The following is a 123,968-nucleotide window of genomic DNA, read 5'->3' as shown; positions in this document are numbered from 1 at the left end:
GTTGTATGTAAGAGGCAGATTTCAACTCCTTTACTGACCTGGCAAAGATTTTTCCGCATTTGTCCCCTGATTCCTACATCAGTTTACGACAAAACTGGAGTACTGCTTTCGCTTTATAATGGAGTAGGTCAGTAATCTGGGTACGGAGTGTCCCCAATTCAATCTCTAAGGTCCGTGAGGGGGCATGTTTATGTTTCGCTTCCACAGAGGCAAGTTCACAAAACAGATTAGCAATTTGTTCCTTCCGTGTTCGTTTGATGCGTGCCCCGTGCCTGATAAGTACCCTGCGGAGTACTGACTTGTGAGCCTCCCAAATTATCCCCGGGTCGCAGTCCTGCGTTTAGTTTTCTTGGAAATAAAGGTCCAATTCCCTGGTCACATCTGCTAAAACTTCCGGTATCTGGAGGAGGCTCTCATTAAGGTGCCAGAATAGAGTCCTAGGTGAGGGGTTCCTAGAGAGGGTGTAGGTAAGGGCTACAGGAGCGTGGTCAGACCAAGTAATATGGCCGATGGAGGAAGAGCTCACCAAGTGCAGTTGGTCATGTGGAATCAAGAAGAAGTCTATCCTCAAGTATGATTTGTGAGGGGAAGAGCAAAAAGAGTAGTCCCTTTCCCCGGAGTGTTGCAGACACCAGATATCAACTAATTGGTCATTCAGTAAGCACTTAGTAATCCGCTTTCTAGAGTAAATGAGGAGCGAGGAGCAAGAGGCAGAAGTGTCAACCGATGGCGAAAGGGGACATTAAAGTCCCCACCTAATATCAACTGGCCCTCCCGAAAGTCACATCATCTGTGCAGGGTAGTTCTGAGGAATGTGTCTTGGTGATCATTGGGAGCATACACAGTGGCAAATGTAAAAAGGAGCTCTCCAATGTGGCCCCTAAGAAAAAGATATCGGCCCCCAGGGTCCACCAGAGAATCCTGGAGAACCGAGGGGAGCCTGCTAGAGATCAGAATGGAGATTCCCTTGGTCTTAGAGGAGGGGTTAGTAGAGTGGTAGACCTTAGCGAAGGATCTTGACCGTAGAAAGGGGAGGCTAGTATTTTTAAAATGTGTTTCTTGTATAAAGGCCACATCAGTACAGGAAGTCTTCAGTTCTCACAGGAGGATCCACCGTTTTTCAGAGGAGTTCAGTCCCTTAACGTTTAGAGAGGTGACCTTGACTGAGTCTGCCATCGCTCCTCGGGGAGGGGAAGGGGGACGTCCGAGAAAAGCAAAGAAAGTTGAACCAAGGTAGGTATTGGGTAGGTAATGGATGGCGGGAACTAAGGGGGAAAAAGGAAGGGCAAATGGAAGGAAAGGTAAGGGGAAAAAGAGGCCGGGCACCTCAACCCCAGGGGGAGAGGGAAATTAAGGGTTGTCCGCACTCAACAGTACAGGAATTGTATACTAAAACAGCACAATTATGCTATAGCGTTTACCAGATGTACACTGGGTTTAAAGCGCCGTCCTACTTGGGTTGGTGGGTAGACAGGTCGGAGAGGGAGCCCCCGGATCCCAGTCCCCCCAGTCCCGGCAGTGGTAAATGTCATGTCTGATACCGGTATGCAAATAAAAGACAATCAGTAACATCATAGAACCAAAAAACAATAGTATAATTAAAACAGAGGTAGAGCATAGAACTGTCAGCACTGAGGGGTCTCCTCAGCTCGCCCTAAATGTAGGCATGCACGAGGGAGCCCGTCACAACAGAAAAGGCATCACAGAATGGGATCCACCACCCCCCGTCCCATACCCCAAAAGTACATGCAGCCCCCGAACAAATGTATTTCTCTCTTTGGCAGATTGTCCTCTCCTTACCCCCTCTCCTCCATCCACGCCCCGGGGGAAAAGGGGGAGGGAAGGGGGGGAAAGAGGGAGGTAAGGGGGGAAAGGGGGAGTGAAAGGAGGGAGGGAAGGGGGGAGGGAAGGGAAGGAGGTAAGGGAGGGAAGGGGGAGGGAAGGAGGGGCAGCAAAGGAGAGGGGACAAACATGCGGAAAGGTCAAGTCCTTTAGCGTGCTCACACCAGCAACCACCCGGACCCCATAAGTTTCAACTCCTCCCCTCCATGGTCACCACATGAAGATCAAAGAGGAGCAGCCCTGGTCAGTGCATGGAGAATCTGGCAGGCAAGGGGCTGGGGCCACCATCCCTCCATCCAACGGGAGACTTCACCCGAGCAGCAGTTCTGGGGCCCGCCAATTAGTGTCTCTCCTGCATCACCATCGGGGGCTGTGTAGAGCATCCAGAGGGAGGCTGGGACCGCCAAAACAGTAAGGGGTAAATCCTCCAGGGGGGTCCAGAGTCAAACTGGAGGGAAGCAGTGTCTCGCACCAATAGGCTCAATAAATAAGTCATCCAGGGTGTCCCCGAAAGCTGCAGAAGGCAATGTCGGCAAAGAGTAGGTGGGGGCCAGAGGGGGGGACGAGGGGCGCAACCAGGGAGAGGGGACACATATGCGGGAATGTCAAGCCCTTCCAGTACAGCGCACTAGGTATCACTCAGACCCCCCAAAGTGCAACTCCCCCCTCTAAGGTCAAGACTCCAGAAGGGAAGATGAGCCGCCCTGGTCTGTACATGAAAGAACCTGCTGCCAAGGGGTTGGGGCCATCATCCCTTCCTCCAATGGGAGATGCCACCTGTCAAGTGGTGCCCCTCCGACAATGTCTTTGGGGTATATGTGGAGCATCCAGGGGGAGGCAGGGACCACCCAAACAGTGAGGGGTAACGCCTCCAATGGGGACCGGTGTCAGACAGGAGGATAGCGGTGTCTTGTACAAGTTGGTTAATTAGACAAGTATTCCAGTGTGTTCCTGTGAGCAGCGGAAGGAAAGGTCGGTAAGGATTATGAATGGGTGGGGGCCAGGGAGTGCATAAAACTGCCACCAGATGACCGGGGCAGAGAGGGCAAGGGGATGAAAGTCAGATCTGGTAGGTGGGGGGGGGGGGTGAGGAGTCTCACTCATATTACTCACGTTGGCCATCCCTTGAAGCTGAGCTCTCTGCATACCCAGGATGTTCTTCTGTATAATCTAGCCTCTCTGTATCAACTAGCCGGTCTTCTGTATACACTAGTCCGTCCCTAGCTTGTCTTTTATACACATAGTCTCTCGGTATACCCCGCCTTTCTGTATACATCTTTATACCCTAGCCTCTATGTATAATCTTGCCTCTCATTATACCCCAGCCTGTATTCTGTTTACCCAATTTTGTCTTTTATATAAACTAGCCTGTCTACTGTATAACTTAGCTTCTCATTATACCCCGGCCTCACTGTCAGCTTGTCTCTGTACACTAGCCTCTCTGTTTTCCCTAGTCTCTCTGTTTAAAATAGCATCTCTGTATACACTAGTCTGTCCGTATACTTTAGCAAGTCTGCACACACTAGCCTCTTTGTGTAAAACAGCCTCTCCCTCTGTATAACCTCGCCTCCATCTCTGCATATCCAGTACGTTCTTCTGTATAATCTAGCCTGTCTTTTGTACACATTAGCCTCTCTGTATAAACTAGCTGGTCTTCTGTATACACTATTCCGTCTGTATACACTAGCAAGTCTGTGTAACCCGGTCTCTCTCTCCCTAGAAAACACCAACCCTGGCCCTGACAGAGGAGGAGGGTTTAATAGTCCCTCAGACACCTCCCACAAATACGGGTTGGCCTGCGGCCAGCCTTCCCACTTGTAATCGGAGTCTTCAAGTGGGAAATGCGATATTACTTAACCACTTCCCACCCGGCCAATGCACATATACGGCCGGGTGGGAGCCGTCTACTTCTGATAGGATGTTCAGGAATGTCAATCAGGGCTCTGTGATTGGCCCTCCTGATCACATGACGGCCGTGTCCAATCACGGCCATCATGTGATGTAAACAAACAGCCGGTTGCTAGGCAATCGGCTCCTCCTCTCCTCACACAGAAGTCATCGCTGAGGAGAGGAGAGTAGATTGCTGCAGCCGGCTGATGATCAGTGAGTATGAGCTGTTTTTTACAGCTTTTTACTCACTGATCTTCAGTCTAGTGTAAACACACAACACACCACACAGTGTAAACACAGTCCCCACATATGTCCCCATAACACACATGTCCCCAAAACATACATGTCCCCAAAAAATAAAAACACATGTCCCTAATAATAAAAACATGTCCCCCACATATGTCCCACTAAAATCACTTGTCCCAATGATTATGTGCACACATATGTACGTGATCACCTGCACACATATGTACATGATCATTTGCGTACATATGTCCGTGATCACACAAACCAATTATTATACACTTAACGGATTTTTTTTACCAAAAACATGTAGCAGAATACATTTTGGCTTAAATTTATGACAAAATTTGATTTTATTGGATTTCTTTTAAAATAGAAAAAAGAAAATATTGTTTTTTTTCCAAATTTCCGTTTTTTTGCGCTTATATCGCAAAAAATAAAAAACGGAGTCGTGAATAAATACCACCAAAATAAATCTCTATTTGTGCGAACAAAATGATAAAAATTTCATTTGGGTACAGTGTAGCATGACAGCGCAATTGTCACTGAAAGCGCTAGAGCGATGAAAGCTGAAAATTGGGCTGAGAAGGAAGGGGGCGAAAGTGCCCTGTATTGTAGTGGTTAAGAACCAAGGCCTGAGGTGTGCCATGGCCTGGATGGTCAGTATGCTTGAAAAGAGGGCAAAAAGACACAAGTATAGGTGGAAAAGGAAAGGTAAAGATCCCATCCATAAAATGACATATGCCCAAACGCCAACTGTAAGTTACCGCTGTGAGAGTAGAACCCACCGACTCTTGACCTGAAGATGAGAAGGAACCCCCTAAGAGCCTGCAAGCTACGCAAACCCAAATGAATGTCCCGTGAAGGATAGGATGAGCCTGATGCCCAAGGTAACCCAGACATGAGAATGAACTTCTTGTGAATGAGAGGATACGTGGGGAAAAGGGAGCAAGGGCTGACCCGAAGAACCCTACAAGAAGATGGCTGAGCAGACTGAAAAAACCCAACACAAGACTGCCTGGGGTATACAGTGAGGCTATTATAATTGGAATGAGGCTGGGGTAATAAGATTGGCTTGGGTATACGGCGAGGTAGACCCTAGAAAAGAAACAGAAATCAGAAAAGTCAAACAAGGTAATACAGATAGGCTAATGTTATTCCCCTGAGCCTGGTGTATACAGAAGAATGGCTAGTGTATACAGAGAGGCTAGTGTGTACAGATGACAAGCTATTGTTTACAGATAGGCTTGTGTATACAGAAGAGAGTCTGGGGAATTCAGTGAGGCTAGTGTATGCAGAGAGGCTGGGACACCGAGACTATTGTAAAAAGAAGGCAGGCTAGTGTATATAGGTTACGGGCACGTGTATACAGAAGACAGAGAGGCTAGTCTATATAGAGGGACTGGTGTACACAGAAAGATTAATGTATACAGAAAGGCTAGCGTGTACAGAAGACAGGACTTTATTTTTTGCTAATGCAACTACATCTAAATCATGTAAAGAGTTACAGTGCTTTTTTCATATTTGGTGCTGTTAAAAGGTCAGTGGTGTGTTGTCAGTGGTGATATCAATGTGACAGTTAATGTAGAGAACTACATATATAAAAAATAGAGCAAAAGAGTGCTAAGTTTATTTTGTTAAGTCATTGACTGATAGACGTTAAGTAATTGGCCGTTATTGGTTTGGCAGTACATGGTTTATCTTGATGTAAGATAGTTTTATTCTGTACCTATAGCCGAGTTTTAGACGACTTTATTATTAGCATTAGTCGCATTAATCATATTTATTATGCAGAGTGTAAGTATTGTAGTGAGTTGATATTGCTTTTGAAAGATTTGTAGTATTATACATAGCATTGTTAGTAGACCAATAGGACAATTTACATGGCTTAATATTGCAGAGCGTAATTTAACAGGAAAGAAATCCAAAGCGTTAGTTGCAGTAGCTTCATAAAACTGAGAAATCGTTGCATTACTCTAAATGTAAAAGTTGTTCCGGTAGCACTGAGAAGACTGATATTAGATGAGTGATCTACCCATTCCGTTTACTATTGCAGAGAGATACCGGTTAAATGTTAATATCTTAATATTTATTGCTGCGTGTAAGGTAGAAATAAGATGGTTTTGTGTGAGTTGGTTTACCAGGATATAGAGATCGTAATCTGGTTATTCTAATAATAAATATAGCAAAATAACACAGATTAATATTGAGACAGTATATACAAGTCGAGTTTAAGTGGAAATACACGAGATGACAGCAACGACGTGTGTAGGTTTTTATCAATCGGGTTCATTACGTGTCTTTAATAATGTAGTAAATATACCCCAAATATAGCATAAGGATAAGAAAGGAAAATAACTGGCAGAGGATGACATGGCAAAAAGACAAACTGCATTAGAAATGTGAATGTGAATTAGAGATGAAATGTCAATCCCCATTGGTAACCATTAATAAAGTTAACACGGCTACGTACAGCAAAGTTTGAGCTAAGCAGCTAAATATTCCTTTATATTGCAGAGCTTAAGTATTGCAGTTGAAAAGAGATCGGAAGCGTTTTTTGCAGTAGCTTCAAAATGACTGAGAAATCATTTCATTACTCTAAATGAAAAAGTTATCCCGGTAGCACTGAGTGGACTGATATTAGATGAGTTATCGTTGTAGTACAAATTCAGTTTCCTATAGCAGAGAGGGGGCGTAAGAAGAGCAATTGAACTGTTCACATCGGTAGCATTGCATTACTCTTAATATGTGAAGCGTGTAAAGAAGCAAAAGATGGTTTTGTATTATCCTAAAAGTAGCAGTATACGTAATAAAGGTGGATTTAGACATAGCAAACCCTATAATCTAATTTAGCAAAATTAGAAAGGATAATATTGAGACAGTATAAACAGGTCGAGTTTAAGTGGAAATACACAAAATATCTAGCTTACCTTTACATTGTTCAATAGAGCCTTGCAACGTAATACCAAGTTAGAATATCGGACTAGCAATTAGATGAGATGATTGCTGTAATCATAAAATATCAGCAACTTGTCTTTAAGGATGAGAAAGTATAATAACCGGAAAAGTATGAAATTTTAAAGAGACAAATTGCATTAGAGATGTGAGATAGACATGAAATGTCAATCCCCATTGGTTACTTACATGAAACCATTAATACAGTTAACGCGGCTACATACAGCAAAGTGTGAGCTAAGCAGCTAAAGGGTATACATTATTTAAGAGTAAATTAACGTAGCTTGTAAATTCCAACGTGTAAATCGTTCCATTAATTTTGTTACGCACGAAGACGGCTTACACTGACTTTTCTCCGTTTCCACTGGTTATCCGCATAATGTATCAGTAACCCTGAAAATTAATAGTGATAGACAGTTTACAATAGGATGTATGCTTGATGTGAATGTAAAATAGTTGCATTATGTGTTATTAATGTAATCAAACTTTATTGCTATCCTTTGCTACTGCAACCACTTGCTCGCATTTTGCTGCTTTTAAAAAATGTGTTGCCAGTGTTATGTGTTACAAATGGTTATCAGTGTGACAGTTGAAGTAATATACAAAATAGAGTCAGAAAGAGAATCCTATTGCATAGAGGTAGAGAGATGGTTGCATTATTCTTAATGTGCCGGCTTTAAAAGGTTTTAAAAAGATGGTTTTGTGTGAATTTTGCTTTAACGTAAAATTAGCTGTAGACATTATAACTATGGTTACGTTTACAATGATTTAGAGATAGTAATCTCTATAATATAATAATAATAAGTATATTGAGGCAGTAAATATAAATACAGATAAAGTGAATACACAAAAGGGATCAAGAGATTGTTGCAAAGTAATATCCTCATTAAGGCCGATTGTTGGAATAGCAACATAACACGAAATATGAGCACGGCTAAAATACAGAAAAACAGTACATTATTTAGGAGTACAGTAGAATATAGTATAAATTATTTAAGATTAAATTGACTTAGCCTGAAAAAATCTAAGTTTAAATCGTTGAGTAAATCGTTGAGTAAATCGTAAATTTATCAGCTAAGTTAACTCTGAGATTATGATTAATTTGACAATTCCATTACGCGGTCCATTTCCACTGGTATAATCATAATGTAATATCAGTAATTGCTATCAGTAAATGTTAAAATTTTAGACAGTTTACATTAGGATGTGGAATTGATATGGATTTAAAAGCGGTACATTAATTTTCTGAAGCATATGGCAGAAAGACGGCTTACACTGCTTTTCTCACATTTTGCTGCGGTAAAAAGAAATGTTTTGTCACTGTGTTTTAACTGTGCAATGATCCTAGTGCAGAGAGATACTCAGTTAATGTCAGAGATACTCGGTTAATGTCAGAAAAGCAATAAAACTTTTTACATCGTTAGCGAGCGATAGTTACATTACTCATAATATGTGCAGCATGTCTGGTAGCAAATGGATGGTTTTGTGAACATTTTGCATTACCGTACAATTAGCGGTAGACCTCATCGAAGTGAATAGATTTAACTGGTTTTGAGATAGTACTCTCTATTTCTAATAATAAATAAAGCAAAATAAGTCAGTATGGTGTGTCGTCAGTGGTGATATCAAAGTGACAGTTGATGTGGAGAATTACAAATATGCAAAATAGAGCAAAAGAGTGCAAAGTTTATTTTGTTAAGTCATTGACTGATAAGTAATTTTTTAAGTTATTGGCCGTTATTGTTTTGGCAGTACATGGTTTATTTTGATGTATGATAGTTTTATTGCATGCTTGATGTGGGTGATTAAAATCGTGTAGTCTATATTTAGCATAAGAATGAAAAGGCATAACATGGCAATGAGACAAACTCCATTAGAGATGCGAACTAGATGAAATGATGAAATGTGTCTGTATATCCAAGATTGTCTATTGTTAGCCTACCCTCTAAATTCACTAGCCTCTCTATATACACGAGCATGTTTTCTGTTTCTGTATACATTACTCTGTCTTCTTTACACCCTGGCCTGTCTTCTATATACACTCTGTTATACACTAGTTTCTCTGTATACACTAGCCGGTCTTCTGCATACAAAAGCCTGTCTTCGGTATACACTAGCCTATTTTCTGAATACACTAGCCCGTCTTCTGTATGCCCTAGCCTGTCTTCTGTATACATTAGTCTCTCTGTATAAACTAGCATCTCTCTATACCCCAAACTGTCCTCTGTAAACACCTGTCTCTCTTTATAGCCTGTCTAGCCTTTCTTCTGTACACACTATCTTCTCTGTATACACTAAACAGCCTTCTATATAAAATAGCTTCACTGTATGCACTAGCCTCTCTGTATAATCTAGCCTTTATTCTGTATTCACTAGCCTTTCTTCTGTATGCTGTAGTCTTCTATATATACTAGCTTCTCTGTACACCCTTGCATCTCTATAAACACTGTGTAAACTAGCCAGTCTTATGTATACACTCGCCGACTGTATACACCAGACTCTCTGAATACACTAAACCCTCTGTATACCACATCCTGTCTTCTGTATACACTAGACTGTAAAAATTAGCTAGAATACACCAGCCTGTCTTCTGTACCCACTAGACACTCTGTATACACTACCCAGTCTTCTGTATACACTACCCAGTCTGTCAGCTTTGATGTATACCCAAGCCTGTCTTCTGTATATGCACTGTCCTTTCTGTATACACTCGACTCTCTCTATACACTAATCTCTCTATATACACTAACATCTTTGTATATACTAGCCTCTCTTTAAACTAGCCTCTCTGTGTACCCCAGCCTCACTGTTTACTCTAGCATCTCTGTATACTCAAGCCTATCTGCATGCACGAGTCTGTATTCTGTATTCACTAGCCTTTCTTCTGTATGCTGTAGTCTTCTTTATATACCAGCTTCTCTGTACACCCTTGCATCTCTGTAAACACTGTGTAAACTAGCCAGTCTTATTTATACACTCGCCGACTGTATACACTAGACTCTCTGAATACCTAGCCTATGTTCTGAATACACTAGCCCGTCTTCTGTCTTCTGTATGCCCTCTCTGTATAAACTAGCATCTTTCTATACCCCAAACTGTCCTCTGTAAACACTTGTCTCTCTTTATAGCCTGTTTAGCTTTTCTTCTGTACACACTAGCTTCTCTGTATACACTAACCAGGCTTCTATATAAAATAGCTTCACTGTATGCACTAGCCTCTCTGTATAATCTAGCCTCTCTTTATACCCTAGATAGTGTTCTGCATACACTAGCCTCTCCGTAGAAGCCAGCCTTTATTCTGTATTCACTAGCCTTTCTTCTGTATGCTGTAGTCTTCTATATATACTAGCTTCTCTGTACACCCTTGCATCTCTATACACCAGACTCTCTGAATACACTAAACCCTCTGTATACCACAGCCTGTCTTCTGTATACACTAGACTTTAAAAACTAGCTAGAATACACCAGCCTGTCTTCTGTATCCACTAGAGTCTCTGTATACACTACCCAGGCTTCTGTATACACTGTCAGCTTGGATGTATACCCAAGCCTGTCTTCTGTATACACTAGTCTCTCTATATGCACTGTCCTATCTGTATACACTCGACTCTCTCTATACACTAACATCTTTGTATATACTAGCCTCTCTTTAAACTAGCCTTTCTGTGTACCCCAGCCTCACTGTTTACTCTAGCATCTCTGTATACTCAAGCCTATCTGCATACACGAGTCTGTATTCTGTATACACTAGCCTCTCTTTAAACTAGCCTCTCTGTATACCCCAGAATAACTGTATACTCTAGCCTCTCAGTATACACTAGCATTTCTGTACACATCACCCTATCTGTATTCACTAGCCTCTCTGTATACCCCAGCCTGCCTCTCTCTATACACTAGCTTTTCTTCTGAATATAATAGTCTCAGTCTCTCTCTATAACCAAGCCTGTTTTCTCTATACATTAGCATGTGTCCTGTATACACTAGCCTGTCTTCTTTATTCTCTAGCCTACCTTCTGTATACCTTAGCCTTTCTGTATAAACTAGCCTTCCTTCTATATACACTGCCATTTATGAGGTAAACAAAGAGTCTAGTGTACATAAACGACAGGCTAGAGTATAAAGAGAGGATAGGGTATACAGAAGAAAGCCTAGTGTATACAGAACACAGGCTAGTACCCTGAGCCTGGGTGAGAGAGGATGAGGAGCATTAGGAGGGCTTGGTCTTTCACATCCGACCAAGCCATGATGTGGCTCAACACGTCCAGCTGCCGAAAATAAGGACAAGCGTGGGAGGCACACAACACCCACTGTAACAGTGCTAGGTTCCTGCATTACAGAAACAGAACACCAGCAATAAGGGGTATCTTCAGGTGTATACTGTGCAGGAGGCACACAACACCCACTCTAACTTCTGCACTGCCGATGCCTGTATTGCAAAAATTGAACACCAGTAATAAAGGGTAGCTTCAGGTGTGTACTGTGCAGGAGGCACATAACACCCACTGTAACAGTGCTAGGTTCCCAAGCAGTAAAGACACTGTCCCTGCCTATCGTCCTCTTTCCCTGACCGCCGCAACACACTATACAAGGCCGCCGCGCTGGCTGCCTTATATAGTGTGGGGTGTGTACTAAACCCCCTTGAGCTATAATTGGCCACAGGAATACTGCCTGTGGTCAATTGTGGCTCTCCTCTCAGAGGATGTCACATCTGTTCTTATTATATAGAACTTATTATGCTCCTCGTAAACTTTTTCAATTTGGCCGAACTGCCGGACGCAAGTTGCCCCCGGTGCGGGAACATGGGGGGAGACATGATGCACATGTTTTGGAGATGCCCGAAGTTGATCTGCTACTGGACGGAGGTGACAGGAACCATTGATCGGGTGTTTGGAACCTCCACCAGGATGGAGGCGAAGTATTGTCTCCTGGGATTAGTTGAAGGAGTTGGAAACCCGGGAAGCAGCCAGATGGCAGTTCTGAGATGCCTATTTCAGGCAAGTAAACTGATTGCCCAACCCTGCTTAGCCTCCAATGTTGGCATTGACTTGGTTTTCTTAGCTTGTTTCCCAAGATCACCATGTTGGCGTTTGTCAAGATGGTTGAGAGTGCCCAAAGAGATCGCCTATGGCCCCATCCCCTTGAAAGTGCCCGATCTTGTCTGATCTCGGAGGTTAAGCATTGTCGGGCCTGATTAGTAACTGGATGGAAGACCGACTGGGAATACCAGGTGCCGTATGCTTATTTCTTGATCATACATCACGGGACACAGGATCATTACATAATGGGTTATATAGGCACCTCTGGTGATGGGACACTGGTTAACCCCCAATTAAGGAGAATTCCTTCCCTATATAACCCCTCCCATATGGGAGGCACCTAATTTTTCCCTTTGCCAGTGGTGGTTGGTCACGTAAAACATGTGCTATGAAGAAAGTTCTGTGCAGGTCCCTGCGGGGGCCTAAGGGCTACAACAAACCGGATCCATATCTTGGGCCGATATTTTGACTCCCAAGATGATATGGTACCCGGGCCTCGTCATCTGAAGAAACAAGGTTTTGCCTGTAAGTCCTCTCCTATTGGAAGACTGGGCTCTGGGAAAACCAGACTTACTGTACTATTTACATAGTGGCACGAAAGTTTCTGGCAGAGTCTTTTACAAGGTCCAGGTAGGAGGTTCTTCTGAGAAGGAACCCCAAAAAAAACCTGAAGGTTGGCACAACTCTGCCCGCCGTGATGGGTGAAGGCGGGAATCTGTCTGTTTTCAGCAATTCCTGCGGCGAGGACAGGTAAGGGAAGTTAATCCTGTATAAATTATATTATGGATTTCTTCATTGAGTAGTTGTATGTCTTACTTGGTTTCCACCACTAGGGTGAGTAAGAGCAGCCTGATGCATACTTACATGCCTTTCAGATACACACGCTCAGTGAAGCCTGGTTCTCCCAGATGACTCATGTCTCCACTGCAATCTCAGCCACAATGAAGGTAATACGTAGTCTGGGGGTCCCAGACAGCTCCGATGGCAACTCCCTTCCCCCCTGGATACCGGCAGTCCTCGTGCACGCACACCAAGCACGCTTCCGTGCTAATGGAGGAGGCGGGAGTGTGTTTGCGAGCCGCATCGTTCGGTGTGCACAGCGCTGTACTGCGCAGTTTTACAGCCCAGAGCGTCAGGGGGCTGTAAGTGGAGACACAGGAGCTGTGGGCAGTAAGCATCCCAAGGGATTGGATCCAGGCAAACCTAAGACACCTACTCAGCATCAGGTTGTGCAGTTTAAGCATATATATTTATTGTGAGACTTTAAGCACAACAGTGATTGCACTTTGTACTAGTACCTCTGCTTTGTAGCTTAGGACTATGTCTCCTTGTAAGAGGGTCTCAGGGGGAGATAACAAGGACACTGGCAAGTCACCGGCTAGGTCTAGGGGTTCTAAAAATGCCTGTAGGTTACCATCCCCCCCTGCAAGACTGGAGTCAGCCTCACAGGATGAGTCAGTGCCCCTGTCAGGATTTGCAGCCTCTCCTGATATTTCAGCCCCGGTATACATCACTGAGGACTCCCTTAGGGCTACATTGGAAGGTTTTGAAGGGAGAATCATAAATTTTATTTCAGCTTCCCTGAAAGAAAGCAGGAAAAGGGGTAGATCCCCTCCCTCTGCTGAGATTCCTCTTTCAGATGACACTTCTGACAATGAGGAGAGATCCCTATCTTGGGACAGGTATCTTGAGCAGTTGGATGAATCAGAGGAAGAGGAGAGAGTCCCCTCCTCCCAGGCGCTCAGAAAACAGGTGCAGTATTATACTGAATTGGTGCGTACCACATTCAGAATGCCTGCTGCTGAGATCGCTACGTCCTCTGTTTCTTCCCTGGGAGTCAGGAAAATCCCACAACCTGCCTTTTCCTTTCCAATTAATCCCTTAATGGATAAATTGTTGTATGAGGATTGGGGACATCCCGATAAACTGTTTGCTCCTCCTAAAAGGTTTTCTATGCTTTATCCTCTGGAGGAAAGTTTCACCAAGAAATGGGGGGTCCCATCTGTCGATGCGGCTGTTTCTTGCGTGAATAGAAATCGGACCTGTCCTTTGGATAATGCTCAGGTATTTAAAGATCCAACTGATAAGAAGCTGGAAACATTATTAAAAGCCTCCTTTTGGGGGGACGTGTCCTGACCATGGAGGAGTGAGGAAGTGCTTCACCTCAGCTCCGCTCCATCGCCGCACATATCAGCTGCCCTCAGCGGGGAAATCCGATCCACATCACCGGGCTCAATGTCCCAACGATCCCGGCAGTCTTCCCGACCGCCGCAGGGTAACAAGAAGCGGCAGGGACAGCTGGATCAGTTCTTCCCGGGCCCCCACAGACAGGGCCGCGATGGACCCAATATCGACCGGGAAACTTCAGAAAGCTGGGAAATCCTCACAGCCTGCTACAGCGACGCCTTCCCAGTCGACCGGACCGTCTCCCCTGGCTTCTCCGGTGCCCTCCCCTAGATCGGTAAGCGATTCGGCCCCCCCCTGCATCCCCCGGGTCCCTGGATGGCCGCTCAGAGGTCTCAGACCTCATGGGAGATGACACAATACGCCGCCATATTATGTCTCTCCCCACCAGAGAGGACCTAGAAAAGTTCACTAGCAGAGTGGAGAAGGCTTTCACCGCTGATATTGCCCAGCTTAAAGCTGATACTACACATCTGGGTCACAGAGTGGAGGCCCTGGTGGAAAAACTAGAAGAGACTCTCCCCGCTATTGCTCTGCTGCAATCTAGGTGCCAAACACAAGACCATCAGCTTGAGGTACTGCTGGGGCAATTGGATGATGTTGAAAACCGCAGCAGGGGGCTCCCGGAGGCTACTGGACCCAGGGATATTGTCCCCACTCTGACTGATATCTTTAGGGACATATTGGGACTCCAAGCCACTGCTCCTATTGAAATAGACCGAGCCCACAGAGCACTGCGCCCCCCGTCTCAAGACGCTGACAATCCCAGGGATATAATCTGTAAACTTCACAAATATACTATCAAGGACCGGATTATGATTTTGATGGTGCTCGACTGACTTTCTATCAGGATCTCTCGCGGCGCACCCTCATGCGGCGGAGAGCCCTTCGCCCGCTCCTTTCTGTGCTCCAGGCTGCAGGACTGTCCTACCGCTGGGGCTTCCCCTTCTCTCTGCATGTGCTTAAGGATGGCAGGCAGGTGACCCTGTGCACAAAAGACGATCTTCCACATTTTCTATCCTCTCTGGGGCTGAATCCCGTGGACTTTCTGGATTGGAGAGGACCCCCGAGCGACTTGCTTGTCCCCCCCCTTCCTCACAGATGGTCTACAGTCACACGCAAGCATCGACGGAGGGACAGACATAGTTCAACCCGCAACTCTTCAGTGGTTCCTTCTACCACCCGAGACTGATACCGAGCCTGGGCTGTGTGATAGACGGCTGATTGCGGACTTTTTCTACTATGATTGCTGGTGTCTGGGCCTCCCCCCACGGGAATTGTAAATGGGATGTTTTGACCCTGTACCCCCCCCCCCCGGGTGTTCCAGGGACCTGGATGTGCCCTATGCGGCCGAAGACTGTGGCTGCCGTGGCCGCAAGAATTTTTGGTGACTTCTCTCCAGCCCTTGTTACTGTTTGACTATCAGATTAGGCCTACAGGGCGGAGAATGTTTACATTCCCAATGTTGGAAGGTGGTCTGCCACGGCGCCCCCTTTTTCTTCCCTTTGCGGGGCACCAGGGGTGAGGGGAGGGGGGGTTTTTAATGTGTTTTGGTTTCTGTTTTTATTTCCCCCTTTTCTTTTGCCATCGTAGCTACCTCCGTGCCCCCCCCCCCTCCGCGGTCTGCAGTTTGCTGTGCGGCTACCGTGGTGGGGGGGCCTCTGCCAGGGATCGGCCAGACTCCACGTCCCCGAATGCAATCAGCCCACACTGGGCTTCACCCCTTTTTTCCTCCTCTTTGATTTTTTACTTTTGTTGCTTTTTTGGATCGGTTTTTCTCCCGAATTGAGGCTATTCTGCTCTCAGATGTGGTGGGCGGGGCGGGGACCTTCCTTTTCCCCCTTGTTTTGGTTTACGTTCCCCACATAGGCCATCCATCCATGGGTTTAGTTCCCTGTTGGGACTTTAGGAGGGGGCTAGGAGCCCCCCCGGATAGTGGGGTGGGTCCCATCTCCCCCCAAACTGCTGCATTGTCTAATTTTGATGTAGCTGTTTTGTTTTTATGTTGTTGGTATTTTTGTACTATTTTTTTGTGTTTTTTATCTCCCTATCTCTCCCCTTTTCTTCTCCCTCTTTTTTCACTCCCCCCTTTTCCTAGGAGCCTGCTGTTGCTGCGGTCCTTACACCAGGCGGGTTGGGACGCTTGCCCAGTCCTCCACCCTCCAACTCTCCCATGTCTACACTCCAGGTAATTTCCTACAATTTACGGGGTCTCTGCTCTCCGGGGAAGAGGAACAAATTGTGGTGGGAACTTAAAAATTTGAAGGCCCAAGTGGTCTTCCTGCAGGAAACACATTTCACCAGCCATTCCCTACCCAGGTTGCCCACCCATATGTTTAATCAGTGGTTTCACAGTACATCTCCTAAGGCCAAGTCCAGAGGGACTGCCATAGCGTTCCATAAGACGTGCCCTTTTCAGCCAGTGGATAGCAAAATTGACCCTCAGGGCCGATTTGTTTTCCTAAAGGGCACCATAGCTGGGTGCATGTACACATTCGCCTCCTTATACGCCCCCAACTCTGATCAGCTTACCTTCCTGGACGCTACCCTTGACCTATTGACAGACTTTAAAGCCGGGTATTTAATTTTAGGCGGGGACTTTAATGTCTGCCCGGACCATCTGCTCGACACTTCGAGCACCCGACCCTCACACTCCCATGCCTTTTTCAAACACTTTTGCAAATCACTGCAGGCACACCTTTTACTTGATATCTGGAGGATTTTGCATCCCTCGGGACGAGACTTTAGCTATTACTCGTCCGTCCATGACGTATACACGCGCGTAGACCATGTCTATGTTGACCGTCCCACGCTTGAGCTTCTGTAGACGGCATCCATTGGCAGCATCACCCTTTCGGACCATGCACCGGTTGGCGTGACCATTCAATTACCATCTGGTCCCCACAGGGCCTGGACGTGGAGACTGAACGAAAATCTCTTGGATGACTCTGCTGCGGTTGCCAAGGTGTCGGAGACCATCTCCCACTATTTTAGGGAAAACGCCTCGGATGAGATAAGTGCGGGTGTGCTTTGGGAGGGGCACAAAGCCGTGATTAGAGGGGAACTGATATCATTGGGTTCCCAAATCAAGAAAGCACGTCAAGAGGATTTCAACAGGGTTCTGGCCGCCTTACAGGCGGCAGAACTCTCCCATAAGCAGGGGGGGAGCCCAGAGGCTAAGCAGAAGCTTTTTGAATTGCGTGACCTGTTTTTACGTTTATTAGATCGCCACACATGTAGGCAGGCCAGGCATCTTTCACACAGGTACTATGAACATGGAAACAAATGCGGCCGTATGCTGGCCAGGGCCCTTCGCAAGAAACATGCTCAAGCTTATGTACAGAAGCTCCGTTCCCCCTCGGGTGCCGTTTGGGTCCAATCCAACAAGATTGCCTCGGGGTTCCAGGAATTTTACGCCCAACTTTATAACCTTTCCCCGGCCTCGCCCGCACACGCTCAGCCTCCCAAGTCTGCTGCCATTCAAGAATTTTTAGCGTCGGCGAGAGTCCCTACACTTACGGCGGAACAATGCGTCAACTTGGAGCGGCCGATTTCGCCGGAGGAAATTGCGCTAACGGTGAAATCCCTGCCCAAGGGCAAGAGCCCGGGATCGGATGGTTTTTCAGGTTCCTACTATAAGATCTTCCTGCCCCTCTTAACGCCACATATGTGCACCTACTTTAATTCCATCGCGGAGGGGAAGCCTATCCCAACCGAAGCACTGTTGGCACACATTACGGTGCTGCCAAAAGAGGGCAAAGATCCTACCGTCCCCCAGAGCTATCGACCGATTTCCCTTCTTAACGTCGATATTAAGATTCTAGCAAAAGTCCTGGCAAACAGACTTTGGAGTCTTATGCCCCAAATTATTCACCCAGACCAAGCAGGGTTTATTCGTGGCAGGGAGGCGAGAGATAACTCCATCAGGGCAATCCAACTCATTCATTGGGCACGTAACAGTCCTGATCCTAAACCTTGTATCGTCCTTTCGACGGACGCCGAAAAGGTGTTTGACCGCGTCGACTGGGGGTACTTATGGGCGGTACTGGAGGCTCAGGGGTTGGGGACGCGTATGATGTCCTCGATTATGGCCTTGTACTCCACTCCGTGTGCACAGGTGAAGGTGAATGGGGTGCTTTCCTCCCGGTTCCCGATTCGAAACGGCACGAGACAGGGGTGTCCACTGTCTCCTCTCCTTTTTGCCTTGGTACTGGAACCACTGCTCTGCAGGGTGAGGGCGAACGCAGACATTAGAGGCCTGAAGGTTGGGATGGCGGAGCACAAACTGTCGGCGTATGCGGACGATGTGCTCCTTTATCTCTCTGAACCCCTGATCTCGTTGCCGGTTCTGTTGAAGGAGCTGAGGACTTTTGGTGAGTTATCCAATTTCAAGATAAACCTTTCCAAATCGGAGATTTTGCCTATTCACCTCGCCCCGCCTCAAGCGGACCACCTGCAATTAGCATTCCCCTTTACCTGGGCCACGTCTTCTATTAAATACCTGGGCATCCAGTTGACCAACTGCTTTGATGCCTTATATGCCGCTAATTTCCCCCCCTTATTACATGCGATCAAGGCGGATTTGTTGCAGTGGACCAAAACCGCTTTTACGTGGTTCGGCCGCATTAATATTATTAAAATGAATATCCTGCCCCGAGTATTATTCTTTTTACAAATGATACCCATCTCCCTCCCTAAACAGTTTTTTACCCAATTGAATAGCATTCTGTCGAAATTTGTGTGGAACACAAAGAAACCTAGAATAGCCATGGCCTTGCTGAAACGCTCGAAGCTGACGGGGGGTCTGGGGGTTCCGGATATCCAGAGGTACCACAGGGCTATTGTTCTACAGAGGATACTTAATTGGAAATTTCATACTAAGTCAAAAGTGTGGGTCTCTCTGTAAAAATGGCTAGCTGGGAGAGATTTGGCTTATGCGCCCTGGTTCTCCCCGGAATATAGGGGGTTATCGGTGGATGTCTCCCCGCTCACTGTACAGTCTCTTTTGATTTGGGACAAACTGAACAAGACGCTGGGCCTATCCCCCCCTGTTTCTCCGCTTGCCCTGCTGGGAGGGTTCCTATGGTTCCCGCCAGGGGAGCGGAGGGCCTTTTTTGTCTCCTGGGCAGCTGACGGGAATGCCAGTTGTGGACAGTTTCTCAGCGGTGGCCAAATGGTCAGCTATGAATCCCTGCAGACCGGGCATGCGCAGACAGCTATGAATTTTTGGCGATACAGGCAATTGCACCACTTTTTTGAAGCCCATGGCCACTTGCTGGGCTGTGTTACCGAGGTCGCTAGACCGACATACATACGGGTCTGGGAGAGGGAGCTACAACTTGACTTTTCCGCGGCCCAACTGTCCCACCTCTACAAACTCACGTACGCTAGCTCCATGGAGTCCAAAACCCAAGAAACTAATTTTAAAGTACTGTCTCGCTGGTACAGAGTGCCGGCAGACTTAGCACGTATCTACCCTTCGGTATCGGACCGGTGCTGGAGGGAATGTGGCCAATTGGGCACCCTCCTTCATATTTGGTGGGATTGCCCACGAATCAAGCCATTCTGGGAGGACATCCGATCCCGCATAGAGGCAGTTTTGCATCTTGATGTGCCACTGTCTCCGGCCAACTATCTTTTGCACATTCCTCCGATCCCGATTGGTAGATACAAAAAAAGCCCTCTGCCGCATCTGTTGAACGCGGCCAGACGTCTTATACCGATTTACTGGAAACAAACTAGGACTCCCACAGTGGAGGACTGGGTCAAAAAAGTGAATGACATCAGAGAAGCGGAATATTGGGTGGCAACCTGTAGGGGTACACGGGCTAAGTGTGACAGCATATGGCAATCATGGACAGTCTACATGTCCGAAACTATATACGCTACCTCCAGTCTGGACTTGGCTCTACTGGAGCTAGCGGAACCCTCTTTGAGATCCCGCACACACAATGATGTTCCCACCTAGTGGCTGTTTTTCACCTTCTTGCCCCATGGACGGAGAGACGACTTTGCTGCTGAGACTCGCCTGGTGCTGGACCGCTGCACTTCGCAGGGATGTCAAGTAGGCTCCACCCTCCTCCCTTACCCTATCCCCCAATCCCCTCTCTACCCCTTCTTGCCTCTCTCTCACCCTTCCTACTGTTCTTTTTTACCTTCTTTCTCTGTATTCCACACTATAAGATGTTGCCTTTTATTGACCTACGTGGTATTGAGCTGTGGTGGTGCGTTAGGCTTCCTGTGGGCTGGCTGGCCCTGCGGCCACTTTGTTTGGCTGACGGGGGGAATCCCTCTGTCCGGAGGGGTCCATGCTGGGACGTCCCTCCTGGGCGGGGGGGTTGCTGTGGGCCTGTCCTACCCCCGGGGGACGCTCGGGAGAGGTTGCTGGAGGTGATTGTGCCCCCCTCTCCTGGGCGGCCCCTGGGGGTGGTCCCATGCCTCCCCGGCCTTTTGTATGACGGGAGGTGGGGGACTGGGCTCCGGCCCGTCCTCTCCTTTCCGCTCAGAGGCACCTTGGAGCGGGGCCCTAGCCCACGGAGGCCGGACTTGATGTGTATGAGCTAGAAGACACTCCAGACGTTCACCTCCACCCGTTTGCCTAATTCATGTGTCTGGTTTGAGCCGCCAACTCTTGGCCACTGGGTCAGTTTTTATGGGTGTCATTGTTTCCTACAGTTTATTTGTTCTTTGTTTGGTCCTGACACACCTGTCTAATGTATACTTAAGTGTGTTTCAATGTCAAAATATCTCAAAATAAAGATTTTACAAAAAAAAAAAAAGCCTCCTTTTCCATGACTGGCACTGTAGTGCAACTTACAGTCGCAGCTGTGGGGTTGTGTCAGTTCCTCAAGGAACAGGTTAAGCAGATGCTTGGCCTCCTTCCCAGTGAGGAAGTGGAGAATTATGCAGAAATACCTCAAATTCTGTGTTTCCTGATTGATGCGATTTCGGATTCTGTCCAACAAGCATCTCGTTTGTCTCTCCTGTTGGTACACATGCGAAGGGCCCTATGGCTAAAGAATTGGGCAAGCTGAGCTATCATGCAAGAAGCATTTGATTGGGTTCCCGTTTAAAGGGGAACGTTTGTTTGTAGAAGAATTAGACAAATTCGTCCAAAAAATTTCAGGGGGTAAATCTACTCTCCTTCCAGTCAAAAGGAGCAAACGTCCATCATTTAGGCGTTCTCTCTCTCCCGGAGCATCAAGCTCTAAGCAGTGGCGACGGCCTTCTCAACCCCCCTCTACAGGAAAGGCTCAAGGCCGGGCCCAGGGGCAGAAGAAATCCTGAGGGCGAAAGCCTGCCAAGCAGAGCCCGAAAGCTTCCTTGTGAAGGAGCGCCCCCGCTCGGCCAAGTGGGGGGAAGGCTCTTGCAGTTTGCAGAAGCCTGGCGGGAAGAGATCCGGGATGAGTGGGTGGTCTCTTCGGTATCTCTGGGCTACAAGCTGGAGTTTCAGGAGATTCCACCTTCTCGCTTTCTAAGGTCAAGGATCCCCAGGGACCCAGTAAAGCAAAGACCGCTATTTCTGGCCTTAGATCACTTACTATCCCAGGGGGTGATAGTAGAAGTGGACCCAAAAGAACAGGGTTCAGGGTTTTACTCGAATCTCTTCACCGTTCCAAAGCCAAATGGAAGTGTCAGACCTATCCTGGATCTGAAGGATCTGAACCGTTTTTTACGCATCCGGTCCTTCTGAATACAGTCAATTCACACTGTGGTCTCCTCCCTGCAAGGGGGAGAGTTTATGGCATCAATAGACATCAAGGATGCATATCTCCATGTGCCAATTTTTCCCGCACACCAAAAGAATCTAAGGTTTGCGGTAGAGCGGCGCCATTTTCAATTTGTGGCCTTGCCGTTCGGGCTAGCTACGGCCCCTCGAGTCTTCACAAAGATTCTGGACCCTCTCTTGGCAAACCTAAGAGCTCAGGGTATAGCCGTCATGGCTTATCTAGACGATTTGCTTCTCATAGAGAAAACAGTAGCACTCCTGAACCACAGTGTTACCAGAACGCTAGAACAGCTGGAACGCCTAGGTTGGATTATAAACCTAGAAAAGTCGTCCCTACAGCCTGTTACCAGGTTGGAATACCTGGGTATGGTTATCGACACTGCTCAGGGCAAGGTGTTTCTACCAAGGCCAAAAGCCTTGGCCATTGGGGATCTGGTGCGTCTAATTCTGGGCAGAAGATCTTCCCCCATTCGGTTGTGCATGAGACTGTTAGGGGAAATGGTCGCCTCCTTCGAGGCCGTTCCATTCGCCCAGTTCCACTCAAGGCCTCTGCAAAGATTCATCCTTGCGGCTTGGAACAGGAAGCCCCAGTCCTTGGATCTTCCTATGCGTCTATCCCCAGGGACACGCAAGAGTCTCGTCTAACGAGTCTAAGAGTCTCGTTACAAACCGAGAATTTGCTGAAAGGCAAAACTTTTCTTCCTCTTCCATGGAAGATTATTATGACAAATGGCAGCCTGACAGGCTGGGGAGCAGTGTTGGAGGAGACGTGCTCGCAGTGGAAATGGTCTGCGATCGAGAAGCTATTGCCCATAAATGTCTTGGAGATCCGGGCAGTTTATATGGCTCTCATAAACTGGTCTTTCAGACCTGTTCGGGTTCAGTCCGACAATGCCACAGCAGTGGCCTATATCAATCACCAGGGCGGTACCAGAAGTCTGGTTGCGCAAAAAGAGGTGAATCGTATACTTGTCTGGGCAGAAAGGCATGTTCCATGCCTTTCTGCAGTCTTCATTCCAGGAGTGGAAAATTGGCAGACAGATTTTCTGCGCCGCCAGCAGTTGTGCCTAGGAGAATGGGCTTTGCACCCCGACGTGTTTTGGAACATATGTCGCAGGTGGGGTACTCCAGACGTAGATCTGTTTGCGTCCAGGTTCAACAGAAAACTGGACAAATTCGTGTCAAGGACAAGAGATACACTCGCTCAGGGGTCGGATGCTCTGACAGTTCCCTGGGATCAGTACAATTTGATTTATGCCTTCCCCCCGTGCCCGCTTCTGTCGCGGTTCCTGGGAAGAGTCTAGAGGGAAACAAAGTCGCTTCTTTTGGTAGCCCCGGCTTGGCCCAGGCGACCGTGGTACGCAGAGATCATGAAGTTGGCAGTAGGCAGGCCGTGGATCCTCCCTCTCCGGCCAGATCTGCTCTCACAGGGTCCAATTTACCATGCTGCTTTACACAGTCTGAATTTGACGGTTTGGCTGCTGAGACCCACATTCTGAGAGACCGTGGGCTTTCGGGGCCAGTCCTTTCTACTCTGGTCAATGCCAGAAAGCCGGCCTCCAGGCTTATTTACTACAAAATCTGGAGGGCATATGTTTCCTGTTGTGAACTCAGGGAATGTCATCCTAGAAAGTATGTCATTAGCAGGATCTTGGCCTTCCTCCAGTCAGGCCTAGAAATGAATTTGGCCATAAGCACTATCAAGGTGCATATTTCGGCCTTGTCAGTGTTTTTTCAGAAACCACTTGCATCACATTCCCTGGTGCGGGCTTTCATCCAGGGGGCGATGCGGATAAGGCCGCCAGTCAAACCTCCGGTATGCCCATGGGATCTGAATTTGGTTCTCTCAGCTTTGCAGGGGCAACCTTTTGAACCTTTGCATCAGGCTTCGTTAGTTCTTTTGACTAAAAAATTGGTTTTCTTGGTAGCCATATCCACGGCTAGAAGAGTGTCAGAACTAGCAGCTCTCTCCAGTAAAGAACCGTATCTAATTATTCATAAGGACCTGGTGGTAATGCGTCCCAACAGGTCCTTTCTGCCTAAGGTGGTTTCAGGATTCCATTTGAATCAAGATGTAAGCCTACCATCCTTTTTTCTGGACCCACAGTCTGCAGAAGAAGAATCTTTGCACACTTTGGATGTGGTAAGGGCAATCAGTATCTATCTTCAGGCAACTGCACAGATAAGGAAAACTGATTGCTTATTTATTTTGCCGGAAGGCCCTAGGAAGGGTCAGGTGGCATCAAAATCCACTCTCTCATGGTGGATTAGACAGATTATTTCTCAGGCCTATAGTGTTAAAGGGAAGATCCCTCCTTTTCAAGTGAAAGCGCACTCAACTAGGGCTGTAAGTGCTTCTTGGGCAGTGCATCACCAGGCCTCCCTGGCTCAGATCTGTAAGGCTGCAACTTGGTCATCAGTCCACATATTCACCAGATTCTATCAGGTGGATGTCAGAGGGCAAGAGGATATCGCCTTTGGGCGCAGTGTACTGCAGGCTGCAGTTTAGGTCCTCCGGTCCTTGGCGGTCTATATATTATGATCTGTGTCTCCCTCCCCTCAATCTGAGCATTGCTTTGGGACATCCCACTATGTAATGAAGCTCCTGTGTCCCCTGATGTATGATCAAGAAAATAGGATTTTTATACACAGCTTACCTGTAAAATCCTTTTCTTGAGAGTACATCACGGGACACAGGGCTCCCACCCCTCTTGGGTTTTACGTGGTTTCCTATTGCTTTGCTACAAAACTGAGGTGCCTCCCATATGGGAGGGGTTATATAGGGGAGGAATTCTCCTTAATTGGGGGTTAACCAGTGTCCAATCACCAGAGGTGCCTATATAACCCACTATGTAATGAAGCTCCTGTGTCCCGTGATGTACTCTCAAGAAAAGGATTTTACAGGTAAGCTGTATATAAAAATTCTATTTTTTATGTTGTTGGCGTTGACCTGTTTTTTTTCACTTGTTTCCCAAGATGACCATCTTGGCGTTTGTCAAGAGGGTGAGAGTGCCCAAAGAAAGTGCCTACGGCCAAATCACCCTGAAAGTGCCCGATCTTGTCTGATCTCGGAGGTTAAGCATTGTCGGGCCTGATTAGTAACTGGATGGGAGACCGACTGGGAATACCAGGTGCCGTAGGCTTCTTTTTATGCTGTTGGCGTTGACATTTTTTTTTTTTTCCGCTTGTTTCCCAAGGTGACCATCTTGGCATTTGTCAAGAGGGCTGAGAGAGCCCGAAGAAATCTCCTACGGCCACATCACCCTGAAAGCGCCCAATCTCATCTGATCTCGGAGGCTAAGCAGGGTCCGGTCTGGATAGTACCTAATTACAGGTGCCGTAGGAATCTTTTTATATTGTTGGCTTTGACCTGTTTTTTTTTCGCTTGTTTCCCAAGGTGACCATTTTAGCATCTGTCAAGAGTTTTGAGTATGTCCCGAAGCGTTCGCCTAAGGCCACATCACCCTGAAAGCGCCCGATCTCAGAGGCTAAGCAGGGTCAGGGTCAGGGTCAGATGGGAGACCGCCAGGGTCTATGTTGTTGGCGTTGACCTGTTTTTTTTTCACTTTTTTCCCAAGATGACCATCTTGGCATTTGTCAAGAGGGTTGAGAGTGTCTGAATAGAACACCTATGGCCACATCACCCTGAAAGCGCACAATCTCATCTGATCTCAGAGGCCTAGCAGTGTACGGCCTGGTTAATACCTGTATGGGAGACCATCTGTGAATACCAGGTGCCGTAGGCTTCTTTTTATGTTGTTGGTGTTGACCTGTTTATTTTCGCTTGTTTCCCAAGGTGACCATCTTGGCTTTTAAAAAGAGGGTCGAGAGTGCCTAAAGAGATCACCTACGGCCCCATCACCCTGAAAACACCCGATCTTGTCTGATCTCGGAGGCTAAGCCGTGTTGGGCCTGGTTAATACCAGGATAGGAGAACGTCTGGGAATAACAGGTGCCGTAGGCTTCTTTTTATGTTATTGACCTTGACCTGTTTTTTTTTTTCACTTGTTTCCCAAGGTGACCATCTTGGCATTTGTCAAGAGGGTTGAGAGTGGCCGAAGAGATCACCTACGGCCCCATCACCCTGAAAGCGTCCAATCTCGTCTGATCTCGGAGGCTAAACAGTGTCAGGCCTGGTTAGTACCTGGATGGGAGACTGCCTGGGAATACCAGGTGCCATAGGCTTCTTTTTATGTTGTTGGCTTTGACCTGTTTTTTTCGCTTGTTTCTGAAGGCGACCATCTTGGCGTTTGTCAAGAGGGTTGGGCGTGTCTTGAAGAGAATGCTTACGGCCACATCACCCTGAAAGCACCCGATCTCGTCTGATTTCAGAGGCTAAGCAGTGTCAGGCCTGGTTAGTACCTGGATGGGAGACTGCCTGGGAAGACCAGGTGCCATAGAAGGATCTGGCCTGGTTAGTGTCTTGATTGGGAGATCGCCTGGGAATACCGGATGCCGTAGACTTCTTTTTATGTTGTTGGCTTTGACCTGTTTTTTTTAGCTTTTTTCCCAAGGTGAGCATCTTGGCCTTTGTCAAGAGGCTTCAGAGTGCCCAAAGAGAGTGCCTACGGCCAAATCACCCTGAGAGAGCCCAATCTCATCTGATCTTGGAGGCTAAGCAGCGATGGGCCTGGTTAGTACCTGGACGGGAGACAGCCTGGGAATACCAGGTGCCGTAGGCTTCTCATTATGTTGTCGGCGTTGACCTGTGTTTTTTCCCTTTTTTCCCAAGGTGACCACCTTGCCATTTGTCAAGAGGGTTGAGAGTGCACAAAGAAATTGCCTACGGCCACAACACCCTTAAAGCACCCAATCTCATCTGGTCTCAGAGGCTAAGCAGGGTTGGGCCTGGTTTGTACCTGGATGGGAGACTGCCTGGGAATACTAGGTGCTGTAGGCTTCTTTTTATGTTGTTGGCGTTGACTTGATTTTTTGTTTGCTTCCCAAGGTGACCATCTTGGCGTTTGTCAAGAGGGTTGAGCGTGCCTGAAAAAAATCTACTATGGCTGCATCACCCTGAAGGAGCCCAATCTCATTTGATCTCAGAGGCTAAGCAGGGTTGGGACCTGGTTAGTACCTGGATGGGAGACCGCCTGGGATTTCTCAATGCCATAGGCTTTTTTTTTAAGTTGTTGCTTGATTCCCAAGGTGACCATCTTGGCGTTTGTCAAGAGGGTTGAAAGTGCCTGAAGGGATTGCCTACGGGCACATCACCCTGAAAGCACCCGATCTCACTTGATGTTGGAGGCTAAGAAGAGTCAGGCCTTGTTAGTACGTGGATGGGAGACCGCCTGGGAATACCAGGTGTCGTAGGCTTCTTTTTATGTTGTTGGCGTTGACCTGTTTTTTTTAGCTTGTTTCCCAAGGTCACCATCTTGGTGTTTGTCAAGAGGGTTGAGAGTGCCTGAAGAGATTGCCTATGGCCACATCACTCTGAAAGCACCCAATCTTGTCTGATCTTGGAGGCTAAGAATAGTCAGGCCTGGTTAGTACCTGGATGGGAGACCCCCTGGGAATACCAGTTATTGTAGGCTTCTTTTTATGTTGTTGGCGTTGATTCGTTTGTTTTTTTCCGCTTGTTTCCCAAGGTGACCATCTTGGCATTTGTCAAGAGGGTTGAGAGTGCCCAAAGAGATCGCTTACAGCAGCATCACCCTGAAAAAGCCCTAGCTCTTCTTATCTCTGAGGCTAAGAAGGGTTGGGCCTAGTTAGTACCTGGATGGGAGATGGCGTTGGAATACCAGGTGCCGTATTCTTCTTTTTATGTTGTTGACATTGACCTGTCTTTTTTCGCTTGTATCTCAAGGTGACTATCTTGGCATTTGTCAAGAGGGTTGAGAGTGCCCAAAGAGATTGCATATGGGCACATAACCCTGAAAGCGCCCGATCTCCTCTGATCTCAGAGGCTAAACAGGGTTGGGCCTTGCTAGTACCTGGATTGGAGACAACCTGGGAATACTAGGTGCTGTAGGCTTCTTTTTATGTTGTTGGCGTTGACTTGTTTTTGTTTTGTTTGTTTACCAAGGTGACCATCTTGGTGTTTGTCAAGAGGGTTGAGAGTGCCTGAAGAGCTTGCCTATGGCCACATAACCCTGAAAGCACCAGATCTCGTCTGATCTCAGAGACTAAACAGGGTCGGGCCTTGTTAATACCTGGATGAGAGACCACCTGGGAATACTAGGTGCTGTAGACTTCTTTTTATGTTGTTGGTGTTGACTTGTTTTTTTTTTGTTTCTTTCCCAAGGTGACCATCTTGGCGTTTGTCATGAGAGTTAAGAGTGCCTGAAGTTATTGGCTACGGCCACATCCCCCTGAATCTGTTCCATCTCGTCTGATCTTGGAGGCTAAGCAGGGTCGGGCCTGGTTAATGCCTGGATGGGAGACCGCCTGGGAATACCAGGTGTCGTAGGCTTCTTTTTTTTTTTCAAATATAATTTTTTCTACAAACAGGGGAAGACGGTCCCCCGAGTACATAATGCAACAGAGAAATACAGAGCAAAAAGCAGCTGAACAATACTTGATACAGGTATATTCGCAACTGTGAGTCTGCCTTCCATCAATCATAATGATTCAAGGCACGGATAAAGTACTGTACCAAGATCCAGGGTCACACAAACCCCAGGTCCCTCCGGCATAATCCATCCAGAGGGGGGGGGTGGGGCCGTCATTCCCAATTTTCCACTTTTTCCAAAAGAGAGAGTGGGTGGAGGGGGTGAGAGATAGGGGAGGAAGGAAGAAAAGAGAAGGGGTGAAAGATCAGGAAAGGAGAAGAGGGGACGAGACACAATGGCAGCCACTGTCCAAGGGGCCAGTCAAGGAAAGCTCAGAGCATTAAGGTGATAGCAGGCGACATCCTTCCAGCGAGAATATAAAGGTATTCCAGATGTCCCAGGTTTGTTTAAAAAATTCTTGTTTACCTTGTGATGTGAGGATCAAGTCCTCCATTTTTTTTAATGTTCTCTATTTTCCTAAGCCAGTGAGTAATGAAAGGGGGGGAACATTTTTTCCAATAGAGAGGGATGCAGGATTTCGCCGCATTTATCACATGCCGTAAAATTTATTTTTTTGTACTTCTTAATGGGAATCTGTCAATGGTGCAAGAGAAAAAATGCAGCCTCTTCCGGGATGGAGAAGTCTGTGAATTTTTGTGTTATGCATCGGATCTCTGTCCAGAAGTCCACCAAGCTGGGGCAGGACCAAAAAATGTGGAGCAACGTGCCCTCTTCTTCTCCAAACCTCCAGCATATGTTCGAGGAAGAGGGGAAACATTTATGCAGCTTTGATGGTGTCAAATACCACCTGGTGAGAAGTTTAAAATTTGTACACTGTGTGGTCATTGTTGTGGATGTCTTGTGACATTATGTTTTCATATAAAAACTTTTTCTGATAAAAAAAAAAAGATATGGGGGGTCCCATCTGTCGATGCGGCTGTTTCTTGCGTGAATAGAAACCTGACCTGTCCTTTGGATAATGCTCAGGTATTTAAAGATCCAACTGATAAGAAGCTGGAAACATTATTAAAAGCCTCCTTTCCGGGGGGCGTGGCCTGAGCTGCAATGGAGTTGGACGTCTGCAGTAGGAGCTCCGCTCGTCCACACTCCTGCAACCTCCATCCTGCAACATCCTGCCTTGGTACTGTGCCTGGACGTCCCTGCCTTCTCCCCCGCAATACTCCTGGAGCCATCCGCCCGTTCGGGCGCTGCGCGGAGCCGTTCTGGTAGGATTTCCCCGTTCGGGGACGGCCTGTAGGAAGGTCCGTGGCTTCGACCTAGGCGCCGGAGCGGCGGCCATCTTGCTACACCCGGCGGCGGCTCTCCGGCCTCCCCAGCCCCCTAGGCTACTCCAGAGCTGCCCCGCAGCACTCCCGGCTGCCGGATCGCCCTCGGCCGCGGGTGTGGGACCTATTTTTCGGACGGAGACCGGTGGGACAGTCCGCGGCTTCGGCCTGGTCCCTCTGCCGGCGGCCATCTTGCTACACACCCGAGGCGGCCTCTACATTTATGACTGCCTGCAAACTTGCATCTCTCTGCTGTGGCCACCGATTGCTTTCTACCACCTGTGAAGTGCCCCTTTATCTTCCTGCGACTGGTGGGACAGCCTGTGGGACCGGCCTGGGCCTAGGAGCAGTGGCCATCTTGCTATACCCGCTGAGGTACTGTGCCCAGTGATCTGTAACCCCCTGACCGTCCTGTCCCCGGTTTATTCCCGCTGCAGCCGCTGATCCTTTTGAACACAGTCCATAACCTTAATTGCGGCACTGTACAGCTGTTGTGAGCGGGGAATTTAAGAGGTTGGCCTAATACACAGCGGCCATATTGGAACACCTCGGACCACTTCTGGACCATGTCCCCTCCTAAAAAGTCAGCCGAGGCCGCTGACAAGCTTGCCAGGTACCGCCGCCATGAGGAGGAGCACCGGGCCAGGGATGGCGCCAGAGCTCCCTCTGACGCAGACCACTCTGCGTCAGCCACTAACCAAGTCTTCGATGCCATCGCCCTGTGCCAGAGCACGCTCACCTCCAAAATTGAGGAGGTTAAAATTGATGTGTCCCTCATCCGGCAAGACCTCTCCACCCTCCGGGACCGCGTGGCGGAGACAGAGACCCGCATCAGTAGAGCTGAGGACATCATACATCCCCTGCAACACACCACTGACGAGGTACGCCGCCAGTTGCAACAGCTTAGCGCAAAACAGGACGACATGGAGAACCGCCTTCGGAGGTGCAATCTCCGCTTTATTGGCCTCCCTGAGTCGGCTGAGGGCAGCGACCCGGCGGGTTTCCTTGAAAATCTCCTGACCTCCACCTTCGGCAGAGAGGCATTTTCAGTGATGTTCGCGGTGGAGAGGGCCCATCGCATTCCTGCTCGTCCTCCTCCCCAGGGAGCCCCACCGCGCACCTTGATAGCGAAATTTCTTAATTTCCGGGACCGCGACAAAATCCTCCGCCTGACCAGAGAAAGGGGTAATATCCCTCATACCAATACGCATGTGGCAGTATTTCCAGACTTCTCCAGTGAGGTACAGCGGCAGCGCTCCAGGTTTCAGGATGTTAAACTACGCCTTCGTGTTCTACACCTCAAATACGCAATGTTGTATCCTGCGAAGCTTCGCGTGGAACACGAGGGCCGAACCCTCTTTTTTGAAGATCCTGCACTGGCGTCCACCTGGATTGACCAGAGGGAACACCGAGACTGAACATGCTACCCTACCTGGGCGCCCATGACTTTTTGATTAAGCCGTTGATGGGCCCATTACAACTGACGGCCCTTTGCGGAACCTGGGGGCTAACCCGGAAATTCCTTTAACGCTAGTTCCGGCTCTTACAGCATGCTTATCGACTCCGGGCGACCTTGCCGGCATGCGCTCCCTGCCTCCTTTATACCTGCAGAGCGCCTGGGGAAGACCGTAGGCTACGCGACGTCCACACCTTTTCTACTATACTTTAAGCAATCATCCCTATGGCGGGCGGAGCTACCCCCTGCTCAGCCATGATGGTGTTACACCTTTTTGGCTCCTACTCCCCAAGCACCCTTCAGAGAAGACGTCAGACTACGTGCCTCTAAACATTGAACCCCTGTATACCCTGATCAAGAACAAGACACAAACCTGGGCCAGACTACCTCTAGGTGTTATGGGACACATCAGTCTGGTCAAAATGATACTTCTACCTAAGATACTTTATTTGGTGTGGCATGCACCCCTATACATACCACAAAAGTTTTTCAAAACAATCGAATGAATTCTTAATTCATTTGTATGGGGTCACAGCAGACACAAATTGTCTTGGAAAATTCTGAAGAATCCAACGATATTGGGAGGGGCTGCTCTTCCAGATTTCCAGGATTACTATCTTGCCTCCCAATTGTCCCACTTTTATCATTTTGACAAGAGCGAGCTACCAAGATACCAGACACTACTTTGCCAACGTCCGGGCGACCCGGCCCATACCCCACTTCAGTCGGTCCTTCGGGCCCCATTGTCAGGACATTCCCCCCATCACAAAGTAGACATGCTCACACATCACTGGAGGATCTGGCGGACGGCCCTGAAAAAAATCGGGACCCCGCAGGTCCATTCCTATACACCTCTCTGGTTCAACACTCATTTGCCCGAACTGTTGTCCGTTCCAGACCCCGCGGTCTGGATACGTTATGGGATCCTATACGTGCACCAAACTATGACTAACGCTGGGCTCAAATCATTTCAAACATTAAAGGAAGAATTCTCACTCCCTAACCATGTCCTTTTCAGGTACTTACAGCTCCGACATGCTTTATAGACTCAATTCGCCGGCTCCAACCCAACCCTGACAGTCCCTCCTATAGTTGATATAATTAAAGGTGATGAGCCAACCAGGTTGATTTCCGCCCTCTACTCCACCATCCGTCTCCCAGGCACCGTGACATTGGCATATGCTGCTAAGACCCGATGGGAGGTGGATTTTGGAATAATTGAGGATGAGGAGTGGGATGAAGTCTTGGGGGATGTGAAGAGAGTTTCCCCCAAGCTGTCGGACCGCCTTACGCAGTTGTACATCATTCATAGGACATACTTGACTCCCCAGAGGATAGCACGGTTTAAACCAATGTATAATCCAGGATGCCGCTTATGCGACCACACCCCAGGCGCCTTCTATCACCTCATATGGTCCTGTCCGGTTATCCAAACATACTGGATACAGGTGATTCGCTTTCTCCATGATCGGATGGGCTCTCCTGCTAGCCTTGACCCGAAGATGTGCCTGCTTGGTCTGTTGCCGGAGTTAGACGCTGACAAACCTCTTCGCACCTTTTTACATGAAACGCTGTTCCTGGCGAGAAAAGGGATTGCTCGTGGCTGGATGCAGGCCCTCCCCCCCACGGTCCAGTGCTGGAAGAAGGAGATCAACGATACCCTTCCATATAAGAAATTGATTTATGCACATAGAGGATGTCCACTTAAATATGAGCAGATCTGGGGTAGATGGTTGGAAGATGGGGAGACATGTACCTGATTTGCTGCTATATTGCTCCCTTACCCCCCTCCCCCCTCTGCCTCTCCCTTTCTGTGTATCTTCCACCCATTGGGCCTCCTCTTATTATTTTCCTCTCCTCCTCCTTCCCCCCCCCTTTTCAGTTACTTTTGTATTAATTTTCTCTTTTTTTTTTTCTCTGCTTGCTCCCCCTACCCCGGCTGATACACAATGGCTCTATAATGACTTTGCCAATGATGAGTGTTTATTTTTCTACAGCACAGATAATCTACTGTACTCATATAGGCAATACTGCCTTGGCCATGTTGGCCTATGTTACCCTCTGTACCGATGGCATGTTTGCTATGTCTGCTTTTTACCCTGTTTTCTGCTCCTTTCAATAAAGTTTGTTTTTCAATAATAAAAAAAAAAGCCTCCTTTTCCATGACTGACGCTGTAGTGCAACCTACAGTCGCAGCTGTGGGGTTGTGTCAGTTCCTCAACGAACAGGTTAAGCAGATGCTTGGCCTCCTTCCCAGTGAGGAAGTGGAGAATTATGCAGAAATACCTCAAATTCTGTGTTTCATGATTGATGCGATTTTGGATTCTGTCCAACAAGCATCTCGTTTGTCTCTCCTGTTGGTACACATGCGAAGGGCCCTATGGCTAAAGAATTGGGCAGCTGAGCTATCATGCAAGAAGCATTTGATTGGGTTCCCGTTTAAAGGGGAATGTTTGTTTGGAGAAGAATTAGACAAATTCGTCCAAAAAATTTCAGGGGGTAAATCTACTCTCCTTCCAGTCAAAAGGAGCAAACGTCCATCATTTAGGCGTTCTCTTTCTCCCAGAGCATCAAGCTCTAAGCAGTGGCGACGGCCTTCTCAACCCCCCTCTCCAAGAAAGGCTCAAGGCCGGGCCCAGGGGCAGAAGAAATCCTGGGGGCGAAAGCCTGCCAAGCAGAGCCCGAAAGCTTCCTTGTGAAGGGACGCCCCCGCTCGGCCAAGTGGGGGGAAGGCTCCTGCAGTTTGCAGAAGCCTGGCAGGAAGAGATCCGGGACGAGTGGGTGGTCTCTTCGGTATCTCTGGGCTACAAGCTGGAGTTTCAGGAGATTCCACCTTCTCGCTTTCTAAGGTCAAGGATCCCCAGGGACCCAGTAAAGCAAAGACCGCTATTTCTGGCCTTAGATCACTACTATCCCAGAGGGTGATAGTAGAAGTGGACCCAAAAGAACAGGGTTCAGGGTTTTACTCGAATCTCTTCACCGTTCCAAAGCCAAATGGAAGTGTCAGATCTATCCTGGATCTGAAGGATCTGAACCAGTTTTTACGCATCCGGTCCTTCCGAATACAGTCAATTTGCACTGTGGTCTCCTCCCTGCAAGGGGGAGAGTTTATGGCATCAATAGACATCAAGGATGCATATCTCCATGTGCCAATTTTTCCCGCACACCAAAAGTATCTAAGGTTCGCGGTAGAGCGGCGCCATTTTCAATTTGTGGCCTTGCCGTTCGGGCTAGCTACGGCCCCTCGAGTCTTCACAAAGATTCTGGACCCTCTCTTGGCAAACCTAAGAGCTCAGGGTATATCCGTCATGGCTTATCTAGACTATTTGCTTCTCATAGAGAAAACAGTAGCGCTCCTGAACCACCGTGTTACCAGAACGCTAGAACACCTGGAACGCCTAGGTTGGATTATAAACCTAGAAAAGTCGTCCCTACAGCCTGCTACCAGGTTGGAATACCTGGGTATGGTTATCGACACTGCTCAGGGCAAGGTGTTTCTACCAAGGCCAAAAGCCTTGGCCATTGGGGATCTGGTGCGCCTAATTCTGGGCAGAAGATCTTCCCCCATTCGGTTGTGCATGAGACTGTTATGCCCCGTACACACGACCGGACTTTTCAACATCCAAAGTCTGACGGAATGATTCCGGCAGACTATTCCATCGTGTGTGGGCTGCAACGGACTTTTGATTCGCAAAAGTCTGACAGACTTTAGAAATGGAACATGCTTCAAATTCTTCCGACAGAACTCTGCCGGACCCAGTTCCTACCGAGAAATTCGCTAGTGTGTATGCTATTTCGACGGACTAAAACCGACGCTAGTGCAGCTATTGGCTACTGGCTATGAACTTCCTTATTCGAGTCGAGTCGTACGTCATCACGTTCGAATCCATCGGAGTTTGGTGTGATTGTGTGTGGCCAAGTCCGCTCATTCGGAAAGTCAGTCAGAACTCTGCCGGAACTCCGTCAGAACTCCTTCGAAAGTCTGTCGGACATAAGTCTGGTCGTGTGTACGCGGCTTTAGGGAAAATGGTCGCCTCCTTCGAAACCGTTCCATTCGCCCAACTGCAAAGATGCATCCTTGCCGCTTGGAACAGGAAGCCCCAGTCCTTGGATCTTCCTATGCGTCTATCCCCAGGGACACGCAAGAGCCTCGTCTGGTGGTTACAAACCGAGAATTTGCTGAAAGGCAAAACTTTTCTTCCTCTTCCATGGAAGATTATTATGACAAATGGCAGCCTGACAGGCTGGGGAGCAGTGTTGGAGGAGACATGCTCGCAGTGGAAATGGTCTGCGATCGAGAAGCTATTGCCCATAAATGTCTTGGAGATCCGGGCAGTTTATATGGCTCTCATAAACTGGTCTTTCAGACTACGGGGTCTCCCTGTTCGGGTTCAGTCCGACAATGCCACAGCAGTGGCCAATATCAATCACCAGGGCAGTACCAGGAGTCTGGTTGCGCAAAAAGAGGTGAATCGCATACTTGTCTGGGCAGAAAGGCATGTTTCATGCCTTTCTGCAGTCTTCATTCCAGGAGTGTAAAATTGGCAAGCAGATTTTCTGTGCTGCCAGCAGTTGTGCCCAGGAGAATGGGCTCTGCACCCCGACGTGTTTTGGAACATATGTCGCAGGTGGGGTACTCCAGACGTAGATCTGTTTGCGTCCAGGTTCAACAGAAAACTGGACAAATTTGTGTCAAGGACAAGAGATACACTCGCTCAGGGGTCGGATACTCTGACAGTTCCCTGGGATCAGTACAATTTGATTCATGCCTTCCCCCCGTGCCCGCTTCTGTCGCGGTTCCTGGGAAGAGTCAAGAGGGAAACAAAGTCGCTTCTTTTGGTAGCCCTGGCTTGGCCCAGGCGACCGTGGTATGCAGAGATCATGAAGTTGGCAGTAGGCAGGCCGTGGATCCTCCCTCTCCGGCCAGATCTGCTCTCACAGGGTCCAATTTACCATCCTGCTTTACACAGTCTGAATTTGACGGTTTGGCTGCTGAGACCCACATTCTGAGAGACCGTGGGCTTTCGGGGCCAGTCCTTTCTACTCTGGTCAATGCCAGAAAGCCAGCCTCCAGGCTTATTTACTACAAAATCTGGAGGGCATATGTTTCCTGTTGTGAACTCAGGGAATGTCATCCTAGAAAGTATGTCATTAGCAGGATCTTGGCCTTCCTCCAGTCAGGCCTATAAATTAATTTGGCCGTAAGCACTTATCAAGGTGCATATTTCGGCCTTGTCAGTGTTTTTTCAGAAACCACTTGCATCGCATTCCCTGGTGCGGGCTTTCATCCAGGGGGCTATGCGGATAAGGCCGCCAGTCAAACCTCCGGTATGTCCATGGGATCTGAATTTGGTTCTCTTAGCTTTGCAGGGGCAACCTTTTGAACCTTTGCATCAGGCTTCGTTAGTTCTTTTGACTAAAAAAATGGTTTTCTTGGTAGCCATATCCACGGCTAGAAGAGTGTCAGAACTAGCAGCTCTCTCCAGTAAAGAACCGTATCTAATTATTCATAAGGACCTGGTGGTAATGCGTCCCAACAGTTCCTTTCTGCCTAAGGTGGTTTCAGGATTCCATTTGAATCAAGATGTAAGCCTACCATCCTTTTTTCCGGACCCACAGTCCGCAGAAGAAGAATCTTTGCACACTTTGGATGTGGTAAGGGCAATCGGTATCTATCTTCAGGCAACTGCTCAGATAAGGAAAACTGATTGCTTATTTATTTTGCCGGAAGGCCCTAGGAAGGGTCAGGTGGCATCAAAATTCACTCTCTCAAGGTGGATTAGACAGATTATTTCTCAGGCCTATAGTGTTAAAGGGAAGATCCCTCCTTTTCAAGTGAAAGCGCACTCAACTAGGGCAGTGCATCACCAGGCCTCCCTGGCTCAGATCTGTAAGGCTGCAACTTGGTCATCAGTCCACACATTCACCAGATTATATCAGGTGGATGTCAGAGGGCAAGAGGATATCGCCTTTGGGCGCAGTGTACTGCAGGCTGCAGTTTAGGTCCTCCGGTCCTTGGCGGTCTATATATTATGATCTGTGTCTCCCTCCCCTCAATCTGAGCATTGCTTTGGGTCATCCCACTATGTAATGAAGCTCCTGTGTCCCCTGATGTATGATCAAGAAAATAGGATTTTTATATACAGCTTACCTGTAAAATCCTTTTCTTGAGAGTACATCACAGGACACAGAGCTCCCACCCCTCTTGGGTTTTACGTGGTTTCCTATTGCTTTGCTACAAAACTGAGGTGCCTCCCATATGGGAGGGGTTATATAGGGGAGGAATTCTCCTTAATTGGGGGTTAACCAGTGTCCAATCACCAGATGTGCCTATATAACCCACTATGTAATGAAGCTCCTGTGTCCCGTGATGTACTCTCAAGAAAAGGATTTTACAGGTAAGCTGTATATAAAAATCCTATTTTTTATGTTGTTGGCTTTGACCTTTTTTTTTTCGCTTGTTTCTCAAGGCGACCATCTTGGCGTTTGTCAAGAGGGTTGGGCGTGTCTTGAAGAGAACGCTTACAGCCACATCACCCTGAAAGCACCCGATCTCGTCTGATTTCAGAGGCTAAGCAGTGTCAGGCCTGGTTAGTACCTGGATGGGAGACTGCCTGGGAAGACCAGGTGCCATAGAAGGATCTGGCCTGGTTAGTGTCTTGATTGAGAGATCGCCTTGGAATACCGGATGCCGTAGGCTTCTTTTTATGTTGTTGGCTTTGACCTGTTTTTTTTAGCTTGTTTCCCAAGGTGAGCATCTTGGCCTTTGTCAAGAGGCTTCAGAGTGCCCAAAGAGAGTGCCTACAGCCAAATCACCCTGAGAGAGCCCAATCTCATCTGATCTCGGAGGCTAAGCAGCGATGGGCCTGGTTAGTACCTGGATGGGAGACAGCCTGGGAATACCAGGTGCCGTAGGCTTCTCATTATGTTGTCGGCGTTGACCTGTTTTTTTTTCCCTTTTATCCCAAGGTGACCATCTTGCCATTTGTCAAGAGGGTTGAGAGTGCACAAAGAAATTGCCTATGGGCACAACACCCTGAAAGCACCCAATCTCGTCTGGTCTCAGAGGCTAAGCAGGGTTGGGCCTGATTTGTACCTGGATGGGAGACCACCTGGGTTTTCCAGATGCCGCAGGCTTCTTTTTATGTTGTTGGTGTTGACCTGTTTTTTTTTCGCTTGTTTCCCAAAGTGATCATCTTGGCATTTGTCAAGAGGGTTGAGAGTGCCTAAAGAGATCGCTTACAGCAGCATCACCCTGAAAGCACCCTATCTCTTCTGATCTTGGAGGCTAAGAAGGGTTGGGCCTAGTTAGTACTTGAATGGGAGACGGCCTTGGAATACCAGGTGCCATATTCTTCATTTCATGTTGTTGGCGTTGACCTGTTTTTTTTCGCTTGTTTCCCAGGGTGACTATCTTGGCATTTTTCAAGAGGGATGAGAGTGCCCAAAGAGATTGCCTATGGGCACATCACCCTGAAAGCACCCAATCTCCTCTGATCTCAGAGGCTAGAAAGGGTCGCGCTTGGTAATTCCTGGATGGGAGACCGCCTGGGAATACTAGGTGCTGTAGGCTTCTTTTTATGTTGTTGGCGTTGACTTGATTTTTTGTTTGCTTCCCAAGGTGACCATCTTGGCGTTTGTCAAGAGGGTTGAGCGTGCCTGAAAAAATCTACTATGGCCGCATCACCCTGAAAGAGCCCAATCTCATTTGATCTCAGAGGCTAAGCAGGGTTGGGACCTGGTTAGTATCTGGATGGGAGACTGCCTGGGATTTCTCAATGGCATAGGCTTTTTTTTTTAAGTTGTTGGCATTGACTTAGTTTTTTTTTGCTTGTTTCCCAAGGTGACCATCTTGGCGTTTGTCAAGCGGGTTGAAAGTGCCTGAAGGGATTGCCTACAGGCACATCACCCTGAAAGCACCTGATCTCGTTTAATGTTGGAGGCTAAGAAGAGTCGGGCCTTGTTAGTACGTGGATGGGAGACCGCCTGGGATTACCAGGTGTCGTAGGGTTCTTTTTATGTTGTTGGCGTTGACCTGTTTTTTTTAGCTTGTTTCCCAAGGTCACCATCTTGGTGTTTGTCAAGAGGGTTGAGAGTGCCTGAAGAGATTGCCTATGGCCACATCACTCTGAAAGCACCCAATCTTGTCTGATCTTGGAGGCTAAGAAGAGTCAGGCCTGGTTAGTACCTGGATGGGAGACCACCTGGGAATACCAGTTATTGTAAGCTTCTTTTTATGTTGTTGGCGTTGATTAGTTTTTTTTTCCGCTTGTTTCCCAAGGTGACCATCTTGGCATTTGTCAAGAGGGTTGAGAGTGCCCAAAGAGATCGCTTACAACAGCATCACCCTGAAAGAGCCCTATCTCTTCTCATCTCTGAGGCTAAGAAGGGTTGGGCCTAGTTAGTACCTGTATGGGAGATGGCGTTGGAATACCAGGTGCCGTATTCTTCTTTTTATGTTGTTGACATTGACCTGTCTTTTTTCCCAAGGTTGGGCCTTGCTAGTACCTGGATTGGAGACCACCTGGGAATACTAGGTGCTGTAGGATTCTTTTTATGTTGTTGGCGTTGACTTGTTTTTGTTTTGTTTGTTTACCAAGGTGACCATCTTGGTGTTTGTCAAGAGGGTTGAGAGTCCAGCTTGCCTATGGCCACATAACCCTGAAAGCACCAGATCTCATCTGATCTCAGAGACTTAACAGGGTCTCGTCTGATCTCAGAGACTAAACAGGGTCGGGCCTTGTCTGATCTCAGAGACTAAACAGGGTCGGGCCTTGTTAATACCTGGATGGGAGACCACCTGGGAATACTAGGTGCTGTAGACTTCTTCTTATGTTGTTGGCGTTAACTTGTTTTTTTTTGTTTGTTTCCCAAAGTGACCATCTTGGCGTTAGTCAAGAGGGTTGAGAGTGCCTGAAGAAATCTCCTACGGCCACATCACCCTGAAAGAGCCCAATCTCATCTGATCTCAGAGGCTAAGCAGGGTTGGGACCAGTTTAATCCCTGGATGGGAGACCGCCTGGGATTTCCAGATGCCGTAGGCTTCTTGTTATGTTGTTGCCGTTGACCTATTTTTTTCCGCTTGTTCCCAAGGTGACCATCTTGGCATTTGTCAAGAGAGTTGAGAGTGCCTGAAGATATTGGCTACGGCCACATCACCCTGAATCTGTTCCATTTCATCTGATCTTGGAGGCTAAGCAGGGTCAGGCCTGGTTAATGCCTGGATGGGAGACCGCCTGGGAATACCAGGTGTCGTAGGCTTCTTTTTTTTTTTCTCCAAACAGGGGAAGACGGTCCCCCGAGTACATAATATAACAGAGAAATACAGAGCAAAAAGCACCTGAACAATACTTGATCCAGGTATATTCGCAAATGGGAGTCTGCCTTCCATCAATCATAATGATTCAAGGCACGGATAAAGTACTGTACCAAGATCCAGGGTCACACAAACCCCAGGTCCCTCCGGCATAATCCATCCAGAGGGGCGTGTGGGGCCGTCATTCCCAATTTTCCACTTTTTCCAAAAGAGAGAGGGGGTGGAGGGGGTGAGAGATAGGGGAGGAAGGCAGAAAAGAGAAGGGGTGAAAGTCTGTGAATTTTTGTGGTATGCATCGGATCTCTGTCCAGAAGTCCACCAAGCTGGGGCAGGACCAAAAAATGTGGAGCAACGTGCCCTCTTCTTCTCCACACCTCCAGCATATGTTCAAGGAAGAGGGGAAACATTTATGCAGCTTTGATGGTGTCAAATACCACCTGGTGAGAAGTTTAAAATTTGTCTCCTGTATCTTCGTGCACAGCAAGGTTTTGAGAGCCAAAGTGATAATGCGTTGTCTCTGTGCTGGGGAAAACGAGCAATTAAGGTCCTTTTCCCAGTTGGACAGACAGGTTAAGTGTGGGTGATCTGTTTGAGAGAGAATGTGGACCAAAGGGCCTTCGCTCCTGCATAGAGTCTCAAACTCCGTCTGAGGGCGGGCGAAAGTTTGAGTATTGGGGATGGAATGGAGAAAATGATGTGGTTGCGCCGCTCTCCAAAAAGGCAGTTGGAAAAGCCCTGTCGGATCTGTTAGGGTTGAGAAAGAAGGCCATTTTCCATCAATGACGAATTTAGACGCATGGTCTAGGTTGGAATTTCTAAGTGGGTCCCCGGTTCAAAGTTTGGATGGCCACGTATAGGGAATAGGAGGGAAGTCAAAGACGTGAGTGTGTTTTGGGTAGCGATCAGGTGACTGACTTTCAATGAAGCCCCTATAGTGGGATGTGACGTCAATTCTGTGGGTAAATCCTTATAGCACCACATGGCGCTTCTTAGCGGAATTCGGGAGTGAGATTGTCCTAGTTGCACCCAGAGCTTAGAAAGTTTGTTTCCATTCCAGTCCAATACACGCCTCAGATGGGAGGCCAGGTAGTAGCGTCGCAAGTCAGGGAGAACCAACCCTCCCTGTTGTTTAGACAATGTCAGCTGTGACCACTTAAGTCTGGGATTTTTGTGGGCCCAGTTAAATTGAGTGAGCAGGGATTGAGCTTGCTTAAAAAACGGGACTGGAATCTGGATCGGGAGAGCTTGGAAAAGATAGGTAAATTTAGGCAGTATGTTTATTTTAATGAGATTGCATCTCCTGAACCAGTAATGGAGGCCAGAATGCCACCCGTGAAGCAAACTGCAGATCTTAGTGACAAGGGGTGGGGGGAAGTTCAACTTAAACGTACGCGCGATGTCCGGTGGAATGTAAGTACCTAAGTACTTAAGGGCTGTATGGGTCCATTTAAATCGAAAATTGGACTGCAAGTCTAGTAACGTTTGCGGGGGGACTTCGACCCCCATGGCCTCTGATTTCAAGACGTATCCCGTATATCTGGAATTCCCGAAGGAGATTTGGCAAGGAAACTCTGAGATTCGTCAACGAGAACAGCATGTCATCCACGTAGGCAGATATCTTGCACTCAATAGTACCCATTTGGAGTCCCGTTATGTCTGAGTTTTGTCGAATTGTGGAGAGAAAGGGTTCCAATGACAGTGCGAATAATAGGGGCGACAGGGGGCAACCCTGTCTGGTCCCATTCCCGATGTCAAGGGGAGATGAGAGCACCCCATTCGCTTTGAGTTGAGCTGAAGGGCGTGAGTATATCTTACTTATCCATGCCAGCATCCGTTCACTCAGACCTATATGGCGAAGGACCGAGAACATGAATGTCCATTTGACCCGATTAAAAGCCTTCTCGGCATCAGTACTCACAAAAAGACAAGGGGTCCCAGATGACTTTGCTTTATGGACCAGGGTAAGCACCTTAATGGTGTTGCCCCTATCTTCCCTGGTGGGAATAAAACCTAACTGGTCAATATGTATAAGGGACTGCAAGTGCTGTGCCAATCACGTGGCGAGAATTTTAGAGAATAGTTTTAGGACCGAACTTAGGAGGGAAATGGGTCTGTAGCTCCCTCATAGGCCCGGGTCTTTGCCCTCCTTAGGTATCAATGAGATGTGGGCTCTAAGGGTATCCTCAGGAAAATCCCCATTCGAGCTCAGAGTATTCAATAAAGTCACCAAGCGCGGGCCGAGAATAGGGAGGAAGGTCTTATAGTATTGTGCGGTATATCCGTCAGGGCCCGGAGCCTTACCCACCTTCGGAGGTCCCACGGCCATCTGGACTTCTTCCAGTGTGATCGGGTCCTCCAAGTACTCCCGTGATTCCGATGAGAGGGTTGGTAGACCAGAACCGGTTACATATCTGTCTATATTATCCTGTCCGGACCCCGAATCGGGCAGGTTGTAGAGATCAGAGTAACATTTTTCAAAGACTTTGGCTATTTGGGTTGGGGTAGAGGCCCTCTGGCCATTCTCATCTATCAACTGTGGTATGTAAGAGGCAGATTTCAACTCATTTACCGACCTGGCTAAGATTTTTCCGCATTTGTCCCCTGACTCCTACGTCAGTTTACGACAAAACTGGAGTGCCGCTTTCGCTTTATAATGGAGTAGGTCAGTAATCTGGGTACGGAGTGTCCCCAATTCAATCTCTAAGGTCCGTGAGGGGGCATGTTTATGTTTCGCTTCCACAGAGGCAAGTTCACAAAACAGATTAGCAAGCTGTTCCTTCCGTGTTCGTTTGATGCGCCCCCGTGCCTGATAAGTACCCTGCGGAGTACTGACTTGTGAGCCTCCCAAATTATCCCCAAGTCGCAGTACTGCGTTTAGTTTTCTTGGAAATAAAGGTCCAATTCCCTGGTCACACAGACCTTAGTGAAGGATCTTGACCGTAGAAAGGGGAGGCTAGAATTTTTAAAATGTGTTTCTTGTATAAAGGCCACATCAGTACAGGAAGTCTTCAGTCCTCACAGGAGGATCCACCATTTTTCAGAGGAGTTCAGTCCCTTAACGTTTAGAGAGGTGACCTTGACTGAGTCTGCCATCGCTCCTAGGGGAGGGGAAGGGGGACGTCAGAGAAAAGCAAAGAAAGTTGAACCAAGGTAGGTATTGGGTAGGTAATGGATGGCGGGAACTAAGGGGGAGAAAGGAAGGAAAGGTAAGGGGAAAAAGAGGTCGGGCACCTCAACCCCAGGGGGAGAGGGAAATTAAGGGTTGTCCGCACTCAACAGTACAGGAATTGTATACTAAAACAGCACAATTATGCTATAGCATTTACCAGATGTACACTGGGTTTAAAGCGCCGTCCTACTTGGGTTGGTGGGTAGACAGGTCGGAGAGGGAGCCCCCGGATTCCAGTCCCCCCAGTCCCGGCAGTGGTAAATGTCCCGTCTGATACCAGTATGCAAATAAAAGACAATCAGTAAAATCATAGAACCAAAAAACAATAGTATAATCAAAACAGAGGTAGAGCATATAACTGTCAGCGCTGAGGGGTCTCCTTAGCTCGCCCTAAATGTAGGCATGCATGTGGGAGCCCGTCACAACAGAAAAGGCATCACAGAATGGGATCCAACACCCCCGTCCCATACCCCAAATGTACATGCAGCCCCCGAACAAATGCATTTCTCCCTTTGGCAGATTGTCCTCTCCTTACCCCCTCTCCTCCGTCCACACCCCGGGGGAAAAGGGGGAGGGAAGGGGGGAAAAGAGGGGGGGAGGGGGGATTGAAGGGGGGACGGAAGGGAAGGAGGTAAGGGAGGGAAGGGGGCAGCAAGGGAGAGGGGAAAAACATGCGGAAAGGTCAAGTCCTTTAGCGCACCCACACCAGCAACCACCCGGACCCCATAAGTTTCAACTCCTCCCCTCCATGGTCACCACATCAAGATGAAAGATGAGCAGCCCTGGTCGGTGCATGGAGAATCCGGCAGGCAAGGGGCTGGGGCCACCATCCCTCCATCCAACGGGAGACTTCACTCGAGCAGCAGTCCTGGGGCCCGCCAATTAGCATCTCTCCTGCATCGCCATCGGGGGCTGTGTAGAGCAACCAGAGGGAGGCTGGGACCGCCCAAACAGTAAGGGGTAAATCCTCTAGGGGGGTCCAGAGTCAAACTGGAGGGAAGCAGTGTCTCGTACCAATAGGCGCAATAAATAAGTCATCCAGGGTGTCCCCGAAAGCTGCAGAAGGCAATGTCGGCAAAGAGTAGGTGGGGGCCAGAGCGGGGGACGAGGGGCACAACCAGGGGGAGGGGACACATATGCGGAAATGTCAAGCCCTTCCAGTACAGCGCACTAGGTATCACTCAGACCCCCCAAAGTGCAACTCCCCCCTCTAAGGTCAAGACTCCAGAAGGGAAGATGAGCCGCCCTGGTCTGTACATGAAAGAACCTGCTGCCAAGGGGTTGGGGCCATCATCCCTTCCTCCAATGGGAGATGCCACCAGCATGACAGCCCCGTGTCCTGTCAAGTGGTGCCCCTCCGACAATGTCGTCGGGGTATATGTGGAGCATCCAGGGGGAGGCAGGGACCACCCAAACAGTGAGGGGTAAAGCCTCCAATGGGGACCGGTGTCAGACAGGAGGATAGCAGTGTCTTGTACAAGTTGGTTAATTAGACAAGTCATCCAGTGTGTTCCTGTGAGCAGCGGAAGGAAAGGTCGGTAAGGATTATGAATGGGTGGGGGCCAGGGAGTGCATAAAACTGCCACCAGATGACCGGGGCAGAGAGGGCAAAGGGATGAAAGTCAGATCTGGTAGGTGGGGGGGGGTGAGGAGTGTCATTCATATTACTCACGTTGGCCATCCCTTGAAGCTGAGCGCTCTGCATACCCAGGATGTTCTTCTGTATAATCTAGTATATCTGTATACATTAGCCTGTCTTTTGTACACATTAGCCTCTCTGTATCAACTAGCCGGTCCTCTGTATACACTAGTCCGTCCCTAGCTTGTCTTTTATACACCTAGTCTCTCGGAATACCCCGCCTTTCTGTATACATCTTTATACACTAGCCTCTCTGTGTACCCTAGCCTCTCTGTATAATCTTGCCTCTCATTATACCCCAGCCTGTATTCTGTTTACCCAATTTTGTCTTTTATATAATGTCTACTTTATATATGTCTACTGTATAACTTAGCTTCTCATTATACCCCGGCCTCACTGTCAGCTTGTCTCTGTACACTAGCCTCTCTGTTTTCCCTAGTCTCTCTGTATAAAATAGCCTCTCTGTATACACTAGTCTGTCCGTATACTCTAGCAAGTCTGCATACACTAGCCTCTTTGTGTAAAACAGCCTCTCCCTCTGTATAACCTCGCCTCCATCTCTGCATATCCAGTACGTTCTTCTGTATAATCTAGCCTGTCTTTTGTACACATTAGCCTCTCTGTATAAACTAGCTGGTCTTCTGTATACACTATTCCGTCTGTATACACTAGCAAGCCTGTGTAACCCAGTCTCTCTCTCCCTAGAAAACACCAACCCTGGCCCTGACAGAGGAGGAGGGTTAAATAGTCCCTCAGACTCCTCCAACAAATATGGGCTGGCCTACGGCCAGCCTTCCCACTTGTAATCGGAGTCTTCAAGTGGGAAATGCGATATTACTTAAGACCCAAGGCCTGGATGGTCAGTATGCTTGAAAAGAGGGCAAAAAGACACAAGTATAGGTGGAAAAGGAAAGGTAAATATCCCATCCATAAAATGACGTATGCCCAAACGCCAACTGTAAGTAACCGGTAAGTTACCGCTGTGAGAGTAGAATCCACCGACTCTTGACCTGAAGATGAGAAGGAACCCCCTAAGAGTCTGCAAGCTACGCAAACCCAAATTAATGTCCCGTGAAGGATAGGATGAGCCTGATGCACAAGGTAACCCAGACATGAGAATGAACTTCTTGTGAATGAGAGGATACGTGGGGAAAAGGGAGCAAGGGCTGACCCGAAGAACCCCTGCAAGAAGATGGCTGAGCAGACTGAAAAAACCCAACACAAGACCGCCTGGGGTATACAGTGAGGCTATTATAATTGGAATGAGGCTGGGGTAATAAGATTGGCTTGGGTATATGGCGAGGTACACCCTAGAAAAGAAACAGAAATCAGAAAAGTCAAACAAGGTAATACAGATATGCTAATGTTATTCCCCTGAGCCTAGTGTATACAGAAGAATGGCTAGTGTATACAGAGGGGCTAGTGTGTACAGATGACAAGCTATTGTTTACAGATAGGCTTGTGTATACAGAAGAGAGTCTGGGGAATTCAGTGAGGCTAGTGTATGCAGAGAGGCTGGGACACCGAGACTATTGTAAAAAGAAGGCAGGCTAGTGTATATAGGTTACGGGCACGTGTATACAGAAGACAGAGAGGCTAGTCTATATGGAGGGACTGGTGTACACAGAAAGATTAATGTATACAGAAAGGCTAGCGTGTACAGAACACAGGACTTTATTTTTTGCTAATGCAACTACTTCTAAATCATGTAAAGAATTACAGTGCTTTTTTCATATTTTGGTGCTGTTAAAAGGTCAATGGTGTGTTGTCAGTGGTGATATCAATGTGACAGTTAATGTGGAGAACTACATATATACAAAATAGAGCAAAAAAGTGCTAAGTTTATTTTGTTAAGTCATTGACTGATAGACGTTAAGTAATTGGCCGTTATTGGTTTGGCAGTACATGGTTTATTTTGATGTAAGATAGTTTTATTCTCTACCTATAGCCGAGTTTTAGACGACTTTAATTATTAGCATTAGTCACATTAATCATATTTATTTTTGCAGAGTGTAAGTATTGTAGTGAGATGATATTGCTTTTGAAAGATTTGTATTATTATACATAGCATTGTTAGTAGACCAATAGGACAATTTACATGGCTTAATATTGCAGAGCGTAATTTAACAGGAAAGAAATCCAAAGCGTTAGTTGCAATAGCTTCATAAAACTGAGAAATCGTTGCATTACTCTAAATGTAAAAGTTGTTCCGGTAGCACTGAGAAGACTGATATTAGATGAGTGATCTACCCATTCCGTTTACTATTGCAGAGAGATACCGGTTAAATGTTAATATCTTAATATTTGTGGCTGCGTGTAAGGTAGAAATAAGATGGTTTTGTGTGAGTTGGTTTACCAGGATTTAGAGATCGTAGTCTGATTATTCTAATAATAAATATAGCAAAATAACTCAGATTAATATTGAGACAGTATATACAGGACGAGTTTAGGTGGCAATACACGAAATAAGAGCAACGACGAGTGTAGGTTTTTATCAATCAGGTTCACTACGTGTCTTTAATCATGCAGTGAATATACCCCAAATATAGCAAAGGATGAGAAAGGAAAATAACTAGCAGAGGATGACATGGCAAAAAGACAAACTGCAATAGAAATGTGAATGTGAATTAGAGATGAAATTTCAATCCCCATAAGTAACCATTAATAAAGGTAACACGGCTACGTACAGCAAAGTTTGAGCTAAGCAGCTAAATATTCCGTTATATTGCAGAGCTTAAGTATTGCAGTTGAAAAGAGATCGGAAGCGTTTGTTGCAGTAGCTTCAAAATGACTGAGAAATTATTTCATTACTCTAAATGCAAAAGTTATCCCGGTAGCACTGAGAGGACTGATATTAGATGAGTTATCGTTGTAGTACAAATTCAGTTTCCTATAGCAGAGAGATACCAGCTAAATGTAAGAAGTGCAATTAAACTGTTCACATCGGTAGCATTGCATTACTCTTAATGTGTGAAGCGTGTAAAGAAGCAAAAGATGGTTTTGTATTATCCTAAAAGTAGCAGTATACGTAATAAAGGTGAGTAGGTTACCGGGATTTAGTCATAGAAAACCCTATAATCTAATTTAGCAAAATTAGAAAGGATAATATTGAGACAGTATATACAGGTCGAGTTTAAGTGGAAATACACAAAATATCTAGCTAACCTTTACATTGTTCAATAGAGCCTTGCAAAGTAATACCAAGGCAGAATATCGGACTAGCAATTAGATGAGATGATTGCTGTAATCATAAAATATCAGCAACTTGTCTTTAAGGATGAGAAAGTATAACTGGAAAAGTATGACATTTCAAAGAGACAATTTGCATTAGAGATGTGAGATAGACATGAAATATCAATCCCCATTGGTTACTTACATGTAACCATTAATACAGTTAACGCGGCTACATACAGCAAAGTGTGAGCTAAGCAGCTAAAGGGTATACATTATTTAAGAGTAAATTGACGTAGCTTGTAAATTCCAACGTGTAAATCGTTCCATTAATTTTGTTACGCACGAAGACGGCTTACACTGACTTTTTTCCGTTTCCACTGGTTATCCGCATAATGTATCAGTAACCCTGAACATTAATAGTGATAGACAGTTTACAATAGGATGTATGCTTGATGTGAATGTAAAATAGTTGCATTATGTGTTATTAATGTAATCAAACTTTATTGCTATCCTTTGCTACTGCAACCAATTCTCAATCAAGTAAACCGTCCCACTGCTTTTCTCGCATTTTGCTGCTGTTAAAAAATGTGTTACCAGTGTTATGTGTTACAAATGGTTATCAGTGTGACAATTAATGTGGAGAAGAAGTAATACATAAAATAAAGTCAGAAAGAGAATCCTATTGCATAGAGGTAGAGAGATGGTTGCATTATTCTTAATGTGCCGGCTGTAAAAGGTTTTAAAAAGATGGTTTTGTGTGAATTTTGCTTTATCGTAAAATTAGCTGTAGACATAATAACTATGGTTACGTTTACAATGATTTAGAGATAGTAATCTCTATAATATAATAATAATAAGTATATTGAGGCAGTATATATAGGTCGAGATAAAGTGAATACACAAAAGGGATCAAGGGATAGTTGCAAAGTAATATCCTCATTAGGGCAGAAAGTCGGAATAGCAATGAGATCAGATGGTTGCAACATAACACGAAATATGAGCACGGCTAAAATACAGAAAAACAGTACATTATTTAAGAGTACAGTAGAATATAGTATAAATTATTTAAGATTAAATTGACTTAGCTTGAAAAAATCTAAGTTTAAATCGTTGAGTAAATCGTTGAGTAAATCGTAAATTTATCAGCTAAGTTAACTCTGAGATTATGACTAATTTGACAATTCCATTACGCGGTCCAATTCCACTGGTATAATCATAATGTAATATCAGTAATTGCTATCAGTAAATGTTAAAATTTTAGACGGTTTACATTAGGATGTGTAATTGATATGGATTTAAAAGCGGTACATTAATTTTCTGAAGCATATGGCAGAAAGACGACTTACACTGCTTTTCTCACATTTTGCTGCGGTAAAAAGAAATGTTTTGTCACTGTGTTTTAACTGTGACTTATTTGCTTATGTCATGACAGCTTGATACTGGTTGAGCAATAAAACAGTTTTATTAAGATGTAAGACTAGTTTTATTCTCTACATATATGCTTTTCAGAGAGTTGTATAATATAGGCGACCAATAAGACATTTAAATGGCTTAATATTGAAGGGAGGAAGTATCGCTGTTCAACGGTAAGAGATTGAAAAATTAGCTTGATAGTCTAATTTTAAATGATATGCCGGTACCAGTGAGAAAGCTTATATTCGACTAGTTGATCTTTGCCTTACACAATCCTATTATTATTATTAAGATTCTAATGCAGAGAGATACTCAGTTAATGTCAAAGATACTCGGTTAATGTCAGAAAAGCAATAAACCTGTTTACATCGTTAGCGAGCGATAGTTACATTACTAATAATATGTGCAGCATGTCTGGTAGCAAATGGATGGTTTTGTGAACATTTTGCATTACCGTACAATTAGCGGTAGACCTCATCGAAGTGAATAGATTTAACTGGTTTTGAGATAGTACTCTCTATTTCTCATAATAAATAAAGCAAAATAAGTCAGGATGGTGTGTCGTCAGTGGTGATATCAAAGTGACAGTTGATGTGGAGAATTACAAATATGCAAAATAGAGCAAAAGAGTGCAAAGTTTATTTTGTTAAGTCATTGACTGATAAGTCATTTTTTAAATTATTGGCCGTTATTGTTTTGGCAGTACATGGTTTATTTTGATGTATGATAGTTTTATTGCATGCTTGATGTGGGTGATTAAAATCGTGTAGTGAGTATAATCTATATTTAGCATACGAATGAAAAGGCATAACGTGGCTATGAGACAAACTCCATTAGAGATGCGAGCTAGATGAAATGATGAAATGTGTCTGTATATCCACGATTGTCTTCTGTTATCACTTAGCCTACCCTCTAAATTCACTAGCCTCTCTATATACACGAGCATGTTTTCTGTTTCTGTATACATTACTCTGCCTTCTTTATACCCTGGCCTGTCTTTTATATACACTCTGTTATACACTAGTTTCTCTGTATACACTAGCCGGTCTTCTGCATACAATAGCCTGTCTTCAGTATACACTAGCCTATTTTCTGAATACACTAGCCCGTCTTCTGTATGCCCTAGCCTGTCTTCTGTATACATTAGTCTCTCTGTATAAACTAGCATCTCTCTATACCCCAAACTGTCCTCTGTAAACACTTGTCTCTCTTTATAGCCTGTCTAGCCTTTCTTCTGTACACGCTAGCTTCTCTATATACACTAAACAGGCTTCTATATAAAATAGCTTCACTGTATGCACTAGCCTCTCTGTATAATCTAGCCTCTCTTTATACTCTAGATAGTGTTCTGCATACACTAGCCTCTCTGTAGAAGCCAGCCTTTATTCTGTATTCACTAGCCTTTCTTCTGTATGCACTAGCCTAGTCTTCTATATATACTAGCTTCTCTGTACACCCTTGCATCTCTGTAAACCCTGTGTAAACTAGCCAGTCTTATGTATACACTCGCCGAATGTATACACCAGACTCTCTGAATACACTAAACTCTCTGTATACCACATCCTGTCTTCTGTATACACTAGACTGTAAAAATTAGCTAGGATACACCAGCCTGTCTTCTGTACCCACTAAACTCTCTGTATACACTACCCAGTCTTCTGTATACACTGTCAGCTTTGATGTATACCCAAGCCTGTCTTCTGTATATGCACTGTCCTTTCTGTATACACTCGACTCTCTCTATACACTAATCTCTCTATATCCACTAACATCTTTGTATATACTAGCCTCTCTTTAAACTAGCCTCTCTGTGTACCCCAGCCTCACTGTTTACTCGAGCATCTCTGTATACTCAAGCCTATCTTCATGCACGAGTCTGTATTCTGTATTCACTAGCGTTTCTTCTGTATGCTGTAGTCTTCTTTATATACCAGCTTCTCTGTACACCCTTGCATCTCTGTAAACACTGTGTAAACTAGCCAGTCTTATTTATACACTCGCCGACTGTATACACTAGACTGTCTGAATACCTAGCCTATGTTCTGAATACACTAGCCCGTCTTCTGTCTTCTGTATGCCCTCTCTGTATAAACTAGCATTTCTCTATACCCCAAACTGTCCTCTGTAAACACTTGTCTCTCGTTATAGCCTGTCTAGCCTTTGTTCTGTACACACTAGCTTCTCTGTATACACTAAGCAGGCTTCTATATAAAATAGCTTCACTGTATGCACTAGCCTCTCTGTATAATCTAGCCTCTCTTTATACCCTAGATAGTGTTCTGCATACACTAGCCTCTCCGTAGAAGCCAGCCTTTAATCTGTATTCACTAGCCTTTCTTCTGCATGCTGTAGTCTTCTATATATACTAGCTTCTCTGTACACCCTTGCATCTCTATACACCAGACTCTCTGAATACACTAAACCCTCTGTATACCACAGCCTGTGTTCTGTATACACTAGACTGTAAAAACTAGCTAGAATACACCAGCCTGTCTTCTGTACCCACTAGATTCTCTGTATACACCACCCAGTCTTCTGTATACACTGTCAGCTTGGATGTATACCCAAGCCTGTCTTCTGTATACACTAGTCTCTCTATATGCACTGTCCTATCTGTATACACTCGACTCTCTCTATACACTAACATCTTTGTATATACTAGCCTCTCTTTAAACTAGCCTCTCTGTGTACCCCAGCCTCACTGTTTACTCTAGCATCTCTGTATACTCAAGCCTATCTGCATACACGAGTCTGTATTCTGTATACACTAGCCTCTCTTTAAACTAGCCTCTCTGTATACCCCAGAATAACTGTATACTCTAGCCTCTCTGTATACACTAGCATTTCTGTATACATCACCCTATCTGTATTCACTAGCCTCTCTGTATACCCCAGCCTGCCTCTCTATATACACTAGCTTTCTTCTGAATATAATAGTCTCAGTCTCTCTCTATAACCAAGCCTGTTTTCTGTATACATTAGCATGTGTCCTGTATACACTAGCCTGTCTTCTTTATTCTCTAGCCTACCTTCTATATACACTGCCATTTATGAGGTAAACAAAGATTCTAGTGTACATAAACGACAGGCTAGAGTATAAAGAGAGGATAGGGTATACAGAAGAAAGCCTAGTGTATACAGAACACAGGCTAGTACCCTGAGCCTGGGTGAGAGAGGATGAGGAGCATTAGGAGGGCTTGGTCTTTCACTTCCGACAAAGTGTTCGGCAGGATGTGGCTCAACACGTCCAGCTGCCGAAAATAAAGACAAGCGTGGGAGGCACACAACACCCACTGTAACAGTGCTAGGTTCCTGCATTACAGAAACAGAACACCAGCAATAAGGGGTATCTTCAGGTGTATACTGTGCAGGAGGCACACAACACCCACTCTAACTTCTGCACTGCAGATGCCTGTATTGCAAAAATTGAACACCAGTAATAAAGGGTAGCTTCAGGTGTGTACTATGCAGGAGGCACATAACACCCACTGTAACAGTGCTAGGTTCCCAAGCAGTAAAGACACTGTCCCTGCCTATCGTCCTCTATCCCTGACCGCCGCAACACACTATACAAGGCGGCCGCGCTGGCGGCCTTATATAGTGTGGGGTGTGTACTAAACCCCCCTTGAGATATAATTGGCCACAGGAATACTGCCTGTGGTCAATTGTGGCTCTCCTCTCAGAGGATGTCACATCTGTTCTCATTATATAGAACTTATTATGCTCCTCGTAAACTTTTTCAATTTGGCCGAACGGCCGCACGCAAGTTGCCCCCCGGTGCGGGAACATGGTGGGAGACATGATGCACATGTTTTGGAGATGCCCGAAGTTGATCTGCTACTGGACGGAGGTGACAGGAACCATTGATCGGGTGTTTGGAACCTCCACAAGGATGGAGGCGAAGTATTGTCTCCTGGGATTAGTTGATTGAGTTGGAAACCCGGGAAGCAGCCAGATGGCAGTTCTGAGATGCCTATTTCAGGCAAGGAAACTGATTGCCCAACCCTGCTTAGCCTCCAATGTTGGCAATGACTTGTTTTTTTTAGCTTGTTTCCCAAGATGACCATGTTGGCGTTTGTCAAGATGGTTGAGAGTGCCCAAAGAGATCGCCTATGGCCCCATCACCTTGAAAGTGCCCGATCTTGTCTGATCTCGGAGGTTAAGCATTGTCGGCCCTGATTAGTAACTGGATGGAAGACCGACTGGGAATACCAGGTGCCGTATGCTTATTTCTTGATCATACATCACGGGACACAGGATCAGTACATAATGGGTTATATAGGCACCTCTGGTGATTGGACACTGGTTAACCCCCAATTAAGGAGAATTCCTTCCCTATATAACCCCTCCCATATGGGAGGCACCTCATTTTTTCCTTCGCCAGTGGTGGTTGGTCACGTAAAACATGTGCTATGAAGAAAGTTCTGTGCAGGTCCCTGCGGGGGCCTAAGGGCTACAACAAACAGGATCCATATCTCAGGCCGATATTTTGACTCCCAAGATGATATGGTACCCGGGACTCGTCATCTGAAGAAACGAGGTTTTGCCTGTAAGTCCTCTCCTATTGGAAGACTGGGCTCTGGGAAAAACAGACTTACTGTACTATTTACATAGTGGCACGAAAGTTTCTGGCAGAGTCTTTTACAAGGTCCAGGTAGGAGGTTCTTCTGAGAAGAAACCCAAAAAAAACCTGAAGGTTGGCACAACTCTGCCCGCCGTGATGGGTGAAGGCTGGAATCTGTCTGTTTTCAGCAATTCCTGCGGCAAGGACAGGTAAGGGAAGTTAATCCTGTATAAATTATATTATGGATTTCTTCATTGAGTAGTTGTATGTCTTACCTGGTTTTCACAACTAGGGGGAGTAAGAGCAGCCTGATGCATACTTACATGCCTTTCAGATACACACGCTCAGTGAAGCCTGGTTCTCCCAGATGACTCATGTCTCCACTGCAATCTCTGCCACAATGAAGGTAATACAGGGGTCCCACGTAGTCTGGGGGTCCCAGACAGCTCCGATGGCAATTCCCTTCCCCCCTGGATACCGGCAGTCCTCGTGCATGCGCGCCAAGCACGCTCCCATGCTAATGGAGGAGGCGGGAGTGTGTTTGCAAGCCGCGTCGTTCGGTGTGCACGGCGCTGTACTGCGCAGGCGCCAGGCGGCAGTTTTACAGCCCAGAGCGTCAGGGGGCTGTAAGTGGAGACACGGGAGCTGTGGGCAGTAAGCATCCCACGGGATTGGATCCAGGCAAACCTAAGACACCTACTCAGCATCAGGTTGTGCAGTTTAAGCATATATATTTATTGTGAGACTTTAAGCACAACAGTGATTGCACTTTGTACTAGTACCTCTGCTTTGTAGCTTAGGACTATGTCTCCTCGTAAGAGGGTCTCAGGGGGAGATAACAAGGACACTGGTAAGTCACCGCCTACGTCTAGGGGTTTTAAAACGCCTGTAGGTTACCATCCCCCCCCTGCAAGACTGAAGTCAGCCTCACAGGATGAGTCAGTGCCCCTGTCAGGATTTGCAGCCTCTCCTAATATTTCAGCCCCGGTATACATCATTGAGGACTCCCTTAGGGCTACATTGGAGGGTTTTGAAGGGAGAATCATGAATTTTATTTCAGCTTCCCTGAAAGATAGCAGGAAAAGGGGTAGATCCCCTCCCTCTGCTGAGATTCCTCTTTCAGATGACACTTCTGACAATGAGGAGAGATCCCTATCTTGGGACAGGGATCTTGAGCAGTCGGATGAATCAGAGGAAGAGGAGAGAGTCCCCTCCTCCCTGGCACTCAGAAAACAGGTGCAGTATTATACTGAATTGGTGCATACCACATTCAGAATGCCTGCTGCTGAGATCGCTACGTCCTCTGTTTCTTCCCTGGGAGTCAGGAAAATCCCACAACCTGCCTTTTCCTTTCCAATTAATCCCTTAATGGATAAATTGTTGTATGAGGATTGGGGACATCCTGATAAACTGTTTGCTCCTCCTAAAAGGTTTTCTATGCTTTAGCCTTTGGAGGAAAGTTTCACCAAGAAATGGGGGGTCCCATCTGTTGATGCGGCTGTTTCTTGCATGAATAGAAACTTGACCTGTCCTTTGGATAATGCTCAGGTATTTAAAGATCCAACTGATAAGAAGCTGGAAACATTATTAAAAGCCTCCTTTTCCATGACTGGCACTGTAGTGAAACTTACAGTCGCAGCTGTGGGGTTGTGTCAGTTCCTCAAGGAACAGGTTAAGCAGATGCTTGGCCTCCTTCCCAATGAGGAAGTGGAGAATTATGCAGAAATACCTCAAATTCTGTGTTTCATGATTGATGCGATTTTGGATTCTGTCCAACAAGCATCTCGTTTGTCTCTCCTGTTGGTACACATGCGAAGGGCCCTATGGCTAAAGAATTGGGCAGCTGAGCTATCATGCAAGAAGCATTTGATTGGGTTCCCGTTTAAAGGGGAACGTTTATTTGGAGAAGAATTAGAAAAATTCGTCCAAAAAATTTCAGGGGGTAAATCTACTCTCCTTCCAGTCAAAAGGAGCAAACGTCCATCATTTAGGCGTGCTCTCTCTCCCGGAGCATCAAGCTCTAAGCAGTGGCGACGGCCTTCTCAACCCCCCTCTACAGGAAAGGCTCAAGGTCGGGCCCAGGGGCAGAAGAAATCCTGGGGGCAAAAGCCTGCCAAGCAGAGCCTGAAAGCTTCCTTGTGAAGGGGTGCCCCCGCTCGGCCAAGTGGGGGGAAGGCTCTTGCAGTTTGCAGAAGCCTGGCGGGAAGAGATCCGGGATGAGTGGGTGGTCTCTTCGGTATCTCTGGGCTACAAGCTGGAGTTTCAGGAGATTCCACCTTCTTGCTTTCTAAGGTCAAGGATCCGCAGGGACTCAGTAAAGCAAAGACCGCTATTTCTGGCCTTAGATCACTTACTATCCCAGGGGGTGATAGTAGAAGTGAACCCAAAAGAACAGGGTTCAGGGTTTTACTTGAATCTCTTCACCGTTCCAAAGCCAAATGGTAGTGTCAGACCTATCCTGGATCTGAAGGATCTGAACCGTTTTTTACGCATCCGGTCCATCTGAATACAGTCAATTCGCACTGTGGTCTCCTCCCTGCAAGGGGGAGAGTTTATGGCATCAATAGACATCAAGGATGCATATCTCCATCTGCCAATTTTTCCCACACACCAAAAGAATCTAAGGTTTGCGGTAGAGCGGCGCCATTTTCAATTTGTGGCCTTGCCGTTCAGGCTAGCTACGGCCCCTCGAGTACAAATATTCTGGACCCTCTCTTGGCAAACCTAAGAGCTCAGGGTATAGCCGTCATGGCTTATCTAGACGATTTGCTTCTCATAGAGAAAACAGTAGCGCTCCTGAACCACAGTGTTACCAGAACGCTAGAACAGCTGGAACGCCTAGGTTGGATTATAAACCTAGAAAAGTCGTCCCTACAGCCTGCTACCAGGTTGGAATACCTGGGTATGGTTATCGACACTGCTCAGGGCAAGGTGTTTCTACCAAGGCCAAAAGCCTTGGCCATTGGGGATCTGGTGCGCCTAATTCTGGGCAGAAGATCTTCCCCCATTCGGTTGTGCATGAGACTCTTAGGGAAAATGGTCGCCTCCTTCGAGGCCGCTCCATTCGCCCAGTTCCACTCAAGGCCTCTGCAAAATTCATCCTTGCGGCTTGGAACAGGAAGCCCCAGTCCTTGGATCTTCCTATGCCTCTATCCCCAGGGAAACGCAAGAGTCTCGTCTAATGAGTCTAAGAGTCTCGTTACAAACCGAGAATTTGCTGAAAGGCAAAACTTTTCTTCCTCTTCCATGGAAGATTATTATGACAAATGGCAGCCTGACAGGCTGGGGAGCAGTGTTGGAAGAGATGTGCTCGCAGTGGAAATGGTCTGTGATCGAGAAGCTATTGCCCATAAATGTCTTGGAGATCCGGGCAGTTTATATGGCTCTCATAAACTGGTCTTTCAGACTACGGGGTCTCCCTGTTCGGGTTCAGTCCGACAATGCCACAGCAGTGGCCTATATCAATCACCAGGGTGGTACCAGGAGTCTGGTTGCGCAAAAAGAGGTGAATCGCATACTTGTCTCGGCAGAAAGGCATGGAACATGCCTTTTTGCAGTCTTCATTCCAGGAGTGGAAAATTGGCAGGCAGATTTTCTGCGCCGCCAGCAGTTGTGCCTAGGAGAATGGGCTCTGCACCCCGACGTGTTTTGGAACATATGTCGCAGGTGGGGTACTCCAGACGTAGATCTGTTTGCGTCCAGGTTCAACAGAAAACTGGACAAATTCGTGTCAAGGACAAGAGATACACTCGCTCAGGGGTCGGATGCTCTGACAGTTCCCTGGGATCAGTACAATTTGATTTATGCCTTCCCCCCTGTGCCCGCTTCTGTCGCGGTTCCTGGGAAGAGTCTAGAGGGAAACAAAGTCACTTCTTTTGGTAGCCCCGGCTTGGCCCAGGCGACCGTGGTACGCAGAGATCATGAAGTTGGCAGTAGGCAGGCCGTGGATCCTCCCTCTCTGGCCAGATCTGCTCTCACAGGGTCCAATTTACCATCCTGCTTTACACAGTCTGAATTTGACGGTTTGGCTGCAGAGACCCACATTCTGAGAGACCGTGGGCTTTCGGGGCCATTCCTTTCTACTCTGGTCAATGCCAGAAAGCCGGCCTCCAGGCTTATTTACTACAAAATCTGGAGGGCATATGTTTCCTGTTGTGAACTCAGGGAATGTCATCCTAGAAAGTATGTCATTAGCAGGATCTTGGCCTTCCTCCAGTCAGGCCTAGAAATGAATTTGGCCGTAAGCACTATCAAGGTGCATATTTCGGCCTTGTCAGTGTTTTTTCAGAAACCACTTGCATCACATTCCCTGGTGCGGGCTTTCATCCAGGGGGCTATGCGGATAAGGCCGCCAGTCAAACCTCCGGTATGCCCATGGGATCTGAATTTGGTTCTCTCAGCTTTGCAGGGGCAACCTTTTGAACCTTTGCATCAGGCTTTGTTAGTTCTTTTGACTAAAAAATTGGTTTTCTTGGTAGCCATATCCATGGCTAGAAGAGTGTCAGAAATAGCAGCTCTCTCCAGTAAAGAACCGTATCTAATTATTCATAAGGACCTGGTGGTAATGCGTCCCAACAGGTCCTTTCTGCCTAAGGTGGTTTCAGGATTCCATTTGAATCAAGATGTAAGCCTACCATCCTTTTTTCCGGACCCACAGTCCGCAGAAGAAGAATCTTTGCACACTTTGGATGTGGTAAGGGCAATCAGTATCTATCTTCAGGCAACTGCTCAGATAAGGAAAACTGGTTGCTTATTTATTTTGCCGAAAGGCCCTAGGAAGGGCCAGGCGGCATCAAAATCCACTCTCTCAAATCCCATTGTACGATGCAAAATGGAAACCGTGGTCTATCTTTAGACTCCTACATTAACTGTGCTGGTCTCTCCTCTCTCTTTACTTTGCTATCCTGTTATTTCCTCTTCTTTTCTTTATCTTTGGGTGCTCCCCCCCTCTTTTTTCTTTTTTTCCTCCTTTTGTCTCTTTCAGTTCTTCAGAAATATTCTGTTCTTTTTGAACCATGTGGTATCTTTTATCTCATATGTTAATACTCATGTTATCCATGCGGATTTCACAGTTCCTTTTTTGTTTGTATTGCCATATTCACTCAATTTTGATCATATGTTATGCTCACTATGTTATCTGCGTCTTTTGTTCTGTATGTTTAGACATGCTCTACCACTGTGTATTTCTGATTCTGTTTATTATTTCCTAATAAATACTTTTGAAAACAAAAAAAAAAATCCACTCTCTCAAGGTGGATTAGACAGATTATTTCTCAGGCCTATAGTGTTAAAGGGAAGATCCCTCCTTTTCAAGTGAGAGCGCAATCAACTAGGGCTGTAAGTGCTTCTTGGGAAGTGCATCACCAGGCCTCCCTGGCTCAGATCTGTAAGGCTGCAACTTGGTCATCAGTCCACACATTCACCAGATTCTATCAGGTGGATGTCAGAGGGCAAGAGGATATCGCCTTTGGGCGCAGTGTACTGCAGGCTGCAGTTTAGGTCCTCCGGTCCTTGGCGGTCTATATATTATGATCTGTGTCTCCCTCCCCTCAATCTGAGCATCTTTTCTTGAGAGTACATCACGGGACACAGGGCTCCCACCCCTCTTGGGTTTTACATGGTTTCCTATTGCTTTGCTACAAAACTGAGGTGCCCCCCATATGGGAGGGGTTATATAGGGGAGGAATTGTCCTTAATTTGGGGTTAACCAGTGTCCAATCACCAGAGGTGCCTATATAACCCACTATGTAATGAAGCTCCTGTGTCCCATGATGTACTCTCAAGAAAAGGATTTTACAGGTAAGCTGTATATAAAAATCCTATTTTTTATGTTGTTGGCGTTGACCTGTTTTCTTTCGCTTGTTTCCCAAGATGACCATCTTGGCGTTTGTCAAGAGGGTGAGAGTGCCCAAAGAAAGTGCCTACGGCCAAATCACCCTGAAAGTGCCCGATCTTGTCTGATCTCGGGGGCTAAGCATTGTCGGGCCTGATTAGTAACTGGAAGGGAGACTGACTGGGAATACCAGGTGCCGTAGGCTTCTTTTTATGTTGTTGGCGTTGACATGTTTTTTTTTCCGCTTGTTTCCCAAGGTGACCATCTTGGCATTTGTCAAGAGGGCTGAGAGAGCCCAAAGAAATCTCCTATGGCCACATCACCCTGAAAGTGCCCGATCTTATCTGATCTCAGAGGCTAAGCAGGGTCCGTCCTGGATAGTACCTAATTACAGGTGCCGTAGGAATCTTTTTATATTGTTGGCTTTGACCTGTTTTTTTTTCACTTCTTTCCCAAGGTGACTATTTTAGCATCTGTCAAGAGTTTTGAGTATGTCCCGAAGCGTTCGCCTAAGGCCCCATCACCCTGAAAGAGCCCGATCTCAGAGGCTGAGAAGGGTCAGGGTCAGATGGGAGACCGCCAGGGTCTATGTTGTTGGCGTTGACCTGTTTTTTTTCACTTTTTTCCCAAGATGACCATCTTGGCATTTGTTAAGAGGGTTGAGAGTGTCTGAATAGAACACCTATGGCCACATCACCCTGAAAGCGCACAATCTCATCTGATCTCAGAGGCCTAGCAGTGTACGGCCTGGTTAATACCTGTATGGGAGGCCATCTGTGAATACCAGGTGCCGTAGGCTTCTTTTTATGTTGTTGGTGTTGACCTGTTTATTTTTGCTTGTTTCCCAAGGTGACCATCTTGGCGTTTAACAAGAGGGTCGAGAGTGCCCAAAGAGATCACCTACGGCCCCATCACCCTGAAAGCACCCAATCTTGTCTGATCTCGGAGGCTAAGCAGTGTCAGGCCTGGTTAATACCAGGATGGGAGAACGTCTGGGAATAACAGGTGCCGTAGGCTTCTTTTTATGTTATTGGCCTTGACCTGGTGTTTTTTTTCACTTGTTTCCCAAGGTGACCATCTTGGCATTTGGCAAGAGGGTTGAGAGTGCCCGAAGAGATCACCTACGGCCCCATCACCCTGAAAGCGCCCAATCTTGTCTGATCTCGGAGGCTAAACAGTGTCGGGCCTGGTTAGTACCTGGATGGGAGACCACCTGGGAATACCAGGTGCCAAAGGCTTCTTTTTATGTTGTTGGCTTTGACCTGTTTTTTTTCGCTTGTTTCTGAAGGCGACCATCTTGGCGTTTGTCAAGAGGGTTGGGCGTGTCTTGAAGAGAACGCTTACGGCCACATCACCCTGAAAGCACCCGATCTCATCTGATTTCAGAGGCTAAGCAGTGTCAGGCCTGGTTAGTACTTGGATGGGAGACTGCCTGGAAAGACCATAGAAGGATCTGGCCTGGTTAGTGTCTTGATTGGGAGATCACCTGGGAATACTGGATACCGTAGGCTTCTTTTTATGTTGTTGGCTTTGACCTGTTTTTTTTAGCTTGTTTCCCAAGGTGAGCATCTTGGCCTTTGTCAAGAGGCTTCAGAGTGCCCAAAGAGAGTGCCTACGACCAAATCACCCTGAGAGAGCCCAATCTCATCTGATCTCGTGGGCTAAGCAGCGATGGGCCTGGTTAGTACCTGGGTGGGAGACAGCCTGGGAATACCAGGTGCTGTAGGCTTCTCATTATGTTGTCGGCGTTGACCTGTTTTTTTTCCCTTTTTTCCCAAGGTGACCATCTTGGCATTTGTCAAGAGGGTTGAGAGTGCACAAAGAAATTGCCTATGGGCACAACACCCTGAAAGCGCCCAATCTCGTCTGGTCTCAGATGCTATGCAGGGTTGGGCCTGATTTGTACCTGGATGGGAGACCACCTGGGTTTTCCACATGCCGCAGGCTTCTTTTTATGTTGTTGGTGTTGACCTGTTTTTTTTCGCTTGTTTCCCAAAGTGATCACCTTGGCATTTGTCAAGAGGGTTGAGAGTGCCTAAATAGATCGCTTACAGCAGCATCACCCTGAAAGCACCCTATCTCTTCTGATCTCGGAGGCTAAGAAGGGTTGGGCCTAGTTAGTACTTGAATGGGAGACGGCCTTGGAATACCAGGTGCCGTATTCTTCTTTTCATGTTAGTGGCGTTAACCTGTTTTTTTCCGCTTGTTTCCCAGGGTGACTATCTTGGCATTTTTCAAGAGGGATGACAGTGCCCAAAGAGATTGCCTATGGGCACATCACCCTGAAAGCACCCAATCTCCTCTGATCTCAGAGGCTAGAAAGGGTCACGCTTGGTAATACCTGGATGGGAGACCACCTGGGAATACTAGGTGCTGTAGGCTTCTTTTTATGTTGTTGGCGTTGACTTGATTTTTTGTTTGCTTCCCAAGGTGACCATCTTGGCGTTTGTCAAGAGGGTTGAACGTACCTGAAAAAAATCTACTATGACTGCATCACCCTGAAAGAGCCCAATCTCATTTGATCTCAGAGGCTAAGCAGGGTTGGGACCTGGTTAGTACCTGGATGGGAGACCGCCTGGGATTTCTCAATGCCATAGGCTTTTTTTTTAAGTTGTTGGCATTGACTTCGTTTTTTTTTGCTTGTTTCCCAAGGTGACCATCTTGGCGTTTGTCAAGAGGGTTGAGAGTGCCTGAAGAGATTGCCTATGGCCACATCACTCTGAAAGCACCCAATCTTGTCTGATCTTGGAGGCTAAGAAGAGTCAGGCCTGGTTAGTATCTGGATGGGAGACCACCTGGGAATACCAGTTATTGTAAGCTTCTTTTTATGTTGTTGGCGTTGATTCGTTTTTTTTTTTTCCGCTTGTCTCTCAAGGTGACCATCTTGGCATTTGTCAAGAGGGTTGAGAGTGCACAAAGAGATCGCTTACAGCAGCATCACCCTGAAAGCACCCTATCTCTTCTGATCTCGGAGGCTAAGAAGGGTTGGGCCTAGTTAGTACTTGAATGGGAGACGGCCTTGGAATACCAGGTGCCGTATTCTTCTTTTCATGTTGTTGGCGTTGACCTGTTTTTTTTTGCTTGTTTCTGAAGGCGACCATCTTGGCGTTTGTCAAGAGGGTTGGGCGTGTCTTGAAGAGAACGCTTACGGCCACATCACCCTGAAAGCACCCGATCTCATCTGATTTCAGAGGCTAAGCAGTGTCAGGCCTGGTTAGTACTTGGATGGGAGACTGCCTGGAAAGACCATAGAAGGATCTGGCCTGGTTAGTGTCTTGATTGGGAGATCACCTGGGAATACTGGATACCGTAGGCTTCTTTTTATGTTGTTGGCTTTGACCTGTTTTTTTTAGCTTGTTTCCCAAGGTGAGCATCTTGGCCTTTGTCAAGAGGCTTCAGAGTGCCCAAAGAGAGTGCCTACGACCAAATCACCCTGAGAGAGCCCAATCTCATCTGATCTCGTGGGCTAAGCAGCGATGGGCCTGGTTAGTACCTGGGTGGGAGACAGCCTGGGAATACCAGGTGCTGTAGGCTTCTCATTATGTTGTCGGCGTTGACCTGTTTTTTTTCCCTTTTTTCCCAAGGTGACCATCTTGGCATTTGTCAAGAGGGTTGAGAGTGCACAAAGAAATTGCCTACGGGCACAACACCCTGAAAGCGCCCAATCTCGTCTGGTCTCAGATGCTATGCAGGGTTGGGCCTGATTTGTACCTGGATGGGAGACCACCTGGGTTTTCCACATGCCGCAGGCTTCTTTTTATGTTGTTGGTGTTGACCTGTTTTTTTTCGCTTGTTTCCCAAAGTGATCACCTTGGCATTTGTCAAGAGGGTTGAGAGTGCCTAAATAGATCGCTTACAGCAGCATCACCCTGAAAGCACCCTATCTCTTCTGATCTCGGAGGCTAAGAAGGGTTGGGCCTAGTTAGTACTTGAATGGGAGACGGCCTTGGAATACCAGGTGCCGTATTCTTCTTTTCATGTTAGTGGCGTTAACCTGTTTTTTTCCGCTTGTTTCCCAGGGTGACTATCTTGGCATTTTTCAAGAGGGATGACAGTGCCCAAAGAGATTGCCTATGGGCACATCACCCTGAAAGCACCCAATCTCCTCTGATCTCAGAGGCTAGAAAGGGTCACGCTTGGTAATACCTGGATGGGAGACCACCTGGGAATACTAGGTGCTGTAGGCTTCTTTTTATGTTGTTGGCGTTGACTTGATTTTTTGTTTGCTTCCCAAGGTGACCATCTTGGCGTTTGTCAAGAGGGTTGAACGTACCTGAAAAAAATCTACTATGACTGCATCACCCTGAAAGAGCCCAATCTCATTTGATCTCAGAGGCTAAGCAGGGTTGGGACCTGGTTAGTACCTGGATGGGAGACCGCCTGGGATTTCTCAATGCCATAGGCTTTTTTTTTAAGTTGTTGGCATTGACTTCGTTTTTTTTTGCTTGTTTCCCAAGGTGACCATCTTGGCGTTTGTCAAGAGGGTTGAAAGTGCCTGAAGGGATTGCCTACGGGCACATCACCCTCAAAGCACCTGATCTCGTTTGATGTTGGAGGCTAAGAAGAGTCTGGCCTTGTTAGTACGTGGATGGGAGACTGCCTGGGAATACCAGGTGTCGTAGGCTTCTTTTTATGTTGTTGGCGTTGACCTGTTTTTTTTTAGCTTGTTTCCCAAGGTCACCATCTTGGTGTTTGTCAAGAGGGTTGAGAGTGCCTGAAGAGATTGCCTATGGCCACATCACTCTGAAAGCACCCAATCTTGTCTGATCTTGGAGGCTAAGAAGAGTCAGGCCTGGTTAGTATCTGGATGGGAGACCACCTGGGAATACCAGTTATTGTAAGCTTCTTTTTATGTTGTTGGCGTTGATTCGTTTTTTTTTTTTCCGCTTGTCTCTCAAGGTGACCATCTTGGCATTTGTCAAGAGGGTTGAGAGTGCACAAAGAGATCGCTTACAGCAGCATCACCCTGAAAGAGCCCTATCTCTTCTCATCTCTGAGGCTAAGAAGGGTTGGGCCTAGTTAGAACCTGTATGGGAGATGGCGTTGGAATACCAGGTGCCGTATTCTTCTTTTTATGTTGTTGACATTGAACTGTCTTTTTTCGCAAGGTTGGGCCTTGCTAGTACCTGGATTGGAGACCACCTGGGAATACTAGGTGCTGTAGGCTTCTTTTTATGTTGTTGGCGTTGACTTGTTTTTGTTTTGTTTGTTTACCAAGGTGACCATCTTGGTGTTTGTCAAGAGGGTTGAGAGTGCCTGAAGAGCTTGCCTATGGCCACATAACCCTGAAAGCACCAGATCTCGTCTGATCTCAGAGACTAAACAGGGTCGGGCCTTGTTAATACCTGGATGGGAGACCACCTGGGAATACTAGGTGCTGTAGACTTCTTCTTATGTTGTTGGCGTTAACTTGTTTTTTTTTGTTTGTTTCCCAAAGTGACCATCTTGGCGTTAGTCAAGAGGGTTGAGAGTGGCTGAAGAAATCTCCTACGGCCACATCACCCTGAAAGAGCCCAATCTCATCTGATCTCAGAGGCTAAGCAGGGTTGGGACCAGTTTAATCCCTGGATGGGAGACCGCCTGGGATTTCCAGATGCTGTAGGCTTCTTGTTATGTTGTTGCCGTTGACCTATTTTTTTCCGCTTGTTCCCAAGGTGACCATCTTGGCATTTGTCAAGAGAGTTGAGAGTGCCTGAAGATATTGGCTATGGCCACATCACCCTGAATCTGTTCCATCTCATCTGATCTTGGAGGCTAAGCAGGGTCGGGCCTGGTTAATGCCTGGATAGGAGACCGCCTGGGAATACCAGGTGTCGTAGGCTTCTTTTTTTTTCTCCAAACAGGGGAAGACGCTCCCCCGAGTACATAATGCAACAGAGAAATACAGAGCAAAAAGCAGTTGAACAATACTTGATACAGGTATATTCGCAAATGTGAGTCTGCCTTCCATCAATCATAATGATTCAAGGCACGGATAAAGTACAAGAATTTTTGTGTTATGCATCGGATCTCTGTCCAGAAGTCCACCAAGCTGGGGCAGGACCAAAAAATGTGGAGCAACGTGCCCTCTTCTTCTCCACACCTCCAGCATATGTTCGAGGAAGAGGGGAAACATTTATGCAGCTTTGATGGTGTCAAATACCACCTGGTGAGAAGTTTAAAATTTGTCTCCTGTATCTTCGTAAACTTTTTCAATTTGGCCGAACGGCCGGACACAAGTTGCCCCCGGCGCGGGAACATGGGGGGAGACATGATGCACATGTTTTGGAGATGCCCGAAGTTGATCTGCTACTGGACGGAGGTGACAGGAACCATTGATCGGGTGTTTGGAACCTCCACCAGGATGGAGGCGAAGGATTGTCTCCTGGGATTAGTTGAAGGAGTTGGAAACCCGGGAAGCAGCCGGATGGCAGTTCTGAGATGCCTATTTCAGGCAAGGAAACTGCCCAACCCTGCTTAGCCTCCAATGTTGGCAATGACTTGTTTTTTTTAGCTTGTTTCCCAAGATGACCATGTTGGCGTTTGTCAAGATGGTTGAAAGTGCCCAAAGAGATCGCCTATGGCCCCATCACCTTGAAAGTGCCCGATCTTGTCTGATCTCGGAGGTTAAGCATTGTCGGGCCTGATTAGTAACTGGATGGAAGACCGACTGGGAATACTAGGTGCCGTATGCTTATTTCTTGATCATACATCACGGGACACAGGATCATTACATAATGGGTTATATAGGCACCTCTGGTCATTGGACAATGGTTAACCCCCCATTAAGGAGAATTCCTTCCCTATATAACCCCTCCCATATGGGAGGCACCTAATTTTTCCTTCGCCAGTGGTGGTTGGTCACGTAAAACATGTGCTATGAAGAAAGTTCTGTGTAGGTCCTTGCAGGGGCCTAAGGGCTACAACAAACCAGATCCATATCTCGGGCCGATATTTTGACTCCCAAGATGATGTGGTACCCGGGCCTCGTCATCTGAAGAAACAAGGTTTTGCCTGTAAGTCCTCTCCTATTGGAAGACTGGGCTCTGGGAAAACCAGACTTACTGTACTATTTACATAGTGGCATGAAAGTTTCTGGCAGAGTCTTTTACAAGGTCCAGGTAGGAGGTTCTTCTGAGAAGGAACCCCAAAAAAAACCTGAAGGTTGGCACAACTCTGCCCGCCGTGATGGGTGAAGGCTGGAATCTGTCTGTTTTCAGCAATTCCTGCGGCGAGGACAGGTAAGGGAAGTTAATCCTGTATAAATTATATTATGGATTTCTTCATTGAGTAGTTGTATGTCTTACCTGGTTTCCACAACTAGGGGGAGTAAGAGCAGCCTGATGCATACTTACATGCCTTTCAGATACACACGCTCAGTGAAGCCTGGTTCTCCCAGATGACTCACGTCTCCACTGCAATCTCTGCCACAATGAAGGTAATACAGGGGTCCCACGTAGTCTGGGGGTCCCAGACAGCTCCGATGGCAATTCCCTTCCCCCCTGGACACCGGCAGTCCTCGTGCATGCGCGCCAAGCACGCTCCCGTGCTAATGGAGGAGGCGGGAGTGTGTTTGCGAGCCGCGTCGTTCGGTGTGCACGGCGCTGTACTGCGCAGGCGCCAGACGGCAGTTTTACAGCCCAGAGCGTCAGGGGGCTGTAAGTGGAGACACAGGAGCTGTGGGCAGTAAGCATCCCAAGGGATTGGATCCAGGCATACCTAAGACACCTACTCAGCATCAGGTTGTGCAGTTTAAGCATATATATTTATTGTGAGACTTTAAGCACAACAGTGATTGCACTTTGTACTAGTACCTCTGCTTTGTAGCTTAGGACTATGTCTCCTCGTAAGAGGGTCTCAGGGGGAGATAACAAGGACACTGGTAAGTCACCGCCTAGGTCTAGGGGTTCTAAAAATGCCTGTAGGTTACCATCCCCCCCTGCAAGACTGGAGTCAGCCTCACAGGATGAGTCAGTGCCCCTGTCAGGATTTGCAGCCTCTCCTAAAATTTCAGCCCCGGTATACATCACTGAGGACTCCCTTAGGGCTACATTGGAGGGTTTTGAAGGGAGAATCATGAATTTTATTTCAGCTTCCCTGAAAGATAGCAGGAAAAGGGGTAGATCCCCTCCCTCTGCTGAGATTCCTCTTTCAGATGACACTTCTGACAATGAGGAGAGATCCCTATCTTGGGACAGGGATCTTGAGCAGTCGGATGAATCAGAGGAAGAGGAGAGAGTCCCCTCCTCCCAGGTGCTCAGAAAACAGGTGCAGTATTATACTGAATTGGTGCGTACCACATTCAGAATGCCTGCTGCTGAGATCGCTACATCCTCTGTTTCTTCCCTGGGAGTCAGGAAAATCCCACAACCTGCCTTTTCCTTTCCAATTCATCCCTTAATGGATAAATTGTTGTATGAGTATTGGGGACATCCCGATAAACTGTTTGCTCCTCCTAAAAGGTTTTCTATGCTTTATCCTCTGGAGGAAAGTTCCACCAAGAAATGGGGGGTCCCATCTGTCGATGCGGCTGTTTCTTGCGTGAATAGAAACTTGACCTGTCCTTTGGATAATGCTCAGATATTTTAAGATCCAACTGATTAGAAGCTGGAAACATTATTAAAAGCCTCCTTTTCCATGACTGGCGCTGTAGTGCAACCTACAGTCGCAGCTGTGGGGTTGTGTCAGTTCCTCAATGAACAGGTTAAGCAGATGCTTGGCCTTCTTCCCAGTGAGGAAGTGGAGAATTATGCAGAAATACCTCAAATTCTGTGTTTCATGATTGATGCGATTTTGGCTTCTGTCCAACAAGCATCTCGTTTGTCTCTCCTGTTGGTACACATGCGAAGGGCCCTATGGCTAAAGAATTGGGCAGCTGAGCTATCATGCAAGAAGCATTTGATTGGGTTCCCGTTTAAAGGGGAACGTTTGTTTGGAGAAGAATTAGACAAATTCGTCCAAAAAATTTCAGGGAGTAAGTCTACTCTCCTTCCAGTCAAAAGGAGCAAACGTCCATCATTTAGGCGTTCTCTTTCTCCCAGAGCATCAAGCTCTAAGCAGTGGCGACGGCCTTCTCAACCCCCCTCTCCAAGAAAGGCTCAAGGCCGGGCCCAGGGGCAGAAGAAATCCTGGGGGCGAAAGCCTGCCAAGCAGAGCCCGAAAGCTTCCTTGTGAAGGAGCGCCCCCGCTCGGCCAAGTGGGGGGAAGGCTCCTGCAGTTTGCAGAAGCCTGGCAGGAAGAGATCCGGGACGAGTGGGTGGTCTCTTCGGTATCTCTGGGCTACAAGCTGGAGTTTCAGGAGATTCCACCTTCTCGCTTTCTAAGGTCAAGGATCCCCAGGGACCCAGTAAAGCAAAGACCGCTATTTCTGGCCTTAGATCACTTACTATCCCAGGGAGTGATAGTAGAAGTGGACCCAAAAGAACAGGTTTCAGGGTTTTACTCGAATCTCTTTACCGTTCCAAAGCCAAATAAAAGTGTCAGACCTATCCTGGATCTGAACCGATTTTTACGCATCCGGTCCTTCCGAATACAGTCAATTCGCACTGTGGTCTCCTCCCTGCAAGGGGGAGAGTTTATGGCATCAATAGACATCAAGGATGCATATCTCCATGTGCCAATTTTTCCCGCACACCAAAAGTATCTAAAGGTTCGAAGGTAGAGCAGCACCATTTTCAATTTGTGGCTTTCCCGTTTGGGCTAGCTACGGCCCCTCGAGTCTTCACAAAGATTCTGGACCCTCTCTTGGCAAACCTAAGAGCTCAGGGTATAGCCATCATGGCTTATCTAGACGATTTGCTTCTCATAGAGAAAACAGTAGCGCTCCTGAACCACAGTGTTACCAGAACGCTAGAATACCTGGAACGCCTAGGTTGGATTATAAACCTAGAAAAGTCGTCCCTACAGCCTGCTACCAGGTTGGAATACCTGGGTATGGTTATCGACACTGCTCAGGGCAAGGTGTTTCTACCAAGGCCAAAAGCCTTGGCCATTGGGGATCTGGTGCGCCTAATTCTGGGCAGAAGATCTTGCCCCATTGGGTTGTGCATGAGACTGTTAGGGGAAATGGTCGCCTCCTTCGAGGCCGTTCCATTCGCCCAGTTCCACTCAAGGCCTCTGCAAAGATGCATCCTTGCGGCTTGGAACAGGAATCCCCAATCCTTGGATCTTCCTATGCGTCTATCCCCAGGGACACCCAAGAGCCTCGTCTGGTGGTTACAAACCGAGAATTTGCTGAAAGGCAAAACTTTTCTTCCTCTTAAATGGAAGATTATTATGACAGATGCCAGCCTGACAGGCTGGGGAGCAGTGTTGGAGGAGACGTGCTCACAGGGGAAATGGTCTGCGATCGAGAAGCTATTGCCCATAAATGTCTTGGAGATCCGGGCAGTTTATATGGATCTCATAAACTGGTCTTTCAGACTACAGGGTCTCCCTGTTTGGGTTCAGTCCGACAATGCCACAGCAGTGGCATATATCAATCACCAGAGCGGTACCAGGAGTCTGGTTGCGCAAAAAGAGGTGAATCGCATACTTGTCTGGGCAGAAAGGCATGTTCCATGCCTTTCTGCAGTCTTCATTCCAGGAGTGGAAAATTGGCAGGCGGATTTTCTGCGCCACCAGCAGTTGTGCCCAGGAGAATGGGCTCTGCACCCCGACGTGTTTTGGAACATATGTCGCAGGTGGGGTACTCCAGACGTAGATCTGTTTGCGTCCAGGTTCAACAGAAAACTGGACAAATTTGTGTCAAAGACAAGAGATACACTCGCTCAGGGGTCGGATGCTCTGACAGTTCCCTGGGATCAGTACAATTTGATTTTTGCCTTCCCCACGTGCCTGCTTCTGTCGCAGTTCCTGGGAAGAGTCAAGAGGGAAACAAAGTCGGTTCTTTTGGTAGCCCCGCCTTGGCCCAGGCGACCGTGGTACGCAGAGATCATGAAGTTGGCAGTAGGCAGGCCGTGGATCCTCCCTCTCCGGCCAGATCTGCTCTCACAGGGTCCAATTTACCATGCTGCTTTACACAGTCTGAATTTGACGGTTTGGCTGCTGAGACCCACATTCTGAGAGACCGTGGGCTTTCGGGGCCAGTCCTTTCTACTCTGGTCAATGCCAGAAAGCCGGCCTCCAGGCTTATTTACTACAAAATCTGGAGGGCATATGTTTCCTGTTGTGAACTCAGGGAATGTCATCCTAGAAAGTATGTCATTAGCAGGATCTTGGCCTTCCTCCAGTCAGGCCTAGAAATGAATTTGGCCGTAAGCACTATCAAGGTGCATATTTCGGCCTTGTCAGTGTTTTTTCAGAAACCACTTGCATCACATTCCCTGGTGCGGGCTTTCATCCAGGGGGCTATGCGGATAAGGCCGCCAGTCAAACCTCCGGTATGCCCATGGGATCTGAATTTGGTTCTCTCAGCTTTGCAGGGGCAACCTTTTGAACCTTTGCATCAGGCTTCGTTAGTTCTTTTGACTAAAAAATTGGTTTTCTTGGTAGCCATATCCACGGCTAGAAGAGTGTCAGAACTAGCAGCTCTCTCCAGTAAAGAACCGTATCTAATTATTCATAAGGACCTGGTGGTAATGCGTCCCAACAGGTCCTTTCTGCCTAAGGTGGTTTCAGGATTCCATTTGAATCAAGATGTAAGCCTACCATCCTTTTTTCCGGACCCACAGTCTGCAGAAGAAAAATCTTTGCACACTTTGGATGTGGTAAGGGCAATCAGTATCTATCTTCAGGCAACTGCACAGATAAGGAAAACTGATTGCTTATTTATTTTGCCGGAAGGCCCTAGGAAGGGTCAGGTGGCATCAAAATCCACTCTCTCATGGTGGATTAGACAGATTATTTCTCAGGCCTATAGTGTTAAAGGGAAGATCCCTCCTTTTCAAGTGAAAGCGCACTCAACTAGGGCTGGAAGTGCTTCTTGGGCAGTGCATCACCAGGCCTCCCTGGCTCAGATCTGTAAGGCTGCAACTTGGTCATCAGTCCACATATTCACCAGATTCTATCAGGTGGATGTCAGAGGGCAAGAGGATATCGCCTTTGGGTGCAGTGTACTGCAGGCTGCAGTTTAGGTCCTCCGGTCCTTGGCGGTCTATATATTATGATCTGTGTCTCCCTCCCCTCAATCTGAGCATTGCTTTGGGACATCCCACTATGTAATGAAGCTCCTGTGTCCCCTGATGTATGATCAAGAAAATAGGATTTTTATACACAGCTTACCTGTAAAATCCTTTTCTTGAGAGTACATCACGGGACACAGGGCTCTCACCCCTCTTGGGTTTTACGTGGTTTCCTATTGCTTTGCTACAAAACTGAGGTGCCTCCCATATGGGAGGGGTTATATAGGGGAGGAATTCTCCTTAATTGGGGGTTAACCAGTGTCCAATCACCAGAGGTGCCTATATAACCCACTATGTAATGAAGCTCCTGTGTCCCGTGATGTACTCTCAAGAAAAGGATTTTACAGGTAAGCTGTATATAAAAATTCTATTTTTTATGTTGTTGGCGTTGACCTGTTTTTTTTCACTTGTTTCCCAAGATGACCATCTTGGCGTTTGTCAAGAGGGTGAGAGTGCCCAAAGAAAGTGCCTACGGCCAAATCACCCTGAAAGTGCCCGATCTTGTCTGATCTCGGAGGTTAAGCATTGTCGGGCCTGATTAGTAACTGGATGGGAGACCGACTGGGAATACCAGGTGCCGTAGGCTTTTTTTTATGCTGTTGGCGTTGACATTTTTTTTTTTCCGCTTGTTTCCCAAGGTGACCATCTTGGCATTTGTCAAGAGGGCTGAGAGAGCCAGAAGAAATCTCCTACGGCCACATCACCCTGAAAGCGCCCGATCTCATCTGATCTCGGAGGCTAAGCAGGGTCCGGTCTGGATAATACCTAATTACAGGTGCCGTAGGAATCTTTTTATATTGTTGGCTTTGACCTGTTTTTTTTTCGCTTGTTTCCCAAGGTGACCATTTTAGCATCTGTCAAGAGTTTTGAGTATGTCCCGAAGCGTTCGCCTAAGGCCACATCACCCTGAAAGCGCCCGATCTCAGAGGCTAAGCAGGGTCAGGGTCAGATGGGAGACCGCCAGGGTCTATGTTGTTGGCGTTGACCTGTTTTTTTTTCACTTTTTTCCCAAGATGACCATCTTGGCATTTGTCAAGAGGGTTGAGAGTGTCTGAATAGAACACCTATGGCCACATCACCCTGAAAGCGCACAATCTCATCTGATCTCAGAGGCCTAGCAGTGTACGGCCTGGTTAATACCTGTATGGGAGACCATCTGTGAATACCAGGTGCCGTAGGCTTCTTTTTATGTTGTTGGTGTTGACCTGTTTATTTTCGCTTGTTTCCCAAGGTGACCATCTTGGCTTTTAAAAAGAGGGTCTTGAGTGCCTAAAGAGATCACCTACGGCCCCATCACCCTGAAAACACCCGATCTTGTCTGATCTCGGAAGCTAAGCAGTGTTGGGCCTGGTTAATACCAGGATAGGAGAACGTCTGGGAATAACAGGTGCCGTAGGCTTCTTTTTATGTTATTGGCCTTGACCTGTTTTTTTTTTCACTTGTTTCCAAAGGTGACCATCTTGGCATTTGTCAAGAGGGTTGAGAGTGCCCGAAGAGATCACCTAAGGCCCCATCACCCTGAAAGCGTCCAATCTCGTCTGATCTCGGAGGCTAAACAGTGTCAGGCCTGGTTAGTACCTGGATTGGAGACCGCCTGGGAATACCAGGTGCCATAGGCTTCTTTTTATGTTGTTGGCTTTGACCTGTTTTTTTCGCTTGTTTCTGAAGGCGACCATCTTGGCGTTTGTCAAGAGGGTTGGGCGTGTCTTGAAGAGAATGCTTACGGCCACATCACCCTGAAAGCACCCAATCTCATCTGATTTCAGAGGCTAAGCAGTGTCAGGCCTGGTTAGTACCTGGATGGGAGACTGCCTGGGAAGACCAGGTGCCATAGAAGGATCTGGCCTGGTTAGTGTCTTGATTGGGAGATCGCCTGGGAATACCGGATGCCGTCGACTTCTTTTTATGTTGTTGGCTTTGACCTGTTTTTTTTAGCTTTTTTCCCAAGGTGAGCATCTTGGCCTTTGTCAAGAGGCTTCAGAGTGCCCAAAGAGAGTGCCTACGGCCAAATCACCCTGAGAGAGCCCAATCTCATCTGATCTTGGAGGCTAAGCAGCGATGGGCCTGGTTAGTACCTGGACGGGAGACAGCCTGGGAATACCAGGTGCCGTAGGCTTCTCATTATGTTGTCGGCGTTGACCTGTGTTTTTTCCCTTTTTTCCCAAGGTGACCATCTTGCCATTTGTCAAGAGGGTTGAGAGTGCACAAAGAAATTGCCTACGGCCGCAACACCCTTAAAGCACCCAATCTCGTCTGGTCTCAGAGGCTAAGCAGGGTTGGGCCTGGTTTGTACCTGGATGGGAGACCGCCTGGGTTTTCCAGATGCCGCAGGCTTCTGTTTATGTTGTTGGTGTTGACCTGTTTTTTTTCGCTTGTTTCCCAAAGTGATCATCTTGGCATTTGTCAAGAGGGTAGAGAGTGCTTAAAGAGATCGCTTACAGCAGCATCACCCTGAAAGCACCCTATCTCTTCTGATCTCGGAGGCTAAGAAGGGTTGGGCCTAGTTAGTACTTGAATGGGAGACGGCCTTGGAATACCAGGTGCCGTATTCTTCTTTTCATGTTGTTGGCGTTGACCTGTTTTTTTTCGCTTGTTTCCCAGGGTGACTATCTTGGCATTTTTCAAGAGGGATGAGAGTGCCCAAAGAGATTGCCTATGGGCACATCACCCTGAAAGCACCCAATCTCCTCTGATCTCAGAGGCTAGAAAGGGTCGTGCCTTGTTAATACCTGGATGGGAGACCGCCTGGGAATACTAGGTGCTGTAGGCTTCTTTTTATGTTGTTGGCGTTGACTTGATTTTTTGTTTGCTTCCCAAGGTGACCATCTTGGCGTTTGTCAAGAGGGTTGAGCGTGCCTGAAAAAAATCTACTATGGCTGCATCACCCTGAAAGAGCCCAATCTCATTTGATCTCAGAGGCTAAGCAGGGTTGGGACCTGGTTAGTACCTGGATGGGAGACCGCCTGGGATTTCTCAATGCCATAGGCTTTTTTTTTAAGTTGTTGCTTGATTCCCAAGGTGACCATCTTGGCGTTTGTCAAGAGGGTTGAAAGTGCCTGAAGGGATTGCCTACGGGCACATCACCCTGAAAGCACCCGATCTCATTTGATGTTGGAGGCTAAGAAGAGTCAGGCCTTGTTAGTACGCGGATGGGAGACCGCCTGGGAATACCAGGTGTCGTAGGCTTCTTTTTATGTTGTTGGAGTTGACCTGTTTTTTTTAGCTTGTTTCCCAAGGTCACCATCTTGGTGTTTGTCAAGAGGGTTGAGAGTGCCTGAAGAGATTGCCTATGGCCACATCACTCTGAAAGCACCCAATCTTGTCTGATCTTGGAGGCTAAGAATAGTCAGGCCTGGTTAGTACCTGGATGGGAGACCACCTGGGAATACCAGTTATTGTAGGCTTCTTTTTATGTTGTTGGCGTTGATTCGTTTGTTTTTTTTTCCGCTTGTTTCCCAAGGTGACCATCTTGGCATTTGTCAAGAGGGTTGAGAGTGCCCAAAGAGATCGCTTACAGCAGCATAACCCTGAAAAAGCCCTAGCTCTTCTTATCTCTGAGGCTAAGAAGGGTTGGGCCTAGTTAGTACCTGGATGGGAGATGGCGTTGGAATACCAGGTGCCGTATTCTTCTTTTTATGTTGTTGACATTGACCTGTCTTTTTTCGCTTGTATCGCAAGGTGACTATCTTGGCATTTGTCAAGAGGGTTGAGAGTGCCCAAAGAGATTGCATATGGGCACATAACCCTGAAAGCGCCCGATCTCCTCTGATCTCAGAGGCTAAACAGGGTTGGGCCTTGCTAGTACCTGGATTGGAGACAACCTGGGAATACTAGGTGCTGTAGGCTTCTTTTTATGTTGTTGGCGTTGACTTGTTTTTGTTTTGTTTGTTTACCAAGGTGACCATCTTGGTGTTTGTCAAGAGGGTTGAGAGTGCCTGAAGAGCTTGCCTATGGCCACATAACCCTGAAAGCACCAGATCTCGTCTGATCTCAGAGAATAAACAGGGTCGGGCCTTGTTAATACCTGGATGAGAGACCACCTGGGAATACTAGGTGCTGTAGACTTCTTTTTATGTTGTTGGTGTTGACTTGTTTTTTTTTTGTTTCTTTCCCAAGGTGACCATCTTGGCGTTTGTCAAGAGAGTTGAGAGTGCCTGAAGTTATTGGCTACGGCCACATCCCCGTGAATCTGTTCCATCTCGTCTGATCTTGGAGGCTAAGCAGGGTCGGGCCTGGTTAATGCCTGGATGGGAGACCGCCTGGGAATACCAGGTGTCGTAGGCTTCTTTTTTTTTTTCAAATATAATTTTTTCTCCAAACAGGGGAAGACGGTCCCCCGAGTACATAATGCAACAGAGAAATACAGAGCAAAAAGCAGCTGAACAATACTTGATACAGGTATATTCGCAACTGTGAGTCTGCCTTCCATCAATCATAATGATTCAAGGCACGGATAAAGTACTGTACCAAGATCCAGGGTCACACAAACCCCAGGTCCCTCCGGCATAATCCATCCAGAGGGGGGGGGGGGTGGGGCCGTCATTCCCAATTTTCCACTTTTTCTAAAAGAGAGAGTGGGTGGAGGGGGTGAGAGATAGGGGAGGAAGGCAGAAAAGAGAAGGGGTGAAAGATCAGGAAAGGAGAAGAGGGGACGAGACACAATGGCAGCCACTGTCCAAGGGGCCAGTCAAGGAAAGCTCAGAGCATTAAGGTGATAGCAGGCGACATCCTTCCAGCGAGAATATAAAGGTATTCCAGATGTCCCAGGTTTGTTTAAAAAATTCTTGTTTACCTTGTGATGTGAGGATCAAGTCCTCCATTTTTTTTAATGTCCTCTATTTTCCTAAGCCAGTGAGTAATGAAAGGGGGGGAACATTTTTTCCAATAGAGAGGGATGCAGGATTTCGCCGCATTTATCACATGCCGTAAAATTTATTTTTTTTGTACTTCTTAATGGGAATCTGTGAATGGTGCAAGAGAAAGAATGCAGCCTCTTCCGGGATGGAGAAGTCTGTGAATTTTTGTGTTATGCATCGGATCTCTGTCCAGAAGTCCACCAAGCTGGGGCAGGACCAAAAAATGTGGATCAACGTGCCCTCTTCTTCTCCACACCTCCAGCATATGTTCGAGGAAGAGGGGAATTATTTATGCAGCTTTGATGGTGTCAAATACCACCTGGTGAGAAGTTTAAAATTTGTCTCCTGTATCTTCGTGCACAGCGAGGTTTTGAGAGCCAAAGTGATAATGCGTTGTCTCTGTGCTGGGGAAAACGAGCAATTAAGGTCCTTTTCCCAGTTGGACAGACAGGTTAAGTGTGGGTGATCTGTTTGAGAGAGAATGTGGACCAAAGGGCCTTCGCTCCTGCATAGAGTCTCAAACTCCGTCTGAGGGCGTGCGAAAGTTTGAGTATTGGGGATGGAATGGAAAAAATGATGTTGTTGCGCGCTCTCCAAAAAGGCATTTGGAAAAGCTCTGTCGGATCTGTTAGGGTTGAGAAAGAAGGTCATTTTCCATCAATGACGAATTTAGACGCATGGTCTAGGTTGGAATTTCTAAGTGGGTCCCCGGTTCCAAGTTCGGATGGCCACGTATAGGGAATAGGGGGGAAGTCAAAGACGTGAGTGTGTTTTGGGTAGCGATCAGGTGACTGACTTTCAATGAAGCCCCTATAGTGGGATGTGACGTCAATTCTGTGGGTAAATCCTTATAGCACCACATGGTGCTTCTTAGCGGAATTTGGGAGTGAGATTGTCCTAGTAGCACCCAGAGCTTAGAAAGTTTGTTTCCATTCCAGTCCAATACACGCCCCAGATGGGAGGCCAGGTAGTAGCATCGCAAGTCAGGGAGAACCAACCCTCCCTGTTGTTTAGACAATGTCAGCTGTGACCACTTAAGTCTGGGATTTTTGTGGGCCCAGTTAAATTGAGTGAGCAGGGATTGAGCTTGCTTAAAAAACGGGACTGGAATCTGGATCGGGAGAGCTTGGAAAAGATAGGTAAATTTAGGGAGTATGTTCATTTTAATGAGATTGCATCTCCTGAACCAGGAATGGAGGCCAGAATGCCACCCGTGAAGCAAACTGCGGATCTTAGTGACAAGGGGTGGGGGGAAGTTCAACATAAACGTACGCGCGCTGTCCTGTGGAATGTAAGTACCTAAGTACTTAAGGGCTGTATGGGTCTATTTAAATCGAAAATTGGACTACAAGTCTAGTAACGTTTGCAGGCGGACTTCGACCCCCATGGCCTCTGATTTCAAGAAGTATCCCGTATATCTGGAATTCCCTAAGGAGATTTGGCAAGGAAACTCTGGGATTCGTCAACGAGAACAGCATGTCATCTACGTAGGCAGATGTCAATAGTACCGATTTGGAGTCGCGTTATGTCTGAGTTTTGTCGAATTGTGGAGAGAAAGGGTTCCAATGACAGTGCGAATAACTGGGGCGACAGGGGGCAACCCTGTCTGGTCCCATTCCCGATGTCAAGGGGAGATGAGAGCACCCCATTCGCTTTGAGTTGAGCTGAAGGGCGTGAGTATATCTTACTTATCCATGCCAACATCCGTTCACTCAGACCTATATGGCGAAGGACCGAGAACATGAATGTCCATTTGACCCGATCAAAAGCTTTCTCGGCATCAGTACTCACGAAAAGACAAGGGGTCCCAGATGACTTTGCTTTATGGACCAGGGTAAGCACCTTAATGGTGTTGTCCCTATCTTCCCTGGTGGGAATAAAACCTAACTGGTCAATATGTATAAGGGACTGCAAGTGCTGTGCCAATCACGTGGCGAGGATTTTAGAGAATCGTTTTAGGACCGAATTTAGGAGGGAAATTGGTCTGTAGCTCCCACATAGGCCCGGGTCTTTGCCCTCCTTAGGTATCAACGAGATGTGGGCTCTAAGGGTATGCTCAGGAAAATCCCCATTCAAGCTCAGAGTATTCAATAAATTCACCAAGCGCGGGCCGAGAATAGGGAGGAAGGTCTTATAGTATTGTGCGGTATATCCGTCAGGGCCCGGAGCCTTACCCACCTTCGGAGGTCCCACGGCCATCTGGACTTCTTCCAGTGTGATCGGGTTGGTAGACCAGAACCGGTTACATATCTGTCTATATTGTCCTGTCCGGACCCTGAATCGGGCAGGTTGTAGAGATCAGAGTAGCATTTTTCAAAGACTTTGGCTATTTGGGTTGGGGTAGAGCCCCTCTGGCCATTCTCATCTATCAACTGTTGTATGTAAGAGGCAGATTTCAACTCCTTTACTGACCTGGCAAAGATTTTTCCGCATTTGTCCCCTGATTCCTACATCAGTTTACGACAAAACTGGAGTACTGCTTTCGCTTTATAATGGAGTAGGTCAGTAATCTGGGTACGGAGTGTCCCCAATTCAATCTCTAAGGTCCGTGAGGGGGCATGTTTATGTTTCGCTTCCACAGAGGCAAGTTCACAAAACAGATTAGCAATTTGTTCCTTCCGTGTTCGTTTGATGCGTGCCCCGTGCCTGATAAGTACCCTGCGGAGTACTGACTTGTGAGCCTCCCAAATTATCCCCGGGTCGCAGTCCTGCGTTTAGTTTTCTTGGAAATAAAGGTCCAATTCCCTGGTCACATCTGCTAAAACTTCCGGTATCTGGAGGAGGCTCTCATTAAGGTGCCAGAATAGAGTCCTAGGTGAGGGGTTCCTAGAGAGGGTGTAGGTAAGGGCTACAGGAGCGTGGTCAGACCAAGTAATATGGCCGATGGAGGAAGAGCTCACCAAGTGCAGTTGGTCATGTGGAATCAAGAAGAAGTCTATCCTCAAGTATAATTTGTGAGGGGAAGAGCAAAAAGAGTAGTCCCTTTCCCCGGAGTGTTGCAGACACCAGATATCAACTAATTGGTCATTCAGTAAGCACTTAGTAATCCGCTTTCTAGAGTAAATGAGGAGCGAGGAGCAAGAGGCAGAAGTGTCAACCGATGGCGAAAGGGGACATTAAAGTCCCCACCTAATATCAACTGGCCCTCCCGAAAGTCACATCATCTGTGCAGGGTAGTTCTGAGGAATGTGTCTTGGTGATCATTGGGAGCGTACACAGTGGCAAATGTAAAAAGGAGCTCTCCAATGTGGCCCCTAAGAAAAAGATATCGGCCCCCAGGGTCCACCAGAGAATCCTGGAGAACCGAGGGGAGCCTGCTAGAGATCAGAATGGAGATTCCCTTGGTCTTAGAGGAGGGGTTAGTAGAGTGGTAGACCTTAGCGAAGGATCTTGACCGTAGAAAGGGGAGGCTAGTATTTTTAAAATGTGTTTCTTGTATAAAGGCCACATCAGTACAGGAAGTCTTCAGTTCTCACAGGAGGATCCACCGTTTTTCAGAGGAGTTCAGTCCCTTAACGTTTAGAGAGGTGACCTTGACTGAGTCTGCCATCGCTCCTCGGGGAGGGGAAGGGGGACGTCCGAGAAAAGCAAAGAAAGTTGAACCAAGGTAGGTATTGGGTAGGTAATGGATGGCGGGAACTAAGGGGGAAAAAGGAAGGGCAAATGGAAGGAAAGGTAAGGGGAAAAAGAGGCCGGGCACCTCAACCCCAGGGGGAGAGGGAAATTAAGGGTTGTCCGCACTCAACAGTACAGGAATTGTATACTAAAACAGCACAATTATGCTATAGCGTTTACCAGATGTACACTGGGTTTAAAGCGCCGTCCTACTTGGGTTGGTGGGTAGACAGGTCGGAGAGGGAGCCCCCGGATCCCAGTCCCCCCAGTCCCGGCAGTGGTAAATGTCATGTCTGATACCGGTATGCAAATAAAAGACAATCAGTAACATCATAGAACCAAAAAACAATAGTATAATTAAAACAGAGGTAGAGCATAGAACTGTCAGCACTGAGGGGTCTCCTCAGCTCGCCCTAAATGTAGGCATGCACGAGGGAGCCCGTCACAACAGAAAAGGCATCACAGAATGGGATCCACCACCCCCCGTCCCATACCCCAAAAGTACATGCAGCCCCCAAACAAATGTATTTCTCTCTTTGGCAGATTGTCCTCTCCTTACCCCCTCTCCTCCATCCACGCCCCGGGGGAAAAGGGGGAGGGAAGGGGGGGAAAGAGGGGGGTAAGGGGGGAAAGGGGGAGTGAAAGGGGGGAGGGAAGGGGGGAGGGAAGGGAAGGAGGTAAGGGAGGGAAGGGGGAGGGAAGGAGGGGCAGCAAAGGAGAGGGGACAAACATGCGGATAGGTCAAGTCCTTTAGCGTGCTCACACCAGCAACCACCCGGACCCCATAAGTTTCAACTCCTCCCCTCCATGGTCACCACATGAAGATCAAAGAGGAGCAGCCCTGGTCAGTGCATGGAGAATCCGGCAGGCAAGGGGCTGGGGCCACCATCCCTCCATCCAACGGGAGACTTCACCCGAGCAGCAGTTCTGGGGCCCGCCAATTAGTGTCTCTCCTGCATCACCATCGGGGGCTGTGTAGAGCATCCAGAGGGAGGCTGGGACCGCCAAAACAGTAAGGGGTAAATCCTCCAGGGGGGTCCAGAGTCAAACTGGAGGGAAGCAGTGTCTCGCACCAATAGGCTCAATAAATAAGTCATCCAGGGTGTCCCCGAAAGCTGCAGAAGGCAATGTCGGCAAAGAGTAGGTGGGGGCCAGAGGGGGGGACGAGGGGCGCAACCAGGGAGAGGGGACACATATGCGGGAATGTCAAGCCCTTCCAGTACAGCGCACTAGGTATCACTCAGACCCCCCAAAGTGCAACTCCCCCCTCTAAGGTCAAGACTCCAGAAGGGAAGATGAGCCGCCCTGGTCTGTACATGAAAGAACCTGCTGCCAAGGGGTTGGGGCCATCATCCCTTCCTCCAATGGGAGATGCCACCTGTCAAGTGGTGCCCCTCCGACAATGTCTTTGGGGTATATGTGGAGCATCCAGGGGGAGGCAGGGACCACCCAAACAGTGAGGGGTAACGCCTCCAATGGGGACCGGTGTCAGACAGGAGGATAGCGGTGTCTTGTACAAGTTGGTTAATTAGACAAGTATTCCAGTGTGTTCCTGTGAGCAGCGGAAGGAAAGGTCGGTAAGGATTATGAATGGGTGGGGGCCAGGGAGTGCATAAAACTGCCACCAGATGACCGGGGCAGAGAGGGCAAGGGGATGAAAGTCAGATCTGGTAGGTGGGGGGGGGGTGAGGAGTCTCACTCATATTACTCACGTTGGCCATCCCTTGAAGCTGAGCTCTCTGCATACCCAGGATGTTCTTCTGTATAATCTAGCCTCTCTGTATCAACTAGCCGGTCTTCTGTATACACTAGTCCGTCCCTAGCTTGTCTTTTATACACATAGTCTCTCGGTATACCCCGCCTTTCTGTATACATCTTTATACCCTAGCCTCTATGTATAATCTTGCCTCTCATTATACCCCAGCCTGTATTCTGTTTACCCAATTTTGTCTTTTATATAAACTAGCCTGTCTACTGTATAACTTAGCTTCTCATTATACCCCGGCCTCACTGTCAGCTTGTCTCTGTACACTAGCCTCTCTGTTTTCCCTAATCTCTCTGTTTAAAATAGCCTCTCTGTATACACTAGTCTGTCCGTATACTTTAGCAAGTCTGCACACACTAGCCTCTTTGTGTAAAACAGCCTCTCCCTCTGTATAACCTCGCCTCCATCTCTGCATATCCAGTACGTTCTTCTGTATAATCTAGCCTGTCTTTTGTACACATTAGCCTCTCTGTATAAACTTGCTGGTCTTCTGTATACACTATTCCGTCTGTATACACTAGCAAGTCTGTGTAACCCGGTCTCTCTCTCCCTAGAAAACACCAACCCTGGCCCTGACAGAGGAGGAGGGTTTAATAGTCCCTCAGACACCTCCCACAAATACGGGTTGGCCTGCGGCCAGCCTTCCCACTTGTAATCGGAGTCTTCAAGTGGGAAATGCGATATTACTTAACCACTTCCCACCCGGCCAATGCACATATACGGCCGGGTGGGAGCCGTCTACTTCTGATAGGACGTTCAGGAATGTCAATCAGGGCTCTGTGATTGGCCCTCCTGATCACATGACGGCCGTGTCCAATCACGGCCATCATGTGATGTAAACAAACAGCCGGTTGCTAGGCAATCGGCTCCTCCTCTCCTCACACAGAAGTCATCGCTGAGGAGAGGAGAGTAGATTGCTGCAGCCGGCTGATGATCAGTGAGTATGAGCTGTTTTTTACAGCTTTTTACTCACTGATCTTCAGTCTAGTGTAAACACACAACACACCACACAGTGTAAACACAGTCCCCACATATGTCCCCATAACACACATGTCCCCAAAACATACATGTCCCCAAAAAATAAAAACACATGTCCCTAATAATAAAAACATGTCCCCCACATATGTCCCACTAAAATCACTTGTCCCAATGATTATGTGCACACATATGTACGTGATCACCTGCACACATATGTACATGATCATTTGCGTACATATGTCCGTGATCACACAAACCAATTATTATACACTTAACGGATTTTTTTTTACCAAAACCATGTAGCAGAATACCTTTTTGGCTTAAATTTATGACAAAATTTGATTTTATTGGATTTCTTTTAAAATAGAAAAAAGAAAATATTGTTTTTTTTCCAAATTTCCGCTTTTTTGCGCTTATATCGCAAAAAATAAAAAACGGAGTCGTGAATAAATACCACCAAAATAAATCTCTATTTGTGCGAACAAAATGATAAAAATTTCATTTGGGTACAGTGTAGCATGACCGCGCACTTGTCACTAAAAGCGCTAGAGCGATGAAAGCTGAAAATTGGGCTGGGAAGGAAGGGGGCGAAAGTGCCCTGTATTGTAGTGGTTAAGAACCAAGGCCTGAGGATTGTCATGGCCTGGATGGTCAGTATGCCTGAAAAGAGGGCAAAAAAACACAAGAATAGGTGGAAAAGGGAAGGTAAAGATCCCATCCATAAAATGACATATGCCCAAACGCCAACTGTAAGTTACCGCTGTGAGAGTAGAACCCACCGACTCTTGACCTGAAGATGAGAAGGAACCCCTTAAGAGCCTGCAAGCTACGCAAACCCAAATGAATGTCCCGTGAAGGATAGGATGAGCCTGATGCCCAAGGTAACCCAGACATGAGAATGAACTTCTTGTGAATGAGAGGATACGTGGGGAAAAGGGAGCAAGGGCTGACCCGAAGAACCCTACAAGAAGATGGCTGAGCAGACTGAAAAAACCCAACACAAGACTGCCTGGGGTATACAGTGAGGCTATTATAATTGGAATGAGGCTGGGGTAATAAGATTGGCTTGGGTATACGGCGAGGTAGACCCTAGAAAAGAAACAGAAATCAGAAAAGTCAAACAAGGTAATACAGATAGGCTAATGTTATTCCCCTGAGCCTGGTGTATACAGAAGAATGGCTAGTGTATACAGAGAGGCTAGTGTGTACAGATGACAAGCTATTGTTTACAGATAGGCTTGTGTATACAGAAGAGAGTCTGGGGAATTCAGTGAGGCTAGTGTATGCAGAGAGGCTGGGACACCGAGACTATTGTAAAAAGAAGGCAGGCTAGTGTATATAGGTTACGGGCACGTGTATACAGAAGACAGAGAGGCTAGTCTATATAGAGGGACTGGTGTACACATAAAGATTACTGTATACAGAAAGGCTAGCGTGTACAGAAGACATGATTTTATTTTTTGCTAATGCAACTACATCTAAATCATGTAAAGAGTTACAGTGCTTTTTTCATATTTGGTGCTGTTAAAAGGTCAGTAGTGTGTTGTCAGTGGTGATATCAATGTGACAGTTAATGTAGAGAACTACATATATAAAAAATAGAGCAAAAGAGTGCTAAGTTTATTTTGTTAAGTCATTGACTGATAGACGTTAAGTAATTGGCCGTTATTGGTTTGGCAGTACATGGTTTATTTTGATGTAAGATAGTTTTATTCTCTACCTATAGCCGAGTTTTAGACGACTTTATTATTAGCATTAGTCGCATTAATCATATTTATTATGCAGAGTGTAAGTATTGTAGTGAGACGATATTGCTTTTGAAAGATTTGTATTATTATACATAGCATTGTTAGTAGACCAATAGGACAATTTACATGGCTTAATATTGCAGAGCGTAATTTAACAGGAAAGAAATCCAAAGCGTTAGTTGCAGTAGCTTCATAAAACTGAGAAATCGTTGCATTACTCTAAATGTAAAAGTTGTTCCGGTAGCACTGAGAAGACTGATATTAGATGAGTGATCTACCCATTCCGTTTACTATTGCAGAGAGATACCGGTTAAATGTTAATATCTTAATATTTATTGCTGCGTGTAAGGTAGACATAAGATGGTTTTGTGTGAGTTGGTTTACCAGGATATAGAGATCGTAATCTGGTTATTCTAATAATAAATATAGCAAAATAACACAGATTAATATTGAGACAGTATATACAAGTCGAGTTTAAGTGGAAATACAGGAAATGACAGCAACGACGTGTGTAGGTTTTTATCAATCGGGTTCATTACGTGTCTTTAATAATGTAGTAAATATACCCCAAATATAGCATAAGGATAAGAAAGGAAAATAACTGGCAGAGGATGACATGGCAAAAAGACAAACTGCATTAGAAATGTGAATGTGAATTAGAGATGAAATGTCAATCCCCATTGGTAACCATTAATAAAGTTAACACGGCTACGTACAGCAAAGTTTGAGCTAAGCAGCTAAATATTCCTTTATATTGCAGAGCTTAAGTATTGCAGTTGAAAAGAGATCGGAAGCGTTTTTTGCAGTAGCTTCAAAATGACTGAGAAATCATTTCATTACTCTAAATGAAAAAGTTATCCCGGTAGCACTGAGTGGACTGATATTAGATGAGTTATCGTTGTAATACAAATTCAGTTTCCTATAGCAGAGAGATACCAGCTAAATGTAAGAAGAGCAATTGAACTGTTCACATCGGTAGCATTGCATTACTCTTAATATGTGAAGCGTGTAAAGAAGCAAAAGATGGTTTTGTATTATCCTAAAAGTAGCAGTATACGTAATAAAGGTGGATTTAGACATAGCAAACCCTATAATCTAATTTAGCAAAATTAGAAAGGATAATATTGAGACAGTATAAACAGGTCGAGTTTAAGTGGAAATACACAAAATATCTAGCTTACCTTTACATTGTTCAATAGAGCCTTGCAAAGTAATACCAAGTTAGAATATCGGACTAGCAATTAGATGAGATGATTGCTGTAATCATAAAATATCAGCAACTTGTCTTTAAGGATGAGAAAGTATAATAACCGGAAAAGTATGAAATTTTAAAGAGACAAATTGCATTAGAGATGTGAGATAGACATGAAATGTCAATCCCCATTGGTTACTTACATGAAACCATTAATACAGTTAACGCGGCTACATACAGCAAAGTGTGAGCTAAGCAGCTAAAGGGTATACATTATTTAAGAGTAAATTAACGTAGCTTGTAAATTCCAACGTGTAAATCGTTCCATTAATTTTGTTACGCACGAAGACGGCTTACACTGACTTTTCTCCGTTTCCACTGGTTATCCGCATAATGTATCAGTAACCCTGAAAATTAATAGTGATAGACAGTTTACAATAGGATGTATGCTTGATGTGAATGTAAAATAGTTGCATTATGTGTTATTAATGTAATCAAACTTTATTGCTATCCTTTGCTACTGCAACCACTTTCTCGCATTTTGCTGCTTTTAAAAAATGTGTTGCCAGTGTTATGTGTTACAAATGGTTATCAGTGTGACAGTTGAAGTAATATACTAAATAGAGTCAGAAAGAGAATCCTATTCCATAGGGGTAGAGAGATGGTTGCATTATTCTTAATGTGCCGGCTTTAAAAGGTTTTAAAAAGATGGTTTTGTGTGAATTTTGCTTTAACGTAAAATTAGCTGTAGACATTATATCTATGGTTACGTTTACAATGATTTAGAGATAGTAATCTCTATAATATAATAATAATAAGTATATTGAGGCAGTAAATATAAATACAGATAAAGTGAATACACAAAAGGGATCAAGAGATTGTTGCAAAGTAATATCCTCATTAAGGCCGATTGTCGGAATAGCAACATAACACGAAATATGAGCACGGCTAAAATACAGAAAAACAGTACATTATTTAGGAGTACAGTAGAATATAGTATAAATTATTTAAGATTAAATTGACTTAGCCTGAAACAATCTAAGTTTAAATCGTTGAGTAAATCGTAAATTTATCAGCTAAGTTAACTCTGAGATTATGATTAATTTGACAATTCCATTACGCGGTCCATTTCCACTGGTATAATCATAATGTAATATCAGTAATTGCTATCAGTAAATGTTAAAATTTTAGACAGTTTACATTAGAATGTGGAATTGATATGGATTTAAAAGCGGTACATTAATTTTCTGAAGCATATGGCAGAAAGACGGCTTACACTGCTTTTCTCACATTTTGCTGCGGTAAAAAGAAATGTTTTGTCACTGTGTTTTAACTGTGCAATGATCCTAGTGCAGAGAGATACTCAGTTAATGTCAGAGATACTCGGTTAATGTCAGAAAAGCAATAAAACTTTTTACATCGTTAGCGAGCGATAGTTACATTACTCATAATATGTGCAGCATGTCTGGTAGCAAATGGATGGTTTTGTGAACATTTTGCATTACCGTACAATTAGCGGTAGACCTCATCGAAGTGAATAGATTTAACTGGTTTTGAGATAGTACTCCCTATTTCTAAGTTATTGGCCGTTATTGTTTTGGCAGTACATGGTTTATTTTGATGTATGATAGTTTTATTGCATGCTTGATGTGGGTGATTAAAATCGTGTAGTCTATATTTAGCATAAGAATGAAAAGGCATAACATGGCAATGAGACAAACTCCATTAGAGATGCGAACTAGATGAAATGATGAAATGTGTCTGTATATCCAAGATTTTCTATTGTTATCACTTAGCCTACCCTCTAAATTCACTAGCCTCTCTATATACACGAGCATGTTTTCTGTTTCTGTATACATTACTCTGTCTTCTTTACACCCTGGCCTGTCTTCTATATACACTCTGTTATACACTAGTTTCTCTGTATACACTAGCCGGTCTTCTGCATACAAAAGCCTGTCTTCGGTATACACTAGCCTATTTTCTGAATACACTAGCCCGTCTTCTGTATACCCTAGCCTGTCTTCTGTATACATTAGTCTCTCTGTATAAACTAGCATCTCTCTATAGCCTGTCTAGCCTTTCATCTGTACACACTAGCTTCTCTGTATACACTAAACAGGCTTCTATATAAAATAGCTTCACTGTATGCACTAGCCTCTCTGTATAATCTAGCCTTTATTCTGTATTCACTAGCCTTTCTTCTGTATGCTGTAGTCTTCTATATATACTAGCTTCTCTGTACACCCTTGCATCTCTATAAACACTGTGTAAACTAGCCAGTCTTATTTACACACTCGCCGACTGTATACACTAGACTCTCTGAATACCTAGCCTATGTTCTGAATACACTAGCCCGTCTTCTGTCTTCTGTATGCCCTCTCTGTGTAAACTAGCATCTCTCTATACCCCAAACTGTCCTCTGTAAACACTTGTCTCTCTTTATAGCCTTTCTAGCCTTTATTCTGTACACACTAGCTTCTCTGTATACACTAAACAGGCTTCTATATAAAATAGCTTCACTGTATGCACTAGCCTCTCTGTATAATCTAGCCTCTCTTTATACCCTAGACAGTGTTCTGCATACACTAGCCTCTCCGTAGAAGCCAGCCTTTATTCTGTATTCACTAGCCTTTATTCTGTATGCTGTAGTCTTCTATATATACTAGCTTCTCTGTACACCCTTGCATCTCTATACACCAGACTCTCTGAATACACTAAACCCTCTGTATACCACAGCCTGTCTTCTGTTTACACTAGACTTTAAAAACTAGCTAGAATACACCAGCCTGTCTTCTGTATCCACTAGATTCTCTGTATACACTACCCAGGCTTCTGTATACACTGTCAGCTTGGATGTATACCCAAGCCTGTCTTCTGTATACACTAGTCTCTCTATATGCACTGTCCTATCTGTATACACTCGACTCTCTCTATACACCAACATCTTTGTATATACTAGCCTCTCTTTAAACTAGCCTCTCTGTGTACCCCAGCCTCACTGTTTACTCTAGCATCTCTGTATACTCAAGCCTATCTGCATACACGAGTCTGTATTCTGTATACACTAGCCTCTCTTTAAACTAGCCTCTCTGTATACCCCAGAATAACTGTATACTATAGCCTCTCTGTCTACACTAGCATTTCTGTACACATCACCCTATCTGTATTCACTAGCCTCTCTGTATACCCCAGCCTGCCTCTCTCTATACACTAGCTTTTCTTCTGAATATAATAGTCTCAGTCTCTCTCTATAACCAAGCCTGTTTTCTCTATACATTAGCATGTGTCCTGTATACACTAGCCTGTCTTCTTTATTCTCTAGCCTACCTTCTGTATACCTTAGCCTCTCTGTATAAACTAGCCTTCCTTCTATATACACTGCCATTTATGAGGTAAACAAAGAGTCTAGTGTACATAAACGACAGGCTAGAGTATAAAGAGAGGATAGGGTATACAGAAGAAAGCCTAGTGTATACAGAACACAGGCTAGTACCCTGAGCCTGGGTGAGAGAGGATGAGGAGCATTAGGAGGGCTTGGTCTTTCACATCTGACCAAGCCATGATGTGGCTCAACACGTCCAGCTGCCGAAAATAAGGACAAGCGTGGGAGGCACACAACACCCACTGTAACAGTGCTAGGTTCCTGCATTACAGAAACAGAACACCAGCAATAAGGGGTATCTTCAGGTGTATACTGTGCAGGAGGCACACAACACCCACTCTAACTTCTGCACTGCAGATGCCTGTATTGCAAAAATTGAACACCAGTAATAAAGGGTAGCTTCAGGTGTGTACTGTGCAGGAGGCACATAACACCCACTGTAACAGTGCTAGGTTCCCAAGCAGTAAAGACACTGTCCCTGCCTATCGTCCTCTTTCCCTGACCGCCGCAACACACTATACAAGGCCGCCGCGCTGGCTGCCTTATATAGTGTGGGGTGTGTACTAAACCCCCTTGAGCTATAATTGGCCACAGGAATACTGCCTGTGGTCAATTGTGGCTCTCCTCTCAGAGGATGTCACATCTGTTCTTATTATATAGAACTTATTATGCTCCTCGTAAACTTTTTCAATTTGCCGAACGGCCGGACGCAAGTTGCCCCCGGTGCGGGAACATGGGGGGAGACATGATGCACATGTTTTGGAGATGCCCGAAGTTGATCTGCTACTGGACGGAGGTGACAGGAACCATTGATCGGGTGTTTGGAACCTCCACCAGGATGGAGGCGAAGTATTGTCTCCTGGGATTAGTTGAAGGAGTTGGAAACCCGGGAAGCAGCCAGATGGCAGTTCTGAGATGCCTATTTCAGGCAAGTAAACTGATTGCCCAACCCTGCTTAGCCTCCAATGTTGGCATTGACTTGGTTTTTTTAGCTTGTTTCCCAAGATCACCATGTTGGCGTTTGTCAAGATGGTTGAGAGTGCCCAAAGAGATCGCCTATGGCCCCATCCCCTTGAAAGTGCCCGATCTTGTCTGATCTCGGAGGTTAAGCATTGTCGGGCCTGATTAGTAACTGGATGGAAGACCGACTGGGAATACCAGGTGCCGTATGCTTATTTCTTGATCATACATCACGGGACACAGGATCATTACATAATGAGTTATATAGGCACCTCTGGTGATGGGACACTGGTTAATCCCCAATTAAGGAGAATTCCTTCCCTATATAACCCCTCCCATATGGGAGGCACCTAATTTTTCCCTTTGCCAGTGGTGGTTTGTCACATAAAACATGTGCTATGAAGAAAGTTCTGTGCAGGTCCCTGCGGGGGCCTAAGGGCTACAACAAACCGGATCCATATCTCGGGCCGATATTTTGACTCCCAAGATGATATGGTACCCGGGCCTCATCATCTGAAGAAACGAGGTTTTGCCTGTAAGTCCTCTCCTATTGGAAGACTGGGCTCTGGGAAAACCAGACTTACTGTACTATTTACATAGTGGCACGAAAGTTTCTGGCAGAGTCTTTTACAAGGTCCAGGTAGGAGGTTCTTCTGAGAAGGAACCCCAAAAAAAACCTGAAGGTTGGCACAACTCTGCCCGTCGTGATGGGTGAAGGCTGGAATCTGTCTGTTTTCAGCAATTCCTGCGGCAAGGACAGGTAAGGGAAGTTAATCCTGTATAAATTATATTATGGATTTCTTCATTGAGTAGTTGTATGTCTTACTTGGTTTCCACCACTAGGGGGAGTAAGAGCAGCCTGATGCATACTTACATGCCTTTCAGATACACACGCTCAGTGAAGCCTGGTTCTCCCAGATGACTCATGTCTCCACTGCAATCTCAGCCACAATGAAGGTAATACGTAGTCTGGGGGTCCCAGACAGCTCCGATGGCAATTCCCTTCCCCCCTGGATACCGGCAGTCCTCGTGCACGCACACCAAGCACGCTTCCGTGCTAATGGAGGAGGCGGGAGTGTGTTTGCGAGCCGCGTCGTTCGGTGTGCACGGCGCTGTACTGCGCAGTTTTACAGCCCAGAGCGCCAGGGGGCTGTAAGTGGAGACACAGGAGCTGTGGGCAGTAAGCATCCCAAGGAATTGGATCCAGGCAAACCTAAGACAAACCTACTCAGCATCAGGTTGTGCAGTTTAAGCATATGTATTTATTGTGAGACTTTAAGCACAACAGTGATTGCACTTTGTACTAGTACCTCTGCTTTGTAGCTTAGGACTATGTCTCCTTGTAAGAGGGTCTCAGGGGGAGATAACAAGGACACTGGTAAGTCACCGCCTAGGTCTAGGGGTTCTAAAAATGCCTGTAGGTTACCATCCCCCCCCTGCAAGACTGGAGTCAGCCTCACAGGATGAGTCAGTGCCCCTGTCAGGATTTGCAGCCTCTCCTGATATTTCAGCCCCGGTATACTTCACTGAGGACTCCCTTAGGGCTACATTGGAAGGTTTTGAAGGGAGAATCATGAATTTTAGTTCAGCTTCCCTGAAAGAAAGCAGGAAAAGGGGTAGATCCCCTCCCTCTGCTGAGATTCCTCTTTCAGATGACACTTCTGACAATGAGGAGAGATCCCTATCTTGGGACAGGTATCTTGAGCAGTCGGATGAATCAGAGGAAGAGGAGAGAGTCCCCTCCTCCCAGGCGCTCAGAAAACAGGTGCAGTATTATACTGAATTGGTGCGTACCACATTCAGAATGCCTGCTGCTGAGATCGCTACGTCCTCTGTTTCTTCCCTGGGAGTCAGGAAAATCCCACAACCTGCCTTTTCCTTTCCAATTAATCCCTTAATGGATAAATTGTTGTATGAGGATTGGGGACATCCCGATAAACTGTTTGCTCCTCCTAAAAGGTTTTCTATGCTTTATCCTCTGGAGGAAAGTTTCACCAAGAAATGGGGGGTCCCATCTGTCGATGCGGCTGTTTCTTGCGTGAATAGAAATCTGACCTGTCCTTTGGATAATGCTCAGGTATTTAAAGATCCAACTGATAAGAAGCTGGAAACATTATTAAAAGCCTCCTTTTGGGGGGGCGTGTCCTGACCATGGAGGAGTGAGGAAGTGCTTCACCTCAGCTCCGCTCCATCGCCGCACATATCAGCTGCCCTCAGCGGGGAAATCCGATCCACATCACCGGGCTCAATGTCCCAACGATCCCGGCAGTCTTCCCGACCGCCGCAGGGTAACAAGAAGTGGCAGGGAAAGCTGGATCAGTTCTTCCCGGGCCCCCACAGACAGGGCCGCGATGGACCCAATATCGACCGGGAAACTTCAGAAAGCTGGGAAATCCTCACAGCCTGCTACAGCGACGCCTTCCCAGTCGACCGGACCGTCTCCCCTGGCTTCTCCGGTGCCCTCCCCAGGATCGGTAAGCGATTCGGCCCCCCCTGCATCCCCCGGGTCCCTGGATGGCCGCTCAGAGGTCTCAGACCTCATGGGAGATGACACAATACGCCGCCATATTATGTCTCTCCCCACCAGAGAGGACCTAGAAAAGTTCACTAGCAGAGTGGAGAAGGCTTTCACCGCTGATATTGCCCAGCTTAAAGCTGATACTACACATCTGGGTCACAGAGTGGAGGCCCTGGAGGAAAAACTAGAGGAGACTCTCCCCGCTATTGCTCTGCTGCAATCTAGGTGCCAAACACAAGACCATCAGCTTGAGGTACTGCTGGGGCAATTGGATGATGTTGAAAACCGCAGCAGGAGGGCCAATATCAGGATCAGGGGGCTCCCGGAGGCTACTGGACCCAGGGATATTGTCCCCACTCTGACTGATATCTTTAGGGACATATTGGGACTCCCAGCCACTGCTCCTATTGAAATAGACCGAGCCCACAGAGCACTGCGCCCCCCGTCTCAAGACGCTGACAATCCCAGGGATATAATCTGTAAACTTCACAAATATACTATCAAGGACCGGATTATGAAAAAAGTGCGGGGTAAGCCCTTTTATGATTTTGATGGTGCTCGACTGACTTTCTATCAGGATCTCTCGCGGCGCACCCTCATGCGGCGGAGAGCCCTTCGCCCGCTCCTTTCTGTGCTCCAGGCTGCAGGACTGTCCTACCGCTGGGGCTTCCCCTTCTCTCTGCATGTGCTTAAGGATGGCAGGCAGGTGACCCTGTGTACAAAAGACGTTCTTCCACATTTTCTATCCTCTCTGGGGCTGAATCCCGTGGACTTTCTGGATTGGAGAGGACCCCCGAGCGACTTGCTTGTCCCCCCCCTTCCTCACAGATGGTCTACAGTCACACGCAAGCATCGACGGAGGGACAGACATAGTTCAACCCGCAACTCTTCAGTGGTTCCTTCTACCACCCGAGACTGATACCGAGCCTGGGCTGTGTGATAGACGGCTGATTGCGGACTTTTTCTACTATGATTGCTGGTGTCTGGGCCTCCCCCCACGGGAATTGTAAATGGGATGTTTTGACCCTGTACCCCCCCCCCCCGGGTGTTCCAGGGACCTGGATGTGCCCTATGTGGCCGAAGACTGTGGCTGCCGTGGCCGCAAGAATTTTTGGTGACTTCTCTCCAGCCCTTGTTACTGTTTGACTATCAGATTAGGCCTACAGGGCGGAGAATGTTTACATTCCCAATGTTGGAAGGTGGTCTGCCACGGCGCCCCCTTTTTCTTCCCTTTGCGGGGCACCAGGGGTGGGGGGAGGGGGGGTTTTTAATGTGTTTTGGTTTCTGTTTTTATTTCCCCCTTTTCTTTTGCCATCGTAGCTACCTCCGTGACCCCCCCCCTCCGCGGTCTGCAGTTTGCTGTGCGGCTACCGTGGCGGGGGGGCCTCTGCCAGGGATCGGCCAGACTCCACATCCCCGAATGCAATCAGCCCACACTGGGCTTCACCCCTTTTTTCCTCCTCTTTTATTTTTTACTTTTGTTGCTTTTTTGGATCGGGTTTTCTCCCGAATTGAGGCTATTCTGCTCTCAGATGTGGTGGGCGGGGTGGGGACCTTCCTTTTCCCCCTTGTTTTGGTTTACGTTCCCCACATAGGCCATCCATCCATGGGTTTAGTTCCCTGTTGGGACTTTAGGAGGGGGCTAGGAGCCCCCCCGGATAGTGGGGTGGGTCCCATCTCCCCCCAAACTGCTGCATTGTCTAATTTTGATGTAGCTGCTTTGTTTTTATGTTGTTGGTATTTTTGTACTATTTTTTTGTGTTTTTTATCTCCCTATCTCTCCCCTTTTCTTCTCCCTCTTTTTTCACTCCCCCCTTTTCCTAGGAGCCTGCTGTTGCTGCGGTCCTTACACCAGGCGGGTTGGGACGCTTGCCCAGTCCTCCACCTTCCAACTCTCCCATGTCTACACTCCAGGTAATTTCCTACAATTTACGGGGTCTCTGCTCTCCGGGGAAGAGGAACAAATTGTGGTGGGAACTTAAAAAGTTGAAGGCCCAAGTGGTCTTCCTGCAGGAAACACATTTCACCAGCCATTCCCTACCCAGGTTGCCCACCCATATGTTTAATCAGTGGTTTCACAGTACATCTCCTAAGGCCAAGTCCAGAGGGACTGCCATAGCGTTCCATAAGACGTGCCCTTTTCAGCCAGTGGATAGCAAAATTGACCCTCAGGGCCGATTTGTTTTCCTAAAGGGCACCTTCCTGGACGCTACCCTTGACCTATTGACAGACTTTAAAGCCGGGTATTTAATTTTAGGCGGGGACTTTAATGTCTGCCCGGACCATCTGCTCGACACTTCGAGCACCCGACCCTCACACTCCCATGCCTTTTTCAAACACTTTCGCAAATCACTGCAGGCACACCTTTTACTTGATATCTGGAGGATTTTGCATCCCTCGGGACGAGACTTTAGCTATTACTCGTCCGTCCATGACGTATAACCATGCATAGACCATGTCTATGTTGACCGTCCCACGCTTGAGCTTCTGTAGACGGCATCCATTGGCAGCATCACCCTTTCGGACCATGCACCGGTTGGCGTGACCATTCAATTACCATCTGGTCCCCACAGGGCCTGGACGTGGAGACTGAACGAAAATCTCTTGGATGACTCTGCTGCAGTTGCCAAGGTGTCGGAGACCATCTCCCACTATTTTAGGGAAAACGCCTCGGATGAGATAAGTGCGGGTGTGCTTTGGGAGGGGCACAAAGCCGTGATTAGAGGGGAACTGATATCATTGGGTTCCCAAATCAAGAAAGCACGTCAAGAGGATTTCAACAGGGTTCTGGCCGCCTTACAGGCGGCAGAACTCTCCCATAAGCAGGGGGGGAGCCCAGAGGCTAAGCAGAAGCTTTTTGAATTGCGTGACCTGTTTTTACGTTTATTAGATCGCCACACGTGTAGGCAGGCCAGGCATCTTTCACACAGGTACTATGAACATGGAAACAAATGCGGCCGTATGCTGGCCAGGGCCCTTCGCAAGAAACATGCTCAAGCTTATGTACAGAAGCTCCATTCCCCCTCGGGTGCCGTTTGGGTCCAATCCAACAAGATTGCCTCGGGGTTCCAGGAATTTTACGCCCAACTTTATAACCTTTCCCCGGCCTCGCCCGCACACGCTCAGCCTCCCAAGTCTGCTGCCATTCAAGAATTTTTAGCGTCGGCGAGAGTCCCTACACTTACGGCGGAACAATGCGTCGACTTGGAGCGGCCGATTTCGCCGGAGGAAATTGCGCTAACGGTGAAATCCCTGCCCAAGGGCAAGAGCCCGGGATCGGATGGTTTTTCGGGTTCCTACTATAAGATCTTCCTGCCCCTCTTAACGCCACATATGTGCACCTACTTTAATTCCATCGCGGAGGGGAAGCCTATCCCAACCGAAGCACTGTTGGCACACATTACGGTGCTGCCAAAAGAGGGCAAAGATCCTACCGTCCCCCAGAGCTATCGACCGATTTCCCTTCTTAACGTCGATATTAAGATTCTAGCAAAAGTCCTGGCAAACAGACTTTGGAGTCTTATGCCCCAAATTATTCACCCAGACCAAGCAGGGTTTATTCGTGGCAGGGAGGCGAGAGATAACTCCATCAGGGCAATCCAACTCATTCATTGGGCACGTAACAGTCCTGATCCTAAACCTTGTATCGTCCTTTCGACGGACGCCGAAAAGGCGTTTGACCGCGTCGACTGGGGGTACTTATGGGTGGTACTGGAGGCTCAGGGGTTGGGGACGCATATGATGTCCTCGATTATGGCCTTGTACTCCACTCCGTGTGCACAGGTGAAGGTGAATGGGGTGCTTTCCTCCCGGTTCCCGATTCGAAACGGCACGAGACAGGGGTGTCCACTGTCTCCTCTCCTTTTTGCCTTGGTACTGGAACCACTGCTCTGCAGGGTGAGGGCGAACGCAGACATTAGAGGCCTGAAGGTTGGGATGACGGAGCACAAACTGTCGGCGTATGCGGACGATGTGCTCCTTTATCTCTCTGAACCCCTGATCTCGTTGCCGGTTCTGTTGAAGGAGCTGAGGACTTTTGGTGAGTTATCCAATTTCAAGATAAACCTTTCCAAATCGGAGATTTTGCCTATTCACCTCGCCCCGCCTCAAGCGGACCACCTGCAATTAGCATTCCCCTTTACCTGGGCCACGTCTTCTATTAAATACCTGGGCATCCAGTTGACCAACTGCTTTGATGCCTTATATGCCGCTAATTTCCCCCCCTTATTACATGCGATCAAGGCGGATTTGTTGCAGTGGACCAAAACCGCTTTTACGTGGTTCGGCCGCATTAATATTATTAAAATGAATATCCTGCCCCGAGTATTATTCTTTTTACAAATGATACCCATCTCCCTCCCTAAACAGTTTTTTACCCAATTGAATAGCATTCTGTCAACATTTGTGTGGAACACAAAGAAACCTAGAATAGCCATGGCCTTGCTAAAAAGCTCGAAGCTGATGGGGGGGTCTGGGGGTTCCGGATATCCAGAGGTACCACAGGGCTATTGTTCTACAGAGGATACTTAATTGGAAATTTCATACTAAGTCAAAAGTGTGGGTCTCTCTGTAAAAATGGCTAGCTGGGAGAGATTTGGCTTATGCGCCCTGGTTGTCCCCGGAATATAGGGGGTTATCGGTGGATGTCTCCCCGCTCACTGTACAGTCTCTTTTGATTTGGGACAAACTGAACAAGACGCTGGGCCTATCCCCCCCTGTTTCTCCGCTTGCCCTGCTGGGAGGGTTCCTATGGTTCCCGCCAGGGGAGCGGAGGGCCTTTTTTGTCCCCTGGGCAGCTGACGGGAATGCCAGTTGTGGACAGTTTCTCAGCGGTGGCCAAATGGTCAGCTATGAATCCCTGCAGACCGGGCATGCGCAGACAGCTATGAATTTTTGGCGATACAGGCAAATGCACCACTTTTTTGAAGCCCATGGCCACTTAATCAGGGACGAAGCGTTCCTTACACCATTTGAGCGTTTTTTTGTAGCAGATGAACCCACTCCCCACCTGATCTCCGAATTATATCACTTGCTGGGCTGTGTTACCGAGGTCGCTAGACCGACATACATACGGGTCTGGGAGAGGGAGCTACAACTTGACTTTTCCGCGGCCCAACTGTCCCACCTCTACAAACTCACGTACGCTAGCTCCATGGAGTCCAAAACCCAAGAAACTAATTTTAAAGTACTGTCTCGCTGGTACAGAGTGCCGGCAGACTTAGCACGTATCTACCCTTCGGTATCGGACCGGTGCTGGAGGGAATGTGGCCAATTGGGCACCCTCCTTCATATTTGGTGGGATTGCCCACGAATCAAGCCATTCTGGGAGGACATCCGATCCCGCATAGAGGCAGTTTTGCATCTTGATGTGCCACTGTCTCCGGCCAACTATCTTTTGCACATTCCTCCGATCCCGATTGGTAGATACAAAAAAAGCCCTCTGCCGCATCTGTTGAACGCGGCCAGACGTCTTATACCGATTTACTGGAAACAAACTAGGACTCCCACAGTGGAGGACTGGGTCAAAAAAGTGAATGACATCAGAGAAGCGGAATATTGGGTGGCAACCTGTAGGGGTACACGGGCTAAGTGTGACAGCATATGGCAATCATGGACAGTCTACATGTCCGAAACTATATACGCTACCTCCAGTCTGGACTTGGCTCTACTGGAGCTAGCGGAACCCTCTTTGAGATCCCGCACACACAATGATGTTCCCACCTAGTGGCTGTTTTTCACCTTCTTGCCCCATGGACAGAGAGACGACTTTGCTGCTGAGACTCGCCTGGTGCTGGACCGCTGCACTTCGCAGGGATGTCAAGTAGGCTCCACCCTCCTCCCTTACCCTATCCCCCAATCCCCTCTCTACCCCTTCTTGCCTCTCTCTCACCCTTCCTACTGTTCTTTTTTACCTTCTTTCTCTGTATTCCACACTATAAGATGTTGCCTTTTATTGACCTACGTGGTATTGAGCTGTGGTGGTGCGTTAGGCTTCCTGTGGGCTGGCTGGCCCTGCGGCCACTTTGTTTGGCTGACGGGGGGAATCCCTCTGTCCGGAGGGGTCCATGCTGGGACGTCCCTCCTGGGCGGGGGGGTTGCTGTGGGCCTGTCCTACCCCCGGGGGACGCTCGGGAGAGGTTGCTGGAGGTGATTGTGCCCCCCTCTCCTGGGCGGCCCCTGGGGGTGGTCCCATGCCTCCCCGGCCTTTTGTATGACGGGAGGTGGGGGACTGGGCTCCGGCCCGTCCTCTCCTTTCCGCTCAGAGGCACCTTGGAGCGGGGCCCTAGCCCACGGAGGCCGGACTTGATGTGTATGAGCTAGAAGACACTCCAGACGTTCATCTCCACCCGTTTGCCTAATTCATGTGTCTGGTTTGAGCCGCCAACTCTTGGCCACTGGGTCAGTTTTTATGGGTGTCATTGTTTCCTACAGTTTATTTGTTCTTTGTTTGGTCCTGACACAGCTGTCTAATGTATACTCAAGTGTGTTTCAATGTCAAAATATCTCAAAATAAAGATTTTACAAAAAAAAAAAAAGCCTCCTTTTCCATGACTGGCACTGTAGTGCAACTTACAGTCGCAGCTGTGGGGTTGTGTCAGTTCCTCAAGGAACAGGTTAAGCAGATGCTTGGCCTCCTTCCCAGTGAGGAAGTGGAGAATTATGCAGAAATACCTCAAATTCTGTGTTTCCTGATTGATGCGATTTCGGATTCTGTCCAACAAGCATCTCGTTTGTCTCTCCTGTTGGTACACATGCGAAGGGCCCTATGGCTAAATAATTGGGCAAGCTGAGCTATCATGCAAGAAGCATTTGATTGGGTTCCCGTTTAAAGGGGAACGTTTGTTTGTAGAAGAATTAGACAAATTCGTCCAAAAAATTTCAGGGGGTAAATCTACTCTCCTTCCAGTCAAAAGGAGCAAACGTCCATCATTTAGGCGTTCTCTCTCTCCCGGAGCATCAAGCTCTAAGCAGTGGTGACGGCCTTCTCAACCCCCCTCTACAGGAAAGGCTCAAGGCCGGGCCCAGGGGCAGAAGAAATCCTGAGGGCGAAAGCCTGCCAAGCAGAGCCCGAAAGCTTCCTTGTGAAGGAGCGCCCCCGCTCGGCCAAGTGGGGGGAAGGCTCTTGCAGTTTGCAGAAGCCTGGCGGGAAGAGATCCGGGATGAGTGGGTGGTCTCTTCGGTATCTCTGGGCTACAAGCTGGAGTTTCAGGAGATTCCACCTTCTCGCTTTCTAAGGTCAAGGATCCCCAGGGACCCAGTAAAGCAAAGACCGCTATTTCTGGCCTTAGATCACTTACTATCCCAGGGGGTGATAGTAGAAGTGGACCCAAAAGAACAGGGTTCAGGGTTTTACTCGAATCTCTTCACCGTTCCAAAGCCAAATGGAAGTGTCAGACCTATCCTGGATCTGAAGGATCTGAACCGGTTTTTACGCATCCGGTCCTTCTGAATACAGTCAATTCGCACTGTGGTCTCCTCCCTGCAAGGGGGAGAGTTTATGGCATCAATAGACATCAAGGATGCATATCTCCATGTGCCAATTTTTCCCGCACACCAAAAGAATCTAAGGTTTGCGGTAGAGCGGCGCCATTTTCAATTTGTGGCCTTGCCGTTCGGGCTAGCTACGGCCCCTCGAGTCTTCACAAAGATTCTGGACCCTTTCTTGGCAAACCTAAGAGCTCAGGGTATAGCCGTCATGGCTTATCTAGACGATTTGCTTCTCATAGAGAAAACAGTAGCGCTCCTGAACCACAGTGTTACCAGAACGCTAGAACAGCTGGAACGCCTAGGTTGGATTATAAACCTAGAAAAGTCGTCCCTACAGCCTGCTACCAGGTTGGAATACCTGGGTATGGTTATCGACACTGCTCAGGGCAAGGTGTTTCTACCAAGGCCAAAAGCCTTGGCCATTGGGGATCTGGTGCGTCTAATTCTGGGCAGAAGATCTTCCCCCATTCGGTTGTGCATGAGACTCTTTGGGAAAATGGTCGCCTCCTTCGAGGCCGTTCCATTCGCCCAGTTCCACTCAAGGCCTCTGCAAAGATTCATCCTTGCGGCTTGGAACAGGAAGCCCCAGTCCTTGGATCTTCCTATGCGTCTATCCCCAGGGACACGCAAGAGTCTCGTCTAACGAGTCTAAGAGTCTCGTTACAAACCGAGAATTTGCTGAAAGGCAAAACTTTTCTTCCTCTTCCATGGAAGATTATTATGACAAATGGCAGCCTGACAGGCTGGGGAGCAGTGTTGGAGGAGACGTGCTCGCAGTGGAAATGGTCTGCGATCGAGAAGCTATTGCCCATAAATGTCTTGGAGATCCGGGCAGTTTATATGGCTCTCATAAACTGGTCTTTCAGACCTGTTCGGGTTCAGTCCGACAATGCCACAGCAGTGGCCTATATCAATCACCAGGGCGGTACCAGAAGTCTGGTTGCGCAAAAAGAGGTGAATCGTATACTTGTCTGGGCAGAAAGGCATGTTCCATGCCTTTCTGCAGTCTTCATTTCAGGAGTGGAAAATTGGCAGACAGATTTTCTGCGCCGCCAGCAGTTGTGCCTAGGAGAATGGGCTCTGCACCCCGACGTGTTTTGGAACATATGTCGCAGGTGGGGTACTCCAGACGTAGATCTGTTTGCGTCCAGGTTCAACAGAAAACTGGACAAATTCGTGTCAAGGACAAGAGATACACTCGCTCAGGGGTCGGATGCTCTGACAGTTCCCTGGGATCAGTACAATTTGATTTATGCCTTCCCCCCGTGCCCGCTTCTGTCGCGGTTCCTGGGAAGAGTCTAGAGGGAAACAAAGTTGCTTCTTTTGGTAGCCCCGGCTTGGCCCAGGCGACCGTGGTACGCAGAGATCATGAAGTTGGCAGTAGGCAGGCCGTGGATCCTCCCTCTCCGGCCAGATCTGCTCTCACAGGGTCCAATTTACCATGCTGCTTTACACAGTCTGAATTTGACGGTTTGGCTGCTGAGACCCACATTCTGAGAGACCGTGGGCTTTCGGGGCCAGTCCTTTCTACTCTGGTCAATGCCAGAAAGCCGGCCTCCAGGCTTATTTACTACAAAATCTGGAGGGCATATGTTTCCTGTTGTGAACTCAGGGAATGTCATCCTAGAAAGTATGTCATTAGCAGGATCTTGGCCTTCCTCCAGTCAGGCCTAGAAATGAATTTGGCCATAAGCACTATCAAGGTGCATATTTCGGCCTTGTCAGTGTTTTTTCAGAAACCACTTGCATCACATTCCCTGGTGCGGGCTTTCATCCAGGGGGCTATGCGGATAAGGCCGCCAGTCAAACCTCCGGTATGCCCATGGGATCTGAATTTGGTTCTCTCAGCTTTGCAGGGGCAACCTTTTGAACCTTTGCATCAGGCTTCGTTAGTTCTTTTGACTAAAAAATTGGTTTTCTTGGTAGCCATATCCACGGCTAGAAGAGTGTCAGAACTAGCAGCTCTCTCCAGTAAAGAACCGTATCTAATTATTCATAAGGACCTGGTGGTAATGCGTCCCAACAGGTCCTTTCTGCCTAAGGTGGTTTCAGGATTCCATTTGAATCAAGATGTAAGCCTACCATCCTTTTTTCTGGACCCACAGTCTGCAGAAGAAGAATCTTTGCACACTTTGGATGTGGTAAGGGCAATCAGTATTTATCTTCAGGCAACTGCACAGATAAGGAAAACTGATTGCTTATTTATTTTGCCGGAAGGCCCTAGGAAGGGTCAGGTGGCATCAAAATCCACTCTCTCATGGTGGATTAGACAGATTATTTCTCAGGCCTATAGTGTTAAAGGGAAGACCCCTCCTTTTCAAGTGAAAGCGCACTCAACTAGGGCTGTAAGTGCTTCTTGGGCAGTGCATCACCAGGCCTCCCTGGCTCAGATCTGTAAGGCTGCAACTTGGTCATCAGTCCACATATTCACCAGATTCTATCAGGTGGATGTCAGAGGGCAAGAGGATATCGCCTTTGGGCGCAGTGTACTGCAGGCTGCAGTTTAGGTCCTCCGGTCCTTGGCGGTCTATATATTATGATCTGTGTCTCCCTCCCCTCAATCTGAGCATTGCTTTGGGACATCCCACTATGTAATGAAGCTCCTGTGTCCCCTGATGTATGATCAAGAAAATAGGATTTTTATACACAGCTTACCTGTAAAATCCTTTTCTTGAGAGTACATCACGGGACACAGGGCTCCCACCCCTCTTGGGTTTTACGTGGTTTCCTATTGCTTTGCTACAAAACTGAGGTGCCTCCCATATGGGAGGGGTTATATAGGGGAGGAATTCTCCTTAATTGGGGGTTAACCAGTGTCCAATCACCAGAGGTGCCTATATAACCCACTATGTAATGAAGCTCCTGTGTCCCGTGATGTACTCTCAAGAAAAGGATTTTACAGGTAAGCTGTATATAAAAATTCTATTTTTTATGTTGTTGGCGTTGACCTGTTTTTTTTCACTTGTTTCCCAAGATGACCATCTTGGCGTTTGTCAAGAGGGCTGAGAGAGCCCGAAGAAATCTCCTACGGCCACATCACCCTGAAAGCGCCCGATCTCATCTGATCTCGGAGGCTAAGCAGGGTCCGGTCTGGATAGTACCTAATTACAGGTGCCGTAGGAATCTTTTTATATTGTTGGCTTTGACCTGTTTTTTTTCCGCTTGTTTCCCAAGGTGACCATTTTAGCATCTGTCAAGAGTTTTGAGTATGTCCCGAAGCGTTCGCCTAAGGCCACATCACCCTGAAAGCGCCCGATCTCAGAGGCTAAGCAGGGTCAGGGTCAGATGGGAGACCGCCAGGGTCTATGTTGTTGGCGTTGACCTGTTTTTTTTTCACTTTTTTCCCAAGATGACCATCTTGGCATTTGTCAAGAGGGTTGAGAGTGTCTGAATAGAACACCTATGGCCACATCACCCTGAAAGCGCACAATCTCATCTGATCTCAGAGGCCTAGCAGTGTACGGCCTGGTTAATACCTGTATGGGAGACCATCTGTGAATACCAGGTGCCGTAGGCTTCTTTTTATGTTGTTGGTGTTGACCTGTTTATTTTCGCTTGTTTCCCAAGGTGACCATCTTGGCTTTTAAAAAGAGGGTCGAGAGTGCCTAAAGAGATCACCTACGGCCCCATCACCCTGAAAACACCCGATCTTGTCTGATCTCGGAGGCTAAGCCGTGTTGGGCCTGGTTAATACCAGGATAGGAGAACGTCTGGGAATAACAGGTGCCGTAGGCTTCTTTTTATGTTATTGACCTTGACCTGTTTTTTTTTTTTCACTTGTTTCCCAAGGTGACCATCTTGGCATTTGTCAAGAGGGTTGAGAGTGCCCGAAGAGATCACCTACGGCCCCATCACCCTGAAAGCGTCCAATCTCGTCTGATCTCGGAGGCTAAACAGTGTCAGGCCTGGTTAGTACCTGGATGGGAGACCGCCTGGGAATACCAGGTGCCATAGGCTTCTTTTTATGTTGTTGGCTTTGACCTGTTTTTTTCGCTTGTTTCTGAAGGCGACCATCTTGGCGTTTGTCAAGAGGGTTGGGCGTGTCTTGAAGAGAATGCTTACGGCCACATCACCCTGAAAGCACCCGATCTCGTCTGATTTCAGAGGCTAAGCAGTGTCAGGCCTGGTTAGTACCTGGATGGGAGACTGCCTGGGAAGACCAGGTGCCATAGAAGGATCTGGCCTGGTTAGTGTCTTGATTGGGAGATCGCCTGGGAATACCGGATGCCGTAGACTTCTTTTTATGTTGTTGGCTTTGACCTGTTTTTTTTAGCTTTTTTCCCAAGGTGAGCATCTTGGCCTTTGTCAAGAGGCTTCAGAGTGCCCAAAGAGAGTGCCTACAGCCAAATCACCCTGAGAGAGCCCAATCTCATCTGATCTCGGAGGCTAAGCAGCGATGGGCCTGGTTAGTACCTGGACGGGAGACAGCCTGGGAATACCAGGTGCCGTAGGCTTCTCATTATGTTGTCGGCGTTGACCTGTGTTTTTTCCCTTTTTTCCCAAGGTGACCATCTTGCCATTTGTCAAGAGGGTTGAGAGTGCACAAAGAAATTGCCTACGGCCACAACACCCTTAAAGCACCCAATCTCGTCTGGTCTCAGAGGCTAAGCAGGGTTGGGCCTGGTTTGTACCTGAATGGGAGACCGCCTGGGTTTTCCAGATGCCGCAGGCTTCTTTTTATGTTGTTGGTGTTGACCTGTTTTTTTTCGCTTGTTTCCCAAAGTGATCATCTTGGCATTTGTCAAGAGGGTAGAGAGTGCTTAAAGAGATCGCTTACAGCAGCATCACCCTGAAAGCACCCTATCTCTTCTGATCTCGGAGGCTAAGAAGGGTTGGGCCTAGTTAGTACTTGAATGGGAGACGGCCTTGGAATACCAGGTGCCGTATTCTTCTTTTCATGTTGTTGGCGTTGACCTGTTTTTTTTCGCTTGTTTCCCAGGGTGACTATCTTGGCATTTTTCAAGAGGGATGAGAGTGCCCAAAGAGATTGCCTATGGGCACATCACCCTGAAAGCACCCAATCTCCTCTGATCTCAGAGGCTAGAAAGGGTCGTGCCTTGTTAATACCTGGATGGGAGACCGCCTGGGAATACTAGGTGCTGTAGGCTTCTTTTTATGTTGTTGGCGTTGACTTGATTTTTTGTTTGCTTCCCAAGGTGACCATCTTGGCGTTTGTCAAGAGGGTTGAGCATGCCTGAAAAAAATCTACTATGGCTGCATCACCCTGAAGGAGCCCAATCTCATTTGATCTCAGAGGCTAAGCAGGGTTGGGACCTGGTTAGTACCTGGATGGGAGACCGCCTGGGATTTCTCAATGCCATAGGCTTTTTTTTCAAGTTGTTGCGTGATTCCCAAGGTGACCATCTTGGCGTTTGTCAAGAGGGTTGAAAGTGCCTGAAGGGATTGCCTACGGGCAATCTTAGAAGTTGGCAGTAGGCAGGCCATGGATCCTCCCTCTCCGGCCAGATCTGCTCTCACAGGGTCCAATTTACCATGCTGCTTTTACACAGTCTGAATTTGACGGTTTGGCTGCTGAGACCCACATTCTGAGAGACCGTGGGCTTTCGGGGCCAGTCCTTTCTACTCTGGTCAATGCCAGAAAGCCGGCCTCCAGGCTTATTTACTACAAAATCTGGAGGGCATATGTTTCCTGTTGTGAACCCAGGGAATGTCATCCTAGAAAGTATGTCATTAGCAGGATCTTGGCCTTCCTCCAGTCAGGCCTAGAAATGAATTTGGCCATAAGCACTATCAAGGTGCATATTTCGGCCTTGTCAGTGTTTTTTCAGAAACCACTTGCATCACATTCCCTGGTGCGGGCTTTCATCCAGGGGGCTATGCGGATAAGGCCGCCAGTCAAACCTCCGGTATGCCCATGGGATCTGAATTTGGTTCTCTCAGCTTTGCAGGGGCAACCTTTTGAACCTTTGCATCAGGCTTCGTTAGTTCTTTTGACTAAAAAATTGGTTTTCTTGGTAGCCATATCCACGGCTAGAAGAGTGTCAGAACTAGCAGCTCTCTCCAGTAAAGAACCGTATCTAATTATTCATAAGGACCTGGTGGTAATGCGTCCCAACAGGTCCTTTCTGCCTAAGGTGGTTTCAGGATTCCATTTGAATCAAGATGTAAGCCTACCATCCTTTTTTCTGGACCCACAGTCTGCAGAAGAAGAATCTTTGCACACTTTGGATGTGGTAAGGGCAATCAGTATTTATCTTCAGGCAACTGCACAGATAAGGAAAACTGATTGCTTATTTATTTTGCCGGAAGGCCCTAGGAAGGGTCAGGTGGCATCAAAATCCACTCTCTCATGGTGGATTAGACAGATTATTTCTCAGGCCTATAGTGTTAAAGGGAAGATCCCTCCTTTTCAAGTAAAAGCACACTCAACTAGGGCTGTAAGTGCTTCTTGGGCAGTGCATCACCAGGCCTCCCTGGCTCAGATCTGTAAGGCTGCAACTTGGTCATCAGTCCACATATTCACCAGATTCTATCAGGTGGATGTCAGAGGGCAAGAGGATATCGCCTTTGGGCGCAGTGTACTGCAGGCTGCAGTTTAGGTCCTCCGGTCCTTGGCGGTCTATATATTATGATCTGTGTCTCCCTCCCCTCAATCTGAGCATTGCTTTGGGACATCCCACTATGTAATGAAGCTCCTGTGTCCCCTGATGTATGATCAAGAAAATAGGATTTTTATACACAGCTTACCTGTAAAATCCTTTTCTTGAGAGTACATCACGGGACACAGGGCTCCCACCCCTCTTGGGTTTTACGTGGTTTCCTATTGCTTTGCTACAAAACTGAGGTGCCTCCCATATGGGAGGGGTAATATAGGGGAGGAATTCTCCTTAATTGGGGGTTAACCAGTGTCCAATCACCAGAGGTGCCTATATAACCCACTATGTAATGAAGCTCCTGTGTCCCGTGATGTACTCTCAAGAAAAGGATTTTACAGGTAAGCTGTATATAAAAATTCTATTTTTTATGTTGTTGGCGTTGACCTGTTTTTTTTCACTTGTTTCCCAAGATGACCATCTTGGCGTTTGTCAAGAGGGTGAGAGTGCCCAAAGAAAGTGCCTATGGCCAAATCACCCTGAAAGTGCCCGATCTTGTCTGATCTCAGAGGTTAAGCATTGTCGGGCCTGATTAGTAACTGGATGGGAGACCGACTGGGAATACCAGGTGCCGTAGGCTTCTTTTTATGCTGTTGGCGTTGACATTTTTTTTTTCCGCTTGTTTCCCAAGGTGACCATCTTGGCATTTGTCAAGAGGGCTGAGAGAGCCCGAAGAAATCTCCTACGGCCACATCACCCTGAAAGCGCCCGATCTCATCTGATCTCGGAGGCTAAGCAGGGTCCGGTCTGGATAGTACCTAATTACAGGTGCCGTAGGAATCTTTTTATATTGTTGGCTTTGACCTGTTTTTTTTTCGCTTGTTTCCCAAGGTGACCATTTTAGCATCTGTCAAGAGTTTTGAGTATGTCCCGAAGCATTCGCCTAAGGCCACATCACCCTGAAAGCGCCCGATCTCAGAGGCTAAGCAGGGTCAGGGTCAGGGTCAGATGGGAGACCGCCAGGGTCTATGTTGTTGGCGTTGACCTGTTTTTTTTTCACTTTTTTCCCAAGATGACCATCTTGGCATTTGTCAAGAGGGTTGAGAGTGTCTGAATAGAACACCTATGGCCACATCACCCTGAAAGCGCACAATCTCATCTGATCTCAGAGGCCTAGCAGTGTACGGCCTGGTTAATACCTGTATGGGAGACCATCTGTGAATACCAGGTGCCGTAGGCTTCTTTTTATGTTGTTGGTGTTGACCTGTTTATTTTCGCTTGTTTCCCAAGGTGACCATCTTGGCTTTTAAAAAGAGGGTCGAGAGTGCCTAAAGAGATCACCTACGGCCCCATCACCCTGAAAACACCCGATCTTGTCTGATCTCGGAGGCTAAGCCGTGTTGGGCCTGGTTAATACCAGGATAGGAGAACGTCTGGGAATAACAGGTGCCGTAGGCTTCTTTTTATGTTATTGACCTTGACCTGTTTTTTTTTTTTCACTTGTTTCCCAAGGTGACCATCTTGGCATTTGTCAAGAGGGTTGAGAGTGCCCGAAGAGATCACCTACGGCCCCATCACCCTGAAAGCGTCCAATCCCGTCTGATCTCGGAGGCTAAACAGTGTCAGGCCTGGTTAGTACCTGGATGGGAGACCGCCTGGGAATACCAGGTGCCATAGGCTTCTTTTTATGTTGTTGGCTTTGACCTGTTTTTTTCGCTTGTTTCTGAAGGCGACCATCTTGGCGTTTGTCAAGAGGGTTGGGCGTGTCTTGAAGAGAATGCTTACGGCCACATCACCCTGAAAGCACCCGATCTCGTCTGATTTCAGAGGCTAAGCAGTGTCAGGCCTGGTTAGTACCTGGATGGGAGACTGCCTGGGAAGACCAGGTGCCATAGAAGGATCTGGCCTGGTTAGTGTCTTGATTGGGAGATCGCCTGGGAATACCGGATGCCGTAGACTTCTTTTTATGTTGTTGGCTTTGACCTGTTTTTTTTAGCTTTTTTCCCAAGGTGAGCATCTTGGCCTTTGTCAAGAGGCTTCAGAGTGCCCAAAGAGAGTGCCTACAGCCAAATCACCCTGAGAGAGCCCAATCTCATCTGATCTCGGAGGCTAAGCAGCGATGGGCCTGGTTAGTACCTGGACGGGAGACAGCCTGGGAATACCAGGTGCCGTAGGCTTCTCATTATGTTGTCGGCGTTGACCTGTGTTTTTTCCCTTTTTTCCCAAGGTGACCATCTTGCCATTTGTCAAGAGGGTTGAGAGTGCACAAAGAAATTGCCTACGGCCACAACACCCTTAAAGCACCCAATCTCGTCTGGTCTCAGAGGCTAAGCAGGGTTGGGCCTGGTTTGTACCTGGATGGGAGACCGCCTGGGTTTTCCAGATGCCGCAGGCTTCTTTTTATGTTGTTGGTGTTGACCTGTTTTTTTTCGCTTGTTTCCCAAAGTGATCATCTTGGCATTTGTCAAGAGGGTAGAGAGTGCTTAAAGAGATCGCTTACAGCAGCATCACCCTGAAAGCACCCTATCTCTTCTGATCTCGGAGGCTAAGAAGGGTTGGGCCTAGTTAGTACTTGAATGGGAGACGGCCTTGGAATACCAGGTGCCGTATTCTTCTTTTCATGTTGTTGGCGTTGACCTGTTTTTTTTCGCTTGTTTCCCAGGGTGACTATCTTGGCATTTTTCAAGAGGGATGAGAGTGCCCAAAGAGATTGCCTATGGGCACATCACCCTGAAAGCACCCAATCTCCTCTGATCTCAGAGGCTAGAAAGGGTCGTGCCTTGTTAATACCTGGATGGGAGACCGCCTGGGAATACTAGGTGCTGTAGGCTTCTTTTTATGTTGTTGGCGTTGACTTGATTTTTTGTTTGCTTCCCAAGGTGACCATCTTGGCGTTTGTCAAGAGGGTTGAGCGTGCCTGAAAAAAATCTACTATGGCTGCATCACCCTGAAGGAGCCCAATCTCATTTGATCTCAGAGGCTAAGCAGGGTTGGGACCTGGTTAGTACCTGGATGGGAGACCGCCTGGGATTTCTCAATGCCATAGGCTTTTTTTTTAAGTTGTTGCTTGATTCCCAAGGTGACCATCTTGGCGTTTGTCAAGAGGGTTGAAAGTGCCTGAAGGGATTGCCTACGGGCAATCTTAGAAGTTGGCAGTAGGCAGGCCATGGATCCTCCCTCTCCGGCCAGATCTGCTCTCACAGGGTCCAATTTACCATGCTGCTTTTACACAGTCTGAATTTGACGGTTTGGCTGCTGAGACCCACATTCTGAGAGACCGTGGGCTTTCGGGGCCAGTCCTTTCTACTCTGGTCAATGCCAGAAAGCCGGCCTCCAGGCTTATTTACTACAAAATCTGGAGGGCATATGTTTCCTGTTGTGAACTCAGGGAATGTCATCCTAGAAAGTATGTCATTAGCAGGATCTTGGCCTTCCTCCAGTCAGGCCTAGAAATGAATTTGGCCATAAGCACTATCAAGGTGCATATTTCGGCCTTGTCAGTGTTTTTTCAGAAACCACTTGCATCACATTCCCTGGTGCGGGCTTTCATCCAGGGGGCTATGCGGATAAGGCCGCCAGTCAAACCTCCGGTATGCCCATGGGATCTGAATTTGGTTCTCTCAGCTTTGCAGGGGCAACCTTTTGAACCTTTACATCAGGCTTCGTTAGTTCTTTTGACTAAAAAATTGGTTTTCTTGGTAGCCATATCCACGGCTAGAAGAGTGTCAGAACTAGCAGCTCTCTCCAGTAAAGAACCGTATCTAATTATTCATAAGGACCTGGTGGTAATGCGTCCCAACAGGTCCTTTCTGCCTAAGGTGGTTTCAGGATTCCATTTGAATCAAGATGTAAGCCTACCATCCTTTTTTCTGGACCCACAGTCTGCAGAAGAAGAATCTTTGCACACTTTGGATGTGGTAAGGGCAATCAGTATTTATCTTCAGGCAACTGCACAGATAAGGAAAACTGATTGCTTATTTATTTTGCCGGAAGGCCCTAGGAAGGGTCAGGTGGCATCAAAATCCACTCTCTCATGGTGGATTAGACAGATTATTTCTCAGGCCTATAGTGTTAAAGGGAAGATCCCTCCTTTTCAAGTAAAAGCACACTCAACTAGGGCTGTAAGTGCTTCTTGGGCAGTGCATCACCAGGCCTCCCTGGCTCAGATCTGTAAGGCTGCAACTTGGTCATCAGTCCACATATTCACCAGATTCTATCAGGTGGATGTCAGAGGGCAAGAGGATATCGCCTTTGGGCGCAGTGTACTGCAGGCTGCAGTTTAGGTCCTCCGGTCCTTGGCGGTCTATATATTATGATCTGTGTCTCCCTCCCCTCAATCTGAGCATTGCTTTGGGACATCCCACTATGTAATGAAGCTCCTGTGTCCCCTGATGTATGATCAAGAAAATAGGATTTTTATACACAGCTTACCTGTAAAATCCTTTTCTTGAGAGTACATCACGGGACACAGGGCTCCCACCCCTCTTGGGTTTTACGTGGTTTCCTATTGCTTTGCTACAAAACTGAGGTGCCTCCCATATGGGAGGGGTAATATAGGGGAGGAATTCTCCTTAATTGGGGGTTAACCAGTGTCCAATCACCAGAGGTGCCTATATAACCCACTATGTAATGAAGCTCCTGTGTCCCGTGATGTACTCTCAAGAAAAGGATTTTACAGGTAAGCTGTATATAAAAATTCTATTTTTTATGTTGTTGGCGTTGACCTGTTTTTTTTCACTTGTTTCCCAAGATGACCATCTTGGCGTTTGTCAAGAGGGTGAGAGTGCCCAAAGAAAGTGCCTACGGCCAAATCACCCTGAAAGTGCCCGATCTTGTCTGATCTCAGAGGTTAAGCATTGTCGGGCCTGATTAGTAACTGGATGGGAGACCGACTGGGAATACCAGGTGCCGTAGGCTTCTTTTTATGCTGTTGGCGTTGACATTTTTTTTTCCGCTTGTTTCCCAAGGTGACCATCTTGGCATTTGTCAAGAGGGCTGAGAGAGCCCGAAGAAATCTCCTACGGCCACATCACCCTGAAAGCGCCCGATCTCATCTGATCTCGGAGGCTAAGCAGGGTCCGGTCTGGATAGTACCTAATTACAGGTGCCGTAGGAATCTTTTTATATTGTTGGCTTTGACCTGTTTTTTTTTCGCTTGTTTCCCAAGGTGACCATTTTAGCATCTGTCAAGAGTTTTGAGTATGTCCCGAAGCATTCGCCTAAGGCCACATCACCCTGAAAGCGCCCGATCTCAGAGGCTAAGCAGGGTCAGGGTCAGATGGGAGACCGCCAGGGTCTATGTTGTTGGCGTTGACCTGTTTTTTTTTCACTTTTTTCCCAAGATGACCATCTTGGCATTTGTCAAGAGGGTTGAGAGTGTCTGAATAGAACACCTATGGCCACATCACCCTGAAAGCGCACAATCTCATCTGATCTCAGAGGCCTAGCAGTGTACGGCCTGGTTAATACCTGTATGGGAGACCATCTGTGAATACCAGGTGCCGTAGGCTTCTTTTTATGTGGTTGGTGTTGACCTGTTTATTTTCGCTTGTTTCCCAAGGTGACCATCTTGGCTTTTAAAAAGAGGGTCGAGAGTGCCTAAAGAGATCACCTACGGCCCCATCACCCTGAAAACACCCGATCTTGTCTGATCTCGGAGGCTAAGCCGTGTTGGGCCTGGTTAATACCAGGATAGGAGAACGTCTGGGAATAACAGGTGCCGTATGCTTCTTTTTATGTTATTGACCTTGACCTGTTTTTTTTTTTTCACTTGTTTCCCAAGGTGACCATCTTGGCATTTGTCAAGAGGGTTGAGAGTGCCCGAAGAGATCTCCTACGGCCCCATCACCCTGAAAGCGTCCAATCTCGTCTGATCTCGGAGGCTAAACAGTGTCAGGCCTGGTTAGTACCTGGATGGGAGACCGCCTGGGAATACCAGGTGCCATAGGCTTCTTTTTATGTTGTTGGCTTTGACCTGTTTTTTTCGCTTGTTTCTGAAGGCGACCATCTTGGCGTTTGTCAAGAGGGTTGGGCGTGTCTTGAAGAGAATGCTTACGGCCACATCACCCTGAAAGCACCCGATCTCGTCTGATTTCAGAGGCTAAGCAGTGTCAGGCCTGGTTAGTACCTGGATGGGAGACTGCCTGGGAAGACCAGGTGCCATAGAAGGATCTGGCCTGGTTAGTGTCTTGATTGGGAATACCGGATGCCGTAGACTTCTTTTTATGTTGTTGGCTTTGACCTGTTTTTTTTAGCTTTTTTCCCAAGGTGAGCATCTTGGCCTTTGTCAAGAGGCTTCAGAGTGCCCAAAGAGAGTGCCTACGGCCAAATCACCCTGAGAGAGCCCAATCTCATCTGATCTTGGAGGCTAAGCAGCGATGGGCCTGGTTAGTACCTGGACGGGAGACAGCCTGGGAATACCAGGTGCCGTAGGCTTCTCATTATGTTGTCGGCGTTGACCTGTGTTTTTTCCCTTTTTTCCATTTGTCAAGAGGGTTGAGAGTGCACAAAGAAATTGCCTACGGCCACAACACCCTTAAAGCACCCAATCTCGTCTGGTCTCAGAGGCTAAGCAGGGTTGGGCCTGGTTTGTACCTGGATGGGAGACCGCCTGGGTTTTCCAGATGCCGCAGGCTTCTTTTTATGTTGTTGGTGTTGACCTGTTTTTTTTCGCTTGTTTCCCAAAGTGATCATCTTGGCATTTGTCAAGAGGGTAGAGAGTGCTTAAAGAGATCGCTTACAGCAGCATCACCCTGAAAGCACCCTATCTCTTCTGATCTCGGAGGCTAAGAAGGGTTGGGCCTAGTTAGTACTTGAATGGGAGATGGCCTTGGAATACCAGGTGCCGGATTCTTCTTTTCATGTTGTTGGCGTTGACCTGTTTTTTTTCGCTTGTTTCCCAGGGTGACTATCTTGGCATTTTTCAAGAGGGATGAGAGTGCCCAAAGAGATTGCCTATGGGCACATCACCCTGAAAGCACCCAATCTCCTCTGATCTCAGAGGCTAGAAAGGGTCGTGCCTTGTTAATACCTGGATGGGAGACCGCCTGGGAATACTAGGTGCTGTAGGCTTCTTTTTATGTTGTTGGCCACATCACTCTGAAAGCACCCAATCTTGTCTGATCTTGGAGGCTAAGAATAGTCAGGCCTGGTTAGTACCTGGATGGGAGACCACCTGGGAATACCAGTTATTGTAGGCTTCTTTTTATGTTGTTGGCGTTGATTCGTTTGTTTTTTTCCGCTTGTTTCCCAAGGTGACCATCTTGGCATTTGTCAAGAGGGTTGAGAGTGCCCAAAGAGATCGCTTACAGCAGCATCACCCTGAAAAAGCCCTAGCTCTTCTTATCTCTGAGGCTAAGAAGGGTTGGGCCTAGTTAGTACCTGGATGGGAGATGGCGTTGGAATACCAGGTGCCGTATTCTTCTTTTTATGTTGTTGACATTGACCTGTCTTTTTTCGCTTGTATCTCAAGGTGACTATCTTGGCATTTGTCAAGAGGGTTGAGAGTGCCCAAAGAGATTGCATATGGGCAAATAACCCTGAAAGCGCCCGATCTCCTCTGATCTCAGAGGCTAAACAGGGTTGGGCCTTGCTAGTACCTGGATTGGAGACAACCTGGGAATACTAGGTGCTGTAGGCTTCTTTTTATGTTGTTGGCGTTGACTTGTTTTTGTTTTGTTTGTTTACCAAGGTGACCATCTTGGTGTTTGTCAAGAGGGTTGAGAGTGCCTGAAGAGCTTGCCTATGGCCACATAACCCTGAAAGCACCAGATCTCGTCTGATCTCAGAGACTAAACAGGGTCGGGCCTTGTTAATACCTGGATGAGAGACCACCTGGGAATACTAGGTGCTGTAGACTTCTTTTTATGTTGTTGGTGTTGACTTGTTTTTTTTTTGTTTCTTTCCCAAGGTGACCATCTTGGCGTTTGTCAAGAGAGTTGAGAGTGCCTGAAGTTATTGGCTACGGCCACATCCCCCTGAATGTGTTCCATCTCGTCTGATCTTGGAGGCTAAGCAGGGTCGGGCCTGGTTAATGCCTGGATGGCAGACCGCCTGGGAATACCAGGTGTCGTAGGCTTCTTTTTTTTTTCAAATATAATTTTTTCTCCAAACAGGGGAAGACGGTCCCCCGAGTACATAATGCAACAGAGAAATACAGAGCAAAAAGCAGCTGAACAATACTTGATACAGGTATATTCGCAACTGTGAGTCTGCCTTCCATCAATCATAATGATTCAAGGCACGGATAAAGTACTGTACCAAGATCCAGGGTCACACAAACCCCAGGTCCCTCCGGCATAATCCATCCAGAGGGGGGGGGGGTGGGGCCGTCATTCCCAATTTTCCACTTTTTCCAAAAGAGAGAGTGGGTGGAGGGGGTGAGAGATAGGGGAGGAAGGCAGAAAAGAGAAGGGGTGAAAGATCAGGAAAGGAGAAGAGGGGACGAGACACAATGGCAGCCACTGTCCAAGGGGCCAGTCAAGGAAAGCTCAGAGCATTAAGGTGATAGCAGGCGACATCCTTCCAGCGAGAATATAAAGGTATTCCAGATGTCCCAGGTTTGTTTAAAAAATTCTTGTTTACCTTGTGATGTGAGGATCAAGTCCTCCATTTTTTTTAATGTCCTCTATTTTCCTAAGCCAGTGAGTAATGAAAGGGGGGGAACATTTTTTCCAATAGAGAGGGATGCAGGATTTCGCCACATTTATCACATGCCGTAAAATTTATTTTTTTGTACTTCTTAATGGGAATCTGTCAATGGTGCAAGAGAAAGAATGCAGCCTCTTCCGGGATGGAGAAGTCTGTGAATTTTTGTGTTATGCATCGGATCTCTGTCCAGAAGTCCACCAAGCTGGGGCAGGACCAAAAAATGTGGATCAACGTGCCCTCTTCTTCTCCACACCTCCAGCATATGTTCGAGGAAGAGGGGAATTATTTATGCAGCTTTGATGGTGTCAAATACCACCTGGTGAGAAGTTTAAAATTTGTCTCCTGTATCTTCGTGCACAGCGAGGTTTTGAGAGCCAAAGTGATAATGCGTTGTCTCTGTGCTGGGGAAAACGAGCAATTAAGGTCCTTTTCCCAGTTGGACAGGCAGGTTAAGTGTGGGTGATCTGTTTGAGAGAGAATGTGGACCAAAGGGCCTTCGCTCCTGCATAGAGCCTCAAACTCCGTCTGAGGGCGTGCGAAAGTTTGAGTATTGGGGATGGAATGGAAAAAATGATGTTGTTGCGCCGCTCTCCAAAAAGGCATTTGGAAAAGCCCTGTCGGATCTGTTAGGGTTGAGAAAGAAGGTCATTTTCCATCAATGACGAATTTAGACGCATGGTCTAGGTTGGAATTTCTAAGTGGGTCCCCGGTTCCAAGTTCGGATGGCCACGTATAGGGAATAGGGGGGAAGTCAAAGACGTGAGTGTGTTTTGGGTAGCGATCAGGTGACTGACTTTCAATGAAGCCCCTATAGTGGAATATGACGTCAATTCTGTGGGTAAATCCTTATAGCACCACATGGTGCTTCTTAGCGGAATTTGGGAGTGAGATTGTCCTAGTAGCACCCAGAGCTTAGAAAGTTTGTTTCCATTCCAGTCCAATACACGTCCCAGATGGGAGGCCAGGTAGTAGCATCGCAAGTCAGGGAGAACCAACCCTCCCTGTTGTTTAGACAATGTCAGCTGTGACCACTTAAGTCTGGGATTTTTGTGGGCCCAGTTAAATTGAGTGAGCAGGGATTGAGCTTGCTTAAAAAACGGGACTGGAATCTGGATCGGGAGAGCTTGGAAAAGATAGGTAAATTTAGGGAGTATGTTCATTTTAATGAGATTGCATCTCCTGAACCAGGAATGGAGGCCAGAATGCCACCCGTGAAGCAAACTGCGGATCTTAGTGACAAGGGGTGGGGGGAAGTTCAACATAAACGTATGCGCGTTGTCCTGTGGAATGTAAGTACCTAAGTACTTAAGGGCTGTATGGGTCCATTTAAATCGAAAATTGGACTACAAGTCTAGTAACGTTTGCGGGCGGACTTCGACCCCCATGGCCTCTGATTTCAAGAAGTATCCCGTATATCTGGAATTCCCGAAGGAGATTTGGCAAGGAAACTCTGGGATTCGTCAACGAGAACAGCATGTCATCTACGTAGGCAGATGTCAATAGTACCGATTTGGAGTCGCGTTATGTCTGAGTTTTGTCGAATTGTGGAGAGAAAGGGTTCCAATGACAGTGCGAATAACTGGGGCGACAGGGGGCAACCCTGTCTGGTCCCATTCCCGATGTCAAGGGGAGATGAGAGCACCCCATTCGCTTTGAGTTGAGCTGAAGGGCGTGAGTATATCTTACTTATCCATGCCAACATCCGTTCACTCAGACCTATATGGCGAAGGACCGAGAACATGAATGTCCATTTGACCCGATCAAAAGCCTTCTCGGCATCAGTACTCACGAAAAGACAAGGGGTCCCAGATGACTTTGCTTTATGGACCAGGGTAAGCACCTTAATGGTGTTGTCCCTATCTTCCCTGGTGGGAATAAAACCTAACTGGTCAATATGTATAAGGGACTGCAAGTGCTGTGCCAATCACGTGGCGAGGATTTTAGAGAATCGTTTTAGGACCGAATTTAGGAGGGAAATGGGTCTGTAGCTCCCACATAGGCCCGGGTCTTTGCCCTCCTTAGGTATCAACGAGATGTGGGCTCTAAGGGTATGCTCAGGAAAATCCCCATTCAAGCTCAGAGTATTCAATAAATTCACCAAGCGCGGGCCGAGAATAGGGAGGAAGGTCTTATAGTATTGTGCGGTATATCCGTCAGGGCCCGGAGCCTTACCCACCTTCGGAGGTCCCACGGCCATCTGGACTTCTTCCAGTGTGATCGGGTTGGTAGACCAGAACCGGTTACATATCTGTCTATATTGTCCTGTCCGGACCCTGAATCGGGCAGGTTGTAGAGATCAGAGTAGCATTTTTCAAAGACTTTGGCTATTTGGGTTGGGGTAGAGCCCCTCTGGCCATTCTCATCTATCAACTGTTGTATGTAAGAGGCAGATTTCCACTCCTTTTACTGACCTGGCAAAGATTTTTCCGCATTTGTCCCCTGATTCCTACATCAGTTTACGACAAAACTGGAGTACTGCTTTCGCTTTATAATGGAGTAGGTCAGTAATCTGGGTACGGAGTGTCCCCAATTCAATCTCTAAGGTCCGTGAGGGGGCATGTTTATGTTTCGCTTCCACAGAGGCAAGTTCACAAAACAGATTAGCAATTTGTTCCTTCCGTGTTCGTTTGATGCGTGCCCCGTGCCTGATAAGTACCCTGCGGAGTACTGACTTGTGAGCCTCCCAAATTATCCCCGGGTCGCAGTCCTGCGTTTAGTTTTCTTGGAAATAAAGGTCCAATTCCCTGGTCACATCTGCTAAAACTTCCGGTATCTGGAGGAGGCTCTCATTAAGGTGCCAGAATAGAGTCCTAGGTGAGGGGTTCCTAGAGAGGGTGTAGGTAAGGGCTACAGGAGCGTGGTCAGACCAAGTAATATGGCCGATGGAGGAAGAGCTCACCAAGTGCAGTTGGTCATGTGGAATCAAGAAGAAGTCTATCCTCAAGTATGATTTGTGAGGGGAAGAGCAAAAAGAGTAGTCCCTTTCCCCGGAGTGTTGCAGACACCAGATATCAACTAATTGGTCATTCAGTAAGCACTTAGTAATCCGCTTTCTAGAGTAAATGAGGAGCGAGGAGCAAGAGGCAGAAGTGTCAACCGATGGCGAAAGGGGACATTAAAGTCCCCACCTAATATCAACTGGCCCTCCCGAAAGTCACATCATCTGTGCAGGGTAGTTCTGAGGAATGTGTCTTGGTGATCATTGGGAGTGTACACAGTGGCAAATGTAAAAAGGAGCTCTCCAATGTGGCCCCTAAGAAAAAGATATCGGCCCCCAGGGTCCACCAGAGAATCCTGGAGAACCGAGGGGAGCCTGCTAGAGATCAGAATGGAGATTCCCTTGGTCTTAGAGGAGGGGTTAGTAGAGTGGTAGACCTTAGCGAAGGATCTTGACCGTAGAAAGGGGAGGCTAGTATTTTTAAAATGTGTTTCTTGTATAAAGGCCACATCAGTACAGGAAGTCTTCAGTTCTCACAGGAGGATCCACCGTTTTTCAGAGGAGTTCAGTCCCTTAACGTTTAGAGAGGTGACCTTGACTGAGTCTGCCATCGCTCCTCGGGGAGGGGAAGGGGGACGTCCGAGAAAAGCAAAGAAAGTTGAACCAAGGTAGGTATTGGGTAGGTAATGGATGGAGGGAACTAAGGGGGAAAAAGGAAGGGCAAATGGAAGGAAAGGTAAGGGGAAAAAGAGGCCGGGCACCTCAACCCCAGGGGGAGAGGGAAATTAAGGGTTGTCCGCACTCAACAGTACAGGAATTGTATACTAAAACAGCACAATTATGCTATAGCGTTTACCAGATGTACACTGGGTTTAAAGCGCCGTCCTACTTGGGTTGGTGGGTAGACAGGTCGGAGAGGGAGCCCCCGGATCCCAGTCTCCCCAGTCCCGGCAGTGGTAAATGTCACGTCTGATACCGGTATGCAAATAAAAGACAATCAGTAACATCATAGAACCAAAAAACAATAGTATAATTAAAACAGAGGTAGAGCATAGAACTGTGAGCACTGAGGGGTCTCCTCAGCTCGCCCTAAATGTAGGCATGCACGAGGGAGCCCGTCACAACAGAAAAGGCATCACAGAATGGGATCCACCACCCCCCGTCCCATACCCCAAAAGTACATGCAGCCCCCGAACAAATGTATTTCTCTCTTTGGCAGATTGTCCTCTTCTTACCCCCTCTCCTCCATCCACGCCCCGGGGGAAAAGGGGGAGGGAAGGGGGGAAAAGAGGGGGGTAAGGGGGGAAAGGGGGAGTGAAAGGGGGGAGGGAAGGGGGGAGGGAAGGGAAGGAGGTAAGGGAGGGAAGGGGGGAGGGAAGGAGGGGCAGCAAAGGAGAGGGGACAAACATGCGGAAAGGTCAAGTCCTTTAGCGTGCTCACACCAGCAACCACCCTGACCCCATAAGTTTCAACTCCTCCCCTCCATGGTCACCACATGAAGATGAAAGAGGAGCAGCCCTGGTCGGTGCATGGAGAATCCGGCAGGCAAGGAGCTGGGGCCACCATCCCTCCATCCAACGGGAGACTTCACCCGAGCAGCAGTTCTGGGGCCCGCCAATTAGTGTCTCTCCTGCATCACCATCGGGGGCTGTGTAGAGCATCCAGAGGGAGGCTGGGACCGCCAAAACAGTAAGGGGTAAATCCTCCAGGGGGGTCCAGAGTCAAACTGGAGGGAAGCAGTGTCTCGCACCAATAGGCTCAATAAATAAGTCATCCAGGGTGTCCCCGAAAGCTGCAGAAGGCAATCTCGGCAAAGAGTAGGTGGGGGCCAGAGGGGGGACGAGGGGCGCAACCAGGGAGAGGGGACACATATGCGGGAATGTCAAGCCCTTCCAGTACAGCGCACTAGGTATCACTCAGACCCCCCAAAGTGCAACTCCCCCCTCTAAGGTCAAGACTCCAGAAGGGAAGATGAGCCGCCCTGGTCTGTACATGAAAGAACCTGCTGCCAAGGGGTTGGGGCCATCATCCCTTCCTCCAATGGGAGATGCCACCTGTCAAGTGGTGCCCCTCCGACAATGTCGTCGGGGTATATGTGGAGCATCCAGGGGGAGGCAGGGACCACCCAAACAGTGAGGGGTAACGCCTCCAATGGGGACCGGTGTCAGACAGGAGGATAGCGGTGTCTTGTACAAGTTGGTTAATTAGACAAGTCATCCAGTATGTTCCTGTGAGCAGCGGAAGGAAAGGTCGGTAAGGATTATGAATGGGTGGGGGCCAGGGAGTGCATAAAACTGCCACCAGATGACCGGGGCAGAGAGGGCAAGGGGATGAAAGTCGGATCTGGTAGGTGGGGGGGGGGTGAGGAGTCTCACTCATATTACTCACGTTGGCCATCCCTTGAAGCTGAGCTCTCTGCATACCCAGGATGTTCTTCTGTATAATCTAGCCTATCTGTATACATTAGCCTGTCTTTTGTACACATTAGCCTCTCTGTATCAACTAGCCGGTCTTCTGTATACACTAGTCCGTCCCTAGCTTGTCTTTTATACACATAGTCTCTCGGTATACCCCGTCTTTCTGTATACATCTTTATACCCTAGCCTCTATGTATAATCTTGCCTCTCATTATACCCCAGCCTGTATTCTGTTTACCCAATTTTGTCTTTTATATAAACTAGCCTGTCTACTGTATAACGTAGCTTCTCATTATACCCCGGCCTCACTGTCAGCTTGTCTCTGTACACTAGCCTCTCTGTTTTCCCTAGTCTCTCTGTTTAAAATAGCCTCTCTGTATACACTAGTCTGTCCGTATACTTTAGCAAGTCTGCACACACTAGCCTCTTTGTGTAAAACAGCCTCTCCCTCAGTATAACCTCGCCTCCATCTCTGCATATCCAGTACGTTCTTCTGTATAATCTAGCCTGTCTTTTGTACACATTAGCCTCTCTGTATAAACTAGCTGGTCTTCTGTATACACTATTCCGTCTGTATACACTAGCAAGTCTGTGTAACCCGGTCTCTCTCTCCCTAGAAAACACCAACCCTGACCCTGACAGAGGAGGAGGGTTTAATAGTCCCTCAGACTCCTCCCACAAATACGGGCTGGCCTGCGGCCAGCCTTCCCACTTGTAATCGGAGTATTCAAGTGGGAAATGCGATATTACTTAACCACTTCCCACCCGGCCAATGCACATATACGGCCGGGTGGGAGCCGTCTACTTCTGATAGGACGTTCAGGAATGTCAATCAGGGCTCTGTGATTGGCCCTCCTGATCACATGACGGCCGTGTCCAATCACGGCCGTCATGTGATGTAAACAAACAGCCGGTTGCTAGGCAATCGGCTCCTCCTCTCCTCACACAGAAGTCATCGCTGAGGAGAGGAGAGTAGATTGCTGCAGCCGGCTGATGATCAGTGAGTATGAGCTGTTTTTTACAGCTTTTTACTCACTGATCTTCAGTCTAGTGTAAACACACAACACACCACACAGTGTAAACACAGTCCCCACATATGTCCCCATAACACACATGTCCCCAAAACATACATGTCCCCAAAAAATAAAAACACATGTCCCTAATAATAAAAACATGTCCCCCACATATGTCCCACTAAAATCACTTGTCCCAATGATTATGTGCACACATATGTACGTGATCACCTGCACACATATGTACATGATCATTTGCGTACATATGTCCGTGATCACACAAACCAATTATTATACACTTAACGGATTTTTTTTTACCAAAAACATGTAGCAGAATACATTTTGGCTTAAATTTATGACAAAATTTGATTTTATTGGATTTCTTTTAAAATAGAAAAAAGAAAATATTGTTTTTTTTCCAAATTTCCGCTTTTTTGCGCTTATATCGCAAAAAATAAAAAAAGGAGTCGTGAATAAATACCACCAAAATAAATCTCTATTTGTGCGAACAAAATGATAAAAATTTCATTTGGGTACAGTGTAGCATGACCGCGCAATTGTCACTGAAAGCGCTAGAGCGATGAAAGCTGAAAATTGGGCTGGGAAGGAAGGGGGCGAAAGTGCCCTGTATTGTAGTGGTTAACAACCAAGGCCTGAGGTGTGCCATGGCCTGGATGGTCAGTATGCTTGAAAAGAGGGCAAAAAGACACAAGTATAGGTGGAAAAGGAAAGGTAAAGATCCCATCCATAAAATGACATATGCCCAAACGCCAACTGTAAGTTACCGCTGTGAGAGTAGAACCCACCGACTCTTGACCTGAAGATGAGAAGGAACCCCTTAAGAGCCTGCAAGCTACGCAAACCCAAATGAATGTCCCGTGAAGGATAGGATGAGCCTGATGCCCAAGGTAACCCAGACATGAGAATGAACTTCTTGTGAATGAGAGGATACGTGGGGAAAAGGGAGCAAGGGCTGACCCGAAGAACCCTACAAGAAGATGGCTGAGCAGACTGAAAAAACCCAACACAAGACTGCCTGGGGTATACAGTGAGGCTATTATAATTGGAATGAGGCTGGGGTAATAAGATTGGCTTGGGTATACAGCGAGGTAGACCCTAGAAAAGAAACAGAAATCAGAAAAGTCAAACAAGGTAATACAGATAGGCTAATGTTATTCCCCTGAGCCTGGTGTATACAGAAGAATGGCTAGTGTATACAGAGAGGCTAGTGTGTACAGATGACAAGCTATTGTTTACAGATAGGCTTGTGTATACAGAAGAGAGTCTGGGGAATTCAGTGAGGCTAGTGTATGCAGAGAGGCTGGGACACCGAGACTATTGTAAAAAGAAGGCAGGCTAGTGTATATAGGTTACGGGCACGTGTATACAGAAGACAGAGAGGCTAGTCTATATAGAGGGACTGGTGTACACAGAAAGATTAAAGTATACAGAAAGGCTAGCGTGTACAGAAGACATGACTTTATTTTTTGCTAATGCAACTACATCTAAATCATGTAAAGAGTTACAGTGCTTTTTTCATATTTGGTGCTGTTAAAAGGTCAGTAGTGTGT

General features: G+C 47.2%; 46 pseudogenes; all 46 read left to right on the top strand.

Moving 5' to 3' along the window:
- The first annotated feature begins 12,050 nt into the window (after positions 1-12,050).
- LOC143999197 (5S ribosomal RNA) lies at positions 12,051-12,169 on the top strand (annotated as a pseudogene).
- Positions 12,170-24,903: 12,734 nt separating this feature from the next.
- On the top strand, positions 24,904-25,022 carry LOC143999953 (5S ribosomal RNA; annotated as a pseudogene).
- A 702-nt stretch (positions 25,023-25,724) lies between these two features.
- On the top strand, positions 25,725-25,843 carry LOC143999270 (5S ribosomal RNA; annotated as a pseudogene).
- A 102-nt stretch (positions 25,844-25,945) lies between these two features.
- Positions 25,946-26,064, top strand: LOC143999114 (5S ribosomal RNA; annotated as a pseudogene).
- A 99-nt stretch (positions 26,065-26,163) lies between these two features.
- Positions 26,164-26,282, top strand: LOC143999022 (5S ribosomal RNA; annotated as a pseudogene).
- A 160-nt stretch (positions 26,283-26,442) lies between these two features.
- Positions 26,443-26,561, top strand: LOC144000003 (5S ribosomal RNA; annotated as a pseudogene).
- A 99-nt stretch (positions 26,562-26,660) lies between these two features.
- Positions 26,661-26,779, top strand: LOC143999980 (5S ribosomal RNA; annotated as a pseudogene).
- Positions 26,780-27,294: 515 nt separating this feature from the next.
- On the top strand, positions 27,295-27,413 carry LOC143998900 (5S ribosomal RNA; annotated as a pseudogene).
- Positions 27,414-27,734: 321 nt separating this feature from the next.
- LOC143998962 (5S ribosomal RNA) lies at positions 27,735-27,853 on the top strand (annotated as a pseudogene).
- Positions 27,854-27,953: 100 nt separating this feature from the next.
- Positions 27,954-28,072, top strand: LOC143999313 (5S ribosomal RNA; annotated as a pseudogene).
- A 100-nt stretch (positions 28,073-28,172) lies between these two features.
- On the top strand, positions 28,173-28,291 carry LOC143999413 (5S ribosomal RNA; annotated as a pseudogene).
- A 9,620-nt stretch (positions 28,292-37,911) lies between these two features.
- On the top strand, positions 37,912-38,030 carry LOC143998517 (5S ribosomal RNA; annotated as a pseudogene).
- Positions 38,031-39,222: 1,192 nt separating this feature from the next.
- Positions 39,223-39,341, top strand: LOC143998771 (5S ribosomal RNA; annotated as a pseudogene).
- Positions 39,342-60,306: 20,965 nt separating this feature from the next.
- LOC143999083 (5S ribosomal RNA) lies at positions 60,307-60,425 on the top strand (annotated as a pseudogene).
- Positions 60,426-61,118: 693 nt separating this feature from the next.
- LOC143999541 (5S ribosomal RNA) lies at positions 61,119-61,237 on the top strand (annotated as a pseudogene).
- A 102-nt stretch (positions 61,238-61,339) lies between these two features.
- Positions 61,340-61,458, top strand: LOC143998678 (5S ribosomal RNA; annotated as a pseudogene).
- A 372-nt stretch (positions 61,459-61,830) lies between these two features.
- Positions 61,831-61,949, top strand: LOC143999486 (5S ribosomal RNA; annotated as a pseudogene).
- A 972-nt stretch (positions 61,950-62,921) lies between these two features.
- LOC143999241 (5S ribosomal RNA) lies at positions 62,922-63,040 on the top strand (annotated as a pseudogene).
- Positions 63,041-63,635: 595 nt separating this feature from the next.
- Positions 63,636-63,754, top strand: LOC143999485 (5S ribosomal RNA; annotated as a pseudogene).
- Positions 63,755-64,945: 1,191 nt separating this feature from the next.
- LOC143999239 (5S ribosomal RNA) lies at positions 64,946-65,064 on the top strand (annotated as a pseudogene).
- Positions 65,065-65,487: 423 nt separating this feature from the next.
- On the top strand, positions 65,488-65,606 carry LOC143998619 (5S ribosomal RNA; annotated as a pseudogene).
- A 1,169-nt stretch (positions 65,607-66,775) lies between these two features.
- LOC143999397 (5S ribosomal RNA) lies at positions 66,776-66,894 on the top strand (annotated as a pseudogene).
- Positions 66,895-72,788: 5,894 nt separating this feature from the next.
- Positions 72,789-72,907, top strand: LOC143999951 (5S ribosomal RNA; annotated as a pseudogene).
- A 694-nt stretch (positions 72,908-73,601) lies between these two features.
- LOC143998434 (5S ribosomal RNA) lies at positions 73,602-73,720 on the top strand (annotated as a pseudogene).
- A 319-nt stretch (positions 73,721-74,039) lies between these two features.
- LOC143999536 (5S ribosomal RNA) lies at positions 74,040-74,158 on the top strand (annotated as a pseudogene).
- A 160-nt stretch (positions 74,159-74,318) lies between these two features.
- Positions 74,319-74,437, top strand: LOC144000002 (5S ribosomal RNA; annotated as a pseudogene).
- A 951-nt stretch (positions 74,438-75,388) lies between these two features.
- LOC143999512 (5S ribosomal RNA) lies at positions 75,389-75,507 on the top strand (annotated as a pseudogene).
- A 99-nt stretch (positions 75,508-75,606) lies between these two features.
- LOC143998837 (5S ribosomal RNA) lies at positions 75,607-75,725 on the top strand (annotated as a pseudogene).
- A 323-nt stretch (positions 75,726-76,048) lies between these two features.
- On the top strand, positions 76,049-76,167 carry LOC143998961 (5S ribosomal RNA; annotated as a pseudogene).
- Positions 76,168-90,914: 14,747 nt separating this feature from the next.
- Positions 90,915-91,033, top strand: LOC143999195 (5S ribosomal RNA; annotated as a pseudogene).
- A 13,409-nt stretch (positions 91,034-104,442) lies between these two features.
- LOC143999269 (5S ribosomal RNA) lies at positions 104,443-104,561 on the top strand (annotated as a pseudogene).
- A 103-nt stretch (positions 104,562-104,664) lies between these two features.
- LOC143998640 (5S ribosomal RNA) lies at positions 104,665-104,783 on the top strand (annotated as a pseudogene).
- Positions 104,784-104,882: 99 nt separating this feature from the next.
- Positions 104,883-105,001, top strand: LOC143999021 (5S ribosomal RNA; annotated as a pseudogene).
- Positions 105,002-105,161: 160 nt separating this feature from the next.
- On the top strand, positions 105,162-105,280 carry LOC143998787 (5S ribosomal RNA; annotated as a pseudogene).
- Positions 105,281-107,901: 2,621 nt separating this feature from the next.
- Positions 107,902-108,020, top strand: LOC143998572 (5S ribosomal RNA; annotated as a pseudogene).
- Positions 108,021-108,719: 699 nt separating this feature from the next.
- LOC143999268 (5S ribosomal RNA) lies at positions 108,720-108,838 on the top strand (annotated as a pseudogene).
- Positions 108,839-108,941: 103 nt separating this feature from the next.
- Positions 108,942-109,060, top strand: LOC143998537 (5S ribosomal RNA; annotated as a pseudogene).
- A 99-nt stretch (positions 109,061-109,159) lies between these two features.
- Positions 109,160-109,278, top strand: LOC143999020 (5S ribosomal RNA; annotated as a pseudogene).
- A 160-nt stretch (positions 109,279-109,438) lies between these two features.
- On the top strand, positions 109,439-109,557 carry LOC143998785 (5S ribosomal RNA; annotated as a pseudogene).
- A 2,621-nt stretch (positions 109,558-112,178) lies between these two features.
- LOC143998440 (5S ribosomal RNA) lies at positions 112,179-112,297 on the top strand (annotated as a pseudogene).
- A 914-nt stretch (positions 112,298-113,211) lies between these two features.
- On the top strand, positions 113,212-113,330 carry LOC143998629 (5S ribosomal RNA; annotated as a pseudogene).
- A 99-nt stretch (positions 113,331-113,429) lies between these two features.
- Positions 113,430-113,548, top strand: LOC143999018 (5S ribosomal RNA; annotated as a pseudogene).
- A 148-nt stretch (positions 113,549-113,696) lies between these two features.
- LOC144000001 (5S ribosomal RNA) lies at positions 113,697-113,815 on the top strand (annotated as a pseudogene).
- Positions 113,816-114,900: 1,085 nt separating this feature from the next.
- LOC143999076 (5S ribosomal RNA) lies at positions 114,901-115,019 on the top strand (annotated as a pseudogene).
- Positions 115,020-115,119: 100 nt separating this feature from the next.
- Positions 115,120-115,238, top strand: LOC143999312 (5S ribosomal RNA; annotated as a pseudogene).
- Positions 115,239-115,338: 100 nt separating this feature from the next.
- Positions 115,339-115,457, top strand: LOC143999545 (5S ribosomal RNA; annotated as a pseudogene).
- Positions 115,458-123,968: the final 8,511 nt, after the last annotated feature.

This window comes from Lithobates pipiens, unplaced genomic scaffold (assembly GCF_037356315.1).
Source record: "Lithobates pipiens isolate NorthernLeopardFrog02 unplaced genomic scaffold, aLitPip1_a1.2 Scaffold_19, whole genome shotgun sequence".
Taxonomy (NCBI): Eukaryota; Metazoa; Chordata; class Amphibia; order Anura; family Ranidae; genus Lithobates; species Lithobates pipiens.
The sequence above is the reverse complement of the archived record's forward strand: the minus strand, read 5'-3'. Positions and strand labels throughout refer to the sequence as shown.